Genomic DNA, 144,179 nt, shown 5'->3' with positions numbered 1-144,179 from the left:
TGTGCATGTTCTCCACCACTCCTCGTCTCACTACCACACTCCTCGACTTTCTTGCTTTAAATCCCATTCTTGCCCACCGCATCAACCTTTCCAGTCGTCCCAGTACCTCTACTGCTGCATCAGCGGACTATTGGACAACTGTCAGGCCATCCATGAAAGCAAACATTGCTGGCAACCTCTGACCAGGGGCTAGCTCCACTTCTTTCCCATGTCCCCTCACCGCACGTATCAACAACTCCATAACCAGCACAAACAAAATCGGGGAGATGGTACATCCCATCGGGATCCCCACTTCCAACTTCTGCCACTCTGTTACATAGGACTGTGTCGCAAACCGCATCCAAAACTGATCATAATATGGCATCAAAAAATCCCTAAATCTCCGTGGCACCCAAAATAAATCCATGACATACCTGATCAAGGCATGCGGCACTGACCCATATGGATTCCCCAAATCCAGCCATACCACCGCCACATCCTTCCTTTGCCTCCTGTAACACTTGCCAGACCATTGCCAAGTGTTCAATGCATCCTGGTGATCCTGGTATTCCTGCCTTCTGCACAGAACCATCCACAAAACCATTCCCTCTGATGAAGCCTGAGAGCCGTGCCGATATATATAGGAAGAACCTGAGGAAAGGACAGATGGACCTGAGGGACATACTTAATCTGAACGCAAATACCTCAATGCCGATCTTAACCCTGAGGTCTTAATCATGCAGATTCACACAGAACTAGATATCTGCAATCAAAAAGCGAACGTACGCTTCCCCTTGATCCAATGCCCGATCAATTGCATGTAGGCCAATAGCCATATTTTTCGGACCACTATATGCCTTGACCTTCAACATTTAGGGATGGAGTGTAAATTATGAAAATGTGTCCCCATACAAAATCTATCCATAAAACTCAATGTCTTGAAAATCGGAGGAAATGTATTCAAGTTATTATCAAAGAGCTGTTTATAATTAATCATGTCACAATCTGAAAAAGTAGGTCAAGGACGCAAATTAAATATCAGGTGCACAACTTCAACACAGGTACACTATTATGATGTAATGCCATCTTGGAAGGTCAAGTGGTCTTTGAGATTCCGCATTGGCAAAATTGAGCGATAGAAAAAAAGAAAAGAAAAAAAAACAACATTTCAGATCGCCATTTCACCTTGACCTTTAACTCGAAGAGGTATGATGTAAATTACAGGTGCATGTGCCATAGTCCAGGTTATCTAGAGAGGGCAATTTTGTTCAGATTGGACAAACCTTAGTCGAGTTATGGTGGAAAATGTAAAATTGTCTGTAATGACTTCATGACCTTAAAATTAGGTGAAGGTCAAAAAATGTCAACACCACATACTTTATATTTGCATAATCGACGCAAATTTGCATTCTGAAAGTCCTAGTCTCCGAGATACAGCTGAAGCCCAATTATCCTGATGCCATATCCGTAACAATACTGTCGCGTTCCCTATGATTAAAATCCTCCAAGGAAACGGATTGCCGAACGAGCTTTAACTCCGAGGCGTTCAGTCCAAAATATATATGAGCCAAATACAGGCACAAGCAAGGCCGCTCATGCCCCCAGGTTCTGTGTGTGCCATCACCTGAGTGAGTTAGGCCTTTAAGGACAAAGATAAATAAGAGTGTTGTTGAAACCATGGACACGAGGGATGATTTTTATTTATTGTACAGATTTATCGTTTTTGTTTATTGTACAGATTTAGTGTTTTTATTTATTGTGCAGATTTTTATTTATTGAGTGATCGCCATCAGCGGCCACGTTTTCCTTTTTCTTCCCCTGGCGCATATTTATTGGTGAATAAAGCCCTCATTAATGAAAACCTGTTCTGTGGCTATTTGGGGGGGGGGGCGGGGGGGGGGGGGGTATGGGAACTCTATAGCCACATAAGAAATAGAATAAACCATTATTTGAGTGTAATAGGTTAGCGAATGAAGGCACATTTAAAAGTGACGCCTGGCCTGGTTTGCTAGGCCATTTCGACAGGCGGATTCACCAGCGGCCGTGTGGTTGTTAAATCACCGACCTGCACAAACATTGTGGGCAGACAGGGGAACCTCTTGTCCCCTTCCCACCTGGAAGTGAATTGGTGGTTAGAGACTGCACGCCATTACAATATTATGAATGGCAAATAACCCACCCTTCCGGACAGGATAATTCCCCCAGAATTGGGGTATTTTAGCATGACCTGAAATAGCTGCTTCCACTGGGACAAGTGCTACACATTACAAATTCACTTGGAGCGAATTGGCATCTCCCCTCCCCTCAACCCCCCCCCACCCCCCCAAACAAGAAGAAGGAGCCGCCTTTGGAGGCCATTTTCCCCCACAGAGCGGGGGTCGGCCTTTTTTTTGGGCACCGTGGTCCCCTTTTTGAAGCAATTTCTTATGGCTGGATGCCCTTCCTGCCACCAACCCTGTTGTCACCCCTTGCGCCACACAGGGAATTAACAATGAACTGGTACTCAATTTGCCGACATCGGAAGGATGACAGGCTGAGTCAACCCCCCTGGCGTTAATTCAGCGATGACCAGGATTCGAACTCAGGATGCTAGGATCCCAAGCCGGCACCCTAACCACTAAGCCAACACCAGGCTCCCCAACCCCGAACCCCCAGGACTATTAATTTTGATTTGCCACCTATAACCTTGCTGTGCACACGCACAGAGTACAACCACCAGTTTTCAACTCATTCTGTTCACCGGTTCAGTCAAAACAGATGAGTTTCCAACCTATGAAAAGCGCCGTCACTTTTAAGGTTGTTTGTGGAGCCATTGGATCTGCTGACCAAGACAACAACCTCACTGACATAACAAGCAGTGTAACTTTGGTGTTCTGAAGTATATCCAAGAAGACCAGACCTCTTGCTCCACGCACTTCAGGCAATAATTTGTAATTCCTTGAAGGAGTCGGTGATGCCTTCCCTACTCTTCACGAAAGATACCGTGGAACCTTTAATGTAGAGGGATTTGAAACATGCATGCGATTGGACAGCAAATACATCGATACCTCATCCTGTCTACCAAACACCAGGATAGCAGTTTATACCTGGGTGGGGATCAAAACCCAGGCTAGACAGCTGAGGTGACTCTTATACGAGGAGGTTCAGGCTATGCAGCCATTCATTTTTAAGTGTACAGAAATTACTTTCAAGGAGCTTATAGTGGGGCAGACTACATATGTGGTAAAAGGTGAAATAGTTTTTGATTCGAGACTGGAAAATATACTTAATTTCACTTTTAAAATATGTCTTGAAGTACGTATCTGAATACAAGTTTGGAATACTGAGTAACCATTATTAGCTCCCGTTGGACTTGGTCCGAAACGGGGGCTTATGAATTGGGTCTCGTCCGTCTGTCCGCAACCATATCTCGGAGTTGTATGGACCGATTTTGTTCATACTCGACACAAATGCAATACACCATGGCATACATATACACATCATTTTGTTTCGCGATGCAATCAAAGATGGCCGACTGGTAGACTGGCGGCCATTTTCATTGTAAAACAAAAACAAAAAAAACAGATGTTGAACACGTCCTCAACTATTTCTCGGACATGCATTTACCAATCTTTACTTGTTCAAACTTGGCTCACATATAATGAATGAGGCTTACTTATGCACGTCATTTTGTTTCGAGATCAGATCCAAGATGGCCGACTGGCGGCCATTTTGTTAATTGACGGTGTCCCCAACCATTTCTCAGACATGCACGAACCGATTTTGTTCAAACTTGGCAGAAAGACAATACATGAGAAAATACAGAAGATTTTGTTTTGGAATCCGACCAAAGATGGCCGACTTGCGGCCTTTAACTCCGTTCAGCAAAATTACTCAAACCACGGGGGCAATAACATTTTATGTCTTTTTCTCCTTGTTAGTTTGAGGAGTTGTCTAATTGGGAATATTTTTTTATTCCTTCTCCTTTGCTACTCTAATAAGATTCATAGCCACCAGAGCTCTCCATTTCAGTTCTATTTCACCAGATTTGTTCTGGTAAAAGCCCTCCCCAGGCTCAGCCCACGCTCTCCCCCACCAGGGCCTGCAGCACTTGAACCCCCATTACGAAATATTCTCACTCCTTCAATCGGGTTTAGGTTGACAGCTATGATCTCATGCTTTTTATCCTTACCCACTCGAGGAACGAGCTAATACAATGGGAACGTTTAGTCAATGCATCACAACAAATGTGTTCTGGAGGCGCCGATTGTACAGGGATACAAGTTACCTTCCTTTTGTTAGCGACGTTATTTGTTGTAATATCAGGATTAATGGCAGCATTCGGTGTATAATGAATTGAATTGTAAAGATAACCTAATAGGTTGCTCTTTTTGACAACTCTTCTGGTTGCTGTGAACTGTGCTTTGGAATGTGCCAAGCCTGCATCTCATGTCCTGTATCTTTGAGTATTATTCCAGTAAAATAACTTGGAATTGGAGTGGTGACTCTGCTCTGATCCTTCTGCCTCATCACACACAAGAATGCAATTACAGGGCAACACAATTACAAACTTCTCCAGCGGATAACGTGTCTGTATCAAGCAACGATGCACATTTATCTCTGTTTAACAGGAATAATTTTTGTGCAGCCAATATTAAGCCGGTCGTCTTCATGACTAGTTATCCTTGTAACATTTCTGCGTATGTAACCAACTTGTTACGGATTCGTCACTTCCGTTGTGGTGGCTTTCATCCACGAGACATTTCTGGTTCCATGTATTATTATTATTGTTGTTTGACGGAAATAGCAGTTATTATTGTCAAAAGGTAAAAGGAATGTTTTTAAAATGAAACAGGAACCGGACGGCGATGAAGAAGAAGAGAAAAAGAGGGCGGAGCGAAAGAGTCGGAGAAGAAGCTGGTTGCTTTGCGGTCGGGATCGAACGTTGTCGAGCAAGAGTCACGTACTTTGGATTTCCTGGGGAAAAAGGATTCCTGCGATACAGTGGTTATCGCTGTGACTGATCATCCTGTGTGTCAGGTTTGGCGTTAGATTCCGAAGAATCATCGCCGGGTCGTTGCGACTCGAGAACGAGCCGTCGGCCATTTTGACTCGCGCGCTTCGCGCGTCGAGTAAACTTTCCTTGCTTCGTCAACCATTTCCACCACTTTCAGACGTATCTGTGGTGTGTGTGCACCGAGGCTTTTGACGATTACTTTGCGGCTCGCCGACTGTGAAGTGAAAGTTCATACCTGGAGTGCGCCTTTTTGCCGCTTTAACCACATGACCCTTTTCTCCGCTTTGGCCGCGTGCGCCTTTGTGCCGTTTTGGGCGGCGTGACTTTGCCTGTCATCTGAACGAGATTCTGGTTTCGATTCGACATCGTTCCGTTGATCACTGGAGGGGATCAACTCTGAGCTCGAAGATGGGAATATAGAGACATTGGGGAATGTTCTTTTCCACTCACTTGGAGCACAGTGAGTTACCTTATGCATGCTAGCTGATGGTACCATCATAGGAGATATATTGATTGTATTCTTGATTCCTATTATTGTTGTACTGTTATTTTTGTGTGATTTTTTATACAATATTTGTTTGTATTATTGGTGTTTGTATTATTTGCAATTGGTGTGGTTTCACCATTGATTTTTGACACAGGATAACATATTTTTCTGCCGTGACTCCTTTCGGGGCTCGGAGGTACACCGTGACCAGGGGGTCGGGGAGGAGCACGTAACAAACTGCCATCGTCGATGGTTTCCATTTCTCACCGGCCCTGGCCCCAGTTCCAGTCTCCTCTTCGTTTCCAACAACATGTGCTCCACACGATGATGTCTCGTCTGAAAAATGCAACACATTGCAGAGTATTGAAGTAAAATTTACGCCGATTCAGCACAATATGGATCAGTAGTAATTTGCTGATAAATGCTCAGATATCTCTCATTGAAAATCTATTGCTCTGCACACATATCGATTTTGTTCACCTCCCTCAATCCCCATTGATCTAGATCATATTTTCTTTATGCAAGAGGATTATGGAAAAGTGACTTCTGGTAAGTAGGACACCAGGACAACAGGTGAACACAATAAAAAAAGGGAATGAACAAACAGGTAAAGAGGAGATTGAGGGAGAGGTGAGGAAACGCATGAGGGGGTAGAAAAGATTGTGTGTAGAGAAGGGGGATGACGTGAGGTGTTAGTGCACCACCTGCTTGAAACCCTGGAGGGAAGAGTGGGATTGATCAGCCGGAGGAAAGTAGCTCCACAAATGCGAGAAAAGAAGAGCAAAAGGATGGAGGTGGGTAGCAAGTTTGGATTTGGGGAGTTTAAACAGGCCTCGTCACAGGCCCGACCGCTGGTTGGACATCCATTGATCAAAGAAGCTTGGGTTTTGCAAAACCGAATCGAGTTCAACAAAGTCTTATTCATTTCTGCATATCAAGGAAATGCAAACATTATGGCGATATTGCATACGAGGACATGCAATGATTAGAGGTTGATGGGAAATTTGCTTCACATGTTAACTTCATCTCAAAATAAAATATTTGCCCACAGATTTTTGGCCTAATATATTGTTGCAGTTTTGAGAACCCACACAGGTAACATCATTAAAGGTTAAAGGTTGCACCCCATTGATAGGCCACAAGCAACACGTAGGTCACCTTAGGACGTTAGTTATTTCATAGTATGTGTTTAGGATAAGGCCATTCCCAATAGTTGCATCTGCGTAGTGTAGAACAAATAAGAGTAGGCCCCGTTTGTCCATTTTGCAGCCTCCCTCCAAATCGACCTCGTTGGGCGAACTCGCTGGGCTTCCGCTCAAACCGAACTCGCTGGGCTTCCGCTCAAACCAGCCCAAAAGCCACGAGGTAAAGCCCGAAAAGGGGGCGGAGCACAAGGGGGGAGGTGTGGCCACGTCAAGCAGCCATCAAGGCGGAGCCGGTAAGCCATCACCAGCCAATCAGGGCTGAGGTGACATCGCCTGACAGGGTGTGGCTGGACATTCCAGAGGGTTCGCTGGGCGTGGCAATATAACCCCTTGCATGAGGCCCCCACCTCAGTTATGAGGAGGGCAGTGACAAGTTACGAGCCTGGAACAGAGTTATGAGGAGAGAAAGGGCTTGATCAGAGTTACGAGGAGGACCTGCGCTGAGAGAGATCCCGAAGTATCGAGTCGAGAGACGAGTTATGGGAGAGACGCTTGAGTAGTTACGAGAGGGAGAGACGCGCGGTGACAAGGCTTGATTGATTGATTGCGCTTTACAAAGGGCGGGCGCGCGGCACGCATTGCAGAGGACTGCAGTGTCAAGAAGGACCTTGGGGAAGTGGCGCATCGTTCGTAACAATACCGGGAGCGCGTATAAAGGCGCCGGTACAAGTATTACATACGATATATAATCGCCAGCTTACCGATCCCCCGAGATATAATTGTCCACTCGCGCCTACGCCACGCGGAGAACTGCCGGCCGTCTTCCACCATCTGCACGGTACGAGTCGGGGACCGGACGAGCTGTGGACGCCATCGTTGGACCCTCAACACCACCATCTACAAACCCTGTGTGAGTGACCCTGAGAGTGAGTCTGAGAGTGAACGGGCCCGTGTCCAGGGATAAGTATAAGACTGTTATAAGGCTGCCCTGTGTACCTGCTTCTTCCTCTTCATTGTACATTGCTCTTTCTTTTCCTCTTCTTCTTGTGTAAATAACTAATAAATTACCTGTTCTTCCTGGTTTCCTCTTCATCCGATCGTTTTAGTCATTTCCTCCATTGGGTAAGCGTGGCACGATTAAGAACCACTCGAATCGGGTTTAGTACCTGTTAACGACCCGAATCGCGGCTCGCTTCGCTCGGCCTGTCCACTAACGCCGTGGTTCGGGCTGGAGTTATTTCCTCGTTTCCGGTCAGCGTTAGTACTTAGGTAATAGGACAAATTCGACCAACAACCCTATTTAACGCTGCCCGGGAAGGACGTTATAGCCCCCGGGATCGCGTCGGCCAGTAAAAAGACAAGGGGATTCATCCCCCCTTGATAAGGGGAAGGCCGACGGTCGAGATCCGCAACAATATTTTTTATGAGCCAGATGGATACCAGTTTCACTTTTTTTCTACAATATCGAGGCTCATGGAAGAGCAAGGTGACTGGGGGTATGAATCGACACAGTAGGGCAGCAGGAGCAACTTTGTACACAATAATCAATGGAATGAATAAACAGGCAAAGAGGAGAGACAAGAGGGGAGGAAACACCAACAAAAGTATCGTGAGTGAGATAGGGATAGGGAATGATTGGGATAGGGGGAGGCGGGGAATGAGACATGGGTGCACCTCCTGCTTTTAGCCCTGGAGGGAAGAGCGAGATAAGGATAGGGGGGAGGCTGGGAATGAGACGTGGGTGCACCACCTGCTTGGAGCACTGGAAGGAAGAGTGGGATAGCACAGCGTCTGGAAGGGAGTAATACATATGGTTGAAGTGAGGAACAAAAGAGTTGAAGTGAACAATGAGCCTCGAGTTCAGAAGATTAACCAGGAAGGGATTACTGAAAGAACACATGCATGAAAGAGAGAGCGGAGGGAGTTAAGCCAAAAGGAATTTTGCAAACTTGAGCATATAATGCACTGTAGCATGCTTGAGGAGGAGTGGTTGCATCTATTTATTTTCATGTTATTGCATCTACTTCCACATCTGTATACATACTTTGGTGTATGAGCACAAGTAAACAGGTTAATTGAGCGTAGTGGGCCGCGCCTAATGGTGTAAGAAGGATAAGAAGAGAAGACATGGGGAACTGACAAAATAATTACATCAGTGTGAGCCATGGTTTCTTTTATCTACTCAAACATTTAGTCATATATGGCAGCAAGATCATCTGTAAGTCACACAAGTAATGAAACAAAACCTTTGTGGAATAATTTTTACTTTCAAACGTATTGCTAAGTGAAGGGACAAAAGGGAGGGAGGAGGCCCACAGCCAGAACATTAGCCTGTGTGCATCGGGGAGGCCAGCATAACACCTGTAACTAGGGACACGTAGGAGATAAGTTGTATGTAATATGTGCACTGGGGAAGCAGTAAGCATTTTCGAGCAGCATGGGGTAAGGACGTGTCATGTAAAACCTACCTTTAGGGGATGAAAAGTCAAGGATTTGAGGTGAGCGAAAGGCCATATAAAAGCGCTACGCACGTGGCTTTAGGAGTTCTCTTAGGGAGGACCACGCACCAGCAGGCTGTTGTAAGGCCCTGGACATGGGCAGGAAGCTCTTACCTCCCTGGGCGGTGGGACAGCCGATTGCGGGACCAGCCACGTGCTGGAAGGCAGTCCTTAAGGAGTTAAAAGCTGCATGTATGAAGCACGAGACTCACTCTCTCTGCTCGGGACTCTGCTCTCCAGCTAGTTAGATGCTCAGCTTGACTCACCATTCGTCGTCTCCGGGCATTCACTCACCCATCTGGCCTGCTGTTATTGGAGCGGCGCTGAGACGCGTGACTGAGTGCGACACGACGGGCACTGGAGGGATCAGGTCGCCGTGATTCTTGTTCAGATCCTCACCTGTTCCTATTGTTCACGCAAGTCAGTGTATTGGCGCCATTAAGGGGCAGGGACTGAGTTTTATTTAATTCCGTGTCCCCAGTACGTATTATTCATTTGTCTTTTGAGCGACAGGTCTGACGGGTTATTTATTATTAGCGTCACATCTTCCCTTCCATATTGTTCTGCTACAAATCCATTTTAAATACAAGAAGTGTGTTCCCACCTTTTTCCTCCCGCGTGGTTCGGTACGCACAGCAAGGTCATAGGTCCCACCTCCCGAAAAAACTGCCCGGTTCAGTACGATTGAACAACATTTGGGGAATATTAAATTATAACAAAGACTCTTGCTATTAGAGCATGCAGAGGAGGAGGCAACTGCAGACTTGGAAAGGTCGTTTGGCCATTCGCCAAGGGATTGGACCTTTGGCTCAGAGGGTCTGTGTTAGTGGGACCCTCTGACGTGACATTACGTTTATGGACTGAAATTTTCATTAACATATTTTTACACGTTATTGGATAACTTGTTGGTTAAATGTTACCTCCAGAGTAGCAATGGCATTGTATTAAGAGGTTATAATGTGAATAGTCAACCCACGATGATCAAGCCTATTTAATCATGAACGCTCATCGTAACATGAAAGTTCACTTTGAATGTCTCGAGCACATTGTCTCGAGCAGGAAAAACCATTAATATTTTGGGTTGAGCATGTGTCGAACTCGTGATGCACGACAAACATTTAGTTGTTCCGCAGCACATGGGTGAATGAAAAGGGAATGAAAGAAGAATACAGGCTTGAAAAGTACATCGTGTATATCAGAATTGAACTTTAACCTGTAATCCTTTTAAATATATTTTTAATAGTCCGTTTGCACATTGTCCAAGTTTTGTACACTCGGTCAGATCCAGAAAACAAAACTTGGTGAAGTTGCAAGACGAACCCAACTTCTCGGAAATCTTAGTACTTCCCGTATATTTCTTCCAGTCCTTCCCCTTTCCATACATCAACATGCTAGGTGCCTTTTCTCTCACCAAGCTCTCGTGTGATGCCCAGTGGCGGGGACCCGGTCGACGGAGCGCAGGTTTCCGCTGCATCCCCTTCACTCCTCCAGCCTCCTCCACAAGGCGCAGAAAACCCAAATCGATGGAATCTCCATAGGGGCTCATGAGCTGGTAGGGTGGCTTAGTGGCTGTAGGGTTTGTGTTACAAACTGAATTAGCCACAGACATCGTGGTTTGGTTTGTGGTTGAACCTGTGTCGTGATTCGGGTTCAAGTTAATATTAGAGTTGGAGACAATGCTAGAGTTAAGGCTATGGGGAGTTTCAAGGTGAAATTTTGAGTCAACATTGGGGTTGGAAGCAGATTGGGAGCGATTTAGGTTTGAATGGACTTGATCACGATGACGATGAGAAATGAGTGAAGAGTCTTTCTGAACTGAAGGTGAAAGAGCTGTGAAGAGAGACAGAAAATAGAGGTGAGAATGAAAATCCGAACGAAAAAAAAGAAGAGTTGAGCAATGTAAATAAACAATACATGTGAAAATCTAACTTAAGGACAGTGGAAGATTAGATGTGGACATGGAAAGGGTGGACAAAGATGAGCAGGTTTTAACGAAACAATCTTACCAAAGTTAAGGGAAGATCAGTTTTGGCCATTGTGCTGGAAAGGAGGAAAAATAAGTTCCATATCTCGTTACAATTAATGAGCCTTTTCAGTGTTGTTGTTGTTGTTTGTCACATGAAAAGGAAACAACATCATTCAGTAACTAAACAGAGCAGAATAGCTCGATTGTTGCTTGTGACAAGGGAACTCGCTCTTGCTTGCTTTGCGCATTCAGGCAACTGTAATTTACGGCACGATGAATGGGAAAGAATGAATTCCATCAAAGAACAATACACTATATTTCACCAAAAAAATGGCTTTAAATAGCTGGAATTCACAATGGGAAATGGTTTAGATTCCTGGTGTTGTATAATGTAGACAGCAGCTGTATCAAATGTGAAAGGGCACACGAGCATATGCACACGCGTGCAAACAATGGATGAAAAAAAAAACAGTGTGCAACAATAAAGAGACGGACAGACAGACAGACATGTACACTGACCAGCGGACAGAGGGACGAGTACGCCGAATGACCAGAAGCGAGTGTCGACTTGTGGACAAGCGGACGCTGACTAACAGACAAGAGGGCCAACCAAAAGACAGAGCGACATGCGTGCCGATCAACAGACTGTCAGTCGCATACGTCCATTGATGGATGGCCGGATGAGCACCAACCCAACCAACAGAGAGATAGATGGACTAACACACACGCCGACTGGAAGACAGAATTCCTGCTGATAGTGCCCGCTGACTGGCGGACTGACGGATGCACCCGCCAACCGACAGATGAACAGAGCTCATGCTGATGGATGGACAGACTGACTGACTGACTGAGGGACTGACTGAGGGACTGAGGGACGTGCACGCCAACCGACAGACAGATGGACGGACTGAGCGACGCGCACGCCGAAAGACGGATGGATGGACGGACTGAGGGACGCACACGCCAACCGACGGACAGATGGACGGACTGAGGGACGCGCATGCCGACAGACGGACTGATGGATGCGCACACCAGGCGGACGGACAGACGCACTCCTTGGACGGATGGATGCACTGACTGGAGGGATTCACAAAGCAACAGGCGGACACATGGGCTGACTAATGGAGGGACGGACAAACGACAGACACACTCACTGACTGACAGATGCACAAACATACGCTGATCGGACAAATGGACACGCTTGCCGAGTGATGGACGGCCGGACCAGCACCTGGAAAGGGGAGAAAGGAGAAGAGGAGGAAAAAACAAAAATAAAAAAAACCCACGCACACCACACACACACCTGTGGATGGTAACGGGTAAGTAAGAGGTAATCGTCGGTTTTCTCTCCATTTCTAACGGTCAGAGCCAAAAAAGTTGATGTGAAGTTCATTTCTGCATTCGTCATATTTCGTCCGATTTATAATGCACAGTCATCCCGAAATGCAGCGACATGTGAAATGAATGGTTTTTTAACCAATGGACGAGTTCCCGTTTTTAATCCGTCTTTGTAAAATTTTACATCTTTGTAAAATTAAATATTCGGGAAAATACCAAAAACATTCTTTTTCTGCATACGAGCATTCTTTTTCTGCATACGTGCATTCTTTTTCTGCATACGAGCATTCTTTTTCTGCATACGAGCATTCTTTTTCTGCATACGAGCATTCTTTTTCTGCATACGGGCATTCTTTTTCTGCATACGGGCATTCTTTTTCTGCATACGGGCATTCTTTTTCTGCATACGGGCATTCTTTTTCTGCATACGGGCATTCTTTTTCTGCATACGGGCATTCTTTTTCTGCATACGGGCATTCTTTTTCTGCATACGGGCATTCTTTTTCTGCATACGGGCATTCTTTTTCTGCATACGGGCATTCTTTTTCTGCATACGGGCATTCTTTTTCTGCATACGGGCATTCTTTTTCTGCATACGGGCATTCTTTTTCTGCATACGGTCATTCTCTTTCTGCATACGGGCATTCTTTTTCTGCATATGGTCATTCTTTTTCTGCATACGGTCATTCTTTTTCTGCATACGAGCATTCTCTTTCTGCATACGAGCATTCTTTTTCTACATACGAGCATTCTCTTTCTGCATACGAGCATTCTTTTTCTGCATACGAGCATTCTTTTTCTGCATACGAGCATTCTTTTTCTGCATACGGGCATTCTCTTTCTACATACGAGCATTCTCTTTCTGCATACGAGCATTCTTTTTCTGCATACGAGCATTCTTTTTCTACATACGAGCATTCTCTTTCTGCATACGAGCATTCTTTTTCTGCATACGAGCATTCTTTTTCTGCATACGGTCATTCTCTTTCTGCATACGGGCATTCTCTTTCTGCATACGAGCATTCTCTTTCTGCATACGAGCATTCTCTTTCTGCATACGAGCATTCTCTTTCTGCATACGAGCATTCTCTTTCTGCATACGAGCATTCTTTTTCTACATACGAGCATTCTCTTTCTGCATACGAGCATTCTTTTTCTGCATACGAGCATTCTTTTTCTGCATACGAGCATTCTTTTTCTGCATACGAGCATTCTTTCCCAGAAAACCGAACAGGAAAGAAAGACTCCACGATATTGAACCTGAATGAGGTCAGAACGTGTCGAACAAACCAAAACATTCACTACCGACTACAAACTACCACTACCGACTACAAACTACCGACCACAGACTACCGACCACAGACTACCGACCACAGACTACCGACCACAGACTACCGACTACCAACCACAGACCACCGACCACAGACCACAGACCACAGACTACCGTACAGACTACCGAGTACAGACGGGCGAGTACAGACGGGCGAGTACAGACCGGCGAGTACAGACCGGCGAGTACAGACCAGCGAGTACAGACCAGCGAGTACAGACCAGCAACTATCGACTACCACCTACCACTACAGACTAACGAGTACAAACTACCGACTACCACTAACGACGACCGAGTACAGACTACCGACTACAGACTACAAGCTACCAGTACCAACTGTAGACTACTGCCTACCACTACAGACTACAAACTACCAACAACAAGACTATTACCTACCACTACAGACTACTAACTACCAGCTATAGACTACCGCATACCACTACAGACTACAAACTACCAACTATAAACTACTGACTACAGTTTACCGACGACAAACTACCAACTATAGACTACCGCCTACCACTACAGATTACCGAGTACAAACTACCAACAATAGACCATCACCTACCAGTACCACTACAGACTACAAAGTATAGACTAACGCTTACCATTCCAGACTACCGACTACAAACTATCAACTATAGACTATCACCTACAACTAGACTACCGAGTACAAACTACCACCTACCAATACGGACTACTGAGCACAGCCTACCCACTACATCTACTCTACCTGTGCTGTAGTGCACACAACGAAGTTTTACTAATGTCTAATGATGATCGTCCGCGCTACCACTACCAGTACCACCCAACCCCAAATCCCCTCGCATCATCTCCAGGCCATACATATCATTCCCAACAATGTAACACACACACACAGTAACAAGTTGAAAGTGAGTGTTCATCACTTTGTTAACACTAACAGTAACAGTTCTGATCGTTTTAACGGCATGATCCAGGTACACACCGATCTTTACCACGTCCCGCTCCCAAATCTTCCCATGGTATTGTCCCTTACCCTGAAACCTCTCCGATCTTCCTCCGGTCCGAAACTCTTTCCCTCTTCCTCGACACACCCAGAATGAAACCCCCAGCACATCACGTCCACCCGCCCCCGCCGAGCTCCCAGGCTCCGCTCCTGCGCTCCCGATCCATGCGCGATCGCTCCATCATGGACTTGGATTATTCGTGCGGGACTCGATGGATGCCAACACTTCGCGGGAAGTTACCTTGGAATCCATGATTACCCTAAGGGATTTTATAATCATCATCTAGATTGCCGATGTTCAATACACCGCCTAGGCTGCGAGAGCATCTTCGAGTGCAACTTACAATGGAAGAAAGAAAAAACCCTTCGGTGAAAGTCGGACTCCTCGGGAATTTGTTCATTTCATTCCACCACTTATAACGTTCATTTCCGCCGTTTGTCTTCGGGGATATCGCCGGGTAGATGTCGGGGGCCGTATATTTATTACATATGCAAAATTGTGGGCCACACCCCACTCAATCTCATACCTCTTACCCCTATTAAATGACTACCTATGCGTTTTGGTTTAAACCCATCGATCCACTGTCTGTGCTGTCACCACCTTTACCGGTAGACCATTCCGTACCTTGACCACTGAGGGATAACTGAGGGTAACCCCACACCTGTACCTTCAGTCTCCATGGTAACGATGTCCATCCTCAGGTGTAGTGACAAAAACTCAACGGAATGTTCTAGATGGGGCCTCACTAAATACCTGTACAGTGTTAAAACTACATCCTTTGATTTATAATTTATCCCCCTACAAATACAACATAAAACCGTTCATTTTACCTATATCTACCCTACCTGACATTGTCCTCTCTGCTTGCCTCACCTATCTATTACTGACCCTAGATGATTCTTCTTCTTCTGCGTGACACACTCGAAGATTGCCCCTGACTTCATGTAATCTCTATTTTTATTATTCTCATTTCTTAGCCATCGTCAGCACCTGACATTTGTTCAGGTTAAATTGCATCTGCCACTGTTTTGCCCAATCTGATAAAGTGTGAATACTTTCCTGAATCTGACGACTACCCTCGCTGCCAGCTACCTTACCCTGAAGCTTTGAGTCATCAGAACATTTGGAAACCCAACTCTTAACCCCACTATCCAAATCGTTGATGTAAGTTATGAATAACAAGAGGAAGAATTGCTGTGCATCACATGTCTCTGGCACCAAGTTTCAGTTGGGTATATTAAAGGGTAAGGGGGGAAAAAGTTTGGAAAACTGACCAATGTAGAACAGGTGATATTTTCCATGTCCAAAAATGGCATAACTCCATGGAAAATTAGTGAAACACCCCGAAATTCAAACTTGTTCTCATAACTTATAAAACTAGAACGACACTCTTTTACGTCACGACGTCGACCGATATGCCCCCGCCCACATTATTACATCATTATACATACCTGTACCAAGTTTGATTTAAATCCAGCTGTTCTCAAGTTATCACATTTTAACCGGACATGACCTCTGACCTTTGACCTCAGGACCCCAACATCGAATCAGTTCATCTTTACATCATTATACATACCTGTACCAAGTTTGACTTAGATCACTTCAGCCGTTCTTCGTCGGCGGAGGCATAAAAAATTCAAAAAACATTTTTAGAAAAATTAGAAGAAAAGTTTAAAGTTGGATTTTTTTCTGACTCACTTTATTGTTGGTTTAGGGAAGTGTTTAAGAACCCCACTCCGTCGTGGGTGGAGGGAAATGGTTTACGCCCCACAACAAAATCGACCGGGCAATGCCGAGTACCCCTGCTGGTACGGAATAAAGGATAGTCCTGTTAACTTTACTGTAACTTTTTTTTTTTTTTGTATACAGGATTGAGGCTCGTGAAAGAGCTAACATTTATCACACACAAAAATAATAATAAGGGGAGCGTTAGACAAGATGGGGAGAGAAGGGGAAGCACAGAAACACAACATTTGAGAGCAGGGACATCAGGAGATCTGTGGGAGGGAGAGGGCTTGGGGGGAGGTGGGAGAGGTATAAAACACATCAACACTGCAAGGACTTCCAGGAAAGAAGTTGCTATTTCAAAAAAAGTGCATCTGGGGTGAATTAGCGGGGGTAGAAAAGATCAAGGTTTTGGATGGGGGAAGATAAGAGATGGTGGTGAACAGCTGTTTTAAAGACCTGGAGGGTGGAGTGGGATTGAAGAGAGTGAGGGAGTTTGTTCCAGAGGCGGGAGGAAAGAGGAATGAAGGTGAGCAGAGAGCCGAGATTTCGGCAGTTTAACCATCAGAGGGTTGCTGGCAGATCTTGTGCGACCTGTAGGAATATTTGGGGGACAGAGCACAGAGAGAGCTGGGGGAGCAAGGCCGGAGAGGAGTCGGTAGAAGACGGAAAGACCACCAACCTGCCTGTGATGAGTGAAAGGCCCTCGGGGATAGCTTCATCGCGGGAGATTCCAATGATTCTGAACGCTCACATGAGTTGGTTAGGTGACGAGAACAAGCTGATTAGATTTTGGTTCCGTTCCGAATCCAGATCTGGCCTATCAGTGGGATACAAAATAATATGAAAATACGCATTGCGTAGAGTGAGAGCTTCGTTGACAATGGTCAGTCGATCGAGTACGCAAGTCCTCGCAAACATCTGTAGGCCTAGGCCTAGCTCGGCTAGGTTGTGTGATCTTGGGCTGAGAATTAAAATTCAAATTAATTTTATTGAATGGATAGATTGGGATAGAATGCAGGACTTACCTACTGTAGGCTATATAGTTTAGACTTCTAGTCGACTGGACCAGGTACGGAGGTCCGACTGGCAGATACGTACTGAAATCGGTGTACCTGGCTTAAATGAAGTCGGTGTAGCTGGTGGAAAAAATAAGTCGGTGTAGCTGGCCTAAATGATGAGCTGTTTCGAATTCAAAATCCGTTCTGTACAGTACTGCATTGTAATTTATTGATTTTAATCACCAGGTGAAAATAATTTATCGGTCACGCCAGACCAAAGGAAGATCACATGAGCAAGATGGCGGATCATGGAAGGGACAAGATGGCGGATCATGGAAGGGACATTTGAAATGAGAACATGAAATTTTGTTCCCAAGGGAATGAGGAATGACTGAAATTTTGAATTGATTTACATATACATGCAATTGCCATCGAGGTTCGCGAACGAAGCTCTCTATAAACTGTTCAGCCTGGCAGAGGTATGTGCTCTACCGAGTGCCGTTCTAGTAATTAGAAATAAAACTTATACTTTTTGAATGTACTGGATATGAGTGTGAAATGATCATATTCGATTATTGAAACCACGTTTGTCAATTTACAGCATATTTGGGAGAACAAATAGTTAATATCTATCAATCGCCATTGTCCATCATTCAAACGTGTGTATTCAAACATAAACATAGCAGTTTGAAACAAGTGGTGTATTGGAATAGAATCTCATGAAAGAACGCATACCTTGAACTTTTGAACACTTTTTGGTGGGTTGCGTACAACCAACCCGACTATTCAATCAGATTGATGTCTGTCTGTCTGTCTGTCAAAATTTAGATTTCCAGGTCATGGTACCTCGACAACGCCTTGTCCGAATGATCTCATATTTAACATGGTGGTAGAACGTGAACAATCCTTAGCTGTAGGAAATGGACTAATTCAGTTTCCAATGCAATTATTAGCTACTCTACGAAAGCCTGAACTTCTCCAACAGCCTTCCTTGCAGTATTTTATCATATAACTCCAATAACATTTGGTAAGCATGACCTCCCAATAAATCCATGCTGACTACCCTTAATCAAATGGAACTTATTCAAATGGTTCCCAATCTGTTCCATAATCAACACCTCCAACATCTCACCACCTGATCGGATACCAACAAGCACTCACACAGGGGAGCAGAGCGTCCGCCTGCACTGATGTGATGTTTAACCTAATACAAGACACTTTGATGAAAAATCTTACACCAGGGATATATATATATATATATTTAATACAGGTATGAAAGATTAACACCAGGAATCTTCCAAAGGACACACTATAGGTACACACACCGAAAGATAAATACAGTTTCGACAAAAATACAATTGTGAACAATTACTTAACTTCGAAAGCGTGAGAGCGTGGACAGCTTCGAAAAACCATGCTGTCACCAGCAAAGATCTCGAGAGATCTCAGTGGGATCCCATAGATCCCACTATATTCCCAAAGATCCCACAGATCTATATTCTGTGGGCCTAGTTTAGGACCACCAACTGATGGTTGATTGATTTCATTTGATTGACTGATGGTTGATGGTTGACTGATGGTTGGTTGATTGATTGACTGATGGTTTATGGTGGTTTAGGACCACCAACTGATGCAAACAGAGGGGTGGGATGTATTGGGAGTTTCGACATCCAGTATGGCACATGCGGGCCATTGTACAACTTTGGCAGGCCCAACGAACATGAGACAGACAGTCTGGAAGGCTCGTCACAGAAAGCCAGTCACACAGAGGATGTCACCTCCCCCACAAGGCACTTCCAAAGACAAAGCCAGCAAGCTGCGTAAGTGATTCAATTGGAACAGCCGTCGGAGCGTTCCGGTTGCGGTTTAATCCAACTACGGGTCAGTTTGATCTCTGCTATTGTGCCAGCTGCCACCACCGAGCCAGCCAAATGCTGCACCAATAGACAATCACGTGACTGATCGAATGAGGCCGAGCACGCCCGAGTCAAGTGATGCGGTCTTGTATCAGACAGTGAATCACCCTTATCGGGACTAAACACCAAATTAAACCATCAACATGAAATCACCAAATGAAGCCACATGAAATCCTTCCTTTTCTCCAACAGCCTCGTCTCAGATCACCAATTTGGATTCAGACCAGATCACTCCACCTTGCACATGCTGCTTCTATCCACCCGACAATAGACGCAGGCCCTCAATGTCAGACACATGAGATCAGGGCTGTTGCTCCAACATTTCCTGTGCTTTTGATAAAGTCTGGAATCCTGCCTTACTCTCCAAACTCTCTGCCTATGGAATCCAAGGTCAACTCCACTCTTGGCTCCTGACCGACATCCTCTACTCTCATAGACAACGTGTGGCTCTGACTGAATCCTTCCATCTCCTCTCACTGTCAAGCTACTCTACACAAATGATCTCTCTGACTCTGGAAAATCCTCTTTATCCACCCTCTGATGACTCGACCCTCTGCCATGAAATCCCACATCCACAGGAAGGCTGCAGCCTCTTCCCTCGCTTTAGACCTTGACAAAATCACAAGATGGTCAAACACTTGGAATAAGTCTTATAATCCTGACAAATCTCACATTCTCTCTCCGAAAGGACAGTATGGCAACCACGCAATCTACTTTCTTTACAATCCTCTTAAGGAAGTTCAGTCATTCAAACTCCTAGGTCTCACTATCAGCCAGGATCTTTCTTGGGCGAAACACATCTGAAAGCCATCCGCCGACTGGGCATCCTCCGTCATACAAGGTAATTAGCACACCTGAAATCCTATCCACCTACGAGGCCTTCATCCGCAGCTTGATGGAGTACTGCTCTCCCCTCTGGGCTAGCTCCCCTGCATCACATCTTGACGCCGTGGAAACAAAGATCCTTAAGATCAATGGAATCTCCCACAATGAAGCAGAATCTAAAAGCTTATCATTTCGCCATCGCAGACAGGTCGGTGGTCTCTCTGTCTTTTACCACCTCCTTTCAGGTTTTGCAATCTCTGCTCTTTCCATGCTTCGTCTCCCCCAGAGTTTTGCAGGGCTCACAAGGGCCATCATCAACCCTCTTTTGGTGAAACTCCCAAAATCCAGAATCACTGCTCACCTGCACACGCCACTCATTTGTTCCTTTTTTATATCACCTGTGTAACTAACTTTCCTCATCCATTCAGTCCCATTTTTCCCTCCATGACTACATCAGATCATCCCCCTATCCAAACTCATGATCTATTTTACTCCAAATTACCTCATTCCCAAACACTCCCCAGATCACTGGGAAGACTACAACAATACATACCAAATACCATGATCCTTAAGTACCCCAAAACCGCATCCCCTCCACCCTACCCTCTTGTGGATGGGCACTAAATATTCCCCGATGAAGTCATCTTACTATAATTCACCAAATGTCCGTCCGTCCGTTCGAAGGTACCGCAAAAACGGCTCAACCTATCGCAACGATGTTTTGGGTGGGTATTCCTGGGACCCCTGGGAGTAAAATAGGCTATATTGTTTTTCCAATTTTCCAAACACGATGGAATATTTACCGATATGAACAGTGATGTGGCTTTTCTTGAAATTCTAGAAATACTGTTTATTCTCCGTACCAGGAAAGAGTAGATCGATTCCTGACGAACTGTTCCTAAATAAACGTGCGGCTCCGAAGTAACACGGCAGCGTGTGCAAAGCGACTGAGAAACAGGTGTAGCGGCTGCTTTCGTGTTACAGATTCGGCGCGCACTTCACACATAAACGTGCGACTGAGAAAGACGTGTAGCGGCAGCTTCCGTTTTGCAGAATTCAATCTTTTTTCAAAATGGGCGCCATGTACTGTTTAGATTTTGATGATTTGCGTGTGATATTATTCAACGGATGTTTATGTGAATCGTTCAAAATAGAAAAAAGCCTTCAATTTCTGATATTTTGCCTTTTCATTTGGGCCTCCAAATTGAAGCCCCGCCCATAGGGTGGGTACCGTTGCTGGTTTGCATCAAATTCATCATTGTGTAGCACAGGTAACATCGTCGGTGTCGTTCGTATCCAACACAAGGCTGCAATCATTTGGCCAGGATGCCAGCGATAGCTTGCCTACTTTCCATGAAGGACACCGTGGGATCGTTAACTTCCACCAACGAATTCCAGGAAAGATGGGATGCCCAGTTTAATATCCTTCCAAGGGACGGTTCACAGAAAGATGCCGCACTCAGCCTGCTAAACACCAGGATGACAGTTTATAGCTGGGCCGAGATTTGAACCCAGGCTAGACAGCTCAGAGGCGAGTGTGCATACCTCCAGCATATCCGGGCATCTATTCGAGCAATTACCTTTCCGCTCAACCACTGGTGTTGATTTCCTCGAATAAGTTGTTCCAGCCTGCACTCTCCTACACGACCACTGCAGAGACTAGATTGGACCGAGGAGGATCCAGGTACTTCCAGGTCGACTCCTCTCCTCAGTGAAACACATGAAAGGCCGCTTGGAGTTTGCAAAAAAGTACCTAAAGGGCTCTCAGACTGCGAGAAACAAGATTCTGTGGACTGATGAAACCAAGATTGAACTGTTTGGCTTCCGTCTGGCCACTCTGCCATAAAGCCCAGATCGGTGGAGTGTTGCAGTGATGGTTGTCCTTCTGGAAGTTTCTCCCAGCTCCACATAGGATCTCTGGAGCTCAGCCAGAGTGACCATCGGGTTCTTGGTCACCTCTCTTACCAAGGCTCTTCTCCCCGGATTGCTCAGTTTGGCCGGGCGGCCAGCTCTAGGAAGAGTCCTGGTTGTTCCAAACTTCTTCCATTTAAGAATTATGGAGGCCACTGTGCTCTTGGGAACCTTCAATGCAGCAGAGATCTTTTTGTAGGCTTCCGCAGATCTGTGCCTCGACACAATCCTGTCTCTGAACTCTGCAGACAGTTCCTTCGACCGCATGGCTTGGTTTTTGCTCTGATATGCATTGTGAGTTGTGAGACCTTATATAGACAGGTGTGTGCCTTTCCAAATCATGTCCAATCAATTGAATTTACCACAGGTGGACTCCAATCAAGGTGTAGAAACATCTCAAAGATGATCAAGAGAAATGGGAGGCACCTGAGCTAAATTTCAAGTGTCATAGCAAAGGGTCTGAATACTTATGTCAATGTGATATTTCCGTTTTTTCTTTTTAATAAATTTGCGAAGCTTTCTAAAATCCTGTTTTCTCTTTGTCATTATGGGGTATTGAGTGTAGATTGATGAGGGAAAAAATGAATTTAAACGATTTCAGCATAAGGCGGCAACATAACAAAATGTGAAAAAAGTGAAGGGGTCTGAATACTTTCTGAATGCACTGAAGTACATTGAGAAAGTTCAATAACATTTTAAAGCCATTGCTGTGACATCTGCTTATGCGAGTTCTAAGCCAAATAATGAAAATACCATTCTCAACAGATTAGGTTACTGCCCATGTCATGGAAAACCAAGGTGGTTGGGCCGAAGCTATTTCCTTTCCAGTGGAATCAGGATTTGAACTTGCAATCCGTCACGAGCTTGGATCCTGATCCAGAAAAATGATAGATAGGCCTTTTGATCCAAAAGACCGTGGCAATGCCAAAATAACCCAGGTGCAATATTATATAATTATCTGTTGGAAGTAAAATTAATTAATTAATTATCTTAGACTTCAAATGGTATGGCTGGGTTTTAGCAAGTGAGCCCACAAGTTAACATTTAATTGCCTCGGTCTTCAACCCCAGCTTCCCCTGCACTTTAATGCCGAAAAAAAAGTTTACTTCTATAAATGGACATCGTAGCTCATCGAGGGGCTGAACGACAGAGGTTAAAAGGACAACTCAAAAGCCGAGCGGGTTTAACAGCGAGGAAAGGGATATCCAGACAAAGCAACACAATCATAAAAGGAAGACAGTCAGGGGAGGATCAGGCAGAAGTAAACAAAATAAAAATAAACCTGTCAGCAACAATAGAAGCCAGCTGTCGCGGAGTACGGAAGGAAGAACACAAGAAGCCAGAGAAAGGAGTCTCAAGAGAAGGAAAAAATATTGAGCGACCTGAAATATTGTGAAAGAAATGAAATAATTATTTGAATGGGTTAAAAGAAAAACGAATGAAACAATTTTCGACAAGGGAGACAAAACTGTGGGGGTCGTTGGCATGTTAGTCCTTTGATGGAGCAGGACTGACGGGATGGCCCAGAGGTCGCACACTCTGTATTTAAGCTGTCTAGCCTGGATTTGAATGTTGACCTGGCTATAAGCTGCCATCCTGATGTTTCACAGGCGGAGTGATTAATCAGCGTGTGTGCCGTTGCTCGTACAGACGTTAAACGGGTGTTCCGTCTGCCAGCATTCGTTGGTGGACGTTGAAGATCCCATGGTGTCCTTCACAAAGTAGGTGAGTTATCGCTGAACAAATTCCTACCCTAACCAGCAGAGGACGTTGAATCGGCGGCACAACCGCGCAAGCAGCCGATGATGCTACCGCGCAGCCTTCTGCTGCATACGAACGAAGGAGTTGGAGCTGCTTTTTTGCAACATACATCACTTGATGAAAAACTACAAAGACATTTTCATTGATGTAGCCTATCTGGCCTCAGCTTTGGCAATCAAAATTCATGCGCAACAAAAACGTCCTCATAAACAAACTATGCTTGTAATCAAGAGAGTTTCATTAAGGTTCATCATTTGAAAAAGGTTAGATTCCAACGTTGTTTGGTGTACTGGTTGGACCACTCAAAACAAGTCAGATATTGAGCGTATACAACCAATGTGGAGTTCAAAGGCATAATACGGTATTGTCCTTTGGGGGTAAAATGAGCATTGCATAATTAAGGGGCTGAAACACCCACAGCACAACATAACTAGAGCTTTCAGGGAAGCAGAACTCAACTGAACTGACTGGACAACTTTAAAGTAGGTCAGTTGTCTGTACTAGATTTGACTTAAGATAGCAGCCTACCTTGTGTGGTAAGAGTCTCACACACCAAGTTTCATCAAAATCCATAAATATTTGTGGACGTTAAAGTCTTAAAGTCGTTTCGGAGCTGAAAATAATATGGCGGCCTATAGCGGCCATTTTGTGACGGATCGGGTTGAAATGCAATAGCAACCTACCTTGTGTGGTAAGGGTTAAACATTCTAAGTTTGATCAAAATCTGTTAATATTTGTGGACGTTAAAGTCTTAAAGTCGTTTCGGAGCTGAAAATAATATGGCGGCCTATAGCGGCCATTTTGTGACGGATCGGGTTGAAATGCAATAGCAACCTACCTTGTGTGGTAAGGGTTAAACATTCTAAGTTTGATCAAAATCTGTTAATATTTGTGGACACTAGAGTGTTAACATCGTTTTCATGACCAAAAACAAAATGGTCGCCTAAGTCTGCCATTTTTCAACGGATCGAGCTGAAATGTAATACCAACCTGGTCCTTGGGGTAAGGATTCTGCATGTCAAGTTTGATCAGAATCGGTTATTTGTGGATGCTGGAGTGTTAACGTCGAAAAGTTAACGGACGACAGACGACAGAGGGTTCAGTATGTGATGAACTCAACTGGACGGTAGTCCAGTTGAGTTAACAAACAAGAAAGAGCAGAGATTGCAGACTCTCGCCAGGACATGTGTTAGTGTTTTTTTAAGGCTGTTGTAGTAAAACAAATATGGCTGCCAAACCACGTGACCGATGGTCATTTTTTTTCCCTCCACCAATTTATCCCTAAATGATGCTCAAGATATTTCATCTTGGTCGGATGAAGTTTTGTACTTGTCGAATTGTGACGTCATAATGGAGGCACCTATGACATCATCATTAACATATTTTATTCCCCATGGAGAGTTCTTTACAATGAGCCATGTCTCAATTTTTTCTATGTAGCGCTTTCGGAGGTATGGAGGTGCAAAGTTTTTCTATTTCTCCAAGATGGCGCCCGCATCACGTAACCTATGACGTCATAATTATCATTAAATTCTACATGAGGAGGCGCACCTATGGTGCAAATGTCCTGTCAATCGGACCAACAGTCGCAGAGAAAATCACATTTATTCTGTGTGGACAAACACAGACAAACAAACAGACATGAGAAGAAGAAGAAAGAAGCACCTTTAGAGGCCATTTTCCCCGCAGAGCAGGGGTTGGCCTTTTTTGGACAATGTGGACCCCTTTTTGAAGCAATGTTTTATGGCCCTTCCTGCCGCCAACCCTGTTAGTCGCCTCTTGCGACACACAGGGAATTAATTACCAGTGAACTGGTACTCAATTTGCCGACCTCGGAAGGATGACAGGCTGAGTCAACCCCCCTGGCGTTAATTCAGCGATAGAGCGAGATTCGAACCCAGGATCCCAGAATCCCAAGCCGGCACCCTAACCGCTAAGCCAACACCAGGCATTGATGGACAGATTGGATGATTGATGGACACTAAGCCATTGATGGACACTAAACAGCAGACAGATGGATGGACTTAAATGCAATACCCCGCTTCGGGCGAGGGAAATAACAATGGTGGTATGAAAATAAATAAATACAAGTGGTTGTAAATGCTAAGTACCAACCCCTGAACCTCCCCAAAAAGACACTGCCAAGTATGAAACACGCACTTTAATGACTCCAAACGCAAATAACATTATCCATCAAAAAGTTCCATCACTATTTTGTGTGCAATAAGAGGGTGATGTCGAGTAATGTACCATGTAATGTTGTTGCATTAAATGATGTGGCAATACTTTCCCCTGTATTACACTGTGGATAGGTATTATGGCCAAGTCAGCATCACCCCCCCCCCCCCCCCTCCCCCCAATTGTTTTTTTGTGGTAGTGGGTAGTATTGTGATAGGGAATGAAGCAAAAAAGAAAGAAAAAAAACAACTACTTGCGGTACTTCCCTTTGTCCTTATCTCGCTCCCTCTCCCTCACCCTATACCTATCCCTCTCCCTCTCCCTCTGTCTGCCTCTGTCCTTGTCCCTATCTCTACCTCTCTCCCTAACCCGCTCCCGATCCCGATCCTTGTCTCTCGTTCTCTCCCTTTCCCTCTGCTTGTGTCGGTCTCCATCTCTGTTTCGATCCCTGTCCCGGTCCCTATCTCTGTCCCGGTCTCTGTCCCGGTCTCTGCCACATTCTCTGTCCCTCTCCCCATGCTGGGTGCGCCGTAGGAAGGCAGCAACACGGTAATCGTAATCCTTGGGGGGAACATTGGAGGAAGATGTAGTTTGGGAAAAAGGAAGGGGGTTGCGAAAGAAAGCAAACAAAATTAGCTGTGTTCACATCCCTTATACAGTGTTCTACAAACATAAATAACCCGCACTAACCGATCAAATCTTATCACACCACTTTCACTCACTGAGGGACTTAATGGTCGCCTATCACTTGAAGAAGCTTGGAGGGGTGGCATGGGTTGGTGAAGAGGAGCACTCACTGAGGAAGGAATGGGGTTAGCCTGAATGAGGAAAATGGAAGGAAGACAATGAAGGGAAAGAGACAGAATCAAAGTTACAAACACAGTGGAATTATGTCTCCCAATCATACATAAATAAACATCTATTTGTACAAACAATTCCAAGTACACCCTCCCGCAATCCCCATCCCACCCATCATCCATACATCTTTCTCATTCCAAGAAAGAAATATCATCCCTTGGATGTTCTTACCGCAACCCCCCATGGAGATGGGAGGACTGGGTGGAAACCTTGGACGTAGTTAATGTATGACTGAAAATACAACGCAAAATATAATCAGTTATTGCTAACACATTCCACGTAAAACAGTCATCAACTTTTGGAAAATAATACAAACCCTCCTCAACTCCCACCCCCGTTCCCCCTCAAGTGAGATCCTTCGTTTTAGTAGCACAGAAAACAAATTCGACAACACGATTTGCAAAGAGAAACAATAACGTACATCAAAAAGGATCATTTAAAATTTAAAAATTAAACGAGCTAATTGCCAACACTTTTGTCTGGTGAAACTAAAACTGGATTAACTGGTTAATCAACTGGAGGGAATCAGCCGGATGAAATCTAGCTTTGGTTAGAGGTTGGTGGATGGGAGAAAGGGGGGGGCTTTCACGGACAGTTTAAAATGAGGAAATAAAAACACCAAGACATATTGAAATTACTCGGTGGCAATTTACACAAGCAAGGTATCAAGAATAGAAGAAGAAGAACCACCTTTATAGGCCATTTTCCCCCCACAGAGCAGGGGTTGGCTTTTTCAGGCACCGTAGTCCCCCTTTTGAAGCAATGTTTTATGTCCGGATGCCCTTCCTGCCGCCAACCCTGTTAGTCGCCTCTTGCGACACACAGGGAATTACCAGTGAACTGGTATTCAATTTGCCGACCTCGGAAGGACGACAGGCTGAGTCAATCCCCCTGGCGTTAATTCAGCGATCGACGGGGATTCGAACGCAGGATCCTCGGATCCCAAGCTGGCACCCTAACCGCTAAGCCAAAACCAGGGTATCAAGAATGTCAAACAAATTTGAAATCTCACATTCCTCCAAATGGGGAAAATTGAAATTCAAAGCCAGCTGCTTCACAACTGCCAATTCCACCCTCAAAATTCACCTCTCTCCTGGTTGTCAATTTATTATCCCTGCCTTTTTGAAAAAAAAAAGGATTAAAATCAGCTACGTCTGTCTCTGTCGGTCTGTCCATTCGCCATGCCCCTGTTTGGGCAGAAATTCACCAAACATGGCAGCCATGATTACCGCATGGCAAAAAGGTGCGAGAGCAGCATCATTTTTACCCCCACCCTGGGGCAGATTCAAAAATTCAAACAATAAAAGATGCAATTACAAACACATTTTAAAGCATTTTTTCATGAAACGTTTTATATGTGCAATCAACATTGGGGGATGCATGAAATGTGTAACGATTCTGACATGTACGCACCCACGCATGAATGTAGGCTGGATGAACCAACATTAATATTTTACTGTCACAAGATAATTGCCCAAAATTTCATCATCATCAGCAACAAAGTTTTATTACTCACACCTCATATCCATTAGACGTTTCATGCCGCTCCTGTGGCGGCCCAGGTATTGACTAGTAATGAACGAGCCACGACATACGTTATCTCATTGTTCAGCCAATAAGGAAATTGACCGATTTTCTAACAAAGAAATGTAAGCAATGCTATAAGCTGGGAATGGCACATCATGTAGTGATTTGCTATAATAAATACAGTCACGTGAAAAAGTAACTACACCCCATGTAAAGTTTTGACTTTTTCAACATATTTCAACATACAGCTATTTGATCTTCATTTCAACAATATTGATAGATAGAGGTGATATAATATAACAAATATCATGAAACATTTACATTTTGTAGTCCATTGTATAATTTAAATAAACATAAATGCAAATTTCGCATGTGGAAAAAGTAAGTACACCCGTGGCTCTAATAGGTGGTATTGCCCCCTTTGGCAGAAACAACCTCAAGTAGGCGTTTCTTATAACTGTCTATCAGTCTCTGACATCGACTGGGAGAAATTTTTGCCCACTCCTCCATGCAGAATTCTTTCAGCTGTGCGATGTTTGAAGGGTTTCTTGCATGCACAGCTCGTTTCAAATCCCCCCACAACATCTCGATGGGATTTAGATCCGGGCTTTGACTTGGCCATTCCAGAACCCTCCATTTCTTTCTTTTCAGCCATTCCTTGGTGGATTTACTGGTATGTTTCGGGTCATTGTCATGTTGCAAGGTCGACCTTTGGTTGAGCTTCAACTTTCCGACAGCTGGCCTCACATTATCCTCAAGCACGCTCTGGTACAATGAAGAATTCAAAGTGGATTCTATGATGGTGAGCTGCCCAGGCCCTGATGCAGCAAAGCTGCCCCAAACCATAATATTTCCACCACCATGCTTTACAGTTGGTATCAGGTTCTTGTGGTCAAATGCTGTCTTTGGTTTTCACCAAACATGTCTTCTGGTACTGTGGCCAAATAGTTCTCCCTTTGACTCATCTGTCCAGAGCACATTGTTCCAGAAGTGCTGGACTTTGCCGAGGTGTTCATTGGCAAACTTTAGTCTTGCCCTGATGTTCTTTCTGGACAGCAAAGGTTTCCTCCTGGCACACCTCCCATGTAGATCAAATTTGTGCAGCCTCTTTCTAATGGTAGACTCGTGCAGTTTGACATCAACAGTGGCAAGAGCTACTGTACTTCCCGTGATGACATTCTGGGGTTCTTAGAGACCTCTTTCAGCATCCTGCGGTGTGCTCTCGGGCTGAACTTGCTGGGGCGGCCTGGCCTGAACAAGTTGGCAGTTGTTTGGAATCTTCTCCACTTGCAGATCATCTTCCAGACAGTCGAATGATTGATTTCAAATTGTTTGGAGATCTTTTTAAATCCCTTCCCAAACTCGTAGGCATCTATAACCTTCTTTCTGAAGGCCTCAGAGAGCTCTTTTGATCTAGGAATGGTGACGCCGCACACTTCAACAACAAAGAGCAAACCAAACTAAATGCCTGAGGTTTAAATAAGACAGGTTCCTCCAAGATCCTCTCTCACGATGTTCTAATCATTTGCACCTGAGCTGGTGCACCTGATTCTAATTTTAGGTATTTGAAGTAGTGGTAAATGTAGGGGTGTACTTACTTTTCCCACATGCGAAATTTGCATTTATGTTTATTTAAATTATACAATGGACAACAAAATGTAAATGTTTCATGATATTTGTTATATTATATCACCTTTATCTATCAATATTGTTGAAATGAAGATCAAATAACTGTATGTTGAAATATGTTGAAAAAGTCAAAACTTTACATGGGGTGTACTTACTTTTTCACGTGACTGTAGATATGGGGTAGACATTATAAGGGTTGTAATGCAATTTCGTAAATGTCTTTTGTCCATGCTCTTCATATGGTGATGTCGATTTCCTACTGACCAGGAAGTGTAATTTTGCCAAATTTCCTATTTTCGAATGAACAAAAACCTCTCTTGGTCCATTTGCTCAGCTTCTCTGTCTGTGTGATCATTTGAGGGGAAAAGCAATAACTGCCTGGGGGGAATGTATGGAAATTTGTGCGTGCTTTATAATAAATTAGCTTATTTTGCAACACTGAAATTCCTTTGACTAGTGACGGGACACATCCATAATTTGAGACGGGTTCACCCACCCCGTATGGGAGCGGTGGGAAGGGTCATGTTATTATCCTCTCTGGGGTATATAGATTACAATAGATCTAGGCTTGGGCCTCAATAACGTTGGGGGGGTGTTCAGTTACCACGTTTCTTGTAGAGCACTTGCCAAGTGGCTTAAGCATTCAAGCAAGCACTCCATTCAAATCCGCAGTCAAGGAAAGGACGGCTTGGCAAGCGCTTGCTAGTTTTCCCTTCATGGTTTTCCAGACTTTTTTTCCCTTACTCTCTACTCTCTAACATATTGAACTGAAACTTTGTACATGGCCTTATGAAGAAAACTTACAGAAACTGCACCTTATTCTGCAGCTTTGCATACCTCAAACAATTTGTCCTACTGTACTGTATATGACTCAAAATTGCTGGGTGGTTGGAACAAGAACATTCATTGGGACCAGGAGTAGGATATGTATTGCAAAGTAATTCTGCCTCGTGTTCATTCTTGATTTATAAGCACATTTAACAACGTTTTATGTAAAAAGCTGGAATGGCACTCTTCGACAGACTGATAATGCCTCCGCCATATTATTACATCATTATACATGCCTCCGCCTGGTGTTGGGCTCGCGGCTAGGGTGCCGGCTTAGGATCCTAGGATCCTGGGTTTGAATCCCGGTCGATCGCTGAATTAACGCCAGGGGGGTTGACTCAGCCTGTCATCCTTCCGAGGTCGGCTAATTGAGTACCAGTTCACTGGTAATTCCCTGTTTGTCGTTAAAGGCAGCAAAAAGGGTTGGCGTCAGGAAGGACATCCGGCCGTAAAACATGGCTTCAAAAAGGGGACCGAAAAACAACAACCACGGTCCCCGAAAAAGGCCAACCCCCGCTTGCGGGGAAAAATGGCCTCTAAAGGTGTTTTATTTATTTATTATTATACATATTTGTAACAAGTTTGATTTCAATCCCTTCAGATGTTCTCAAGTATCACATTTTTACCTGGCATGACCTCTGACCTTTGACTGTTGATATTTGATGCCAAAATCCTTTAATCTTTTCAGCACAATATATGTCAATACCAAGTTTGGTCAAAATCTCATCACCGATTCACAGGTTAGCGCAGTAACAGAATTTTTACCGAACACGGCCTTTGACCTTTGACATCTTGACCCAATCATCTAATACATTTATCTTTACATCATTATGCATACATGTACTAAGTTTGACTTGGCTCCCTTCAGCAGTTAAGTTATCGCGGTAACAAAAACCTATTACAAACTTTGACTTTTGACCTCTTGATGCCAAAATCTCATCCGTTCATCTTTGCATCACAATATATACATGTACCAGGTTTGGTCAAAATCCCATCATTGGTTCACAATGTTATCGCGGTAACAGGATATTCACTGAACATGACATATGACCTTTGACCTTGTGACCCAAAATCGAATCAGTTCAACTTTACATCACAGTACACACTTCATATAAGTTTGATTTAAATCCTTTCAGCCATTCTCAAGTTATCGCGGTAAAGAAAACCTATCACGGATGCACGGAAGGATGGACAGCTGGACGGACAACCCAAAAACAAGATACCTCCAGCGACTTAGTCAACAGATGTATAAAACATAGGGTTTAATAGACTTTTCGAACATACCATGATGAGCGCACAGGAGTTTGGACCCCACAATGCGGGAAATGACCATTGTGTGGGCAGAGTGCAGGGTTTCATTCATGTTCTCATGATACAACTGGCGTTTCTGGTGGCACCATACTGTACTGTATGTATACGTTGACCTCCCCTAACTGCTGTGTCTGTCGATTGCCCAAAACGATTTGTACATACATGTTGTGTTCAGTGTTGTGTTACGGCAGGCATGCTCAGGCATTCAGTGAGAATTTTTACATTTTTTGCCATAATAACAATTAATAATGGCTGATAATCATAAAGCAAATAGTGCCAGTGACCATAGTGAACAGAGCAAATAAAATAAAGTGCCAAATAGATAATAAATCAATAAATTAAATAAATTTAAATTAAATAAATTTAAATAAATTTAAAAAATAAAATAAATAAATAAATAAATAAATAAAATAAAATAAAAATTAAAAAACAAATAGTTTGTAAAGCAAATAGTGCCAGTGACCATCATGAACAGAGCACTTTCTCGGCTTTGTTAGTCCCCTACCGGTTTCACCAGAGGGGACTATAGGTTTGCTCTCCATCTGTCTGTTCTGTAATGGCTTTACTATGCAAAATATTGGGACCAGTAGGGGGACATGTATTGCAAAGCAATTATCCCTCTTATTATTACTACTGTACACATTCATAGCATCAATTTATTCATGTATTATTTTAAAAGTACATTTAATAACGTTTTTATGTAAAAATAAAGTAGGGTTTAATTTGTGTTCGGGAACTAATTAGTCGCTTATTTCATGCATTTAAAGGGGACCAATGGATGCGGCTTACAAATATCCAGCTTAAGAACACATGTGTAGGAACACATTGTATCCATAAACTGAGGACTCCCTGAACATGCAAATTATCCAAGTACCATACTCCAAAAGTTTACTTACGGACTAAGAGCTTTATGCACCAAGAACCAGAAAAGGAAGTTGGAGTTGCATACTAGATCTGCCTGGCTCTTCCAAAGCTAACTCTACTGGCTGGATTATTTGGAATTACCTTGTTGCAACTGTTTATCTCAACATTGTTAAATGTCATGGTGTTAATTTATGTCCTCAAGTGTCCCTTATGTTTTTTTTGAAATTGTGTTTCCAGGTTGTTCAGATTTTCAAAATAAGAAGATCGACACGTTTTTGTTTTTTCCCTTGTTTTCTTTCCCAATCTCTCTCGGCTCCACAATGCGTTCCCTTAACCTAAAACTGTTCTTCAAACTTTGTAGACGTCAATTGTGTTCATCGTTCCATTATTTATTCATATATTCTGCTGTGTCAATCGTTACTGTTCCATGTGGTCTGGAACCTTCCTCTCTTCATTCTCTGTTGAATACACGACTTTGGAAATGATGTATGAATGCTAAATGAGGCCTTTTACGCATGTGCTGTGTGTTTTCAGTGATTCGGTTATGCCCGCAGGGCACTTTTAACCTGCCGTTTACTAGCACATAATTTGTAATTCAAATAATATTTTAAACATAATTTTCACCATTTAGATGAAAGAGTGACAATTTCAAAGTGGTTGTTGTGTTGTTGTGCTCCTGAATTACAAATTGGAGTCACGAGAATATAGGAATACGAAAAATATCCGTGGAAGAGAGGAGGAGCGGGTTCCTATAATTTCCTGTTAATACAATAAGCTGGTGGCAGCCGTCGTTAGAACACAGGCACGCACACTTTCACCAATAGATGCAAAAATCTAGTACAATTCTTCTTGTGACACCAGAACCAAACAAAGAATGAATATATATATATATATATATATATATATATATATATATATATATATATATATATATATATATATATATATATATATATATTATGGACACACTCAATCCATACAACACCGGCACCCCCTCCTCCCAAACATGAATAATAGTAAATATCATAATTTTTAACTTAACCTGTGCATTGACAAGCCCCAAATATGACCTTCCAATCAGTGTTAAGCACGAAGGTTTGGGTAGAACGCACCCGTTTAAGGACCTTCAGCCCTTTCACAGGCCCACATGGTTGGGAGTTTTTTTTTTTGCAGGATGGACAGCAAGCAACATGTAAATTTTTTTTGGACGAGTTGATCAGGAAGTTCTCAAATCTATCATTGTGCAGAGCACACCACTTTCTCACAGGTACGTTTATAAATATTTTTGGCTTCTTTAAAAGTGTTTTTTTTCCTCGTTTCATTCTTATCTGGCAGCCATGAAATATGTCCAGGCTACCCCGACTGACTGTTATTGTCGGGTTCTGCACTTGCACGCCGAACAATCTGGGGAGGATTACGTAAAATAATTAAAGTGCCATATTTCCCTCTTCCAATTACTATTTTACACTGAACAATTATTCATTTTAAAATAAATAAAACATTTCTAAACAACAAATTTCTGGTCTACCTCGTGTCCTGGCCTCAAACGTCTGTGCTGCATCTTATAAGTACAACCGGACAATCTTACCCCGTTTGAAACTGCACCACGGCAAACACCAGTTGCTTGTCTGAAACAGAGAGAGGTTAGCGGAAGAGAGTTTGTACACACACACCATATATCAAACACACATGCATCACTAAATCGACCTGCAGATTGTTGAATGGTAAAAAAGAAGTTTCGGGTAGTTCAGACCTGCCGACCACAAATTTAGCTTTTTGTGTAAACAACTTTGATTAGCAGTATGAAGTATGCACACAGACACCAATAATTAAAAAAATTAGAAACCAGATGACCATGTAAGCACCAAAACCTTGACAGTAACCTTAATCTCGAAGAGAAACCACCACTCACGTTTTGGCAACTTTTGTCACCGTTTTCAAAACGAATATCTCATTAAAGATAGCTGTTAAATACGCTAATGCGTGTTTACAATGTGAGAAAATTTGGCTCTAATTTTGTTTTATTTTGCTGCAATTTTTTCGTGTATAATTTTCACCGTTTGATGATGTATGATTGAACATTTTGCTGAAGCTTTAGGTCCATAATACAGTTTGTGAGTGTCAAAGTCAGACGATCTGTACAATTAACATTATGCGCCCTAAGTTTTGCTTATTTTGTTATACAATTTTTAAAGCATCGAAGGAATGTCAATGTGCAAGTGTCCAAGTATGGTTAGTGGGTCACAATAACTACAAATACTAATTTGAGTGCAAAAGCAAAATGCAAAATGCAAAATTTTGCAAAACTAATGCAAAAGAGTAAACAAAATATATAATGATCGAATTGTCTATTTTTGGCAATTAAAGGGAATTCCTCATCACCGATGATGGTCTTTCCTTTTTTTCAAACAGCTTGATCTCCAACCATCAGTGTAGATTTCTTCCCGGTCACTTAACTCTGGATGTGCTGCTTCTCTTTCAGCAGTAGTTGGAGGCCCTACATCTCAGAGGCCAGGACAGTCCATATGGACATAACATGAGCATTTAACAGTCCAGCATCCTGCTCTGTTTACGGCATACAGAAATGCCTTCGTACCTGGATTTTTGACTTCCTCCACTCGTACGGTCAACACAATGCTATCAATTTAACCCTCTCCTCTCCCAATAGAGGGAGCTCTTCGACCTCAAGGTAATGTCCTTAGCTAAATCCTGAAACTCAAACAAGATCACCTCTGCAATATTCTGGAAAACCAAATCTTTCTATTTGCTGATGACTCCACAGTGTGCAGCACCACATCCCAGTGAAAAGCAGACAGCAACGGTGTCACTCTGCCAGGCTGGAATATATGAGATGTTGCTCTGCAAAAATCTTTCAATGCCGGCAAATCTCAGCCTCACCCAGTTACTTCAGAAGGAATGCCATCTGTAACCGCATGCATTCTTTTAGTAAGCCCCCTCCAAGTTAAACTCTGAAAATCCAGACTTACTGCCCTCCTCCACCATTTTCTCCTGTTTGTGGAACTGCCTTCCTGCGGCACACTGATCTTTAATCCCATAGGATTCAAAAGCAGGAAGGACATTATCATCTAATGTCATCCCCCATCCATGCCAACAATCTTTTCTACCTCCATAAACATGAGCTTATCAAGAAATCTTACTTGCAGGTTACTGTTCTCTCCCCTTATTTGGTTGAGTGCAAATGTGGCCTCTCTGTCTCACAATCAGTTACCCTCTTTCGTTTGCTATTTCTATGGAAGAAATAAAAATGTGATTGAGCAAATCAAGTTCTGCGAAGTCTTGCAGCCTGAAATGATACACTGTGCAACATAGAGACATACTGTGATAATGTTTCAGATAAATCGTACAATCAAACCTTCGATATGCATTATATTTGGATTTAAAAGATACAATATACGTGTGTGTGTGTGTGTGTGTGTGTGTGTGTGTGTGTGTGTGTGTGTGTGTGTGTGTGTGTGTGTGTGTGTGTGTGTGTGTGTGTGTGTGTGTGTGTGTATATATATATATATATATATATATATATATATATATATATATATATATATAAAATAAAACAGGAGCGTCTCTCTGTCCATCTGTCCTGAAACTTCTCCCTCAGTTTTGGGGCCAGCCCCACCAAACCTTCTGTGGCACGTTTTGGGGTCCCAGCGGATGTTGTAAGGTTGATAGGAGGTTTCAGAAGTTCCTCAATAAAATTATGATTTTGAATTTGACTCGATAAGAACGTGCCCCCAAATCCGGAAGTGAACAGACGACGACATTGGGCTGGTTTGATAATATCCCAATGCAATCGTGATTTAACACAGTATTTTGTAATAGTATTAATATATCATTGGAATGATGCTATTTGGAATGAAAATAGAGATAACGAGTTTAAATATGAATGAGAAAATGACGTGAGAGTTTCTACATTCTAACCGTGACATTCACGGATTCGCCATTGACTGGGTATAGAACCATTCAGACAGGTATGTTTTTTTTGTGCAAGTCCTTCACGAACCTGGTGTCAATGCCTGATGTTTGACTGAAGGTGGCACAGCAATGTGGAATTTATTGGTTCATCGTTTCCCATTTGCCGTTTTTTTTATCCAAGTCATTCACGAACCTGCTGTCCATGTCTGACGTTCGACTGAAGGTGGCACAGGAATGTGGAATTTATTGGTTCATCATTTCCCATTTTCCGTTTTTTATCCAAGTCATTCACGAACCTGCTGTCCATGGCTGACGTTTGACTGAAGGTGGCACAGGAATGTGGAATTTATTGGTTCCATGGTTTAGCAGTGACCGTTTCTGCATGGTTTGTTTGCTTTTGGCTACCCACCTGTGCATAGCACACGTACCTCACCAGCATATAGTATCATAATAAAACAAGCACAGCCAACCAAAAAAATAAAACCAATTCTCCATTTTTTTACTGCGAACCGCAAGAGCAGGACCTCTTCCAGGTTATTGTACATTTCTTCCACATCATTCCTCACCTTATCCATAGATCTCCTTGCAGTTTTCTTAATTTGCCCATACAGGTGCAACAACCCTGTATCTGATTGTCTCCCTCTATCCTCTTCCAAACCTTATTTTCACCAACCACCTTTGTTAATTCCTCATTGACAGGTTTCTATCCCAAGACTACTCACCCTTTCCTGATGTCCTTCCACAAAAAACTTTTACAATCACTCTAAATACCTCTTTATACTTCTTCACCCTCCTCCAAACCTTCTGTTTCTTCACGAAGTTCCTCACACTCTCCCTGTACTCTACGGTGAAAATGTCCCTGTACTTCCACACCTCATCTTCTGACCCCTGCTCTTAACTTCTCCACTATTCTTTATGCATAAAACAAGCAGTACAGGCCTGTGCTGGGTGGTGACATGCTCTCCCACCACCACCTTACTGTGCTTGATCCTCAAAAACTGCTGCTTCCTCACGACCAACAAATCCAACTCCATTCTATGCCATCCACTCCTGTAAGTCATTTTGTTACTGTCCCGCTCTTGAAAGAATGAACCAGCTCTGGTCATTCCATTCCTGAGCATCAACTCCACCAGCTCTCGGCCCTCTCTATTCCTCGTTCCCCAAGCAAATTTACCAACACAATTCTTGACCCAGCTGTGCTCCTCCCACATGCACATTTAAATCTGTATTACCAACCATGCCATAACTGTCCGCCCCTCCCATCTTTCCACTCCAACCACCTCCTTGTTGATTTCTTCCGATACTATTATTCCCACACCATTACTCCTTCCACTCCCTCCAGTGTGCAACAGCTTGTACCCACCTACCAACCTCCTGGCCCTGCCCCCTTTGCACCTGCACAAATACAACACTTCAAACGTCCTTAATGGCATCATCTCCACCACCTCGACTCCTCTCCCATCCACTGATCCTACATTCTAACTATCTAGCCGGACCTTACTTCTGAACTTATCCACCTGGTAGGGCTAGTTTGGGACGTTTTGGTCATCAATCAGCATCACTGCCCAGGTGACCTGCTGAGCCAACTATCGCAGCCTGCTGTCACCATACTGCACACGCACACACCTCCTTTGCCACTATTTCTCAAATCACAATCAACCCACTCACCGCTACCTCTATTCTCCTCACTCCTCTCCCTCCCTACGCCTGCTTGTTTCCATCACCTTCCATTTGTCCCGTTCCTGCCCTCTCATTAATACATTAATGTGGTGCTTATTTCCAGCTCACAAAAAGAGTAAACGTTTTTCAAAAACTCTTGGCACTCAGTTTCACTCTCGGCAAATATGCTTCTCAGCTCCCTCGTGAGTCCTCGATTCCCACGTGCTCTTCCATCAGGTTTTTTCCAAAAGACCCCTAGCCGCTTCGTCCAACCCACAGCACGCTCACAGCAAATACATTCCTCAGCTCCCTCAAGCTCTTTCACCACATCCTGAGGGGCTCTCTCTCTCCCCTCAATCCACAGGGCACTTGGACAGCTCAATGCAACAACGATGTCAACCACTTCTATACCAAACAATCTGAATTATGACAAACAATGCACCAAGCACAGACATGACATAAGCCCCTTGATGGCTCAGCCTGGTTATTGTTTTTATAAATAAAAGAATGTTTCCGGCCACCGGGGACGGAGGCATAAAAAAAGATGTTCAGGTTGGCATTGTCAGAGGCTAAAAATGGTGTGTAGCAATCACGCCTGTATGGTCACGAGCTTTAAAAAGCCGTAGGGAATGAAAAACAAAACAAAATCGAGTAGGCCTCAAATAGTGGGTCATGGGAAATAAGTCACATGCACTGAGAAATAAGTGCCTATTAGGAATGAACGTTGGGATGACGACGCCTCAATGAGTCGTCACTGATCACTAGTGCTGTCGTAAGAAACACATTTCTCACCGGAGGCCTGAGTAGCCGGTGAGATGACCGTTGACGATGGGACAGACCGCACAGTATCTGGCACTCAGGGCTTAAATCAAGAGGGATTAAAAAAAAAAAAAAAAAATTTGCTGATCAAGGTTTTGTGAAGAAAGGGTGGTGGAACGGCAATGGTGGGGAATACAGTGAGAGTATTGAAGAAAACGGAGTGAGTTGTTAAGCCACAAAAACATGTGGTGCAGAAAAACGAGGAAGCGCAAAAACTTTTCTAACAATTAATATGGGTGAGGTTGGGGACAAGGAGGTGTCTAAATTTTATTTTTGAACACAAGTTTGTGTAATATCCTCGTCATTCATATGTATTTCTCATAGTCTTTGTACTTTCACTCATTCCTTAAAAAAAAATCTAAAATTTGTACATGAATAATTTAACGGCACTTAATTTTGCAACTAATGTTATCAGACATTATAACAGCTACTGTACTTTGTTCATGTCATCTATTTCTGATGGCTGAGAGAACTAAAAAAAAAAAGTTGCTTAAATATTCTCACCTCTGTTGTTCTTCCATAAAGCGGAGATCACGGTAACCTGAAACAGAAAGCTTCATGTGTTTGATCTGTGCATGAAATGACAAGTGAGGATAGGATATGCAAGAGGTGTACATGCAAAGTCAAATGTGAGGTATGCAAATAGTGTGTTGGGCTCTAGACATTCTTTAAATTTTGTTTTCCTCAACAGCACGCTGGCCTAATGATCAAATAAAAATACTCGGGCAAAAAAAAAAATCTCCAGTTTCACCGAGTAAGTTGTATCAAGTCATTTTTGCGCAAATAATTAAAATCTATCGTTTGCCCATAGGAAATGAAATATATATGAACTAGCGGGGTCACCCGTGGGAATCCCACGGGCATGGATGTGTGTGACATTTCGACATATTGAGTTAGATGCTGCACATTCATTTTTACAAAATGGTTACTGGCAAGTCATCAGATCCAGAAATGGTGTGATGAACACAATTAATTTATTTCACATAATATGTGACCCCTCACTCCTCTCCACCTGACACTCTCCTGTCTCCACCAGACACTCTCCTCTCTCCACCTAGCACTCTTCTCCTCTCCAATCCCTCACACGCCTCTCCTCTCCAATCCCTCACACGCCTCTCCAATCGCGCCTCACACTCCTCTCCAATCGCGCCTCACACTCCTCTCCAATCGCGCCTCACACTCCTCTCCAATCGCGCCTCACACTCCCCTCCAATCGCGCCTCACACTCCTCTCCAATCGCGCCTCACACTCCTCTCCAATCGCGCCTCACACTCCCCTCCAATCGCGCCTCACACTCCTCTCCAATCGCGCCTCACACTCCTCTCCAATCGCGCCTCACACTCCTCTCCAATCGCGCCTCACACTCCTCTCCAATCGCGCCTCACACTCCTCTCCAATCGCGCCTCACACTCCTCTCCAATCGCGCCTCACACTCCTCTCCAATCGCGCCTCACACTCCTCTCCAATCGCGCCTCACACTCCTCTCCAATCGCGCCTCACACTCCTCTCCAATCGCGCCTCACACTCCTCTCCAATCGCGCCTCACACTCCTCTCAAATCGCGCCTCACACTCCTCTCCAATCGCGCCTCACACTCCTCTCCAATCGTGCCTCACACTCCTCTCCAATCGTGCCTCACACTCCTCTCCAATCGTGCCTCACACTCCTCTCCAATCGCGCCTCACACTCCCCTCCAATCACTCCTCACTCGCCTCTCCAATCGCTCCTCACTCGCCTCTCCAATCGGCTTTCCCCGTCTCGTTTCTCTCGTTTTTCTCCCGTCTCGTTTTTTTTTTTTTTTTTGTATACAAGATCGAGGCTCGTGAAAGAGCTAACAATAATCACAAAAAAGACAAACCGACACACAAAACACAAAAAAACAAGGGGAGCGGCAGACAAGATGGGGAGAGAGGGGGAAGGACACAAACACAACATTTGAGAGCAGGGACATCGGGAGGACTTGGGGGGAAGTGGGAGAGGAATAAAACATATGAACGCTGCAAGGACTCTGGGGTGAATTACCGGGGGTAGAAAAGATCAAGGTTTTCGATGGGGGAAGTTCTTTTTCTTGCTCCAAATCGGCCCATCTCGCCCGTCGGAATCGGAAATCGGCCCGTCTTGCTTTCGTGCTTGCGCGTAAATAAATTGTGTTCTTTACACCATTTCTGGATCTGATGACTTGCCAGTAACCATTTTGTAAAAATGAATGTGCAGCATCTAACTCAATATGTCGAAATGTCACACACATCCATGCCCGTGGGATTCCCACGGGTGACCCCGCAAGTTTGCATTGACGTTCGTCGATGGACTCGTTCGCCCGTCTCATTCGTTTTTTTGCTACATCCTGTTCAAGTCTGCGTTCTTCATCGATCGTCTCATTCATTTTGGAAATGGAAGTTTCCACGCAGCGCATGAATTGTCACGATCCTCAAGAGGAATTTGTCTCGTAATCATCAAATGATAAATGGCAAGTAAATTATATTGTGGAAAATTAAAGATTTCAAATAAACCTATTTAAAGTGTATGCGCACATAACGAATTTAAAAAAACGAAGAAATATCTCTCGGTAATTTCCTGAAACATATTTTACTTCCGGCTAATAATGTTGAATGAAATAAAAACGAAGAAATATATGTCGGCATCATTGTTGACGTTTTTGTGACGACTGTCATCAAACGAAAAAGTAATATATCTTAACGGAAAAGCAAAAGCGAATTTTTAATATATATCTACACGTTGCCGTCGGTGTCATGTTGGGCGGTGTATGATACACCATGACGCGATTTTTAAAAATATATCTGCATTTTCCCGCGTGTGTGGAATGTTCTCAATTATTGCTGACACTGAGTCCAAAACCATCGATAAAAATGAAATCATATGGTGAGTTAGATTGGAGATAAAGGCGTGAGAGAGACTCAATGGCCTTGAAGTTACAGGCCTTTGAGAATTCATTTCGTTCTATAAACGGCAACTTTCATCGGATTTTCTTCCCGTTTTTTTTCAACCGAGTCTAAAACTATGTTAGCGACTGTGAAAAATGAAATGATATATCGAATTTTTAATATGTATCGACACGTTGCCGTCGGTGTCATGTTGGGCGGTATATGATACACTATGGTCCATGACGCGATTTAAAAAAAATATATCTCTGCATTTTCCCGCATGTGTGGAATGTTCTCAATTATTGCTGACACCGAGTCTAAAACCATCGATAAAAATGAAATCATATGGTGAGTTAGATTGGAGATAAAGGCGTGAGAGAGACTCAATGGCCTTGAAGTTACAGGCGTTTGAGAATTCATTTCGTTCTATAAACGGCAACTTTCATTGGATTTTCTTCCCGTTTTTTTTCAACCGAGTCTAAAACTATGTTAGCGACTGTGAAAAATGAAATGATATATCGAATTTGATTTGAAATAAAACTGGGAGAGAGAGCAAGACACCACGGGCCTACAAAACAGGCCTCAAAGCTATGTGAGTTAATAAAATGGAGGATATTTGTTTATAATTATATGAAGCCACTCCCAGAATGGGTGGAGCTATGGGTGGAGCTACTCTGCAAACCGAGTAAGCCACACCCCGGACAGACGCCCAACAGACAGACAGACAGAATCATCTACGGCTATTATAATATAGATGATCGTTTTAAGGCCATTTTCCCCGCTATAGCAGGGGTTAGCCTTGCGGGCCCCATGACAATCATGGTTCCCTGTTTGAGGCAATGTTTTTTATGGCCGGATGCCCTTCCTGACGCCAACCCTCAGTCGCCTCTTACAACACGCAAGGATACGGTGTACCTATTCTAAATCGGGGTACACACCGGGAATCGGGGTACACACCGGAGACACACACACATAGGAGGTGAACACATCACTTAAAGTAGTGCAGCATGGGGGATAAGGGGAGGGGGGGGGGGAATAGGCTGCAGCATTGCCTATGCTTCATATGCCTTGAAGTTTATTGTGCGGAATATAATGAACGAGAGTCCAAATAAAAATTGCTCAAATGACCTTGTTTGGAACATAACCTCTCATGCTGGGTTGGGCAGTGGGAGGAATTGAACTAATACATCAATGGTAGCTTTGTTAACAACTCGCCTCCTACTTATTAGGACGACACAATGACAGTTAGAGTCCAATTTGAAGCAAATTTCACAATTCGAATCCATGATATCAGCACAAATACAGACCAGTTATTGTGTCGGTGTTGGATATTTTCCAACCATACTGTGAAGTGGCTTAATGGATGGTATTACCGAAACGCTGATCTAAGCACGCCAACCACCGACGGAAGTAAGGAGAAGATGGCATTATACCCAAAACGGCAGCTTCCCCTTGCTTCACGAGTAGTTAGCATCCTTTGATCAACGTTCTAATGCTTACACCTGCCTCCAGTGCACTACAGAATGACACTAGCCTTCATTATCAAGACTAGTTTTTCATTCTACTAATGTCAAGTAGCATGTACGTGAAGCAGGCAACTGTCCCACACTTCCGAGATTCATTCTTCAATAAAGAATGATCGATGGCCAAATACCAACGTGACACGTCCTGAATTTTCAATGCAAATAGCCCAACCTCGTATGAGAGATCAGGCGGAGCTTCAAACCACAAAGCAAAATAATGACTCCGAAGCAATGGAAATAGTTACTCCAATACATCTCAATGCGGGGAACCACAACTGTTGAGTAATGCTCATGACTCGTACAAAAGGAACAGCAAGCTCAGCGTGCATTAGTGAGGTTGAAGTTAAATGCACAAAAAAACAAGACTTTTAGCAAATAATTTGCAGTCTAGAGCCCTGAAAGGTAAGCGTGGGTGCGGAGGGGTACGATTTGTATGCAGGTGGAGGAAGGGGCTGACAGAGTACAAAGCCAGACCATGTCGTGCTGCAGTTTGTTCAGCTGGACGACCGCGCTTCCATTGCAACCTTGACCCAAAATCCTCCGGTGCACGGCGCCTAGCAACCGCACAGCACATGCTCATGGGTAAAGCCAGTTACTACGGGTGTCCAACTTGGCAACAGCATTGAATAGACAAAGAGTTGGCCTGTAATCTGCTATGGCAATGTATTCTGCAACCAGCTGTACAGGAGCAAACCTAACTACACAATACCCTAAGGCATGACAATATAATATGGCCTAGCACAGCTACACAATTTCATTAATTTCCCTCTCTTATTGCCATCTAAGACTCGATTCTGAGACAAATCACAATTATACTTTCAGAATGCTAAGCCAAGACTTTAACCACACACAATAATCATGTTATATCTTATTTAACAAAGCTGTAATAGGATAGGCCAGCACATAATAATGGGCCAATTCAGGAAGCTAAACTCGCAAATGAACACAGATTAAACAAACAAACAAATGGTATTATGAGTGACACTATGATGTAAATTCAGACTATTACAAAAAATGCAAAAGAAACTTAGTCGTTAAAAAATAAATAAATAAATCTACCTTGCATTGCACTAAACTTCTACAATAAAAACTGCATAGGATAACAAGGTTTAGGCAATTAAGTGACAATAACTCAATCAAAATTACCATAGACCATTCAAATCATTATGGCACACCGTATTTTGAAATCTTACAAGATCAAATTATATTATGTACCACGACGTAACCAAAATGGAACGTACCAGGGTTAGTCGGGGGATAAAAAGAAGCGGGAAGGAGCAAAGGGGGAGGATAAAGGTCCAAAAGTCCATTTTGAGTCCAGGCCAAGGAACGGAACGAAGAGAAGGGAAAGTCCGTGGGACAGAGTTCAAAAGAAGAGTGAAATTTTTCTGACCATCCGCAATGTTTAGGGCTCTCTCTCTCTCTCTCTCTCTCACTCACCCCCCTCTCTCTCTCTGGTGCCCATTTCATCTTCAATGGGGCATTCCCCCCCCCCCCCCCCCCCATATTTGGGAGGTCTTGGCCTGGATGCCAATACTTCCATCACATGAACAACCATTTTCTTTCTTAACAAATTCCTGCCCTGCCTCATCCTAAACTGCATTGCCTTCTCACACTTTTCTTGCACTACCACACTCTTTCTTGTCCCTTCTAAGATTGACCCCAAACCAAAATTCCATTGTCCTAATTCTGCTCCAACCCCCCTCCATAAAGTAAACAGAAAACTTACATACAATTATAAATATAAATAAATACAATTACATACCTTATTCTTAACTGCCACATATTTCCTTTGTTTAAGAGGAACCCCACCACTACATATGAACACATGCCAGTCATATTCCATTTCCATCTTGTCAACTGCAATTTGCTCTCTTTCGATACACCACAAGACAACTCTACCTTCAGATAGAGATATGCCACATCGCGCCTCTACACCACTCCTGACGCTGTTTCACATCCACACCGCTTCCACATCTGCTGTTCCACATAAAAACCCAACATCAACTCTTCCTCTGTCAACCGCAACGTTATATCAGCTCTTTGTTCATGTTGATGTCAATTATCATCCTCCTCAATGTATAGCCAAACATTACAACTCTTTGCATCTCCTGTACGTCGACTCCATTGCATATCATCCTCCTCCTCCTCCTCATCTATGCCAAATCTCCTCCTCTATGTCAACTCTATCGCACCTCCATCTTTACGACAACCCTGTCGCATCTCCTTCCTCCTCCTCCTCTGCATCGACATTGTCGCATCTCCACCTCTATATATACCCGTCATCTACTCCTCAAAAAGATACCAATCACATCTGTATATATCACGCTCCCCCCCCCTGCCCCCCAGCCCAGACACCACATCTCTGCGCTATTTATTCCCTGAAGTCACGTCTTCCATTCTATATGCACAATGCCACATCTTCTCCACATACACCCTGACACCCTATCACCTACACACAACACCACATCTCCTTCAACATATGTAAAACAACACCTATTTCCTCCAAAATATATATCCGAAAGCATAATTGTATCCAACATATATGTATGTATGTATACCCAAATGCCATTTCTCTTCCATGTAGACCCCCCATCTCTATGTCCATGCTCACCAGCTCTCTTACTTCATATAAGCCCATATGCCATGTCACCTCTCTCCATCTCCACCCCAGCAACGTTTTTTTTTTTTTTTTTTTTTTTAACTTTGAAACACACATTCCACCTTTTCTATTTCTCCATGATCTCTCACTACTCTCTCACGCCCCTTTATCTTCATCAAGTCACCATCTCATCCTCCATGTTCATGTTTCCTCCCTCCTTCATGACCCTAACAACCTTGCACAACTCAGAATTTCCTTTCCACAATATGAAATCTGAGTTGTAATGACTTCTGAACAATCAGTCCTCCGCAGCCAAACAAATAGTCATATCCAAGATGCAAGATTCAATGGCAGTGTAGACTCTTCAGTCATGTGGCACAGGCTCCTCCAGTAAGAGAGGCAGGGATTAAGAGGTAGAATCTGGTCAATAAAACAACATATAAAAATCGAAATAAACAGAAAAAGGGATAAAGGTCCACAAGCCCTTTCTTTTCCTCGTCCTCTGACCTTCCTCCGGCCCACCGCCCCCTTCCATCTCCTTCAAGGTGCCCAATCATCCCTGCATACTGGCGATTGGGTGGCCGGACACCCTGAGGGGGCAGGGTCATGACCGGAACACGTTGTTTTCCATGGCTGGGCCGGCGCCAGTGCGGTTGCATTGAGGAACCCATTGGAAGACGGGCTGGTGGGCGCTGGGCTGGTGGGCGCTGGGCTGGTGGGCGCTGGGCTGGTGGGCGCTGGGCTGGTGGGCGCTGGAATGGAGATGGCCCAAGAAGGGAATGGCTGGGAAGATTGATGACTGGAGGAGCCGGAGAAGGAGCAGGCAAATGTACAGGAACTTGTGAGTCATCTCGAGGGAAGAGCATGCAGAGTTGTATACCACAGGATGGCGCAATTTCCTGTTAAAAAAGGCAAGGTTAGGTGTTTGCCGAAGTGGTATGGGAAGAAAATATAAAGCGAGTTACATTTTTAGCTCAACTGGTCTTTAGTCTGGTGAGCTTATGTGATCCAGCAGTGTCCGTGGGTCAATTAGTCTGGAAACACTTCGGTCATTATCGCTTGAACCAAACACACACACACACACACACACACACACACACACACACACACACACACACACACACACACACGCCTCACTGACCGGGTCCTCAGCATCATCCCGTTTCGCCCCTTCAACCTCAATACGGTCAGCAAAGGTGGCCCAGCAGGGGCACATACGCCTCCACATGCAGCAGCTACACCTGGATGCGTACATACCCCCACCCCCAGCCAGTGCGAACACAGACTACAACAACAAAATCGCCTCCACTTCCAGAATCCACAGCACCAAACAAGTAAACATGGTGGAACACTCAAACACCCACCGTTATGCCCTTCACCACTCACCAACAAAACACACCAGATCTCTCACCAACAAAACACACCAGATCTCTCACCAACAAAACACAACAGATCTCTCACCAACAAAACACCCCAGATCTCTCACCAACAAAACATACCAGATATCTCACAAACAAAACAAACCACATCTCACACCAACAAAAACACACCACATGTCACACCAACAAAACACACCACATCTCACACCAACAAAACACACCCCATCTCACACCAACAAAACACACCCCATCTCACACCAACAAAACACACCCCATCTCACACCAACAAAACACACCCCATCGTATGTGTTTACACCAACAAAACACACCAGATGTCTCACACACACACACACACACACACACACACACACACACACACACACACACACACACACACACACACACACACACACACACACAAAAATTCAATCATGTAAAAACACACACCCTCACCCACTCACTCACTCACACAAAATAAGAAATAATAATAGTAAAAAAAAAAACACACACAACCAACCAACCACCTACCCTTACCAACATGCACCACTCATGCAAAAACACATTTATGCAAACCTCAACCTACACCGTTCGACATGCCTCCATAAACTTCCTCCTAATCCAAAATGAGCCTTTCAAGGCAACCTGGGCCACCTTGTCACACATCCTCCTTCTTTCTGTCCCACACACTCCAAGCCGATCAAGAAATGCAGAAAAGGAATTGCCAATATACCCTCTACACCCCACCTCAAATGGCTGACAAGAAACTCGCTAACCCTTCTCCCGGCACTCTGCCTCCAGCTCACTGTACTTTCCTCTCTTTCTCTCGTGCACCTCCTCCATGTTCTCTTCCCAAGGTACAGACAATTCCCCTAAGATGATTTGTCTTGTTGCACCTGACCAGATGACAATGTCAGGCCGCAACCTTGTCACACACATCTCCTCTGGGAATACAAATTGTGGCTTTAGGTCTGCCACCTCCTGCCAATCATAAGCATCTGACACAGCCCTCTTGCTTTCCACCTCCTCCTCTTTCCACTTCTTACCACTTGGCCCTCACTGAAAGAAAAAAATATATATATATATATATTGTTGCGGTTTTGTGAATAAAGAATGACCCCCCCCCCCCCCCCCCCCCACCCACCCTCGTAGGTAGTCGCACCACAACATGTAGCCTCGCTTTAGTTCAGTTATTTCTTAGTAAATGTAAGCGTAGTCTCCTTTCCTGTGTTAGTTTGCATTGAGCAGGCCAGTGAGTTAGGTGTTCTTCGAGCTGAAATGCCATGTGCTAGGCCTGGAACAAGTCTGGCAAGGCCGAAGGGAGGAGCTGCAGGGAGTGGCCGGTAAGCAGCGAGCAGCCAATCGGAGCTCAAGGGGAGTGGCTCACAATGGGAGCGAGAGGAGGGGCTTGGAACATTCGGGTAACGCTGGGGAGGGGCCATATAAGACCCTGCCCCAAGCCCCCCGCGTCAGAATGAATCAGAGTCGGTGAATCGCCCCGGGAGAGAGTTGGTTCGTGGTTGGTTCATGGTGATTGAGCAGTGAGAAAGAGACATTGTCGCAGCACGAGTGAAGTCCCTTGCTTGTTATAGCCTCGCTGTACATGAACTCTCCCTATGCCCTGCGCTCTGCGGCTGTGTTAATCGCGCTTGTGGAGACGATCCATTCCGGAGCCAGGCGCCCGATCTCCCTGCCTGCGCTCCCAGCATACGTGCCGTGAACATCGGAGGGCCACGCCCGGCGAGCTGTCCGGGAGCGACCAGCGTCCAGGCGCGTTTGGAGCGCGAACTGTCCTTCCTCCTTTTCCCTGCGTGAGCGAGTGAGCCCGTGTCTGGGGGATAAGTTAAGACTGATTAAACCTGCTCTGTGTCCCTTCCCTTTATCCGGATCAGTGTATATTGTAAATAAACCTGTGTTCTTTCTTCTATCTGACCGTTCCCGTCCTTTCCATTTATTGGCCTAGCATCGCACGAATAAAACCGCTCGAATCGGGTTCAATAAAAGTAACGGCACGAGTCACATGATACGCGAACCGCTCGGCGTATTCGATTAGCGTGGCTTGTGCGAGGTCCAGTCCCCGTTTTCGTGGCAGCGTGGGTACCAAAGGTACGTGTGGAATCGACCCGATACCCTTTCCCACACTCGCTACGGGGGTGGTGACTCGGCCTTGTGGACTCTAAGACCTGAGGGGGAAAAGGGGTTTACCCCCCACCCCCCTCTGTATGTCGACGAGCTTCGGGAGATCTGCAACAAATTATATTGTTGCGGATCTCCCGAATCCCGTTCCCGTTACAAAGGGGGGATTAAACCCCTTTTTTCCCCCGGGTCCGCGAGGCCGAATCGCCACTTCCGGGCAAACGTGAAAAATGGTATCGGGACAAATTCGCACATACCTTTAACCCACGCTGCCACGAAAGCGGGGATCAAGCCTCGCACAAGCCACGCTTAATCGAGTACGCCCGAGCGGTATGCGTATCACGTGACTCGTGCTGTTACTTTTATTGGAACCCGATTCGAGCGGTTTTATTCGTACCATGCGAAGCCAATGGATGGAAGGGACAGGACGGTCAAATCAGAGGAAGAACACAATTTATTTACACTATTATGTACAATGATAATGATGAAGGAAAGGGGGACACAGAGCAGAACTTAATCAATCTTACTTATTTCCCAGACGAAGGGCCCACTCACGCACACGGGGAGATGGAGGAAGAGAAGTTCGCGCGCCAAGCGCGCTTTGCCATCGGTCGCCCCGGGGGCAGCTCACCCGGTGTGGCTCTCCGATGTTCACGGCACGTATCCAGGCGAAGGCAGGCAGGAGGAAATGGCGCGATTGTGGCCCGGCGCGGATCGTCCTCTCGAGCGCGCGATTAATACAGCGCAGAGCGCAGGGCACGGGGAAAGTTCGTGTACAATCTGCAATTCAATTCGTTCGTCCTGCAGCTCCACTCGCGTTCTCAAGCTCAACCCAACTCCCTCTCACGGGGAACTGTAAATCATCTCACAGGGAACTGTAACTTGCACACGACTCTGACCGAGAACTTCTCTTACTCAACTCAACTCCTTCTGAACTGCCGGGAACTGTTCTCTCAAACCGAACTAAGGTGGGGGGGCTCGGAGCAGGGTTATATGGCTCCGCCCCGGCCCGACTCGAATGTTCCAAACCCCGCCTCTGGTCGTCGTGGTTAGCCGCTCCCCTCGAGCCCTGATTGGCGGCTCATGCTTACCGACCACTCCTCCTGCCCCGCCTCTCTTCGCCTCGGTAGACTTGTTCAGGCCTGCCGCGTGGCGTTTCAGCGCCAAACCAAAAGCACCAAAGCAAAGCGCCAAAAGAACACCTAAGCTCACTGGCCTACTCAACGCAAAACTAAACACAGGAAAGGACTACGCTTACATTTACTAAGAAATAACTGAACTATTGCGAGGCTTCATGTTGTGGTGCGCCTATCTACGAGGGGGAATTAACCTTTATTCCAAAACCGCAACAATATATATTTTAATACAACATCCATGCTCCTGTAGGAGCTGACACATTATACACAGAAAACAAACGAGGGGGGGGGGGGGGTAGGGTACACGATATAAAGCGAATTGATACTACTAGGAATTTCAGGAAAGGAGTCGGAGATTGAAAGAGGCGGATTGTGGGTCTGGGGGGGTCTGTGGTTAGGGGGGGGGGGGGAGGGGTTGAGTGACTTGCTCCTGATCCAGTTGAGCTTCAGGACCTGCGGTCCTATTTTTAAAAGGATAATGCGTTTCATTAAAAGGAGTTAAAAAGGGAAGAGAATGATCATGGAGGAAGAGTGAAGAATATTTAAATGGAAAGAAGTAACCCTACACTATTGAAATGTTTTGTATGGGAAATCTATTCCATTATGGTTGGGTGTCAAAGGTGAGGAAGTGGTGTTAATAAATTTTGTTTCACCATGGAGTTACCTTTCAACCCCTAGAGGGCAGAGTTGGATTAAATCGCCTCACATTTTTCACCACTGACCCTCACATTTTTTTCAACAAAAGGTTAGTACGGATTGATATTACAGTTTAGCTGATGCAGTTCCTGCAAGCTGAGCAAGGTATAAGGCAGGGGCACCAGCCCAGAGGGGAGAACAGTACTCCATTAAGTTACGGATGAAAGTCTTATAAGGCACTTAAAAGTTCAGGTGTGTCAAGGAAATACTTTGCACGATGGATGATGCCCAGACTGGCTTTGGAGGCCAACTTAGATATGTGATTTGCCCAAGAAAGGCCATTGCTGATTGTGAGACCGAAACGTTTGAGTGACTGAACTTCCTCAAGAGAATTGTTAAGGAAGAGGATGAGAGAGTTTCACGATGATATTTGCAGTGTGACAGTGTAGGTGTGGGAGATTTGTCAGGATTGAAGGACCTATAATCAAGTTTTTGACTACATTGTGATTCCATCAAGGTCTACAGAGAAGGATGAGGCTGCTGCCTGGATTTATGAAAGGGGACGGATGTTACTGCAGATGATCAAGTGATCAGTAAAGAGATAGCGGGTTTGCCAGTCAGAAAAATCGTTGAAGATTAGGAATATGACTGGGCCTAAAAAAACATTACCTTTGGGCACTCTAGCCTTGACATGGAGAGGAAATAAGAGGATCCCGTTGAGGCACACTTTTACCACAGAGCAGTACGCCATGTGTGGAAATGCCATTGCATGCCACAAGCATAGAGTTTCGACAGCAAGACAGGATACCAGACTGTATCAAAAGCTTGCGATTATCCAGACTGTATCAAAATGCCACGAGCAAGGCCATGATCTTATTTCCGATACCGAGTTTCTCCAACCATTGTTGGTAGAGCAGAAGCAGCGTGTTCAAGCTAGAGTGACCAGGCCTGAACCCAAACTCATGGTTTCAGATCAGCTAGTTGGGGAAAAGCAAGGATTTGATGTTGACTGCGATGATGGATTCCATGAGCTTGCTGATGACTGGAAGAAAGTGGATAGATCTGTATTTAAGAGGATCCGTTTATGCACTCTGTTCATGTAAAACACTCTGATGTTGGCTGACTTCCAGTTAAATGGAAGGTGACCTCTAGCAAATTATAGGGTGGATAGAGCAGAAAGAGGATATGCAAGAGCAGCATGGCAGGTTTAAAAGACGCGTACACTGATGCTGTCCAGGCGCGTTGCAGAATCAGAGTCGAGGGTTGCCAGAAAGTTCTCCACCGTCTCAGACGAAAAAGACACAAAGTTCGAGAACAGTCTGGTGCAACTGGGCGGGGCGGGTACAGAGAGCAGAATACAAGCATTCATCCTTCTCACGAGCAGTCAGCTTTGGTGGCATTTTAAGTGAGGGAAGAGATGGATGGGGCAGCGTACTCCAGAAACAGACTTAAAGGTGTCACCGGATTTTTGAGAAAGGAGAAAAATCTTGAGAAATACGTGATATTTCAACAATTCTCCGCACAGTAAATATTGTGGGTGTTAGGTTCCTGGAAAATGCCACAATATTCATAACTGCGATAGGAAAAAAAACCCAAAGGCCGACGGGGAAAAAGGGTGTTGGGTTCCTGGGCTTTGAGAGAATATAGAGGAAGGTGGGCAGCAGCCAAAAATAAACACATCACAATTGGAATAAACATGTAAAATAAATATAAATTGGTTTTATGATTAGGTCTCCTGCTGCGTCGATGTGGATCAAACATCACCCCTCCCTTCTGCAGTGTTTAAAGGCCCCATCATTCCTCCCCTATTCACACAACTCTGAAATCATTGCCCGTTGTAATAATTTCAATGTTTCCTTCAGAAATCCCTTTGCAGCTCCGTAAACCAGCAATTATTTAAATCCAGATTTGTTTTTCCTTTGCGAGATATTTTTTACGGCGTAGCCCATAGGGCAAAGCCGTCTCGAATAGTGTTTGTCCGTGCATATGTATGTATGTATGTATGTATGTATGTATGTATGTATGTATGTATGTATGTATGTATGTATGTCCCCTCAAACATATACCAATCAGAGCTGAGGATCTGGTGACATGACAGGGTGATGTGATTACGTCTGATTACGGCGGGACAGCGGCTGACTCTTCATGCACCGCCATTTTGATTTTTTGCCGTTCATGCCGAAGATATCGTCGAACCTGTCTAATATCACAATCGCCATGCTCTACCTTTACGTTTTTCATTCAGTGTGAAATACAATCAAAGCGATTGTTAAAATGACAATAAATATCGAAAGCATTGACCTTACGTCTCTTGCAACAAAACGGTACGTACCCAACCTTTGTGGGGTATAATCTACATTACAGTAGATCTTCGCTCAGTTCTGTAAGTAAAACTTACCTCGGGGATGTCGGGATCCCTTCAAATTTATTTGTTTAATGTTATAAACAGCAATGTACAATGTGCGCTGAGTGGGTTCATCAAAAATGTAGTGGTCTGAGAGGGTCATTAACCAGTGTGGCAGCTACATTCAAGTGTAAGGTGTGCACAGAGGGAGCTGCAGATGGAGGAAATGTTGAGTTGGATCTTGGAGACGGCGTGAAGCTGGAAGGTGTGAAAACATTTTGCTACCTCGGAGACATGCTGAATGGAGAAGGTGGATCAGACTCGGCAACGGTTGCTAGAGTGAGATGTGGAAGGGAAGAAGTTTCGGGAACTGAGTGGCATGCTGATGAGGAGGGGAGTGTCGTTGAAGCTGAAGGGAAAGGTGTATGCTGCATGTGTGAGAAGTGTTATGATTTATGGGAGCGAGACATGGGTAATGAACGTAGAGCAGCAACGAAGGTTGGAAAGGGTGGAAATGCGAATGGTTCAATGGATGTGCGGAGTATCGTTGAGAGAGAGGAAGACAAATGATGAATTGCGAAAAATGATGGGAATAGAGCCTGTGATTGATGTTGTGAAGAGGAACAGGTTGAGATGGTTTGGTCATGTGTTGAGGAAGGATGAAAGTGACTGGTTGAGAAGAGTGATGGAAATGAATGTAGAAGGAAGTAGAGGACGGGGAAGCCCGAGAAAGACTTGGCTAAAGATGGTGGAAGAAGAAATGCGGGCAAGGGGGTTAAACAAGGAGAGATGCAGAAAATAGGGCAAGATGGAGAAGATTGTCATGGGGACCGCAAGGCTAACCCCGGCTCTAGCAGGGAAAATGGCCTTAAAATGCATGTTGTGTTGTTGTTGTTGTTGTATAAACAGCATTAGCGACTGTTTAACAAGCTACTCGTGTGTTTGTGGTTTCTAATATTTTACAAGCCCGGCTAGTCCGCTGTTAGATTCCGGTCTTGTTATGCCCTGACAATAAAAGAAAAGGCACATTTATCACTCGAATCTGTGCTAGGAACACCTCCAAAAATGGTCCTGCAACCAGGGTGTGTCCGAATTGAAATTTTAAGTTTTCTTAATCTGCACAAGTCTGATGATGTATTGAAATGACTCGGAAACTGCACCATACATTTATTTCAGAAAAATAATAATCCATACCTTTCAAGATCAATGGAATCTCTCACGATGAAGCCAAATCTATGGGCCTGTCACTTCACCAGGGCCGACAGGTCAGTGGTCCCTGTCCTCTTCCACCTTATTTCTGATCTTGCACCCTCTGCCCTCTCTGTGCTCTGCAATCCTTCCCCCTCACCCCCCCCCTTGTATTTTTTAATTATTTTTTTATTTTTAATATAATCGCTCTATTGTACCTAAGCCTTTGTAGCTATGTGATATGAAATGATCCCGGACCTCATTTCCAATGGGTGTAGGGAGGCTTTTTTTTTTTTTTTTTTTAAATACTGAATCGAGGCTCGTGAAAGAGCTGAAAAGTTTTTAGGCCTCTTGCCAGTATTTCATAAACACACAAAAAAGGAACAAAAGCAAATTGTGGATGAAAATCAAACAATAACAGGGGATAGAAAAGACAGCCTAACCTGTCCATCACGTCCTATCTTTACAGGTTTTCCCTCATTCCAGGCGTTGTGCAGATGTGCAGCTTGGGAAAACGGTAGTTCTTTCCTGTTCAAGGAAAAATGAAAAAGGAAGGGGGAATGCTGCGTTAAAACAAAAAAGGAGGCATCATTTTATCCTTCTGGAAAAATGAAATGGGCAGAGGGTTTGAAAACTCGCCGTGATATCCATGACAAGCTGAAGACACCACCCAGAGAGCGGGCAGATAAACCAAGAGGAAGGATCCACGGAACAGGTGGCATGTCTGTGTTGGATTCAGTCAAAAGACGTGCAAAGCCTGAAATGTGATTTTTAAAAAGGGCGGTGGAGAGGAGTGGAAAGGGGCAGAAAGGAGGAGGGGAGGGGATGACCGAGTTACAAGCGATTGAGAGAACCAAGTTAAAGTGAAGACGAAGTGTCAAGAAGTATACCTCACCCTGAAATCTTCCACTCTCCCTCACAGAAAATATCAGTAAGACAGTCTGCGATTGCCTGAATGCTGTGTTCAGTTTCCTTTCATTAGCTGGAAGAGTTGACCACACATCCTGAAAATGCAATTGCCATGACATAAACTTCAATCTCAATTCCTCACAAGTCACATTTCAAGAAGTAAAACGAAAAGGTAAAAAAAAAATTTCTTTTTAAAGCAAAAACAAAGCACTGTTTATTCACCTCGTATACCAAGGCTGTTATTTTATAACAAAACTTGAAATGGCAATTGTGCAGCATAAAAATGCTACAATATATTATCCCATGTTATCAAATTCAAATTAGTGAAACATGATAAAAATATAGATTTTTTGAAAATCTTAAGAAGTCAAAATCAAGTTGTTCCCACTCTCCATTTAAAAATTAATAAATAACGAAGAGGCAAAATAATTCGAACTCCAATCCCTTACACCAACCCCATTTTTGCTCCAATGAAGGGTGAATGCCTGGATCGTCAGTTTCTTCTTGCTTCCTATAGCAGTTAGCATACCGCAATCAATGTTCTGCCGATTTCATCCATTGTTCTACCTCTCCATCGACGCAGATAGACACCAGTCTTCACAAGCAAGATTAGTTCATTATATTTTTGCTGTAATTTTATCAAAACTGGTATCGATCAATCTTCTGACTGTCTTTACCAAGGATGCTTTTATTAATAAACCGAAATGATCGAGTGAAGAATCGCTTTCATGGAGGACGACTTCTTCAGTTCCATGCCTCAACCATGATACTCCCCCACTTCTATCTGCCCTCAGCCAAGTCTCTCCACTCTGCAGCCACCCCAACCTCATTGAAATCCCTCCTCACACAATCTTCCCATCTCAACCTCGGTCGACTTCTTTTTCCTCCTACTTTGCTACCTCAAACAATCCGCTCTCTTTGCCATTCTCTCTTCTCCATGTGTCCAGCGCATCTCAGCCGGCACTTCACCAATCTCCGCGTCAAGCTAATCTGCACACCAATCTCCTCCCTCAGTTCATCCATTTCCCTTCTATCCATCCTCTTCACTTCCGCAATCCGCTGACCCAGTTGTTCTCGCAAACCTGCAGCCTATGTTGTTGTCTCTGTTAGTGCCACAGTCTCCAGGCCATAATGGTAGGCTGGCATTACACAATATTACGGCAAGAAAAATATATAGGAATTGGTCTTTGGTGATCATGGTTTGATAAAATGATGACACAGACAAAAAGTATTTTGTATATTTACTGGATACCAAGAAGTCCATGGAAGAAGTACAATGGTACTGTCCCCTCTGCCCATTTCCATATGGCCTCACGAGTGTCTACATGTTCATTTTTCACTATCACTGCATAAGTTTGCATCAAATACAAACTTGTGATGACATATAGTTTGTGATCCAACACGCGCCTGATATTTTTGCGATCCGACCTTTGTAGTTATTTGCCATTCTCATTCTCAATTAGAGTGAATAATTTGCCATTCTCAATTATGTAAGGTCGAGAAAAGTAGATGAGTGATCACTGCAACCCTGGCCTGACTACCGCTGAGAAAGAAAAAGTAAACTACCCAGTGCAATTCTTTGCGACGGGGTTGCTTTTGCAACACTGAACCTGCCTTAGGGAAGGGGGAGAATAGTTGGAGAGAGCAAGGGAGGAGAGGGGAAGCGAGAGGAAGGGAAGGAATGAGACAACAACCCAGTACAACTTACCCACCAATTTTATATGAATACACTCTCAGTCATAAAAAAAACATGAACAGGTCCCTATGTAATTGCCTCATGCAATAATCGTTAGACATACATGCAGCTCATGCATCCTTAGCTTTTTTAAGATAAAACGACACATTCTGAGCAAATTCGAAACAGTCTTTCAGAGACAGTGGGTGGATCAACACAAAAAAAGCCAGCCACCTTAACCGTTAAGCCAACACCAGGCATAGAGCTATTGAAGCAGTCTTATACGCCACCCTATAGAACATGCCAAAGTACTACAAAACTGGAGGTTCATGGAAACGTTATGAAGGCAATTTGTGTTTTGGTGTTCAAGTTTAAAATTCAATATAAATGTTTAAAGGCATATAAACAAATTAATTTTGGGAATTACCACCGTTGATGTGGCATCTTTTACACAACCTTATCTAAAATATTACATTAGCTCTTTGTGACTGTTGTTTGTGTCCTTTATGACGCCCTTAAAAGCAATACATTTTCTGTTTGAAATGATTTTCAATTTTGTTTGACTGCCAGGCAGATGGTATTCCGAGAATACTTACCCTGCACAGTCAACTTGGTGCGAGCCAACTCTTCCGTTTTTGAAGTGTTTTTTTCTTTGATCCAATATGGTTGCAAGACCACGTGAGCAATGACATCATAAATATATATTCTTTAATATAATTGTTGCGAAGATCACGCTCAAGAAATTTCAAACTGATCAGACTAAGCGTTGTCCCTGTCAAATTATGACATCATTAAGGCACTAATGACGTCATCGTTAACAAAACTTATTCACCATGAGGAATTCTTTACAATGAGCTATGTTTCAATATTTTCCATGGAGCGGTTTCGGAGATTTAGAGATATAGAGATGCAACGTTTTTCAGTTTTTCCAAGATGGCGACTGCACCATGTGACCTATAACATCATAATTGTCATTAAAATATTCTACAGGTGGAGGTGCTCCTATGGTGAAAATTTCGCATCATTCGGATTAATTGCACAGAAAAAAAAATTCATACTGATCGGATCAAGCGTTGTACTTGTCGAATTACGTCATAATTAGGGTAGCGATGACATCATTATCAGATCATATTCCCCATGGGGAGTACTTTACAACGCATCATGTTTCAATTTTTTCCATGGAGCAGTTTCAGAGATATAGAGGTGCAACATTTTTTCCAATATGGTACCTGTACCACATTACCTATGACATCTTAAACATTAAAAAACCGACAGGAGGCGGCACTCCTACGGTAAAATATAGCGTCAATCGGACCAACGGTTACCGAGAAAATGAGTTTTTAAAATGCAGACACTTACCCCACACGTACGCAACCGAACGCCTAACCCTGTTTTCGCTTCACATGCGTGGGGTAACAATCCATTACAATGCATGTGTAGGTTGGATCAGCTCGTGGTAGTAGCTCGTTCCACTTCATCAAAACTAATTTTTCTGGATCAGAACTTACTGTTTCAAAAGTGTTGCTGATTGTGTTTTTGTCTGATTTTTGATGTTAAACCTGTTGCTGTTCGATGTTTCGAATTTTCGATGCTCACCTTCACTCCTTCATTCCACTTTTCTCCCGCCTCTGGAACAAACTCCCTCACTCTCTTCAATCCCACTCCACCCTCCAGGTCTTTAAAACAGCTGTTCACCACCATCTCTTCTCTTCCCCCATCCAAAACCTTGATCTTTTCTACCCCCGCTAATTTCACCCCAATTCCACTTTTTTGAAATACCAACTTCTGTCCTGGAAGTCCTTGGTGTCCTTGTGTTTTATACTTCTCCCTCCCCCCCCCCCGTTAATAGCCCCCCCCGCCTTCCCACGCCTCCTCCCCCCAAGCCCTCTCCCTTCCACACATCTCCCTGCTCTCAAATGTTGTGTTTGTGTGCTTCCCCTTCTCTCCCCATCTTGTCTTCCGCTCCCTCTTTTTATATATTTTGTTTGTCTGGTCGATTTGTTTGTGAAGTAAATGTTAGCTCTTTCACGAGCCTCGATTCAGTATACAAAAAAAAACCAAAAAAAAAACACACCTTGTGCTGAATTGTCGAATTAGTGTTTGTATAGCTAAGGCCTCATCCTAAGATGGTCAGCGTGCAAATTTTGTCTCTGCTCTAACGTCACATTCCACTTACTTTCTCCCAATTATTGTCCTCTTAGCCTACTCAAAATAATCCGATTACCCATGGTCGATTCATGAAAGAACCAAACCACAAACATGAATTCCTTCTGCTTGTATTTCCTTCACCTGGAAGGAGGCGGGGGGTGGGGCGGGGTGACTACCGGCACTGATGACATCTCCAATTTACAATTTATATTTGCACAACACCACGAAACGCTGGCTGGCCAACTACCTATCATGCAGACAGGCATAATTCTTAATTCATTCGTAATTGTTTCATTATTTCATTAATTCGTAACTCATTCGTAATATCACTTGCAATTTTTAACGGCAGGTCATCACGCACACGATACTTTCCGAATGGAGTCCCTCAAGGCTCAGGCCTCTCCCCCACACACTCTTTCATCTGTTCATGCACGACATTCCACAACCACACGAGAACATACAATCCCCTTTCGTAACATATAATCCACCACATTTTTTAAACAGATACCTTTGATGATGATACAGCCCTTGAGCACTACTTGTAGCACATGGTTCTGTCGTACGAAGAATAAGCGCCAAACGCAGTTGCATCATACCAGCATTCTCACAGGTGACCAGCGCATCGACCCGAATGCAAAGAGAAGAAATACCTCTAATAGGGGAATCAAACATGCTGCAACTGTACAAGTTCACCCCAAATACAAAGAGAATGGTCTTTCTCTAAAAGGGAATCAAACATGCTGCAGTCGCCAGGCTGCTATCTTGCAACGTTGTTGCTGCATATGCCTGTGCATGTATGTCGACTTGCTACTCGCAGCATTTTTCCATGTTTTTGCGACTCAAACTGTTTTGGTGTTGTGTGCTGTGAACAGGGCAAACGGCAGGCCCCAGTTGGGGGAGTCTGAAATGCTAGTCACTCCACATCACCCTTCTCCCCCTCTCAATATCATCAAACTGAATCTTAATTAAATTAAATGCTTTTCCAATTAAAAGCTTTTAATTGTATTTTTAATTGCTCAACTTTCCTTATTTCTCTGTCATGAGCGCTTCACATGTTACTCTTCATCACAATCTATCCCTTCTTCAACAGGATTATTTTCCAAACCTCTATCACCTAAACACATGGTCCCTTTCCGCATCTACAGCACCACTTTCCTCTGTGCCTTCAACAATAATTATTTCCACCCCTCCAATGATGTCTGTCTCTGAATGTCCAGATTGGGATTCTTGAAGTCCAAGTTGCAGAGGTTGTCTGTTTACAACAATCGATGCCCATTCACATCCTTTAACGGTATCAAACCCCTCCTCCGCATGTACAAGGCTGCATCCATCCAACCCCACCCCTTCTATGTGTCACGCTCTTCAGCATCCCTCCACTTCATGTCTCCTTTTCGACATCCTCCAACATCTTGCAACACTCTCAGCTTCATCCTCATCTCACCCCTCCCCCAATGCCCTCAGCTTCACCCTGACTCGATCTGTGAACTTTCTCATTTGGATTTCTCCCAATGGAAAAGGCTCCCTTCTGGACTTGGTGATGATAACCTTTCCTGCAAATGTCTTCTGCTCCTCCACTGCTCCAATTACTTCATCTGACCATATGCTTTTGAGAGTCATCACTCATCACCTCTCTGGCTATTCAGAGAGCTCTATCAGCACTGGCGAGTCTGGCAGTTCATTCAAGAAGACTGGCAGAGACTGCATGTAGCCATCTCACTTCAGGACTGTTCTCCGATAATAACTAAGCCTGGGAATTCTTCCACATAAACCTGCTCTCTCTTATACACAGATCCATTACATCTTGTTTTCAATTGGCCTACCATTCTTCCCACCCATAGTACCATGAATCCTGTGTTGAGACAGTGGCTTCGAAACAACTTGCCTTCTCCTCCTGGAAGGAAAACCGAACAAAGGCAATCCAAGATCATTCCACAAAGCCTGCAACAAGTGTATCTCCACTCTCAGGAGAGCCAGGACACAGCATCTGCCCAACCTCAAGATTGAACTTTCAAACTTGTCTCCCTCCTCCAAAACATGGTGGCAGCTTGATAATCTGATGAACATTAAGGAGCAACATAAAGTTGCCCTAATTTAGGGTTGCCTTCCATGTTGAAAAATATTTCCCAGTATTTCCCCAATTTGACAACAAACACCTTAAAACCAACATAATCACGTAAAACAACCAAAAACATGTTGCATGAATAAAGAAGAGGAGCTGCTTCCCAAAACACTCACATACCCTAGCCTTGGCCAGCGTCACATTCTCATGATTGTTGCTCTTCATAAGGAAGTAGCGTGCTGCACGGAAGTCAACACCTGTGTGGCAAAGAAAAGGGAATCCATGAAAGACTGCAAGTAAATCTAGGTTAAGAAAAGGATAAGGAGAGGAAGACTGGAGATTGGAGAAAAAAGAAATTAAGTGACCAATAATATATTTGAAAAAGGGGAAAAAGTATTATGACATTAGGTTTAGGGTGGTGGAAGGGCAACAAAAAGATGGTGGAAGGTGTAGGGCGATTTCAAGGTTGCATGAGAGAAAGCATGAGAGAGAAAGGAGAGACAGGTGATAGACAACATCAGATGCTTATAACTCGAGTTATGGTCTGCAATATGAGTTTCAAAGGGCACATGACCTTTGACACGTTGAACCCAAAAAGCAATCAGTTCATCTTTGTAATATACTTCTGCCCCAATTTGGTTGAAATCGCTTCAGTATTTCAAAAGTTATCACAGTAACAAAGATTTCCAATTAAAGACCACATGACCTTTGACATTTTAAACCCAAAATGGAATCATTTAATCTTTCTTTACTTGCACCAAGTACTTTCTATACTTGCACCAAGTTTAGTAAAAACTCCTTCGGTGGTTCACAGATTATTGTGGTAACAAAGATTTTCAATGAAAGATCATATGACGAGACTGTTCAGTTCATCCTTGTAGTATAGTGTAGCAGATAAAACACACATGCAGGTGTAATCATTTAAATTGTGATAAAGCATGAAATAAATCATGAGTAGTCTTTAGAGGAACACTTTTCAAACTAGAACGGCACTCAGTAGAGTGCATACCTCCGCCAGGCTGAGCAGTCTATGTTTTGTAACCCACTGATAGGCCGGATCTCGATTCGGACCTGAACCAAAATCTAATCGGCTTGTTCTTTTCACCCAACCAACTCGTCCACCAAGTTTAGTCACAACTCATCCATAACTTTTTAAAATATCATGTTATATATCACTTTTCACCCGATCTCTCAATGGTGAAGAATCACTTAAATATTAAATAATTCTCGTATTCGAATCTGGTGTTGCCTGGTGTTGGCTTAGCAGTTAGGGTGCCGGCTTGGGATCCTAGGATCCAGGGTTCGAATCCAGGGCGATCGCTGAATTAACGCCAGGGGGGTTGACTCTCTGACTCAGCCTGTCATCCTTCTGAGGTCGGCAAATTGAGTACCAGCTTGCTGGTATGAATGATCACGGTGTGTACCTCGATTTAGCATAGGTACACCGTATCCCTGCGCATCGTAAGAGCATGAACAAGTGTTGGCGTCAGGAAGGGCATCCGGCCATAAAAACATTGCCTCAAACAGGGAACCATGATTGTCATGGGGCCCGCAAGGCTAACCCCCGCTCTAGCGGGGAAAATGGCCTTAAAACGATCATTCATTCATTCGAATCCATATTGTTATCTCTAGACTGTGGCTCGTATCGAGCGATAAAGTTATTGGAGCATGGAATGAAGGTATTGGAAAGGGTGTTGGAGGAGGATAAGGAAGAAGGTGAAGATCGATGAAATGCAGTTTGGATTTATGCCAGGAAGAGGAACGACGGACGCGCTTTTTATTGTGAGGCAGTTGCAGGAGAAGTACATGGAGAAGAGGAAGAAGTTGTTTCTTGGGTTTGTTGATCTGGAGAAAGCATTCGATAGGGTTCCAAATGAAGTAGTGACATGGGCATTGAGGAAGTTAGGAGTGGAGGAATGGTTGATCAGAGTAGTGATGGCAATGTACGAAAGAGTGTGCACAGCTGTAAGGACGAAGGACGGGAACAGTGGTGAGTTTGAGGTGAAGGTGGGAGTGCATCAGGGGTCAGTACTAAGTCCACTACTATTTGTAGCTTTGATGGAGGTGCTGGCTCGGAACGTAAAGGAGGGTACACCGTGGGAGATGTATGATCTGGTGTTGTATTGCAGATGATCTGGTGTTGCAGATTGATTGTATGCAGATGATCTGGTGTTGATTGCAGAAAGTATGGATGGACTGAAGGAGAAGATGAACAAGTGGAAGGAATGTATGGAGACAAAAGGTCTGAAGGTGAATATCGGAAAAACGAAGGTGATGGCAAGTGGTAAAGCATGTGGTGAGGTGGAAAGAACTGGGAAGTGGCCGTGTGCTGTGTGCAGGAAGGGTGTCGGAGTGAATTCCATTCAATGTACAATGTGCGCTGAGTGGGTTCATCAAAAATGTAGTGGTTTGAGAGGGTCATTAACCAGTGTGGCAGCTACATTCAAGTGTAAGGTGTGCACAGAGGGAGCTGCAGATGGAGGAAATGTTGAGTTGGATCTTGGAGACGGCGTGAAGCTGGAAGGTGTGAAAACATTTTGTTACCTAGGAAACATGCTGAATGGAGAAGGTGGATCAGACTCGGCAACGGTTGCTAGAGTAAGATGTGCATGGAAGAAGTTTCAGGAAATTAGTGGCGTGCTGACGAGGAGGGGAGTGTCGTTGAAGCTGAAGGGAAAGGTGTATGCTGCATGTGTGAGAAGTGTTATGATTTATGGGAGTGAGACATGGGTAATGAACGTAGAGCAGCAACGAACGCTGGAAAGGGTGGAAATGCGAATGGTTCGGTGGATGTGTGGAGTATCGTTGAGAGAGAGGAAGACAAATGATGAATTGCGAAAGATGATGGGAATAGAGCCTGTGATGGATGCTGTGAAGAGAAACAGTTTGAGAGGGTTTGGTCATGTGTTGAGGAAGGATGAAAGTGACTGGTTGAGAAGAGTGATGGAAATGAATGTAGAAGGAAGTAGAGGACGGGGAAGACCGAGAAAGACTTGGCTAAAGATGTTCGAAGAAGAAATGCGGGTAAGGGGGTTAAACAAGGGGAGATGCAGAAAATAGGGCAAAATGGAGAAGATTGTCATGGGGACCGCAAGGCTCACCCCCACTCTTGCAGGGAAAATGGCCTTAAAATGCCTGTTGTATTCAGGTCTTCACCAAAATAGAATCGATTCATCCTTGTCACACACCCATCCTCTCCACCAAGTTTTGTCCACTTCCGTCCATAACTTTTTGAGATATCCTGCTATATATCGGTTTTAGCCCTATCTCCCAATAGGGAAGAATCACTTTAAAAATTATACGAGCCGGATCCTGATCTTCCCTAAAATACAGTAAAATAATTTCATCCTCATCACATCCACTACCTCTCTGCCAAATTTCGTCCAAATCTGTCCACAACTTTTTGAGATATCTTGTTCACAAAAAGACAGCAGGTGAAAACATAACCTCCATCCGCCTTCGGTGGCGGGGGGTAAAAACCCATTGGTCATGAAAATAATTAAATATGGCTGCCAATTTCAAGATGGCAGCCATATGAATCACTAATTCAAGTGATGAGGTATTACCAATTCAAATTCAATTGCAAATTGTGTGTTAATAATCGAGATTCGTCATGCATTTGCCTTAGATGTTACATATACCAATTTAAGACTATCCCAGTATTGGGAGGCCTTCCCCTAATAATGGAATGTCCCCTCTTGCCCTGATTTAGAGTCCTCCTTTATATCAATACAAGGTATGTTTGACGTTAAGATGTAAAATATACATTCCTCAAAACAAGGGCCACCTTTATGAAAATGCTGGAAAAGTGAGAAAGTCGTCAGAAATGGAAAGGAGGCGAAGGCACATGTTTTTAGGCACATTCATTTCATGGTACACACATAACTGTTATTAGTTATCACAAGAAGGTATGGAACTTATCACTATATGAGCTACCCAGTAACCTGTGTTTATATCTGTGATTAATTTCAGCTTTTACCTGCTGTATATGCCTTTTCACACAATATTCTGGTGTCTTTATCAAAAATGCGCTCATTTGCCAGTGCTAAGACCACGAAGTAGCAATTTATTAACGGTGTACTTTCAAGCTTATTTCAAAAACACTTTTGCAGCCATAGGCTGAATTAGTCAATTTACAAATGTTAGAAACAATAAAATCAACAAATAACAACGGCTCAAACATAAAATACAGAATAAATGGGATAAAATTGATGTCAAACCAAGAGAAAAAAAATCACAAATATCTAGCAAAACACAATCGATGTCAAACTCATATTGAGCACAAGGACCTCATCCAATTCTTATTCAAAATGGAGGTTAAAAAGGCGATGGAACTGCACTTCTAGCTGTTAGTTCGACATGCAATAGTAGATTTAAAAAAATCTCTTTTCTCCCTCTTTACTGTATCGCGCAGAACTGTATTGTGCAGTACAGTGCAGCCATTTTGGATGTACCGTGAAATGGGGTGAATAGGGACAGCAAGGTGAATGGGGACACAAACTGAAAAACAGTTCGGTAACCTTTTTTGCTGAAAATTGATACCCATACTGATTTGTTGATATTTGAATTGAAAGTGTTCTCTTGTTTTTTTTAAAAGCAACTTATAGTCCCTACTAACCCCATATATGGGTTAAATAGGAGTGAATAGGATTTTTATGGCTGTCCCTATTCACCCCGTTTTACGGGTGAATAGTGTTGCGAATATGGAATTTGGCCTCCATATCCGCTTGTAAATATTCCCCTATTTTCTCCAATACTCCCCAACTTTCCCCAATCCCCCATTCCCTAGTCCCATTGCATGTAAATAACAATCAGTAGAGCCGACCTTCCCCTTATTCCCCCATTAAATGTCGTGCCCAGGTCCACCGCACCACACGTAGACAACTTTCGGACATCTTCCTAGTTATTCTTAATCTATGTCAGTTAAGGCCTCGTTTCCATTAATTATGACTCTTCGTTGCACCAGAATGTGATTATATGGCACCAGTAGTGAGTTTAGGACCTTCCCATACCTCCTCCCATCTTCTTCCCCAAACAACAACAACAACAACAACTACAGCTACAACAACAACAACAACAACTACAGCTACAACAACAACAACAACAACTACAGCAACAACAACAACAACTACAGCTACAACAACAACAACAACAACTACAGCTACAACAACAACTACAACAACGGCGCGCGCGGGGAGTGTGCGTCCTCCCTCCGGCTCGGTTAGCCGCCATTATCCATGCGCCCCACGGGGTTACCACGAAGGGGCTGGCTGTCAGCTCCTCGTCAAGGGCGGAGCCTGGTAAACCCCCCCCGCACCCAATAAGAAGGGCGGACCGATTCCATCTGGGCGGAGCTAACGAGCCGAGGGCGTGTCACTCCCCGCCGGATATACGCAGCCGCTTGCCGGACGTGACGTCAGATGCGCCCCCAGCTTGAGACGACAAGACGCCACCTCGAGCGCTGAGAGACCTCCTGCATCTTTTGGGCCGCGCCATCCTGTCCCTGAGCACAAGGTGCACCTTGTGCTGGCCATCGAATACCCGCTTTCCTTGCCATCAATCCCCGTGTGAGTCAGTTTTTGTCCTGTTTCTCTGTGGTCTGTCGGGAATAATATAAGGTTGTGTCTAAGTGCCTGTCTTCCTATGATGTACCTCTTGTAGCTGTAATCTAACCTTCCGCCTTAATATAACCTCCTCCGGAGGTCTTGAGAACTGAACCCCTGGTGTCGTATTGTGTCATTATAACCCAGCCGGGTGTCTTCTCTTTCCTATTGAGCCAGCGTAGCGCGGCTTCGTCGACGTTCGAGTACAATCGGGTAATTTGTGCGGACACGACGGCCATTCCGCTCGGCCCACCTTAACATCAAAGTCGTGTCTGTAACAATTGGTGTCGGGAGTGAGATTCGAGGCCCGACCAAATTTTGAAAAAAAAAACGAATAGAGGAAAAAAAAAAAATTTGGTCAAAATTTGGAGCGGCCGAAATTTGTTTTGTTTTACGAAACTCGAATTTTGCAAGTCGCGCTATGGCGGATCAAGACGGCTGGGGTCCGGTAGGGGAGAGTGAAGCAGGGTCGGTCCAGGACCAAATTGAGGGACATGAGGGACATGAGGAGAGCGAAACAGCGGGGGTAGCAGGTGCACAAAATGGCGCTCTCGCGCACGATGCTTCGGGCGCGCAAAAAGGCGCCTCGCTGGTCACCGTGCCCGCGACCGAGGTAGCGCCGCTGGGAAGATTGGAACTTTTTTTTATACAAATGAAGGCCCTTATGGCCCAGAATAGTGAGCGATTGGAGGGCCGGATGGATGCTCAGAGTGAGCAATTGGGGGTAATGAGGGACGAAGCGAGGGCTCAGAGTGAGCAAATGGGGGTAATGAGGGACGAAGCGAGGGGTACCAGTGAGGGGTTAGACAATAATTTTGAGGAGTTAGACAAGAAATTTGGGAAGATAGACAATAATTTTGAGGGGTTAGACAACGGGATAAAAGAAGTGAAAAATGGGTTAATGGGGGTAGAAAATAGAATGGCTGCCCAGGAGAATCAGATAGAGGGAGTGAAAAATGGGTTAGAGGGGTTAGAAAACAGTATGGAAGGCAAATTGAGGGACATGAGGGACCAAGCGGAAAGGGAAGTTAAACAAATGGAGCAGCAGATAGAGGGGGTCAGAATGGGGGTAGAAACCAAACTGGATGCTCACAGGGAGGAAATGGAGCAGATGAGGGTGGCATCTGGGCAGGAGATGCAAGTGATGGGAGAGGAGATCAGAAGAGGAGTGAGTGAGGAGGTCGGAGGAGTGCGCGAGGAGGTGAGGCACTGTAAGGAGCACATGGAGAAGGAGGTGAGAAAGGGGACTGTAAAGTTACAAGGGGGCATAGAGGACCTGACGCAGGAGGTGGAGCAGCTGACGGTGGGACAGACGGAGTTAGTGGAGCAGGTTCAAAGGAACACTGCGGTATTAGGAGGGTTGAAAGCGACACAAAACGACATAAAAAACGACTTGATAGCGACAAAGAGGGAATGTCAGATGGTACGTGAGGGACTGACAACGAGGTTGGACGAGGTGATAGAGGTAATGGAGACGAAGGACCGGCAGGTGAGGACGCACATGGAAACGGTCAAGGTAGCCTTGGAGGACGAGCTTGAGGAGACGTACCGGGGAATAAAAGAGGTGAGGCACAAATTAGAAGAAGTGGAAGAAGGGGTGAGCGAAATTAAGAAGCGACGGAGAGGAGATAACAAGGAGATAAAAGAGGAGATAAAAGAATTGGTCCAAAGTCTGTGTTTGGATCGTGATGTGCTCATTAACCGGATGAGGGATTCGCAGGTGATGGAGGAGAAGCGAAGAGGAAGAGGACCCGGTGTAAGTGGTGACCAATATGGTCGTGCGTATGATGCGCCAGGGGATTTAAGAAGCTTGGGGGTCGAGATGGACCCGGGTGTTCGTGAAAGGCCGTTGGTGAGGTGTGCGACAGGTCTGGTGTGCGAAAAAGGAGGTGTGCAAGAAAGTCCGACTCTGGGGTGTGTGAGGAAAAAGTGCGTGCCAAGGAGTGAGTGTGCTGGCGAGAGTGAGTCGGTCGTAGCGCGTGTGCGAGGGAGCACATGGAAGCGTGGTGTGGTGAGTGTTACAGAGGGTGTGACGGGAGAGTGTGCGCAGGAGTGTGCGCGAGAAAGGTGTGTGACGGACAGGTGCATGAGGAAAGAGTGCGCTGTCAGAAGTAAGGAAGAGTGTCCACCTGTGGTGAGTGTTACAGAGGGTGTAACGGGAGAGTGTGCGCGAGGAAGGTGTGTGACGGACAGGTGCATGGGGAAAGAGTGCGCTGTCAAGAGTAAGGATGAGTGCGCTGTCAGGAATGGAGGTGAAAGTAGTGAGAGTGACATGGAGCGTGAGTTAGTTGTGACAGGTGAGCGAGGATGTACACCTGGAATAGAAGGATGCACACCTGGAATGGTAGAGCGTGAGTGGGAATGCACGCTGGAGTTGGTGGTGAGGCACGTGGTTGGGTGTGCGAATGAGGGCACACCTGTGATTGTCACAGAGGAGGTGACCGAGGAGGGGGCGCGAAGCGGTGTATTGGTGAGGTGTGCGACCAACGAATGTGTGCCAAAGTGTTTGGTGGTCAGGTGTGTGACCAAGGCTGTGAGTGGAATGGGTGTGCCTGGGTGTGTAAGGAACGGTACAAGGAGCATGGAAACGGCTGGAGGTGTGAGCAAGGAACGGGCTGCGGGGTGTAAGCAAGCAGGTGAAGCATCGACGGTGACCGGGTTAAAGGTTAGGTCGACTTTTAGCCGAAGCGGGCCCTCGGTGCGTGCCGGGTTTCGCGTGCCGCGAGAACCAGCGGGGATCCGAGCCACGGCGGGTTCGAAAGGACCGCCGTGCGCGATCCGTGCTGGGCCTCGCTTTGAACGTCCGTGCTCCACTAGGCGGAGCGGGCGGCTGGATAGGAAGGGTCGTCATGGCGACCACGTTTTGTTGAGACGTGCCGGCAGGTCGAGATCGGGACATTGGATGGCTCCACGCCGAGGTGATGCGTGGGATCTCGGCCCGGGTAAGCCCCCGTCCCTGCCCCGAATGCCGGACGCATCCAGCCGCAGGCACAAAACAACCAGCATCCATTGCTTGGCTTTACGAAGCCGGGCTTTGGACAGGGATTGGCGCACCGAGAGGTATTAGTGAGTCGACTGGGTGATGAGGTTAGTGTTTTGGACCCAAAATTGGAGAAAAACAAAATTTGGTGATTGGCAAAGGATTGGCAGTAGTGATTGGCAGATGATGAGTAGGATTGGCAAATTTTTGATTTGTTGAAATTTGACGTGCAAAATTGATAGTGAGAGACCCCCGATGTGGTGGGATGGCAAATCCACCATCCTTCCCATGTGGGGCAAATGAGCAATAGCTTATGGGGTGTATGGCAGTGAAAACTAGCCCGGGTGGGTTAGGATATGGTGTGTAGGGATCTAGCGAAGATTGACATTAGGTAACGTTAAGATTAGTTAGTGACTGATACCTGTAGTGGGGACGCAGGTAGATTAGTGTGGATTATAATGACGTGGGAGCGCAATAGTTTAAAGGGACGACTGGGAAGCGCAAGTTTCAGAAGGGAGTAGTTAGCTGAGATGATGCCGTGTGTGTGAGGATTGAACAAGTGTGATTGCACAGGTGTGCAACTGGACAGGTGTGTGGAGCAGTGCATGAGTAGTGAGTGTTGTGGATCAGCGCGAATGCGCTTGGGGAGAGAAGGGTGCAGGTGGCACCAGGTGTGAGAGCACAGGTGTGCAGGTACAGGTGTGTGGAGAGAGTTGGAGTGAGTGGTACGGAGTGGTGTGCATGGTGCGAAGGTGTGGATGGGGGAAGAGTGGACCCCTTTCACGAGCACCCGGGGCGGGTAGTGTAAGTGTTAGGTAGAGGGTGCAGGTAAATTGTGGTTGGATATTGGCATTTGTGGTGCGGTTGCAGAATGGTGTTGTGAATGGGTGCATTAGTGTTGTGGAAATGGCTGGGCGTGTAGCCTGTTAGTGTGTGTAGTTGGTTGGGCACTCCACCACTGTGAGGATGTCGGCCAGGTGAGGCCGCAGGTGGGCTCTGGGAGCCGGTAGTTGTGAGTGGGTGCCTGAGGATCCCGGGTGTGGATCGGGCAGCCCAGTGCCAGAGAGGGCACGGAGTGGGGAGAGTGCCAGAGGGCCTTCCCCAGGTAGTTAGGTTAGGGTAAGGAGCAGGTAAGCTCGGAGGCAACTGCAGTGGTGGAGGTGTGCAGGTGGGTAGACCCACTGGGAGAGGTACACGTCGCAGCCCAGAAATTGTACGAGGGCACCGGGAGATGAATCGGGGGAGTGAGACCCCAAATTGAAGAGCACCACAGTTTGGCCAATGGGAATTGGTTTTTAGAACCCATAGTGTAAGAGGGCCAATGGTTTGGCCGGAGAAAGACCCCGGGTAGTGTAAAGTTGTTAAAGTCATTTAGGAGATAGTTAGGATTGATGAACCTGTCGCACCATACGCAGCCACTTACCTGTGGTGATGATGATGACTCCACACCTGTGTTTTCTTTGTTTTGTGCAGGAAATGAGATTGCTGTGAGGATTTGTGAGACGCATCACGACGTGGATGAGACATTGGGGTGATTCCATCTCTCCCTCCCTAGGAGGGACTGATGATGAATTGGTAATGGCAAATTATGATGTTGAGTTGGAGATGGCAAATTTTGATGAGAGTTGAAAATGGCAAATTTGATTGGTTAGGAGGGAGAGAAGACGAATTTGGTTTATGGGAGGAACGGGGAAGACAGTAGGGATGTTTGTTGATTTGTAAAGTAGATGTTTATGGGTAGTGTTGTGTTTTGTGGATACAGTAAGGGGTAAGGGAGGGGCCATGTAGGTTACCTGGTGGGGGGGGGGCGTACGATAGGAACGTACCTGTCTCACCTGGTTCCCATGTGCCCCCAGTGTGCATTACCTTATATTGCGTGCACTTTTGCGCCCTTACCACCTTACTCACTTGTTTCTTCTTTTGTCTCCCACCTCCGAGGATCTGGCTTTGGGGTAGAGAGAGAGGAGAGAGAGGTGCTGGCTACGCAGTTGTGGGCCTGCACTTTCGCTGTTGGCTGCCTGGATCGATACACCATATGGACCGCAATGTTTGTGGCCACCCACAATGGACCGCAGCTCTTTTGCGGCCAAGCACCACCCGTGGAAGGACCTATGGGTCAACGTGGCACCTATGCCATAAAGGTGAACCACTGTTAATTAACACCAAGTGCACCACAAGAAGAGCAAGAGACACCTGCAGGGTTAGGGGTTGTCGAATTTATTTTTATTCCAATGAACAATGGTGACTGCACCGATTGGTGGTGGGGTGGTGCTTTTGATGCTCGGGAAGGGTGCTCTGCACGTTATTAAAGGCCGTCGGCCACAGAGCACTCGTGGGTTGGTGTATCGATGCTGGCAAGCGCGCTCTCTCTATGCATAACATCTGCATGTGTTCCTCCAAAAACAGGTCCTGGATCGTAGTGTAAATAGCAGCATAGTCTTGTAAATAATGCTCCCTACCGGCTGTATGTTTAGTTTGAGAATTCTTTCCGGATTCGGTTATCCTGTGGGTGTGTTTCTGTGAGGAGAAGGGTGCAACGTCGCAGGGGGACATATTTACTCATTTGTGAATATCTGTAAAACTGTCGCACTCAGGGTAGAGTTAATAGTAGAGGGAACTACATTGCGTGCCACACTAAAGTAGGTAAAAATTTATCGGGTCGGGACGCCCCGAGGGTAGAGAAGGGTGCAATGTTGCGAATATGGAATTTGGCCTCCATATCCGCTTGTAAATATTCCCCTATTTTCTCCAATACTCCCCAACTTTCCCCAATCCCCCATTCCCTAGTCCCATTGCATGTAAATAACAATCAGTAGAGCCGACCTGCCCCTTATTCCCCCATTAAATGTCGTGCCCAGGTCCACCGCACCACACGTAGACAACTTTCGGACATCTTCCTAGTTATTCTTAATCTATGTCAGTTAAGGCCTCGTTTCCATTAATTATGACTCTTCGTTGCACCAGAATGTGATTATATGGCACCAGTAGTGAGTTTAGGACCTTCCCATACCTCCTCCCATCTTCTTCCCCAAACAACAACAACAACAACAACTACAGCTACAACAACAACAACAACAACTACAGCTACAACAACAACAACAACAACTACAGCAACAACAACAACAACTACAGCTACAACAACAACAACAACAACTACAGCTACAACAACAACTACAACAACGGCGCGCGCGGGGAGTGTGCGTCCTCCCTCCGGCTCGGTTAGCCGCCATTATCCATGCGCCCCACGGGGTTACCACGAAGGGGCTGGCTGTCAGCTCCTCGTCAAGGGCGGAGCCTGGTAAACCCCCCCCGCACCCAATAAGAAGGGCGGACCGATTCCATCTGGGCGGAGCTAACGAGCCGAGGGCGTGTCACTCCCCGCCGGATATACGCAGCCGCTTGCCGGACGTGACGTCAGATGCGCCCCCAGCTTGAGACGACAAGACGCCACCTCGAGCGCTGAGAGACCTCCTGCATCTTTTGGGCCGCGCCATCCTGTCCCTGAGCACAAGGTGCACCTTGTGCTGGCCATCGAATACCCGCTTTCCTTGCCATCAATCCCCGTGTGAGTCAGTTTTTGTCCTGTTTCTCTGTGGTCTGTCGGGAATAATATAAGGTTGTGTCTAAGTGCCTGTCTTCCTATGATGTACCTCTTGTAGCTGTAATCTAACCTTCCGCCTTAATATAACCTCCTCCGGAGGTCTTGAGAACTGAACCCCTGGTGTCGTATTGTGTCATTATAACCCAGCCGGGTGTCTTCTCTTTCCTATTGAGCCAGCGTAGCGCGGCTTCGTCGACGTTCGAGTACAATCGGGTAATTTGTGCGGACACGACGGCCATTCCGCTCGGCCCACCTTAACATCAAAGTCGTGTCTGTAACAATAGGGACAGTCACTAATACAAAAAAATAATAATCAAGAAATAGGGAGTTTGGAGAAACTTTTTATCCCATTTTTTTTTTCATTGGCACCGTGGTTTATATTATGGGCGCATATTATGTGCATCCATCTGAGCTATCAATTTAGCAATAAGTTGGAAACTCAGGATTGTTTCTTGATTATTATTTTTTTGTTTTAGTGACTCCCTATTCACCCGTAAAACGGGGTGAATAGGGACGGCCATATAAATCCTATTTATTCCTATTTAACCCATATATGGGGTTAATAGGGACTATAAGTTGCTTTAAAAAAAAAACAAGAGAACACTTTCAACCCAAATATCAACAAATCAGTATGGTTATCAATTTTCAGCGAAAAAAGTTTCCGAACTTTTTTTCAGTTTGTGTCCCTATTCACCTTTCTAAGCACCCCAATATTTTCTGATAAACTCTATCAAACCCATACTGATTTTATACAGACTCTATCAAACCCAACATACAAACCCATACAAACCCATAAGCCTTCTCATCTTACTATAATTCACCAAATGTCTGTCTGTCTGTCTGTTCCCAGGTACCGTAAAAATGGCTGAATTGATCGCAACAAAATTTTGTACCCCGGTTTAGAATAGGTATACCGTATCCCTGCGTGTCGTAAGAGGCGACTCAAAGGGTTGGCGTCAGGAAGGGCATCCGGCCATAAAAACATTGCCTCAAAAATAGAACCATGACAATTTGGAGAAGATTGTCATGGGGACCGCAAGGCTAACCCCTGCTCTTGCAGGGAAAATGGCCTTAAAATGCCTGTTGTTGTTGTTTGCTGTTGTCCCTATTCACCTTGCTGTCCCTATTCACCCTATTGCACGGTACTGCCATTTTGATCTTTTTGATGTCCAATGAGGTTTTAATAAAAGCATCCTCTTCAGAGCAGTCATGAAAACTTTCATGCTTCCATCACAATTTCAATGATTTTTCTGCAATCTGCCTCACTAACACAGTCCATGCTCTTGCCAAGTTTAGCTGAAATACCTTTAGTGGTGGTTCACAATTTATCATGGTAACAAAAAAAACTGATAAACGGACGAACAACCCGAACACATGCCACCAGGCCTTCGGCTGTGGAGGGATAGAAATTTGATCTGGGTTACCTCTCTCCACTGCATGTACAGATGATGGCATTTTTTCCTTCGTTTTCTCATCGTCTGAGGTTCAGGAAAAAAAAAAAAAAATTAAAGACAAAAACACCAAAAAAAAAGAAAAGAAAAGGAGAGCAATCAGATTGCAGACCCTCGCCAAGATTTGTTTAGTGTTCTTTTATAGTATGTAGTTTATAGACGTACTCGCATTCTAATTATACATGCTTCATAGACGTACTCGCATTCTAATTGTACATACCTTATTGAGGTACTTGGTGGGAAAAAATATATATAACGTGCAATATTGGCTACCACCAGGTGGCAATTGTGGCCTACGTTAGCACATCATGCATGGACAGAGACAGACAGCCAAACAGACCCAAATGCAATATGCAATATTAGTATGCCCTGTCCTCTGGTGAGGGTAAAAAAAAAAACACTATTCAAAGGGATTGATGGATGGATACAAAAGTATAATGTTTGTTACCGGTCAGAGCGGTGAGTGAAGGAGACCGAGAAGAACGATCAAAAACAATGGGAGAGATTCCTCGCTGTGAAGAAACTTCAGGAAGATCATCTGTGTACATTTACGTAAATCATTCTCCGAAGCTGTGCCATGGTCACACTTAAGTAGATTTCGTAAATGCGTCACATGTAATTAATTGCATCATAATGTTGTAGTTATAATTGTAAGCAGATGTCAGCATTGCAACCATATTGAAAAACTACCAAGAGATGTGGAGGTCGGGCAGGTTTTGGACAAGAAAAAGGATGAAAGAAGGAATAATGAAAATGAGTACCGTAACAATCGCCAAGAGGGAAAGGAATTAGGAAACAATCAGTACCTGTTGAAGATGGCATGAATGTGCTTGGGTGAGCGCACCAGGTAGTGATGGGCAGCGCTCTCCTCTAATATTGCATTCTTCCACAAACCAACTTCTATTTTAAATTCCAAAATCCAGGTCGACTGCACACCTCAACTCTGGTTCCTTGTTTCTCTTGCCTATGGAACCACCTTCCAGAGGCTGTTCTGTAGCACTCTTCCCTCTAGACTCTAGAGCTTCAAGCAAACAATGTTTCCTGTTCGTTCATTCCCTTGACGTTATACAAATACAGTTATAAGATGGAGGTTTCCCATCCAAGAAGGACATGTGAAGGAAATATGACAGCGGGTAGGTAGCATGGGAAAGAAGCACTGTTCCTGAGGATTAGATCTCTTATGCCACCAGGACTGGTTGCTGAAAAGGTGCCGAGATGGGTCGGAAACCTCTCCACTGTGGCAGGGGAGAGGTGAACAGGATGTCGTGAACATTCTATAATAGGGGAAATGGTGGGTACATGAGGGGACAGATTTTGCACTTAGGCTTTGAGTGAAAAGAGATAAAGAAGTGTGCTTTTTCTCAAGCAGTGCTCAGAATGAGTGCATCCTTTTAGGAGCGATGGAATGGAAGTGGAATGTCAGACACAGACCTGATGAGCTCCCACCAGGCTTTGGAGTATTCGGAGTATATGGTGAAAGGCTGGATCATTTGGTGAGCCTGATTGGCACTTGCTCTTAATATGACAGATAGACAATGGATAGCAACTGTGTGGAGAGACTGCCTGTTGCCATTAGTAAGGTTGGCCTTCCAGGAAGAAAATATTTTCTTGTGATGGCATCACCGCACGCATTAGTATGCCAGGATAACGATGGATGGAAAAGTTGTGGTCACCACACCAGCTTGAATGGTCATCATGCAAAGCCTCTGCCATGCTGGGTCCAGTTCATCCGGTGATAACAACGAATGCCTCGCACCTTCCACATGACAATAATCGCCAACACCCAATTAAGACAGCGATTCGACTCGGAGTTAGGTGTTGATGCAATTCTAACTGCAAAGCATATAATCCTTCTTCTAACCATTTTAAAAAATTCCACATAAGAATCTTTAAAGATGTGAAGTGAATGATGCTGATATGACAAACCATTCATCCATTATCCTATGGTTGGTATCAGGAAATACAACAAGTTGAATAATTATCTTCATCTATTCAGCAACATACAACTACAAGAAGACAAACACTGGCATTTCAATTCAATGCACAGTTGTCCGCATTTAAGCGAACGTGGCTCTCTCACCACTGAAGGAGGTCTCAGTGGCTTCACTTCTTGTATCAAATCCCTCTTTCCCACTGCTTTCCCCCTAAGGGAGGAGATAATACAAAATAAGATGAAAAGGGGAGCTTTTCATGCCATGTTGAAGATGCCATGTTAAAGTGATGGATGTCACAATGATGCCATGTTAAAGTAGTCCATCCAATCCATGCTTGATTACATAACCCAACATAATGCTCGATTACCGTGCGTTCTGACGGGATTGGTTAAACCATATTATTATTCGACATATTAGATTAGATTTTTCAGCGTCCCTAATCGTGAATAACACTCGACCCAAACAAAGCCAATGGAAATCTGATGCAATAAACCCAGGCAGCGTATAATCAGCAGCGGCCTGCAGGCCTGTGTTCGGCCCACCAGAAAACCAAGATGGCGGCCATATCATTGTGTCTTGGTGTTATGGTGGGTGGAATCAAGCAGCAGATGTGGGTATGATCTGGCAGCTGTCTGACCAATGTGTGGATATTTCAAAAATAGATTTTTGTTCTTGTCACCTAACCAACTCATCCACCAAGTTTTGTCACAAGTAGTCCACAACTTTTTTTAAATATCATGCAATATATTGTTTTTGGCCCTATCACTCAATGGTGTATAATCAATTTAGAATTTAAAAATTCTCGTATCCAGATTTGGATCATCACCAAAATCTAATCGATTTGTTCTCGTCACACATACGGTGTTTACGCATACCATATTACTCTTGACTACCCTGTCTATAAATTATATATGCTGCCTCTTCAGCATCACATCTAACAAAACGATTTACTCCGGCAGATCCCTGTTACATGGCGGGATAGTCCCCGTTACTGAAGTAACAAATCGGGAGATCAAAAAAAATCGCCGAAAAAACGACTTCCTGAACTTTGCTTAGTGCATAAAGAAATGCACTAAACTGTAGATTGGCTAAGAGGCAGCATAAAAGTGTTTCCTTACAAGTTAAATTATATGATGTTATTCATCAAAAAGATGCCAGTAAACACACCATTGATGTTTCTGGGTTATTATTAACTTTGCCTTTGACTACGGTGTGTACCATAACCAGAACGGCACTCGGTAGAGCGGATACATCCGCAATGCTTAAACGTTTACGTTTTGTATCCCACTGATAGGCCGAATCTGCATCTGGACCTCAAACAGAATATAACCGGCTTGTTCTTGTCACCTACCAACTCTTCACCAGGTTATTCTCATACATGTCCTGCAATATATAATTTTGACCCATCTCTGATGGCAGCTTGAGTACCAGCTTGCTGGCATGAATGATCACGGTGTGTACCCCGATTTAGAATAGTTACACCGTATCCCTGCGCATCGTACGAGCGTGACGAAGGGTTGGCGTCAGGAAGGGCATCCGGCCACAAAAACATTGCCTCAAACAGGGAACCATGATTGTCATGGGGCCCGCAAGGCTAACCCCCACTCTAGTGGGGAAAATGGCTTTAAAACGATCATTCATTCATTCATTCATTCTGATGGCGAAGAATCACCTAACCAGAACGGCACTCGGTAGAGCGGATACATCCGCAATGCTTAAACGTTTACATTTTGTATCCCATTAATAGGCCGAATCTGGATTCGGACCTGAACCAAAATCGAATCGGCTTGTTCTTGTCACCTACCCAACCCATCCATCTAGTTTAGTCATAACTCGTCCATAACTTTTTAACTATGTTATATATATCACTTTTCACCCGATTTCTCAATGGTGAAGAATCACTTCAAAAATTAAATAATTCTTGTATCCGAATCCATATTCAGATCTTCACCAAAATCGAATCGATTCGGTCTTGTCAGACACCCAACCTGTCCACCAAGTTTCGTCCAAATCAGTCCATAACTTTTTGAGATATCCTGCTGTGTATAGTTTTTGGACCTATCTCTCAATGGTGAAGAATCACTTTAAAAATGCTAGTATCCGGATCCAGACCTGGATCTTCACGAAAATCGAAACGATTCGTCCTTGCCACACAGATAAACTGTCCACAAAGTTGTCCCAATCCATCCATACATATTTGATTTAACAAGTGATGAGTAATACAAATTGTGATTTATAAAAGCCTCGTCTCTGACTTTCACAAGGGGTGGCTCCTACCATGCTATTTAAATTGGTTGTCAAGTTGTTGTTATTTCTCAACATTAAATAAAGCTTCAAAAGGATGGCTGTCTTTAGGCACACGCATTAGTAGGGAGGGTGGACGCTGTTTGTCTCGACAAAGCGACGCATATCTAATATCACAATTACCACACATTTTATTACATAAACTACCGATATACCTAAACTATGGTTGAGGAAGAAAGGAAGAAAGAAGAAGGTACCCATCCTGGCATACTCACTCTTCTCAACCACACTTTGTATATAGTTAAAAATAATGACAGAGATAGTTGTACAAGTACGTGCAATAGGGAGAGCATATTGTCGCGTCCGCAGCTAGTTATCACCAGCCTTGGACGGATGAACCAAACCAGCTTTATCTCCCGAGGCGATCTCCAATAAGGCGGTTATGACGTGCGTGGGGTGGAAGAAACACGAAGCGTTTAATTTCACGAACACACGGGTTTATTCCAAAACCCAACCAAGAACACGGCAACGAAAATGTAACGATAATTGTTTACAAGAAAAGAAAGGCGCGGAATGAAAATAACGAAAACAAAGCCGAGTTAAAAATGCTAACTTGAGGTACCTCCATACGGACACAAACACACACCCAGGGTAAAGGAAGAAAATAACAGTTCACTCTCTGGCACTTAGCTGGCCCAAAATGGATCCTGTTGGTAAGTTTGGCAGCTGGTGAAGCCCGCAGCCACCATGCGGGAAGCCTGGCAAAATGGCGACGAAGTCGAATGCCTCGCTCCGAAAGCGCTTGCTATCGAGCTGGTGGCGAGCACGTAGACGACTCTCGTTCCTTCTCCTCTGTTTGGGGAGGACAGCGCGGCCTTCAGCTCCCTGGTGAACCCAGCAGTCAAAACTCCCTCACGATCACCATACAAAACGCTCTCCTCCAAGGACACAAAATGCGAGGCTTCTTCTTCTACCGCCTACGTCACCCGGCCACGTCACTCGGAGGGAAGGGGGGCGTGGCCTGCCAGTCCCGTTCCCCATATATTATTGAACCATTTTCGCCCCGCCGCTCCTGGGTGGGTCTTTGTCGTATGTGTCCATGGAGCGCGAGTACTAGCTGGCTGCAATTTTGCTCGCCGGCGATTGTTATAAGTGTTAGGGATGGCCACAGAGGGTATCACGACCAGGGGAAATTAACCTTAAACCCTATTACTAATTAACAAGGCATCATCCATCGTGTGATGACATTTAAACAACCTTAAGCTACATTTCCCCTACGTAGTACATCAAAATGCTCCTACACGTCACACGGTCCATACTATTTCCTATTCCATCTTACCTTTCCTACGGTATTCTCTTACCTACCCCCCATAAACATAACAATATGCAGGAATAGTGGATCGATGCATTAGACTAGGGATATACTTTTCGATTCTTGTATGAGGGTGTAGACAAGGATGGGAGAGTTGTTTGTACGTTAAGTGCAGTGAGACCCAAATGCTGCTGCTCCTTCTGAGAGCAGACTCGGGAGAGTCCGACAGTGGAAGGTTGTAGTGTTATGGAAAGGCTTCTCGTGATTAAGACTGTATGGCGAAGAAACAGACTGTATGGCTAACCCTAACATTCCTCTGTGCATGTATTAGCATAAGAGTGAAGTAATTTAATTGTAATAGGATTATGCGTAGATATTTGTATAGAAATCAGTCGTCTTACCTCTATTATGTTTGTATCGAAAACCGCTTCCCCCATTAAAACCCTCTTTAATGTTCTTTCCTTCACAATCGGTCCTAAGTATGCTTTGGGGAATATCGACCCTGCAACGCTGAGAAGGTACAAGCTTTGGTGCGGAAGCGAGAGCCTGAAACATTTGAGTTGAATCCAGAGGCTCAGTGGGAGGGTTTCCCCTCAATTTACGACCGAACAGGACAGATTTGGCAAGACGTTCAGCATTAAAATTTAAGCCCCTCCACCACGAGCATGATAAACTGCTTTGTCACCATTTTGAGTGGCTGGGCGAGGAGGAATCCGGCATGTCTCTTGATGGGAAGAAGTAAGATAAAAAGTGGTGGTTGCACTCTGCGTGTGCATGGGAACATTCTACAAAGCTGGGATAGGAACCTCCAACTTAGGTTTTTACTTTTATGACAAAGTGGGGAATAATTATCAAAGGTGGGCAAATTATCACACCTGCTAATGCACTTCTGCACCGCAAGACAGGAACTTCAAAACTGGATTTTATCATTTAAATTAATCAAACTCCCAAAAATTAGGGTAAAATCCATCCAATGATGCAATTGGGAACAAGTTTCTGAATCGAGATCAAACTCCAACCAATGAGCAATACCTCCCGCTCATGTGAGGCCCTTCCCTCTGAGCGATTCTCCGTTTCCAACTCTGCCTCGTCTTCTGGTATCAACAATAGCAGCTGATCCTCTGACGGAATCACACGGCGACGCTCTGTCCACTTATCCTGAAAAAGAAAGAAAGATAAAAATCGAACCACAGCCTGAGAGAAATAACAACAAGCGTTACGCCTCGGTCCCCCGTCGGTGAAGTGATGCGAGTTGACAACGTGGAAGACGGAAGGCGGCCATCTTGGATTTTGACGTGGCGACCCAATTTTCAATAGCGTTCTTCCTTATACCTAGATACACCCACACAAGATTAGACGTTGTTACTTCGCTTATTTTTCAAGATATTCCGCTCACAAGGTTCAGACATACATGGCGGCGGCCATCTTGGATTTTGACGTGGCGACCCACTTTTCAATAGCGTTCTTCCTTTTGCCTAGGTACACCCACACACCAGATTAGAAGTTGGTACTTCCCTTATTTTTCAAGATATTCCGCTCTCAAGGTTCAGACATACATGGCGGCGGGTGGATTTTTGAAGTGGCGACCTAATTTTCAAGAGGGTTCTTCCATATGCCTAGTTGCACCCACACACCAAATTAGAATTCGGTCCTTCGCTTACGCACGCACGTCCGAACGGAGGCATGCACGGACGGACGCACACACGGACGGAGGGGAAAACCATAGTCCCCTTTTCGCTCCACGGTGCAACGGGGGACAAAAACGACAACCGATTTAAATATCATAGAAGGTGACAACGCTTGTGAAACTCAAGAGACGAGGCTTTTATAAATCACAATTTATATCACGGTACTCTTATCACTTAGCACAAACGTCATGTTATGTGAACTCAAAAAGTTATGGAGTGATTTGGGCGAAACATGGTGGACAAGTTGGGTGTGTGATAATGACAAATTGATTCAATTTTGGCGAAGATCCGAATCTAGATCCGGATACAAGTTTGTTTTTTTTTCTTTTTTTTTAATTATCAGTGATTCTTCACCGTGGAGAGATGACGCCAAAACGATATATAGTATGACATTGCAAAAAGTTAAGGACGTGTTCTGCCAAAACCAGGTGGACGAGTTGGTTAGGTAACAAGAACAAGCCAATTTGATTTTGCCTAAGGTCTGGATCCAGATCCGGTCTAGTATCATTGGGATACAAAACGTAAACTGTTCAGCCTGGCGGATGTAGCCAACGCGCTCTCTACCGAGTGTCGCTCTCATTATCCTCACCTCACCTTTCATTTGAGTCCGTTTGTTTGTTACTTGCCGGAAAAGATTCCGGCAAGTATGTTGATCTGTTCGTTTGTCTGTTTGTTACTTGCCGGAAAAGATTCCGGCAAGTATATTGATCTGTTCGTTTGTCTGTCTGTTTGTTACTTGCCGGAAAAGATTCCGGCAAGTATGTTGATCTGTTCGTTTGTCTGTCTGTCTGTCTGTCTATCTGTCTGTCTGTTTGTTACTTGCCGGAAAAGATTCCGGCAAGTATGTTGATCTGTTCGTTTGTCTGTCTGTCTGTTTGCAGCACTACGTCTACACCGTTGCACATAGAATCGCCAAACTTTGCACACATATTGGTTTTGCCCAGGAAGAGACTGTGCCCAATTGATGACGTCATCAGTCACGTGGTCCACCACCATCTTGTAAAAACGGCAAAACGTTGCACCACTATCTCCAAAAGTGCTGAACAGAAAAAATTGAGACATGGCTCATTGTAAAGAACTCTCCATGGGGAATAAAATGTTAATGATGACGTCATCAGTCACGTGGTTCAGCCGCCATCTTGGGAAAACCGAAAAACTTTGCACCTCTATATCTCCGAAAGTGCTGAACAGAAAAAATTGAGACATGGCTGCTCATTGTGAAGAACTCTCCATGGGGAATAAAATGTGTTAATGATGACGTCATCGGTCACGTGGTTCGGCCGCCATCTTGGAAAAACCGAAAAACTTTGCACCTCCATTTTTCCGAAAGTGCTGAATAGAGAAAATTGAGACATGGCTCATTGTAAAGAACTCTCCATGGGGAATAAAATATGTTAATGACGATGTCATAGGTCATGTGGTTCGGCCGCCATCTTGGAAAAACCGAAAAACTTAGCACCTCTAAACCTCCAAAAGTGCTGAATAGAAAAAATTGAGACCTGGCTCATTGTAAAGAACACTCCATGGGGAATAAAATATGTTAATGATGACGTCATCTGTCACGTGGTTCGGCCGCCATATTTGTCCTAAATGGCCGATAAAAAAGTAAATTCCGGCACGTCCTCGGTCTCTGACCGATTTTTCATCTGTTTGTCTGTCTGTCTGTGTCTGTTTGCAGCACTACGTCGACACCGTTGCACGTAGAATCGCCAAACTTTGCACACGTATTTGTCTTGCCCTCTAATATACTGTGCCCAAAATGATGATGTCATCGGTCACGTGTTTTGGCCGCCATCTTGGAAAAACCAAAAAACTTTGCACCTCCATATCTCCGAAAGTGCTGAACAGGAAAAATTGAGACATGGCTCATTGTAAAGAACTCTCGATGGGGAATAAAATATGTTAATGATGACATCATCAGTCACGTGGTTCGGTCGCAATCTTGGAAAACCCGAAAAATTTGCACCTCCATATCTACGAAAGTGCTGAATAGAAAAAATTGAGCCATGGCTCATTGTAAAGAACTCTCCATGGGGAATAAAATATGTTAATGATGACATCATCGGTCACGTGGTTCGGCCGCCATATTTGTCCTAAATGGCCGATAAAAAAGTACATTCCGGCAAGTCCTCGGTCTCTGACCGATTTTTCATTACTTGCCGGAAAAGATTCCGGCAAGTATGTTGATCTGTTCGTTACTTGCCGGAAAAGATTCCGGCAAGTATGTTGATCTGTTCGTTTGTTACTTGCCGGAAAAATTTTCCGGCAAGTATGTTGATCTGTTCGTTTGTTTGTCTGTTTGTCTGTTTGTCTGTTTGTCTGTTTGTCTGTTTGCAGCACTGCGTCTACACCGTTGCACGGAGAATCGCCAAACTTTGCACACATAATGGTCTTGCCCTCTAATATACTGTGCCCCAATGATGACGTCATCGGTGACGTGGTTCGGCCGCCATCTTGGAAAAACCGAATAAATTTGCACCTCTATATCTCCGAAAGTACTGAACAGAAAAAATTGAGACATGGCTCATTGTAAAGAACTCTCCATGGGGAATAAAATATGTAAATGATGACGTCATCAGTCACGTGGTTCGGTCGCCATCTTGGAAAAACGGCAAATCGTTGCGCCACTATATCTCCAAAAGTGCTGAACAGAAAAAATTGAGACATGGCTCATTGGAAAGAACTCTCCATGGGGAATAAAATATGTTAATGATGACGTCATATGTCACGTGGTCGGCCGCCATCTTGGAAAAACGGCAAAACTTTGCACCACTATATCTCCAAAAGTGCTGAACAGAAATAATTGAGACATGGCTCATTGTAAAGAACTCTCCATGGGGAATAAAATATGTTAATGATGACGTCATCAGTCACGTGGTCGGCCGCCATCTTGGAAAAACGGCAAAACTTTGCACCACAAAATCTCCAAAAGTGCTGAACAGAAAAAATTGAGACATGGCTCATTGCAAAGAACTCTCAATGGGGAATAAAATATGTTAATGATGACGTCATATGTCACGTGGTTCGGCCGCCATCTTGGAAAAACCGAAAAATTGTGCACCTCCATATCTCTGAAAGTGCTGAATAGAAAAAATTGAGACATGGCTCATTGTAAAGAACTCTCCATGGGGAATAAAATATGTTAATAATGACATCATAGGTCACGTGGTTCGGACGCCATATTTGTCTTAAATGGCCGATAAAAGAGTACATTCCGGCAAGTCCTCGGTCTCTGACCGATTTTTCATTTGTCTGTCTGTTTGTCTGTTTGTCTGTCTGTCTGTCTCTGTTTGCAGCACTGCGTCTACACCGTTGCACGTAGAATCGCCAAACTTTGCACACATATTGGTCTTGCCCTGGAATAGACTGTGCCCAATTGATGACGTCATCGGTGATGTGGTTCGGCCGCCATCTTGGAAAAACCGAAAAACTTTGCACCTCTATATCTCCGAAAGTGCTGAACAGAAAAAATTGAGACATGGCTCATTGTCAAGAACTCTCCATGTGGAATAAAATATGTTAATGATGACGTCATCGGTCACGTGGTTCGGTCGCCATCTTGGAAAAACGGCAAAACGTTGCGCCACTATATCTCCAAAAGTGCTGAACAGAAAAAATTGAGACATGGCTCATTGTAAAGAACTATCCATGGGGAATAAAATATGTTAATGATGACGTCATATGTCACGTGGCCGCCATCTTGGAAAAACGGCAAAACTTTGCACCACTATATCTCCAAAAGTGCTGAACAGAAAAAATTGAGACATGGCTCATTGTAAAGAACTCTCCATGGGGAATAAAATATGTTAATGATGTCATATGTCACGTGGACGGCCGCCATCTTGGAAAAACGGCAAAACTTTGCACCACTATATCTCCAAAAGTGCTGAACAGAAAAAATTGAGACATGGCTCATTGTAAAGAACTCTCGATGGGGAATAAAATATGTTAATGATGACGTCATTGGTCACGTGGTTCGGCCGCCATCTTGGAAAAACCGGCAAACTTTCTATACGTAGAATCTTTCCATACGTAGAATAGCCAACTTTGCACACGTATTTGTCTTGCCCTCTAATATACTGTGCCCAAATGATGACGTCATCGGTCACATGGTTCGGCCGCCATCTTGGAAAAACTTTGCAGCTCTTTATCTCCGAAAGTACTGAACAGAAAAAATTGAGACATGGCTCATTGTAAAGAACTCTCCATGGGGAATAAAATGTATAAATGATGACGTATTCAGTCACGTGGTTCGGCCGCCATCTTGGAAAAACAGAAAAATTTGCACCTCCATATCTCTGAAAGTACTGAATAGAAAAAATTGAGACATGGCTCATTGTAAAGAACTCTGCATGGGGAATAAAATATGTTAATGATGACGTCATCAGTCACGTGGTTCGGTCGCCATCTTGGAAAAACCGAAAAACTTAGCAGTTCCATATCTCCAAAAGTGCTGAACAGAAAAAATTGAGACACGGCTCATTGTAAAGAACTCTCCATGGGGAATAAATGATGTTAAGGATGACATCATCGGTCACGTGGTTCGGCCGCCATCTTGGAAAAACCGAAAATCTTTGCACCTCCATATCTCCGAAAGTGCTGAATATAAAAAATTGAGACACGGCTCATTGTAAAGAACTCTACATGGGGAATAAAATATGTTAATGATGACGTCATCGGTCACGTGATTCGGCCGCCATATTTGTCCTAAATGGCCGATAAAAAAGTACATTCCGGCAAGTCCTCGGTCTCTGACCGATTTTTCATTACTTGCCGGAAAAATTTTCCGGCAAGTATGTTGATCTGTTCGTTTGTTACTTGCCGGAAAAATTTTCCGGCAAGTATGTTGATCTGTTCGTTTGTTTGTCTGTCTGTCCGTCTGTCTGTCTGTCTGTTTGTCTGTCTGTCTGTTTGCAGCACTGCGTCTACACCGTTGCACGTAGAATCGCCAAACTTTGCACACATATTGGTCTTGCCCTGGAATAGACTGTGCCCAATTGATGACGTCATCGGTGACGTGGTTCGGCCGCCATCTTGGAAAAACCGAAAAAGTTTGCACCTCTATATCTCCGAAAGTACTGAACAGAAAAAATTGAGACATGGCTCATTGTAAAGAACTCTCCATGGGGAATAAAATATGTAAATGATGACGTCATCAGTCACGTGGTTCGGTCGCCATCTTGGAAAAACGGCAAAACGTTGCGCCACTATATCTCCAAAAGTGCTGAACAGAAAAAATTGAGACATGGCTCATTGTAAAGAACTCTCCATGGGGAATAAAATATGTTAATGATGACGTCATATGTCACGTGGTCGGCCGCCATCTTGGAAAAACGGCAAAACTTTGCACCACTATATCTCCAAAAGTGCTGAACAGAAAAAATTGAGACATGGCTCATTGTAAAGAACTCTCCATGGGGAATAAAATATGTTAATGATGACGTCATCAGTCACGTGGTCGGCCGCCATCTTGGAAAAACGGCAAAACTTTGCACCACGAAATCTCCAAAAGTGCTGAACAGAAAAAATTGAGACATGGCTCATTGTAAAGAACTCTCCATGGGGAATAAAATATGTTAATGATGATGTCATATGTCACGTGGTCGGCCGCCATCTTGGAAAAATGGCAAAACTTTGCACCACTATATCTCCAAAAGTGCTGAACAGAAAAAATTGAGACATGGCTCATTGTAAAGAACTCTCCATGGGGAATAAAATTTGTTAATGATGACGTCATATGTCACGTGGTTCGGCCGCCATCTTGGAAAAACCGAAAAACTTAGCACCTCTATGTATCCAAAAGTGCTGAATAGAAAAAATTGAGACATGCCTCATTGTAAAGAACTCTCCATGGGGAATAAAATATGTTAATGATGACGTCATCGGTCACGTGGTTCGGCCGCCATATTTGTCCTAAATGGCGGATAAAAAAGTACATTCCGGCAAGTCCTCGGTCTCTGACCGATTTTTCATCTGTCTGTCTGTCTGTCTGTTTGCAGCACTGCTTCTACACCGTTGCACGTAGAATCGCCAAACTTTGCACACTTATTGGTCTTGCCCTGGAATAGACTGTGCCCAATTGATGACGTCATCGGTGACGTGGTTCGGCCGCCATCTTGGAAAAACCGAAAAACTTTGCACCTCTATATCTCCGAAAGTACTGAACAGAAAAAATTGAGACATGGCTCATTGTAAAGAACTCTCCATGAGGAATAAAATATGTTAATGATGACGTCATATGTCACGTGGTCGGCCGCCATCTTGGAAAAACGGCAAAACTTTGCACCACTATATCTCCAAAAGTGCTGAACAGAAAAAATTGAGACATGGCTCATTGTAAAGAACTCTCCATGGGGAATAAAATATGTTAATGATGACGTCATCAGTCACGTGGTCGGCCGCCATCTTGGAAAAACGGCAAAACTTTGCACCACGAAATCTCCAAAAGTGCTGAACAGAAAAAATTGAGACATGGCTCATTGTAAAGAACTCTCCATGGAGAATAAAATATGTTAATGATGATGTCATATGTCACGTGGTCGGCCGCCATCTTGGAAAAACGGCAAAACTTTGCACCACTATATCTCCAAAAGTGCTGAACAGAAAAAATTGAGACATGGCTCATTGTAAAGAACTCTCCATGGGGAATAAAATATGTTAATGATGATATCATCGGTCACGTGGTTCGGCCGCCATATTTGTTCTAAATGGCCGATAAAAAGTACATTCCGGCAAGTCCTCGGTCTCTGACCGATTTTTCATTTGTTTGTCTGTCTGTTTGTCTGTCTGTCTGTTTGCAGCACTGCGTCTACACCGTTGCACGTAGAATCGCCAAACTTTGCACACATATTGGTCTTGCACTGGAATAGACTGTGCCCAATTGATGACGTCATCGGTGACGTGGTTCGGCCGCCATCTTGGAAAAACCGAAAAACTTTGCACCTCTACATCTCCGAAAGTGCTGAATAGAAAAAATTGAGACATGGCTCATTGTAAAGAACTCTCCATGGGGAATAAAATATGTTAATGATGACGTCATCAGGCACGTGGTCGGCCGCCATCTTGGAAAAACGGCAAAAATTTGCACCACTATATCTCCAAAAGTGCTGAACAGAAAAAATTGAGACATGGCTCATTGTAAAGAACTCTCCATGGGCAATAAAATATGTTAATGATGATGCCATTGGTCACGTGGTTCGGCAGCCATCTTGGAAAAACGGGAAAACTTTGCACCACTATATCTCCAAAAGTGCAGAATGGAAAAAATTGAGAGATGGCTCATTGTAAAGAACTCTCCATGGGGAATAAAATATGTTAATGATGACGTCATCTATCACGTAGTTCGGCCGCCATATTTGTTCTAAATGGCCTATAAAAAAGTACATTCCGGCAAGTCCTCGGTCTCTGACCGATTTTTCATCTGTTAGTCTGTCTGTTTGCAGCACTGCGTCTACACCGTTGCACATAGAATCGCCAAACTTTGCACACATATTGGTCTTGCCCTGGAATAGACTGTGCCCAATTGATGACGTCATCGGTGACGTGGTTCGGCCGCCATCTTGGAAAAACGGCAAAACGTTGCGCCACTATATCTCCAAAAGTGCTGAACAGAAAAAATTGTGACATGGCTCATTGTAAAGAACTCTCCATGGGGAATAAAATATGTAAATGATGACGTCATCAGTCACGTGGTTCGGTCGCCATCTTGGAAAAACGGCAAAACTTTGTACCACGAAATCTCCATAAGTGCTGAACAGAAAAAATTGAGACATTGCTCATTGTAAAGAACTCTCCATGGGGAATAAAATTTGTTTATGATGACGTCATATGTCACGTGGGTTCGGACGCCATCTTGGAAAAACCAAAAAAATTTGCACCTCCATATCTCTGAATGTGCTGAATAGAAATAATTGAGACATGGCTCATTGTAAAGAACTCTCCATGGGGAATAAAATATGTTAATGATGATGCCATCGGTCACGTGGTTCGGCCGCCATCTTGGAAAAACGGCAAAAACTTTGCACCACTATATCTCCAAAAGTGCAGAATGGAAAAAATTGAGACATGGCTCATTGTAAAGAACTCTCCATGGGGAATAAAATATGTTAACGATGACGTCATCAGTCATGTGGTTCGGCCGCCATCTTGGAAAAACCGAAAAACTTTACACCTCCATATCTCCGAAAGTGCTGAACAGAAAAAATTGAGACATGGCTCATTGTAAATAAATCTCCATGGGGAATAAAATATGTTACTGATGACGTCATCAGTCACGTGGTTCGGCCGCCATCTTGGAAAAACCGAAAAACTTTGCACCTCCATATCTGCGAAAGTGCTGAATAGAAAAAATTGAGACATGGCTCATTGTAAAGAACTCTCCATGGGGAATAAAATATGTTAATGATGATGTCATATGTCACGTGGTCGGCCGCCATCTTGGAAAAACTGCAAAATTTTGCACCACAATATCTCCAAAAGTGCTGAACAGAAAAAATTCAGACATGGCTCATTGTAAAGAACTCTCCATGGGCAATAAAATATGTTAATGATGATGCCATTGGTCACGTGGTTCGGCAGCCATCTTGGAAAAACGGGAAAACTTTGCACCACTATATCTCCAAAAGTGCAGAATGGAAAAAATTGAGAGATGGCTCATTGTAAAGAACTCTCCATGGGGAATAAAATATGTTAATGATGACGTCATCTATCACGTAGTTCGGCCGCCATATTTGTTCTAAATGGCCTATAAAAAAGTACATTCCGGCAAGTCCTCGGTCTCTGACCGATTTTTCATCTGTTAGTCTGTCTGTTTGCAGCACTGCGTCTACACCGTTGCACATAGAATCGCCAAACTTTGCACACATATTGGTCTTGCCCTGGAATAGACTGTGCCCAATTGATGACGTCATCGGTGACGTGGTTCGGCCGCCATCTTGGAAAAACGGCAAAACGTTGCGCCACTATATCTCCAAAAGTGCTGAACAGAAAAAATTGTGACATGGCTCATTGTAAAGAACTCTCCATGGGGAATAAAATATGTAAATGATGACGTCATCAGTCACGTGGTTCGGTCGCCATCTTGGAAAAACGGCAAAACTTTGTACCACGAAATCTCCATAAGTGCTGAACAGAAAAAATTGAGACATTGCTCATTGTAAAGAACTCTCCATGGGGAATAAAATTTGTTTATGATGACGTCATATGTCACGTGGGTTCGGACGCCATCTTGGAAAAACCAAAAAAATTTGCACCTCCATATCTCTGAATGTGCTGAATAGAAATAATTGAGACATGGCTCATTGTAAAGAACTCTCCATGGGGAATAAAATATGTTAATGATGATGCCATCGGTCACGTGGTTCGGCCGCCATCTTGGAAAAACGGCAAAAACTTTGCACCACTATATCTCCAAAAGTGCAGAATGGAAAAAATTGAGACATGGCTCATTGTAAAGAACTCTCCATGGGGAATAAAATATGTTAACGATGACGTCATCAGTCATGTGGTTCGGCCGCCATCTTGGAAAAACCGAAAAACTTTACACCTCCATATCTCCGAAAGTGCTGAACAGAAAAAATTGAGACATGGCTCATTGTAAATAAATCTCCATGGGGAATAAAATATGTTACTGATGACGTCATCAGTCACGTGGTTCGGCCGCCATCTTGGAAAAACCGAAAAACTTTGCACCTCCATATCTGCGAAAGTGCTGAATAGAAAAAATTGAGACATGGCTCATTGTAAAGAACTCTCCATGGGGAATAAAATATGTTAATGATGATATCATCGGTCACGTTGTTCGGCCGCCATATTTGTTCTAAATGGCCGATAAAAAGTACATTCCGGCAAGTCCTCGGTCTCTGACCGATTTTTCATTACTTGCCGGAAAAATTTCCAGCAAGTATGTTGATCTGTTCGTTTGTTACTTGCCGGAAAAGATTCCGGCAAGTATGTTGATCTGTTCGTTTGTTTACTTGCCGGAAAAGATTCCGGCAAGTATGTTGATCTGTTCGTTTGTTACTTGCCGGAAAAATTTTCCGGCAAGTATGTTGATCTGTTCGTTTGTTTGTCTGTTTGTCTGTTTGTCTGTCTGTTTGTCTGTCTGTCTGTCTGTCTGTTTGCAGCACTGCGTCTACACCGTTGCACGTAGAATCGCCAAACTTTGCACAAATATTGGTCTTGCCCTGGAATAGACTGTGCCCAATTGATGACGTCATCGGTGACGTGGTTCGGCCGCCATCTTGGAAAAACCGAAAAACTTTGCACCTCTATATCTCCGAAAGTACTGAACAGAAAAAATTGAGACATGGCTCATTGTAAAGAACTCTCCATGGGGAATAAAATATGTTAATGATGATGTCATAGGTTCCTCCATTATGACGTCATAATTTGCCAAGTACAAAACTTCATCCGATCAAGATGAAATTTCTTGAGCATCATCAAGGAATAAATTAGTTTAGAAAACAAGTAATGATGACTTCATCGGTCACGTGGTTTGGCCGCCATATTTGTCCTAAATGGCCGATAAAAAAGTACATTCCGGCAAGTCCTCGGTCTCTGACCGATTTTTCATTACTTGCCGGAAAAATTCCGGCAAGTATGTTGATCTGTTCGTTTGTTACTTGCCGGAAAAATTTTCCGGCAAGTATGTTGATCTGTTCGTTTGTCTGTTTGTCTGTTTGTCTGTTTGTTACTTGCCGGAAAAATTTTCCGGCAAGTATGTTGATCTGTTCGTTTGTTACTTGCCGGAAAAAATTCCGGCAAGTATGTTGATCTGTTCGTTTGTCTGTCTGTTTGTCTGTCTGTCTGTCTGTCTGTCTGTCTGTTTGCAGCACTGCGTCTACACCGTTGCACGGCGAATCGCCAAACTTTGCACACATTTTGGTCTTGCCCTGGAATAGACTGTGCCCAATTGATGACGTCATCGGTGACGTGAATCGGCCGCCATCTTGGAAAAACCGAAAAAACTTGCACCTCTATATCTCCGAAAGTACTGAACAGAAAAAATTGAGACATGGCTCATTGTAAAGAACTCTCCATGGGGAATAAAATATGTAAATGATGACGTCATCAGTCACGTGGTTCGGTCGCCATCTTGGAAAAACGGCAAAACGTTGCGCCACTATATCTCCAAAAGTGCTGAACAGAAAAAATTGAGACATGGCTCATTGTAAAGAACTCTCCATGGCGAATAAAATATGTTAATGATGACGTCATATGTCACGTGGTCGGCCGCCATCTTGGAAAAATGGCAAAACTTTGCACCACTATATCTCCGAAAGCACTGAACAGAAAAAATTGAGACATGGCTCATTGTAAAGAACTCTCCATGGGGAATAAAACATGTTAATGATGACGTCATCAGTCACGTGGTCGGCCGCCATCTTGGAAAAACGGCAAAACTTTGCACCACTATATCTCCGAAAGTACTGAACAGAAAAAATTGAGACATGGCTCATTGTAAAGAACTCTCCATGGGGAATAAAATATGTAAATGATGACGTCATCAGTCACGTGGTTCGTTCGCCATCTTGGAAAAACGGCAAAACGTTGCGCCACTATATCTCCAAAAGTGCTGAACAGAAAAAATTGAGACATGGCTCATTGAAAAGAACTCTCCATGGGGAATAAAATATGTTAATGATGACGTCATAGGTCACGTGGTTCGGCCGCCATCTTGGAAAAACCGAAAAACGTTGCGCCACTATATCTCCAAAAGTGCTGAACAGAAAAAATTGAGACATGGCTCATTGTAAAGAACTCTCCATGTGGAATAAAATATGTTAATGATGACGTCATAGGTCACGTGGTTCGGCCGCCATCTTGGAAAAACCGAAAAACTTTGCACCTCCATATCTCTGAAAGTGCTGAATAGACAAAATTGAGACATGGCTCATTGTAAAGAACTCTCCATGGGGAATAAATTATGTTCATGATGACGTCATCGGTCACGTGGTTCAGCCGCCATCTTGGAAAAACTGAAAAGCGTTGCACCTCCACATCTCCGAAAGTGCTGAATAGAAAAAATTGAGACATGGCTCATTGTCAAGAACTCTCCATGTGGAATAAAAGATGTTAATGATGACGTCATCGGTCACGTGGTTCGGCCGCCATCTTGGAAAAACCGAAAACTTTGCACCTCAACATCTCCGAAAGTGCTGAATAGAAAAAATTGAGACATGGCTCATTCTAAAGAACTCTCCATGGGGAATGAAATATGTTAATGATGACGTCATCGGTCACGTGGTTCGGCCGCCATCTTGGAAAAACCGAAAAACTTTGCACCTCCACATCTCCAAACGTCCTGAATAGAAAAAATTGAGACATGGCTCATTGTAAAGAACTCTCCATGGGGAATAAAATATGTTAATGATGACATCATCGGTCACGTGGTTCAGCCGCCATATTTGTCCTAAATGGCCGATAAAAAAGTAAATTCCGGCAAGTCCTCGGTCTCTGATCTGTCTGTTTGTTACTTGCCGGAAAAATTTTCCGGCAAGTATGTTGATCTGTTCGTTTGTTACTTGCCGGAAAAGATTCCGGCAAGTATGTTGATCTGTTCGTTTGTTACTTGCCGGAAAAAATTCCGGCAAGTATGTTGATCTGTTCGTTTGTCTGTCTGTTTGTCTGTCTGTCTGTCTGTCTGTCTGACTGTTTGCAGCACTGCGTCTACACCGTTGCACGGCGAATCGCCAAACTTTGCACACATTTTGGTCTTGCCCTGGAATAGACTGTGCCCAATTGATGACGTCATCGGTGACGTGAATCGGCCGCCATCTTGGAAAAACCGAAAAAACTTGCACCTCTATATCTCCGAAAGTACTGAACAGAAAAAATTGAGACATGGCTCATTGTAAAGAACTCTCCATGGGGAATAAAATATGTAAATGATGACGTCATCAGTCACGTGGTTCGGTCGCCATCTTGGAAAAACGGCAAAACGTTGCGCCACTATATCTCCAAAAGTGCTGAACAGAAAAAATTGAGACATGGCTCATTGTAAAGAACTCTCCATGGCGAATAAAATATGTTAATGATGACGTCATATGTCACGTGGTCGGCCGCCATCTTGGAAAAATGGCAAAACTTTGCACCACTATATCTCCGAAAGCACTGAACAGAAAAAATTGAGACATGGCTCATTGTAAAGAACTCTCCATGGGGAATAAAACATGTTAATGATGACGTCATCAGTCACGTGGTCGGCCGCCATCTTGGAAAAACGGCAAAACTTTGCACCACTATATCTCCGAAAGTACTGAACAGAAAAAATTGAGACATGGCTCATTGTAAAGAACTCTCCATGGGGAATAAAATATGTAAATGATGACGTCATCAGTCACGTGGTTCGTTCGCCATCTTGGAAAAACGGCAAAACGTTGCGCCACTATATCTCCAAAAGTGCTGAACAGAAAAAATTGAGACATGGCTCATTGAAAAGAACTCTCCATGGGGAATAAAATATGTTAATGATGACGTCATAGGTCACGTGGTTCGGCCGCCATCTTGGAAAAACCGAAAAACGTTGCGCCACTATATCTCCAAAAGTGCTGAACAGAAAAAATTGAGACATGGCTCATTGTAAAGAACTCTCCATGTGGAATAAAATATGTTAATGATGACGTCATAGGTCACGTGGTTCGGCCGCCATCTTGGAAAAACCGAAAAACTTTGCACCTCCATATCTCTGAAAGTGCTGAATAGACAAAATTGAGACATGGCTCATTGTAAAGAACTCTCCATGGGGAATAAATTATGTTCATGATGACGTCATCGGTCACGTGGTTCAGCCGCCATCTTGGAAAAACTGAAAAGCGTTGCACCTCCACATCTCCGAAAGTGCTGAATAGAAAAAATTGAGACATGGCTCATTGTCAAGAACTCTCCATGTGGAATAAAAGATGTTAATGATGACGTCATCGGTCACGTGGTTCGGCCGCCATCTTGGAAAAACCGAAAACTTTGCACCTCAACATCTCCGAAAGTGCTGAATAGAAAAAATTGAGACATGGCTCATTCTAAAGAACTCTCCATGGGGAATGAAATATGTTAATGATGACGTCATCGGTCACGTGGTTCGGCCGCCATCTTGGAAAAACCGAAAAACTTTGCACCTCCACATCTCCAAACGTCCTGAATAGAAAAAATTGAGACATGGCTCATTGTAAAGAACTCTCCATGGGGAATAAAATATGTTAATGATGACATCATCGGTCACGTGGTTCAGCCGCCATATTTGTCCTAAATGGCCGATAAAAAAGTAAATTCCGGCAAGTCCTCGGTCTCTGATCTGTCTGTTTGTTACTTGCCGGAAAAATTTTCCGGCAAGTATGTTGATCTGTTCGTTTGTTACTTGCCGGAAAAGATTCCGGCAAGTATGTTGATCTGTTCGTTTGTTTGTCTGTCTGTTTGTCTGTCTGTTTGTCTGTTTGTCTGTCTGTTTGCAGCACTGCGTCTACACCGTTGCACGGAGAATCGCCAAACTTTGCACACATATTGGTCTTGCCCTGGAATAGACTGTGCCCAATTGATGACGTCATCGGTGACGTGGTTCGGCCGCCATCTTGGAAAAACCGAAAAACTTTGCACTTCTATATCTCCGAAAGTACTGAACAGAAAAAATTGAGACATGGCTCATTGTAAAGAACTCTCCATGGGGAATAAAATATGTTAATGATGACATCATCAGTCACGTGGTCGGCCGCCATCTTGGAAAAACGGCAAAACTTTGCACCACTATATCTCCAAATGTGCTGAACAGAAAAAATTGAGACATGGCTCATTGTAAAGAACTCTCCATGGGGAATAAAATATGTTAATGATGACGTCATCAGTCACGTGGTCGGCCGCCATCTTGGTAAAACGGCAAAACTGTGCACCACTATATCTCCAAATGTGCTGAACAGAAAAAATTGAGACATGGCTCATTGTAAAGAACTCTCAATGGGGAATAAAATATGTTAATGATGACGTCATATGTCACGTGGTTCGGCCGCCATCTTGGAAAAACCGAAAAACGTAGCACCTCCATATCTCCGAAAGTGCTGAATAGAAAAAATTGAGACATGGCTCATTGTCAAGAACTCTCCATGTGGAATAAAATATGTTAATGATGACGTCATCAGTCACGTGTTCGGCCGCCATCTTGGAAAAACCGAAAAACTTAGCACCTCCATATCTCCGAAAGTGCTGAATAGAAAAAATTGAGACATGGCTCATTGTAAAGAACTCTCCATGGGGAATAAAATATGTTAATGATGATGTCATCGGTCGCGTGGTTCGGCCGCCATCTTGGAAAAACCGAAAAACTCTGCACCTCCACATCTCCAAAAGTCCTGAATAGAAAAAATTGAGGTATGGCTCATTGTAAAGAACTCTCAATGGGGAATAAAATATGTTAATGATGACGTCATCGGTCACGTGGTTCGGCCGCCATATTTGACCTAAATGGCCGATAAAAAAGTACATTCCGGCAAGTCCTCGGTCTCTGACCGATTTTTCATCTGTCTGTTTGTCTGTTTGTCTGTCTGTCTGTCTGTCTGCAGCACTGCGTCTACACCGTTGCACGTAGAATCGCCAAACTTTGCACACATATTGGTCTTACCCTGGAATAGACTGTGCCCAATTGATGACGTCATCCGTGACGTGGTTCGGCCGCCATCTTGGAAAAACCGAAAAAAATTTGCACCTCTATATCTCCGAAAGTACTGAACAGACAAACTTGAGACATGGCTCATTGTAAAGAACTCTCCATGGGGAATAAAATATGTAAATGATGACGTCATCAGTCACGTGGTTCGGGCGCCATCTTGGAAAAACGGCAAAACGTTGCGCCACTATATCTCCAAAAGTGCTGAACAGAAAAAATTGAGACATGTCTCATTGTAAAGAACTCTCCATGGGGAATAAAATATGTTAATGATGACGTCATATGTCACGTGGTCGGCCGCCATCTTGGAAAAACGGCAAAACTTTGCACCACTATATCTCCAAAAGTGCTGAACAGAAGAAATTGAGAAATGGCTCATTGTAAAGAACTCTCCATGGGGAATAAAATATGTTAATGATGACGTCATCTGTCACGTGGTCGGCCGCCATCTTGGAAAAACGGCAAAACTGTGCACCACTATATCTCCAAATGTGCTGAACAGATAAAAATTGAGACATGGCTCATTGTAAAGAACTCTCAATGGGGAATAAAATATGTTAATGATGATGTCATATGTCACGTGGTTCGGCCGCCATCTTGGAAAAACCGAAAAATTTTGCACCTCCATATCTCTGAAAGTGCTGAATAGAAAAAATTGAGACATGGCTCGTTGTAAAGAACTCTCCATGGCGAATAAAATATGTTAATGATGACATCATAGGTCACGTGGTTCGGCCGCCATCTTGGAAAAACCGAAAAACGTAGCACCTCCATATCTCCAAAAGTGCTGAATAGAAAAAGTTGAGACATGGCTCTTTGTAAAGAACTCTCCATGGGGAATAATATATGTTAATGATGACGTCATCTATCACGTGGTTCGGCCGCCATATTTGTCCTAAATGGCCGATAAAAAAGTACATTCCGGCAAGTCCTCGGTCTCTGACCGATTTTTCATCTGTTTGTCTGTCTGTTTGCAGCACTGCGTCTACACCGTTGCACGTAGAATCGCCAAACTTTGCACACATATTGGTCTTGCCCTGGAATAGACTGTGCCCAATTGATGACGTCATCGGTGACGTGGTTCGGCCGCCATCTTGGAAAAACCGAAAAACTTTGCACCTCTATATCTCCGAAAGTACTGAACAGAAAAAATTGAGACATGGCTCATTGTAAAGAACTCTCCATGGGGAATAAAATATGTTAATGATGACGTCATCAGTCACGTGGTCGGCCGCCATCTTGGAAAAACAGCAAAACTTTGCACCACTATATCTCCAAAAGTGCTGAACAGAAAAAATTGAGACATGGCTCATTGTAAAGAACTCTCCATGGGGAATAAAATATGTTAATGATGATGTCATGTCACGTGGTCGGCCGCCATTTTGGAAAAACGGCAAAACTTTGCACCACTATATCTCCAAAAGTGCTGAACAGAAAAAATTGAGACATGGCTCATTGTAAAGAACACTCCATGGGGAATATAATATGTTAATGATGACGTCATCAGTCACGTGGTCGGCCGCCATCTTGGAAAAACGGCAAAACTTTGCACCACGAAATCTCCAAAAGTGCTGAACAGAAAAAATTGAGACATGGCTCATTGTAAAGAACTCTCCATGGGGAATAAAATATGTTAATGATGTCATATGTCACGTGGTCGGCCGCCATCTTGGAAAAACGGCAAAACTTTGCACCACTATATCTCCAAAAGTGCTGAACAGAAAAAATTGAGACATGGCTCATTGTAAAGAACTCTCCATGGGGAATAAAATATGTTAATGATGATATCATTGGTCACGTGGTTCGGCCGCCATATTTGTTCTAAATGGCCGATAAAAAGTACATTCCGGCAAGTCCTCGGTCTCTGACCGATTTTTCATTTGTTACTTGCCGGAAAAATTTTCCGGCAAGTATGTTGATCTGTTCGTTTGTTTGTCTGTTTGTCTGTTTGTCTGTTTGTCTGTCTGTCTGTCTGTCTGTTTGCAGCACTGCGTCTACACCGTTGCACGTAGAATCGCCAAACTTTGCACACATATTGGTCTTGGCCTGGAATAGACTGTGCCCAATTGATGACGTCATCGGTGACGTGGTTCGGCCGCCATCTTGGAAAAACCGAAAAACTTTGCACCTCTATATCTCCGAAAGTACTGAACAGAAAAAATTGAGACATGGCTCGTTGTAAAGAACTCTCCATGGGGAATAAAATACGTAAATGATGACGTCATCAGTCACGTGGTTCTGGCGCCATCTTGGAAAAACCGAAAAACGTTGCGCCACTATATCTCCAAAAGTGCTGAACAGAAAAAATTGAGACTTGGCTCATTGTAAAGAACTCTCCATGGGGAATAAAATATGTTAATGATGACGTCATATGTCACGTGGTCGGCCGCCATCTTTGAAAAACGGCAAAAAATTTCACCACTATATCTCCAAAAGTGCTGAACAGAAAAAATTGAGACATGGCTCATTGTAAAGAACTCTCCATGGGGAATAAAATATGTTAATGATGACGTCATCAGTCACGTGGTCGGCCGCCATCTTGGAAAAACCGAAAAACTCTGCACCTCCACATCTCCAAAAGTCTTGAACAGAAAAAATTGAGGTATGGCTCATTGTAAAGAACTCTCCATGGGGAATAAAATATGTTAATGATGACGTCATCGGTCACGTGGTTCGGCCGCCATATTTGTCCTAAATGGCCGATAAAAAAGTACATTCCGGCAAGTCCTCGGTCTCTGACCGATTTTTCATCTGTTTGTCTGTCTGTCTGTTTGTCTGTCTGTTTGCAGCACTGCGTCTACACCGTTGCACGTAGAATCGCCAAACTATGCACACATATTGGTCTTGCCCTGGAATAGACTGTGCCCAATTGATGACGTCATCGGTGACGTGGTTCGGCCGCCATCTTGGAAAAACCGAAAAATGTTGCACCTCTATATCTCCGAAAGTACTGAACAGACAAAATTGAGACATGGCTCATTGTAAAGAACTCTCCATGGGGAATAAAATATGTTAATGATGACGTCATATGTCACGTGGTCGGCCGCCATCTTGGAAAAACGGCAAAACGTTGCGCCACTATATCTCCAAAAGTGCTGAACAGAAAAAATTGAGACATGGCCCATTGTAAAGAACTCTCCATGGGGAATAAAATATGTTAATGATGACGTCATGTGTCACGTGGTCGGCCGCCATCTTGGAAAAACGGCAAAACTTTGCACCACTATATCTCCAAAAGTGCTGAACAGAAAAAATTGAGACATGGCTCATTGTAAAGAACTCTCCATGGGGAATAAAATATGTTAATGATGACGTCATCAGTCACGTGGTCGGCCGCCATCTTGGAAAAACCGAAAAACCTAGCACCTCCATATCTCCGAAAGTGCTGAATAGAAAAAATTGAGACATGGCTCATTGTAAAGAACTCTCCATGGGGAATAAAATATGTTAATGATGATGTCATCGGTCACATGGTTCGGCCGCCATCTTGGAAAAACCGAAAAACTCTGCACCTCCACATCTCCAAAAGTCCTGAATAGAAAAAATTGAGGCATGGCTCATTGTAAAGAACTCTCCATCACGCTGGGAACATCTCCATCATCACTCCATGGGGAATAAAATATGTTAATGATGATATCATCGGTCACGTGGTTCGGCCGCCATATTTGTCCTAAATGGCCGATAAAAAAGTACATTCCGGCAAGTCCTCGGTCTCTGACCGATTTTTCATCTGTCTGTTTGTCTGTTTGTCTGTCTGTTTGCAGCACTGCGTCTACACCGTTGCACGGAGAATCGCCAAACTTTGCACACATATTGGTCTTGCCCTGGAATAGACTGTGCCCAAATGATGTCATTGGTCACGTGGTTCGGCCGCCATCTTGGAAAAACCGAAAATTTTTGCACCTCGATATCTCAAAGTGCTGACAGAAAAAATTGAGACATGGCTCATTGTAAAGAACTCTCCATGGGGAATAAATTATGATAATGATGACGTCATCAGTCACGTGGTTCGGCCGCCATCTTGGAAAAACCGAAAAACTATGCACCTCCATATCTCCGAAAGTGCTGAATAGAAAAAATTGAGACATGGCCCATTGTAAAGAACTCTCCATGGGGAATAAAATATGTTAATGATGATGTCATCGGTCACGTGGTTCGGCCGCCATCTTGGAAAAACCGAAAAACTCTGCACCTCCACATCTCCAAAAGTCCTGAATAGAAAAAATTGAGACATGGCTCATTGTAAAGAACTCTCCATGGGGAATAAAATGTGTTAATGATGACGTCATCGGTCACGTGGTTCGACCGCCATATTTGTGCGAAATGGCCGATAAAAAAGTAACTTCCGGCAAGTCCTCGGTCTTTAACCGATTTTTCATCTGTCTGTCTGTCTGTTTGTCTGTTTGCAGCACTGCGTCTACACCGTTGCACGTAGAATTGCCAAACTTTGCACACATATTGGTCTTGCCCTGGAATAGACTGTGCCCAATTGATGACGTCATCGGTGACGTGGTTCGGCCGCCATCTTGGAAAAACCGAAAAACTTTGCACCTCTATATCTCCGAAAGTACTGAACAGAAAAAATTGAGACATGGCTCATTGTAAAGAACTCTCCATGGGGAATAAAATATGTAAATGATGACGTCATCAGTCACGTGGTTCATTCGCCATCTTGGAAAAACGGCAAAACGTTGCGCCACTATATCTCCAAAAGTGCTGAACAGAAAAAATTGAGACATGGCTCATTGTAAAGAACTCTCCATGGGGAATAAAATATGTTAATGATGACGTCATATGTCACGTGGTCGGCCACCATCTTGGAAAAACGGCAAAACTTTGCACCACTATATCTCCAAAAGTGCTGAACAGAAAAAATTGAGACATGGCTCATTGTAAAGAACTCTCCATGGGGAATAAAATATGTTAATGATGACGTCATCAGTCACGTGGTCGGCCGCCATCTTGGAAAAACGGCAAAACTTTGCACCACTATCTCCAAAAGTGCTGAACAGAAAAAATTGAGACATGGCTCATTGTAAAGAACTCTCCATGGGGAATAAAATATGTTAATGACGTCATCAGTCACGTGGTCGGCCGCCATCTTGGAAAAACGGCAAAACTTTGCACCACTATATCTCCAAAAGTGCTGAACAGAAAAAATTGAGACATGGCTCATTGTAAAGAACTCTCCATGGTGAATAAAATATGTTAATGATGATGTCATATGTCACGTGGTCGGCCGCCATCTTGGAAAAACTGCAAAACTTTGCACCACTATATCTCCAAAAGTGCTGAACAGAAAAAAATCAGACATGGCTCATTGTAAAGAACTCCATGGGGAATAAAATATGTTAATGATGACGTCATATGTCACGTGGTTCGACCGCCATCTTGGAAAAACGGCAAAACTTTGCACCACTATATCTCCAAAAGTGCTGAACAGAAAAAATTGAGACATGGCTCATTGTAAAGAACTCTCCATGGGGAATAAAATATGTTAATGATGATGTCATATGTCACGTGGTCGGCCACCATCTTGGAAAAACTACAAAACTTTGCACCATTATATCTCCAAAAGTGCTGAACAGAAAAAAATCAGACATGGCTCATTGTAAAGAACTCCATGGGGAATAAAATATGTTAATGATGATGTCATATGTCACGTGGTTCGACCGCCATCTTGGAAAAACCGAAAAACGTTGCACCTCCATATCTCCGAAAGTGCTGAACAGAAAAAAATCAGACATGGCTCATTGTAAAGAACTCTCCATGGGGAATAAAATATGTTAATGATGACATCACAGGTCACGTGGTTCGGCTGCCATATTTGTCCTAAATGGCCGATAAAAAAGTACATTCCGGCAAGTCCTCGGTCTTTGACCGATTTTTCATCTGTTTGTCTGTCTGTCTGTTTGCAGCACTGCGTCTACACCGTTGCACGTAGAATCGCCAAACTTTGCACACTTATTGGTCTTGCCCTGGAATAGACTGTGCCCAATTGATGACGTCATCGGTGACGTGGTTCAGCCGCCATCTTGGAAAAGCCGAAAAACTTTGCACCTCTATATCTCCAAAAGTACTGAACAGAAAACATTGAGACATGGCTCATTGTAAAGAACTCTCCATAGGGAATAAAATATGTTAATGATGACGTCATCAGTCACGTGGTCGGCCGCCATCTTGGAAAAACGACAAAACTGTGCACCACTATATCTCCAAATGTGCTGAACAGAAAAAATTGAGACATGGCTCATTGTAAAGAACTCTCAATGGGGAATAAAATATGTTAATGATGACGTCATATGTCACGTGGTTCGGCCGCCATCTTGGAAAATCCGAAAAATTTTCACCTCCATATCTCTGAAAGTGCTGAATAGAAAAAATTGAGACATGGCTCATTGTAAAGAACTCTCCATGGGGAATAAAATATGTTAATGATGACATCATAGGTCACGTGGTTCGGCCGCCATCTTGGAAAAACCGAAAAACGTAGCACCTCCATATCTCCAAAAGTGCTGAATCGAAAACGTTGAGACATGGCTCTTTGTAAAGAACTCTCCATGGGGAATAAAATATGTTAATGATGATGTCATATGTCACGTGGTCGGCCGCCATGTTGGAAAAACGGCAAAACTTTGCACCAAGAAATCTCCAAAAGTGCTGAACAGAAAAAATTGAAACATGGCTCATTGTAAAGAACTCTCCATGGGGAATAAAATTTGTTAATGATGACGTCATATGTCACGTGGTTCGGCCGCCATCTTGGAAAAACCGAAAAATTTTGCACCACCATATCTCTGAATGTGCTGAATAGAAAAAATTGAGACATGGCTCATTGTAAAGAACTCTCCATGGGGAATAAAATATGTTAATGATGACGTCATCGGTCACGTGGTTCAGCCACCATATTTGTCCTAAATGGCCGATAAAAAAGTAAATTCCGGCAAGTCCTCGGTCTCTGACCGATTTTTCATTTGTCTGTCTGTTTGTCTGTTTGCAGCACTACGTCTACACCGTTGCACGTAGAATCGCCAACCTTTGCACACGTATTTGTCTTGCCCTCTAATATACTGTGCCCAAATGATGACGTCATTGGTCACGTGGTTCGGCCGCCATATTGGAAAAACCCAAAACTTTGCACCTCGATATCTCCGAAAGTGCTGAACAGAGAAAATTGAGACATGGCTCATTGTAAAGAACTCTCCATGCGGAATAAAATATGTTAATGATGACGTCATCAGTCACGTGGTTCTGCCGCCATCTTGGAAAAACCAAAAACCTTTGCACCTCCATATCTCCGAAAGTACTGAATAGTAAAAATTGAGACATGGCTCATTCCAAAGAACTCTCCATGGGGAATAAAATATGTTAATGATGATGTCATCGTTCACGTGTTTCGGCCGCCATATTTGTCCTAAATGGCCGATGAAAAAAGTACATTCCGGCAAGTCCTCGGTTTCTGACTGATTTTTCATTTGTCTGTCTGTTTGTCTGTTTGCAGCACTACGTCTACACCGTTGCACATAGAATCGCCAAACTTTGCACACATATTGGACTTCCTCTGGAATAGACTGTGCCCAATTGATGACGTCATCGGGCACGTGGTTCGGCCGCCATTTTTGAAAAACCGAAAAACTTAGCACCTCTATCTCCAAAAGTGCTGAATAGAAAAAATTGAGACATGGCTTCTTGTAAAGAACTCTCCACGGGGAATAAAATATGTTAATGATGACGTCATATGTCACGTGGTTCGGCCGCCATCTTGGAAAAACCGCAAAACTTAGCACCTCTATCTCCAAAAGTGCTGAATAGAAAAAATTGAGACATGGCTCATTGTAAAGAACTCTCCATGGGGAATAAAATATGTTAATGTTCCTCCTTTTGCTTTAAATATTTCCCTATTGATTCTTGTCTTTTTGCAATTGTTGTTTTCATGTATTGTTATGCATTATGTTTTCCACTCTGTCAAAGCACCTTTGGGCTTCTGGAAAAGCGCTATACAAAATAAATGAATTATTATTATTATTATTATTAATGTGATGTCATCAGTCACGTAGTTCGGCCGCCATTTTCTGGCAAGTAACAAGGGTGAAAACATAAGCTCCATCCACCTATGGTGGCGGAGGTAATAGCATAACTTTGCAAGTGACGCTGCAACAGACAGACAAGTGTATACTTAGTCCAATAACATTTGCGAAAGTTCTTCCCCTACAAACTACTCCTATTTATTTACTAGATGGCTCTATAACCAGATTCTGCTAGATTTTGCTTGTTAATACACGATGGTTCAATATTCGGAATCCACCCAAAACTTCTCAATCAATCACGATCTTATCACATGGCTTAAAAACTGACGACAACAATTTATTATTATTTTTGTATACTGAAGCGAGGCTCGTGAAAGAGTGAACATTTATTTCACAAACAAATCAACCAGACAAACAAAATATATAAAAAGAGGGAGCGGAAGACAAGATGGGGAGAGAAGGGAAAGCACACAAACATAACATTTGAGAGCAGGGAGATGTGTGGGAGGGAGAGGGCTTGGGGGGAGGAGGCGTGGGAAGGGTGGGGTGGGAGAAGTATAATACACAAGGACAACAAGGACTTCCAGGACAGAAGTTGGTATTTCAAAAAAGTGGATTTGGGGTGAAATTAGCGGGGGAAGAAAAGATCAAGGTTTTGGATGAGGGAAGATAAGAGATGGTGGTGAACAGCTGTTTTAAAGACCTGGAGAGTGGAGTGGGATTGAAGAGAGTGAGGGAGGTTGTTCCAGAGGCGGGAGAAAAGTGGAATGAAGGAGTGAAGGTGAGCAGAGAGTCTTGATTTTGGCAGTTTAACCATAAGAGGGTTGCAGGCAGATCTTGTGCGACCTGTAGGAATATTTGGGGGACAGAGCCCAGAGAGAGCTGGGGGGGGCAAGGCCAAATAGGATTCGGTAGAAGACGGAAAGACCACCAACCTGCCTGTGGTGAGTGAGTGAAAGGCCCTTGGAGTTAGCTTCATCGCGGGAGATTCCAATGATTCTGAATGCTTTGGTTTCAACAGCGTGAAGACGAGCTAGGTGTGAGGCAGGAGCACCAGCCCAGAGGGGAGAGCAGTATTCCATTGAGCTGCGGATGAAAGCGTTGTATGTGGTGAGGAGCTCAGGTGTGCCAAGGAAGGACTTTGCATGACGGAGGATGCCCAGTCGGCGACTGGCTTTGGAGGCCAGATTTGAAATGTGGTTTTCCCAGGAAAGATTATGGCAGATAGTGAGACCCAAAAGCTTGAGTGACAGAACATCTTGGAGAGGATTATTCAGAAAGTGGATGGGAGGGTTGTCCAGTCGGTCGTTTCGGAGAGACATCGTAAGAGTGTGAGATTTGTCAGGATTGAAAGACATGTTCCACTTGTTTGCCCAGTCTGTGATTTTGTCCAGGTCTGCAGAGAGTGAGGAGGCTGCAGACTGCCGATCTGAGGGATGAGGAATGGAGCGACAGAGAGTAGAGTCGTCAGCAAAGAGATAGAGAGGATTTTCAAGAGAGTCAGAGAGATCATTGATGAAGACCAGAAAAAGCACAGGGCCCAGAACACTACCTTGGGAAACTCCAGCCTGAACAGGAAGAGGAGATGAGAGAAATCCATTCAGGGCCACACGTTGACTACGACCAGAGAGGAAGTCCGCAAGCCATGCATGGAGATTTCCATGGATACCATAGGAGGAGAGTTTGGTGAGCAGAGCTGGGTGCCAGACCGTATCGAATGCACGTGATATGTCAAGGGAGACAGCTCTGATTTCCTGTTTGGCATTGAGGACCTCCATCCATTGTTGAGAAAGCAGAAAGCAGAAACCCGGCAATTGAAAAAAAGTCCGGTTTCATCTGCGTTGTAAATCTGATCGGGACTGTAACCTTCAGATTCGATAATGTTTCTCAGTTCTGGAATGAACTCGGCAGCCGCTGCATTGTCACATGACTTGTCTTCCCCGGAAATTTTGAGTGCGCGTATACCATGACGATTTTTCCACCGATAGAGCCATCCTGTGGACCCGGTGAATTTTCTGTCCTCACCATGCATTTCTTTTGATAATGCTATAGCCTTCTCCATAACCATAGGGCCGGAAATCGGTATGTTGGCAGCTCGTTGTTGTTCGAACCATAGATAGACTGCCTGATCGAGATCGCCGTCATTCGCCTGCCGCATTTTATTCCGCTTCAAACCATCTTGTTGACTGCATTTGTGGACAAATTCCCGTAACTCCTTTTCCTTTCCTTTGAACGTTGATATGCTGCTCTTAGGAATGCCGTATTCTTTGGAAAGGTTTGCTGCTTTCTCACCAAGACTGAGACGATCAATGATACGGAGATCGTCTTCAACTGAAAAGATCTTGCGTTTACAGGACGGTGTAGCCATATTGATTTGCCTTACGTTAAACAATAGAATGTTATTAAATATGCGGGGAGTTCGTTCGTTCGTTCGTTATATCCGGAAGTTCGTAATACTGGTGTTCGTTATAGCGGGGTTCCAGTGTCTGTATGTCTGTATGTCTGTATGTATGTCTGTCTGTATGTCTGTATGTCTGTATGTCTGTATGTCTGTATGTCTGTATGTCTGTATGTCTGTATGTCTGTATGTCTGTATGTCTGTATGTCTGTATGTCTGTATGTATGTCTGTATGTCTGTATGTATGTCTGTATGTCTGTATGTCTGTATGTATGTCTGTATGTCTGTATGTCTGTATGTCTGTATGTCTGTATGTCTGTATGTCTGTATGTATGTATGTATGTATGTATGTCTGTATGTCTGTATGTCTGTATGTATGTATGTATATATATATATATATATATATATATATATATATACATATATATATATATACGGTTTTCAGATTTGTACATATGACATCATCAAAGGCTAAAGGTTTGCCCCCCATAGTTAGTCCACGAGCAACACGTCGGCCCCTTAAAGTATTAGTTATGTCATAGTATGTGTGAGTATAGGCCATTTCCACTCGTGATACCTGCGTTGTGTAACAACATAAGTTTAGGTCCTTTCATTTTGCATCCACCCTCCAATTCCACCTATGGGCATAATTGATCCCACGCCCCATTTTGGCTGATCCCTCCGTTTGTTACGCTTTGGTTGCCAGCAGCATTCGCTGCCCTTTGTTCGCTCGAACTAGTCAAGTAAACACGAGGTAGGCCTAAGAGGGAGGAGCACGGGGTCGAGATGGGGCGGCGTCAAAGCGATGACGGTAAGGGCCACCAACCAACCATGGCTCTAAGGGCATGGCGTGATAGGGCGTGGTAAGGCGCGTCTGGCAAATGCTAGAAGGTTCGCGGGGCGTGCCTATAAAAGCCTGTGCACAAAGCCCTTGAAGAGGACTTACGAGAACTTGCACGAGAGGAAGGACTGACCCGAAGGACTGAAGCGAAGGAGAGGACTTGCACGAGAGAAGAGGGCTGGTTGGGAGCGCGAGAGCACTTCATTGTGTTAGCGCTTCGAGGCTATTCGCCTATTACGTACGCAGCCACGCGAGTGAACGCGGCAATAGCCGCCAGTGTTAACCGCCAGAGCCCAGACCCTACCGTTCACCCCGTGTGCGCCAACGACACTCGGAGAGCTCCTGCCTGCTACGGGATCCATCTTCGCGGTACGAGCTGGGGACCGGAGAGAGAGAGCTGCACGGAAGCCATCCCTGGACACGCTGGTGACCATCAACCTGACCTTCATCAGCAAGCCCCGTGTGAGTGTGTCTGTGTGTGCGACGAGCCCGTTTGTCTGGAGTATTAAGTTAAGACTGTTCTTAAGGATTGCCCTGTGTCTCTTCTTCTTATCATTGTGAATAGTGTAAATAAACCTTGTTCTTTCTTCCAATTCGATCGCCTTCGTGTTTTCCATCATTGACTACGCGTGGTACGAATTAAGGTTGCTTGAATCGGGTTCCATCTATAATGGCGCGGACCACGTGTACGCAAAACCGCTCGGCGTCTTCCATCAGCACGTGATTCGTGCGGGGCTTATTTCCTCGTTTCTGGGCAGCGCGAGTAATTACGTATTCGTGATTCTAGTCCTACGACCCTATTTCGCGCTGTCCGGGAAGGACGTCATAGGTCCCGGGTCCCGTCGGTCAGTCAAAGACAAGGGGACTAATCCCCCCTTGGTAAGGGGAGAAGGCCGGCCTGAGATCCGCAACAATTGGTGTCAGGAGTGGGATTTGGAACCTGGGACTAAATTTTTTTAGACCAAATTTTGGACACCAATTTTGCTTATTGGCCGCAACAATTGGTGTCGGGGAGTGGGATTGGACCCGAAGTGCGCTTAACGCACTCAAAATTACGAGCGGCCGAAATTTAGTTGACAACCAAATTGTATTCGTGCCATGGATAGCCAAGACGGTCGAATGCCGGTGGGGGTAAATGAGGAGGTAGATAACGTAGAATTAATAACCCAGGACCAAGAAGGACAGTTGGCAATGGAGGAGGACATTGATGAGGGACAGGTAGCAGGAGTAGCAAATGGCGGCGCCTCGCACATGGCCGCGGCAGCCGAGCCTTATGGTGTTTATGGTGCAGAGTCCATGAGTCCATGCGATTATTTATGGTGCAGAAAATGGCAAAAATGGATACCCAGGGGGACAAAACCACCCGGGAAATAAATAAATTGGAAAACAAATTGCACACCCAAAGTGACAAATCCACCCGGGAAATAAAAGGGTTGGAAAACAAAATGGGGGGCCAATTGAGGGAAATGGGGGACAAATCCGCCCGGGAAATAAAACAGATGGGGGATCAATTATGAGAGGTAAAAAACGGGCTGGAAAGCAAAATGGACACCCGAGGGGAGTTAATAAAAGAGATGGGGAAAGACATAAGGCACAGGTCGAGCGGGAAAGTCGCATTGGTACGCGACGGGGTAGCGCGACCTGAGGAACGCATGGAGAGCCGGGTAGAGCAGAGCACAGTTAAGTGGACCGGGGTAGAAATCGCAACACGGGGTGTGGAAAAGCCGACATCCGCCGAGTTGGGAAATCAAATTTTATGTGCACTGGCCGTCGTCGACGAAAAAGAAAATGAAATCTGTATAGTTGAAATTGGGGACGAAGAGACGGCAGAAGCTGGAATTAAATCGACGAAAGGAATGGAATATTTGCAAAGTCCGTGTTCGCATTGTGATGTCGTGCTGCCTAACCCCAATAAAGGTTTGCAGGTGCAGTTGAAGGAGAAGAAAATCCCGAAGGTGAGTAGGAGCGTGTATGGCACGAGAATGTATGGCGCGAAAGTGTTTGGCGGGAAAACATTTTTCGCGCGCTTGGGATCGCGACGTCACCCGGGCGCTCGTGGAAGGTCCGTGGGGAGGTGTACAAGAACGCATGGCGCACGTGTGTGAAAGAAGTGTGCACTGAAGCGCGAGTGTATGACGGAATGTGAGTGGGAAGAGTGTGAAACGGAGTGTGATTATAGAGTGTGCGATGGCCAAAGAGGGTGTGCGAGAATGCACACCGGAGCGTGTTGTAGAGCGTGTGCGGGAGTGCACACCAGAGCACGTGATTGGGTGTGCAACCAGAGAGTGCACACCCGTGGGTAAGTGTGCGCTGAGTGGGTGTGTACCCAGAGTACACACCCGTGGTAGTTACCAAGTATGTAACAAAAGTGTGCGCGAGGGTGTGCGATGGCCAAGTGTGTAACGGAGTGTGCGAGTGGTATGAGTGCGCAAGGGTGTGTGATAAGGGAGTGTGTGAACGGCGTGAGTGCGCCTGAGTGGTGTGCACCGGAGTGTGCAAGGAAAGAGAATGCACGAGCGAGTGCAGTAATAGAATGCAGGGTATGTATAGGAGGCGCTGGAGTGCCTCGGTGTGCGAGTGTGGAGTGGGTCGCGTGTGTTGAGAACGCGGCTCGGGCATCGACGCAGACCGGGGGAGCGTTTCGGCCAACGTATAGCCGACGCGAGCTCTCGGGGCGTGGTGTGCTTTGTGTGCTGCGGGGACCGGCGGGGATCGCTGCCGCGGCGGTCTCGCAAGGAGCGCCGTGCACGATTCGTGCCGGGCCCTGCCCTGTATGGTCGGTGCCGCGCCTTGGCGAAAGAGGCAAACAGCACGGTTCAAGGGGAGGAAGGAGAGGTCGGACCTTCGCCCCCTGGTGGGCGCGGTGCTCCGACCGGGGGAGGTTGGGCCATCGTGCCGGGGCTCGTAAGGCCTCGCGCAGAGATGGCGCCTGGAACCTTGGCCGAAGTATGCCTCCTCCCCAGAACCGAAAATGCCGGACGGACCCAACCTACAGGAGACCAACCACCCGCATGCATTGCTCGGCTTTTCGAAGCCGAGCTGTGATGGAAATGTATTGCCGCACGGAGAGGCTCGAGTGGAGTGGACAGTTAGCCATAGTGTTGGCGAATGGTAGCTTTACCATTCATGGGGGCACATGAGCGCTAGATTATGGGGTGGCAGTGAAAACTAGCCGAGGGCGGGCTAGGATATTGTTAGGGATTTAGAGATGACAATAGGAGACATGAGATTTAAGTAGTGACTTTTGTACAGGTAGAGGGGACGTATAGAGATTAGAAGGATGATAATGACGAGGGAGTGCTTAGTGTAAGGGAAGACGGGAAAGCACGAGTATTAGAGGGAAGTAGTTAGTTAGATGATGCTGTGTGTGTGTAAAAGTGTATAAGTGGTGTATTGAGGACATAGGGAATGGTGTTGAGTGAATGGACTTGCATGGTGTGCAACAACAACAACAACAACAACAACAACAGCATGCATTTTAAGGCCATTTTCCCTGCTAGAGCGGGGGTTAGCCTTGCGGTCCCCATGACAATCTTCTCCATTTTGCCCTATTTTCTACATCTCTCTTTGTTAACCCCCTTGCCCGCATTTCTTCTTCCACCATCTTTAGCCAAGTCTTTCTCGGTCTTCCCCGTCCTCTACTTCCTTCTACAGTCATTTCCATCACTCTTCTCAACCAGTCACTTTCATCCTTCCTCAACACATGACCAAACCATCTCAACCTGTTCTTGCATGCATGGTGTGCAAGTGGGGAATATTTGGTGTGTGGAATGAGTGGTGTGGAATGAGTGGTGTGGAGTGCATGGTGCGAAGGAGTGGATGGGGGAAGATGGACCCCTTCACGAATACCCGGGGAGGGTAGTTTAAAGTTAGATCGAGGGTTTAGGTAAATTATTGGATATTGACACCTGTGGTGCAGGTAGTAGCAACAAAGTGCTTGGATGGGTGCATGAGTCTATGGAAATGGCTGGGCATGTGGGCTTTGTTGGTGCATATGGTTATTGGGGCACTCCGCCACTGGTAGTCTGTCGGCCAGGTGAGGCCGCAGGTAGGCTCTGGGAGCCCGTTGGAGTCAGAGTAGTGTTCAGTGGGGCCCGAGGATCCTAGGAGAGGACCCAGGTAGCCCAATGCCAGAGAGGGCATCAGAGGGGTGAGAGAGCCAGGAGGGGCCTTCCCCAATTTAGGGTAGTCGCAAGGAGCAAGGTAAGTTCGGGTGGCGACTTCAGTGGCGGTGGTGCGCAGGTAGTTGGATCTGCTGGTGGAGCCACACGACCCAGCCCTGAAATTGTGCAAAGGCACAGTAAGAAAAATTGGGGAGTGAGACCCAAATTCGTAGGGCACCACAGGGTGTCAATGGGAATTGGTTTTTAGAACCACATAGTGTAACGATGGCCAATTGAATTGGCAGGGCAAAACCCCGGGTAGTGTAACTGAGTTAATGTTATTAGAGGATAGTTAGGATGAGAAATCTCTTCGCACCATCCGCATCCACTCACCAAGGAGACGGAACTCCACACCGGGTTTTGCAAATGATTTGGATGGTAAAGACGCATCTTGAATGAATGGGACATTGTGTGCAATTCCATCTCTTCCTTCTTGGGAGGGATTGGACGACGAATTTGGCATAGAGGGGGGATATGGGAGGCAGAACGCAGAGACGGATTTGTAAAGTGTAAATACAGGGAAGGGCAAGGGTAGTGTCGGCTGACATGGGGGGTTACGAATGGCTAGGGACGAGCTTTCTCTGCTCGCTCTCCCACGCCCCTCATGTTGCATTGCCTTGTATTGTGTGTACCCTTGCACCCTGTCCTCCGCTAACTCTGCTTTGTCTTTCCTCCCCACCCATGGACCCATTTTGTTTTTGAGGGGAGTGTGCAGGAACACTGAGCTGTGCAGCTGCACTATGCTACACCGGTGTAGCTGCACTCTGCTACCTGTTGCTGCACCAATACACCCTATGGACCACACGTTCTGTGGCCTGCCATCCTTGCCGAGCAGACATTTGCTGCAAACGTTACCTTGCACCTGTGGACCACTGGTTTTAAGTGGCGTCAATGTCACGCAGATGGACCGTGAGATTGGCCCTGCTGATAAATAAAAACGGACACGGTTTGTGCATTTTATACTTTGGTGCGTCAGGAAAGAAGACTTCAAGTTTTTATTATGGCACACCGAAGACGAAGCAGGAAGACGCAAGATGCAGCAGCCAAGCAGCAGCCAAGCAGCAAATGTGCCATTTAAATGTGACATTTATTATGAAATGATGATTGTGCATTTTTGTGCATTTTTGTGCATATTGGTGTATTGGTGTATTGCATTGTTGGTTCCCTCCTCCAAATTTTCTTTCCCACAAAAGAACAGGTCCTGGGTTATAGAGATGTAAATAATTCGTTTAGTCTTGTAAATAGCATGCTCCCCACAGGCTTTATGCATAGTTCGAGAATTATTTCCGCAATTCGGTTAGCTGTGGGTGTGAGTCAGTTAGTACACAACGCAGTAGGTGGGACATATCTGGTGTCGTACAAACTGTCACATACAGAGTGTTAGATTAAATGTGGAGGGCAACCACATCTAAGTGTCACACGGAATTTAAAGAGTAGTCCTGAACCTTGCTCAAAACCGGTCGTTCTCACTTGTGTGGGTTCGGCTCGGGGACGACCCTGGCGAAGGAGGGGGGCAGTGCTACGGTTTTGAGATTTGTACATACGACATCATTAAAGGCTAAAGGTTTGCCCCCCCATAGTTAGTCAACGAGCAACACGTAGGCCCACTTAGAGTATTAGTTATGTCATAGTATGTGTGAGTATAGGCCATTTCCACTCATGATACCTGCGTTGCGTAACGACATAAGTTTAGGTCCTTTCAGTTTGCATCCACCCTCCAATTCCACCTATGGGCATAATTGATCCCACGCCCCATTTTGGCTGATCCCTCCGTTTGTTACGCTTTGGCTGCCAGCAGCATTCGCTGCCCTTTGTTCGCTCTAACTAGTCGAGTAAACACGAGGTAGGCCTAAGAGGGAGGAGACCGGGGTCGAGGTGGGGTGGCGTCAAAGCGGAGCGTCAGAGGCGATGACGGTAAGGGCCACCAACCAACCAGGGCTCTAAGGGCATGGCGTGATAGGGCGTGGTAAGGCGCGTCTGGCAAATGCTAGAAGGTTCGCGGGGCGTGCCTATAAAAGCCTGTGCACAAAGCCCTTGGAGGACTTACGAGAACTTGCACGAGAGGAAGGACTGACCCGAAGGACTGAGGCGAAGGAGAGGACTTGCACGAGAGAAGAGGGCTGGTTGGAAGCGCATTGAGAGCACTTCATTGTGTTCGCACTTTGAGGCTATTCGCCTATTATGTACGCAGCCACGCGAGTGAACGCGGCAATAGCTGCCAGAGCCCAGACCCTACCGTTCGCCCCGTATTATCCCGTGTGCGCCAACGACACGCGGAGAGCTCCTGCCTGCTACGGGATCCATCTTCGCGGTACGAGCTGGGGACCGGAGAGAGAGCTGCACGGAAGCCATCCCTGGACGCGCTGGTGACCATCAACCTGACCTTCATCAGCAAGCCCCATGTGAGTGTGTCTGTGTGTGCGACGGGCCCGTTTGTCTGGGGTATTAAGTTAAGACTGTTCTTAAGGATTGCCCTGTGTCTCTTGTTCTTCTCATCATTGTGAATAGTGGAAATAAACCTTGTTCTTTCTTCCAATTCGATCGCCTACGTGTTTTCCATGATTGACTAAGCGTGGTACGAATTAAGGTTGCTTGAATCGGGTTCCATCTATAACGGCGCGGATCACGTGTACGCAAAACCGCTCGGCGTCTTCCATCAGCACGTGATTTGTGCGGGGCTTATTTCCTCGTTTCTGGGCAGCGCGAGTAATTAGGTATTAGTGATTCTAGTCCTACGACCCTATTTCGCGCTGTCCGGGAAGGACGTTATAGGTCCCGGGTCCCGTCGGTCGGGAAAGGGAAAGGGAAAGGGAAAGGGAAAGGGAAAGGGAAAGGGAAAGGGAAAGGGAAAGGGAAAGGGAAAGGGAAAGGGAAAGGGAAAGGGAAAGGGAGAGAGAGAGAGAGAGAGAGAGAGAGAGAGAGAGAGAGAGAGAGAGTCGGTCCGCTACCACGACGACACGGACCGCGCTGCTTGCCGGGTTTCTCCGCGAACCAAAGCGTGGACGGGAGCGGAGCGTGAGCTTGGAGCCGGACCTCGACGCCGGAGTCATCTGCCCGGACCTTCCTCCCCTGCCATCTGCCTGGACCTTCTCTTCCTTCCTACCACTACCCCTTTCGTGTAAGTCCGTTTGTGTTGTCCTGGGTGTGATAATTAAGAGTGTATAAGATTGCCCTGTGTCTGCTGCTTCTTCTTCTTCTTCCCTTGTACATGCCCTTCATTCGTTTCCTCTTCGGGTTTTTGTACGTAGTTAATAAATCTTTGTTCTCCCTTACTTTGGTTTCCTCTCATCCGATCACTTTCGTGATTTCCTCAATTGAGTACCGGTGGCACGATTTGAACCGCTCAGAATCGGGTTAGTCTTTTTGTTAACGGCCCGAGTCGCAGCTCGCTTCGCTCGGCGTATCCATTAACGCTGCGGCCCGGGTGGGAGTTATCACCTCGCTTACGGTCGGTACTAGTAAGCAGGTATTTGGGACTGCATTGACCAATGACCCTGGCTACTACCGACCGGAAGTGACGTCATAATTTCCAGGATCGGAGACGGCCAGCTTAAAAGACAAGGGGACTAACCCCCCCCCCCCCCCTTGGTAACGGGAGTGCCGTACCCCGAATCCACAACATTACATACATACATACAGTGGGGAGAACAAGTATTTGATACACTGCCGATGTTGCAGGTTTTCCCACTTACAAAGCACGTAAAGGTCTGTAATTTTTATCATAGGTACACTTCAACTGTGAAAGACGGAATCTAAAACAAAAATCCTGAAAATCACATTGTATGATTTTTAAGTAATTAATTTGCATTTTATTGCATGAAATAAGTATTTGATCACCTACCAACCAGTAAGAATTCCGGCTCTCACAGACCTGTTAGTTTTTTCTTTAAGAAGCCCTCCCATTCTCCACTCATTACCTGTATTAACTGCACCTGTTTGAACTCGTTATCTGCATAAAAGACGTCTCCAGACCGTCTCCGACCACAAAGACCGCAAAGACCGACCGCAAAGCCGTCTCCAGACCTGTCCACACTCAATCAGACTCCAACCTCTCCACAATGGGCAAGACCAGAGAGCTGTCTAAGGACATCAGGGACAAATTTGTAGACTTGCACAAGGCTGGGATGGGCTACAGGACAATAGGCAAGCAGCTTGGTGAGAAGGCAACAACTGTTGGCGCAATTATTAGAAAATGGAAGAAGTTCAGGATGACAGTCAATCTCCCTCGGTCTGGGGCTCCATGCAAGATCTCACCTCGTGGAGCCTCAATGATCATGAGAAAGGTGAGGGATCAGCCCAGCACTACACGGCAGGACCTGGTCAATGACCTGAAGAGAGCTGGGACCACAGTATCAAAGAAAACCATAAGTAACACACTACGCCGTCATGGATTAAAATCCTGCAGCGCACGCAAGGTCCCTCTGCTCAAGCCAGCGCATGTCCAGGCCCGTCTGAAGTTTGCCAATGACCATCTGGATGATCCAGAGGAGGAATGGGAGAAGGTCATGTGGTCTGATGAGACCAAAATAGAGCTTTTTGGTTTATACTCCACTCGCCGTGTTTGGAGGACAGAGAAGGATGAGTACAACCCCAAGAACACCATCCCAACCGTGAAGCATGGAGGTGGAAACATCATTCTTTGGGGATGCATTTCTGCAAAGGGGACAGGACGACTGCACCGTATTGAGGGGAGGATGGATGGGGCCATGTATCGCGAGATCTTGGCCAACAATCTCCTGCCCTCAATAAGAGCATTGAAGATGGGGCGTGGCTGGCTCTTCCAGCATGACAACGACCCGAAACACACAGCCAGGGCAACTAAGGAGTGGCTCCGTAAGAAGCATCTCAAGGTCCTGGAGTGGCCTAGCCAGTCTCCAGACCTGAACCCAATAGAAAATCTTTGGAGGGAGCTGAAAGTCTGTGTTGCGCAGCGACAGCCCCCAAACCTGAAGGATCTGGTGAAGATCTGTATGGAGGAGTGGGCCAAAATCCCTGCTGCAGTGTGTGCAAACCTGGTTAAGAACTACAGGAAACGTCTGATCTCTGTAATTGCAAACAATGGTTTCTGTACCAAATATTAAGTTCTGTTTTTCTGATGTATCAAATACTTATTTCATGCAATAAAATGCAAATTAATTACTTAAAAATCATACAATGTGATTTTCAGGATTTTTGTTTTAGATTCCGTCTTTCACAGTTGAAGTGTACCTATGATAAAAATTACAGACCTTTACGTGCTTTGTAAGTGGGAAAACCTGCAACATCGGCAGTGTATCAAATACTTGTTCTCCCCACTGTACATACATACATACATACATACATATATATATATATATATATATATATATATATATATATATATATATATATATATATATATATAGTGTTGTGGTTTTTAGAACCCCTCACTTTGTAAATAATACTTGTAAATATTCCCTTTGTAAAGGTAATCGGAGCACCCGTAGTTAGGCCACAACAACACGTAGGACACCATAGGACTTGTAGTTATTTCCTTAGTATGTGTATCAGATAAGGCTGTGTTCCCAATAGTTGAATCTGCATTGCATTAATCAAATAACATAGTTCCTTTTCAATTCCATTCAATTCCATTCAATTCCATTCATTTTGCGGCTTGACTCTCTCCAAATTGTGGTACGCGCCTCTGCTCGCCCAGCAGCGTTCGCTGCCTGGCTCAAAACGCCATTACGCACGCGGTCAAGCTGGAGAAGAAGGGCGGAGCGCCAGGAGGAGGCGTGGCCCCCCCGTCAACTCGTCATCAAAGGTGGAGCCAGCGAGCCCTCGTCAACCAACCAGGGCTGAGGTGAGCTCGCTGGTGGGCGTAGCCCTATGAAGCGCGGCTTAATCGACGCCCGCGTTATATAACGGCGAGCGGAAAGCCCTTTCACGGACTGCGGATGGGGGACTGAAGTTGCACCACGCTCTCGTACGAACTGCGTGCTGGGACTCGCATGGACTTCTTCGGATTCGGATTCGCAAGGCCTTGGTGAAAGAGCGCACTGAGTAACATCTGCGCGAGGGTACCCCCTGAGATACGAACAGTACGAAAGAGAGAGAGGGAGTTGGGAGTACAAGTATTACGTACGCATCCCAGTTTCCTCCGCTATATTCTTAAGGTCCGGTCGCGCGCAAATGACATGAAGGTGCCTACCATTCTTCGCCGCGGACCTGGAGCTTGGACCGAAGCCGGATCACGTCGCCTGGAACCATCTACTTGGACCTTCCTCTCCTACTACTACCCTCCCGTGTACGTCTGTTTGTTCGTCCTGGGGTTAATAAGACTGTATAGGTAAGGTTGCACTATGTCCTGCTTCTTCTTCTTCTTGTATATTATTTCCCTTTCGTTTCCTCTTTGATTGTTGTAATAAATCCTGTGTTCTTCCTTACCCTTTTGGTTTCTTCTCCATTCGATCGCTTTCGTCTTTTCTCTCCATTGGGTACCTGCGGCACAATTTGGTCAACCGCTCAGGATCGGGTTTAGTTCCTTTGTTAATGGCTCGGGCTTCGGATTGCTAAACCGCTCGGCAATTTCCATCTTGTCCGCGGCCCGAGCGGGAATTATCTCCCTGCTTTGCGGTCGGATTGGCACTCAGGTATTTGGGACTCCATTGACCAATCACCCTGGCCAATCTCGACCGGAAAGGAGCGTCATAATTTCCAGGATCGGGGGATGGCCAGCTTAAAAGACAAGGGGATTAACCCCCCCTTGGTAAGGGGAGAGCCGACCCCCCAAATCCGCAACAATATATATATATATATATATATATATATATATATATATATATATATATATATATGCATGAACGTCCCGCCCTACATCTGGCAAATAAAATACATTTACATCTTCATGATTCATATATGAATCAAATTGGCGCCCCTTTATATGAACTTTTCTCGAGCATTACTTGGTTCCTCTTAAGAACACAAAGGTAAACAAGCATGCACACGAGATTTTTTTTGAATGTCCTTTCTATTCTATTGTTTGGCATTTTCTGCAAGGTATGGAATGTCCCTTCTTTTCTCTCGTTTGCCATATGGCACATACCATATATAAAGGAGCCTCTTCTATGCCCCTGGCATTTTCCCCAAGAATAATCTTTATTGTCCCATATCCAGGGAAATTCCTCTTTGGCCCCATTACTCATTGGTGAAGAATCACTTTTAAAATTCTAGTATCGGGGTCCAGATCTTCACCGAAATTGAATTGATTCTTCTGTCACAAACCCAACCTGTCCACCAAGTTTCATCCGAATCCGTCTATAACCTTTTGAGATATCGTGTTATATATTGTTTTGGCCCTATCTCTCAAGGATGAAGAATAATTTTAGAAAAATTTATTGGATCCAGATCCAGATCTTCAATAAATCGAATCATTTCGTCCTCGTCACATACCCAACTCTCCACCAAATTTTGTCTAAATCCAACCACAACTTTTTGAGATATCCTAGTCAGACAGACAAGCATCCAGACAGACAAGCAAACAAACAAACAAAATCAAACAGGGGTGAAGCCGTAACCTCTGCACATCTTCGGTGACGGAAGTGGTGGTAATAGTTAAAAAATCATAGTATCCTGATCTTCACCAAAATCGAATCATTTTTTACTCATCTCATATCCAACCTCACCAAATTTCAGCCGAATCCGTTTTACAACTTTTTGAGATATCCTGCAAACAGACAGATAGACAGACAAACAAACAAGCACAGTGGTGAAAACAACCTATGCCCATCTACGGTGGTGGCGGTAAGACAAATAATAATAATAATAATAATAATAATAATAATAATAATAATAAGCCAGTCCGGGTAATTGTTGTTCGTAATTGTTGTCCACAGCCGTTGCATTTAAAAGGAATAAGCAATGGATTAACCATTCACAGGCACACATTTTGTTGTGAGTGCAAACAAATAAAAGAAATAAAGCAAAATACCTGTTCAGCAATTCCTAATTCCGCTCTCTCTACTCGGGCAATTGGCACCTGACCTGGATGTTTTGCAGCTGTGTAGGTAATAAGGAAAAAAAAGAAGAAGATAAAAACACTCAAAGCATCAAAATAAAAAAAGAGAAAAGTTAAATAATGCATTTCACTTTAGGTTTTAATAAGGTAGGGAGACCAAGACAGAACATTGGAGTGCGAGAATAACTAGGTTAAATGGATATGTGTTAGGGGAGGGACAGAGAAAGTTGAGATAAACAAACAGGGATCGTGGCTCTCTTCTGGTTTGTGGTCTGATCGTGATGGCTGTTGGTTTTTACCTGCTTTATGAAAGCAAAGATTCCTGTAAGGGGTCTGTCCCGTTTTTCTGTTGTCGTTTCATCCCTGCTTTCCAAATTGTGTTCATAACCAATTCCCATGTTTTATCTGCATCTCCGTAATCAAGATTGTAGATTAGTCTTTGTGTCTATCTGGCCTATCTCTCTAGGCCTCAGCTAGGAAGCGGTGCCTCATTTGACTTAGGACTGACACATATTATTTCTCTTATCCTGGGTGTACTCCCTTCATGCTGCTCAACTCGTTTATTTTACTTCCGCCTTTTTATTTTTTTGGGGTATTTGACATTTTGAACCCACCCTCAGGCCTTCGAGGGTGAGGCCAAAAATGATATTGCTCTCACATTTTATTGCCATGTGGTGATGATAACTACCAAGATTGGCGAATTTCTGCACAATCCCTGAGGAGAGTGACGGACATGACAAGGCAGGATAGGGACAAGGATAGAGCACTACAGGGAACTACAGGGACAAGACAGGACAGGGACAAGAATGAGGCAGGGATGAAGCAGGACAAGGACGAGGAAAGCCAAGATGGGACAGGGACGAGGCAGGACAAGAACGGGCCAAAGTGGGATGGGGCAGCACGGGATGAGGCAGGGTGGGACGAGGCAGGACAGGACGAAGAAGGACAGGACAAAGCAGAACGCATGATGGAGGACAGGAAAAAGCAGGATGGAAAAAGCAGGACAGAACCAATTACAATATCCCCCTTTTTATGGCATAGCTGTCTGGAACAGCGTATGTATGTATGTATGTATGTATGTATGTATGTATGTCCCTCACAAGATTCAACCAATCAGAGCTGAGGATCTGGTCACATGACAGGGGGACAGCATGTAGTAATAATTACAGTTGCATATTTTACTAAAAGGAAATATAATAACCTTCTGTGGAACGTTTTGAGGTCCCAGCGAGTGTTGTAAGGTAGGGAGGAGGTTTCAGAAATTATTCAATACAATTATGATTTTGAAATGTGATAGCCACGGACCTTGCTCCCAAATCCAGAAGTGAACAGATGACGATGGTTCGCTGGTTTGATAATATCTCAACACAATCGTGATTTAACATTATATTTTTATATCTTAATACTATAGTATTAATTTGTGATTGAATGATGAATGATGAATGATGGTAGAAATGAGTTGCTTCGACAGTCGACATGAAATATAACAATCACCCTGCATCAAATATTGCCACAGAAAGTTGCCTCAAAAAAAAGGAACAGAAATACAGGAATAAGAAGGGGCAAGGTCTCCACGTTTTTCGAAGTTAAGTCTGTTCACAATTGTATTTTGTCGAAACTGTATTTATCTTTCGGTGTGTGAAGTTATTGTGTGCAACTTTGGTTGTTTCTCGGTGTTTATCTTTCATAAATTGATCGTCTGTTTGCCGTGTCGTGTCTTGAGGCCTTGTACAGTGTGCACTGTACAACCTTGAGGCTTTGTTTTTCTCTCAGCGGTCCGTCGTTTGTGATCCAATAACTTTCGTTCTCTGTATTCCCAGGCTTTTCACCCATAGCCTACTTCCTTGTGTAAATCTCAACTCAAAAAAAAAAACAAAAAAAAAAACAAACAAAAAAAAAAACAACATTTCCTTCTCTGTTCTCATTCGTTTATTCATTCTTATTCGTTCATTCGTTCTTCGACCACGTGTTTCTCCCCCATTTCCCCAGATAGTTTTCACTCATTAACCTTCAATGTTTACACTTTCCCCTCAAGTTATGTATTCCGTCATATTTTATAACACCTTTTTCTTCTTCTTTAAAAGGCTGCTTTCGACTTGCTCACCAAATCAATTCATCCCAAAAAAAATATCCATCTCCTATAGTGCCTTTCTTCTACATTCCCTAAACTCTCCTGCACTCCATCCTCCATCCAGCGTCCTTAAACGTATTTTTAACTCGAAGGTCACAAGAAACTCATTTTGCAATAAATGTTCGTTTCCCATAAATCGTACACTTTCAAAAATCCAATCTCACCCCTCCCCTCCAAATCTTCCCCATTACCCCTCCCCTCCAAATCTTCCCCATCACCCCTCCCCTCCAAATCTTCCCCATCACCCATCCCTTTCAAATCTCCCCCCTTGCCCCCTCCCTCCTAAACTACCCCCTCACCCCTCCCCGCCAAGACGCCCCCTCGCCCCTCCCCTCCTAGACTCCTGCCTCACCCCTCCCCTCCAAATCTCCCCCATATCCCATCCCTTCCAAATCCCTCCCCTTGTCCCTTCCCTCCCAAACTCCCCCCTCACCCCTCCCCTTCAAATCTCCCCACCCTCATTGCTTCTCAATTTCCCCCCTCTCACTCCCCCTCCTCAAAGCGTCCTCCCCGCTTCTTCCCCCTTCAAACTCTCACCTCCATCTCCCCCAACCTTCTGCCTCGCTCTTCGCCCTCCTCAAATAACACCTCATTGTGACTCACCCAATCACCATCAAACCTTTTGTCCGCCCCATCCTTCCCTTTCTCCGAGCTATTCTGAAATCTCTGACACACCTTCAACAGCTCTCCCTATCTCTTCCACCTCTTCCACATCTTACCCTACCCCTCCTCCCCCCTGTTCTGTATCTGATGCTCCCCCTTCCTCTTCATTAACGGTATGGACCTCAAACATCCGGGGCCTTCGTTCAAACTTAACTGATCTCTCCATACAGGTTGCTTCTGTCAAACCAGACGTGATCTGCTTAACAGAAACTTTCCTCCTTTATGATGTCTCTGATTCCATAGTATCTCTCCCGGGCTACTCCCTCCTCCGGTATGATAGACCTGAGCCTCGTCCTGGAGGCGGGGTTGCTATCTTTATCAAAAACTCTCTTCCTCACTCGCCCTGCACTGCACTCTCTCCACCTCACCCCCAGGAATACCTCTGGCTACGGCTTCCCCTTCGCTCCCACCTCTTGTTCATATGTGTGTTGTACCGTCCACCAAACAGTGATGACTCCATCTACATCTCGCTGTCTGATGATATGGACCAACTTCTATCTACTCATCCCAACTCTCTCTTCCTCATATGTGGTGATTTCAATTGTCACCATGCCAGTTGGCTGGGTGTGGGTACCTCTCTCACCAGCCATGGCTCTTCAGCAAAGGACTTCTGCGACTCACTGGGACTGACACAATCTGTCAATTTCCCGACCCGGATCTCAGTCAACGGAACATCTTCTCTTCTGGACTTGGTTATGACTAACTTCTCTGAAAATGTCTGCTGCTCTTCTTCTGCTCCGATCGGATCATCTGATCATGTCCTTGTTAAAGTGGACATCTCTCTGACCATCCTCAGGGAGCCTGCTCAGCGTCGACGAGTCTGGCATTTCACTCAGGCCAACTGGCACGGTCTTCAAGCAGCCATCAATCATCTGGACTGGTCTCCCATCTCTACCACCTCTGACATCAACTCATCCTGGGAATTCTTCCAAAGTAAATTGCTCTCTCTCATGCACAGATTTATCCCATCTCGTCTTCAGTTGTCATACCCTTCCTCCCGTCCATGGTACACGGAATCTTGTGGTGAGGCTGTTGCCCAGAAACAACTTGCCTTCGTCTCCTGGAAAGCAAATCCAACGGAAGGAAATCTCATTTCCTTTCACAAAGCCCGAAACAAGTGTGTGTCCACCCTCAGGAGAGCCAGGAAACAATATCTCTCCGTTCTCAAGACCGAACTCTCTTATCTGTCTCCCTCTTCCAAATCCTGGTGGCGTCTGGTCAAATCCGTTTCTGGTGTTTGTTCCCCCTCCATCCCCTCCCTTACCTCAAACGGCTACACAGCTGACTCCGCACGTGAAAAAGCTGAATGCCTCAACTCTGTGTTTGCCTCTAAATCTTGTGTCCCAAACCCATCCCTCTCTGTACCCACCATACCCAGTCGTACCCTGCTGCTCCTGGACTCCGTGTCCTTTCCTCCTGACAAGGTGGAAAAGCTTCTGTCAACCCTCGACTCTGATTCTGCAACTGGACCCGACGGCATCAGCCCACGGGTCCTAAAATCCTGCTCTGCCGCTCTATCTCACCCTCTCTCTGTTCTCTTCACCCTCTCTTTTGCTCAAGGTCAACTGCCATCTGCTTGGAAATCAGCCAACATCACCGCTTTGCACAAAAAAGGTGCAAAAACAGATCCTAGCAACTACAGACCAATCAGCCTTCTCCCAATTATCAGCAAAGTCATGGAATCCATCATTGCTTCGGATATGAAATCTTTCCTCTTCTCCAATGGCTTGATCTCTGATCATCAATTTGGTTTCAGACCAGGTCACTCTACTCTGGACATGCTGCTTCTGCTGTCTCAACAATGGATGGAGGTCCTCAATGCCAAACAGGAAATTAGAGCTGTCTCCCTCGACATATCACGTGCCTTCGACACGGTCTGGCACCCCGCTCTGCTCACCAAACTCTCCTCCTTTGGTATCCATGGAAATCTCCACGCATGGCTGGCGGACTTCCTCTCTAGTCGTCGTCAACGTGTGGCCCTGAATGGGTTTCTCTCATCTCCTCTTCCTGTTCAGGCTGGAGTTCCCCAAGGCAGTGTTCTGGGCCCCGTGCTTTTTCTGGTCTTCATCAATGATCTCTCTGACTCTCTCGAAAATCCTCTCTATCTCTTTGCTGATGACTCCACTCTCTGCCGCTCCATTCCTCTTCCCTCAGATCGGCAGTCTGCTGCCTCCTCACTCTCTGAAGACCTGGACAAAATCACAGACTGGTCAAACAAGTGGAACATGTCTTTCAATCCTGACAAATCTCACACTCTTACTATGTCTCTCCGAAAAGATCGACTGGACAACCCTCCCATCTACTTTCTCAACAATCCTCTCCAAGAAGTTCTGTCGCTCAAGATTTTGGGTCTCACTATCTGCCATGATCTTTCTTGGGAAAACCACATTTCCAAGCTGGCCTCCAAAGCCAGTCGCCGACTGGGCATCCTCCGTCGTGCGAAGTCCTTCCTCGGCACACCTGAGCTCCTCACCACATACAAGGCTTTCATCCGCAGCTCAATGGAATACTGTTCTCCCCTATGGGCCGGTGCTCCTGCCTCACACCTAGCTCGGCTTCACGCTGTTGAAACCAAAGCTTTCAGAATTATTGGAATCTCCCGCGATGAAGCTATCTCTGAGGGCCTTTCACTCACTCACCGCAGGCAGGTAGGTGGTCTTTCTGTCTTCTACCGACTCCTCTCCGGCCTTGCACCCCCAGCTCTCTCTGTGCTCTGTCCCCCAAATATTCCTACAGGTCGCACAAGATCTGCCAGCAACCCTCTGATGGTTAAACTGCCGAAATCTCGGCTCTCTGCTCACCTTCACTCTTTCATTCCTCTTTTCTCCCGCCTCTGGAACAAACTCCCTCACTCCCTTCAATCCCACTCCTCCCTCCAGGTCTTTAAAACAGCTGTTCACCACCATCTCTTATCTTCCCCCATCCAAAACCTTGATCTTTTCTACCCCCGCTAATTCACCCCAGATCCACCTTGTTTGAAATTCCAACTTCTTTCCTGGAAGTCCTGGCAGTGTCCATATGTTTTATACCTCTCCCACCGCCCCCTTCCCATGCCCCCCCCCCCCCCCCCACAAAGCCCTCGCCCTCTCTCAGATCTCTCGATGTCTCCATGTCTCTCGGTCCCTGCTCTCAAATGTTGTGTTTGTGTCCTTCCCCCTCTCTCCCCATCTTGTCTACCGCTCCCGATGTTATATGTTTTATGTGTCGGTTTGTCTTTCTGTGTGATTAATGTTCGCTCTTTCACGAGCCTCGATCTTGTATACAAAAAAAAAAAAAAAAAAAAAAAAAAAAAAAAGGAGGGAGTAGGGGGTTATGGAGGGAAGGAGAAGTGAATTTTAAATAAATCAACTACAAAGGTTTACTTTAACTAAAAGAGCATACTCACCATCTTTGTGAAGATGCTTAGCATTTGTCTCAGTGTCTCCCACAGCACGATCCGTGTCCATGTCCGATTCTGCATTCACAATAACACATTATTTATTAGAGTACTCAAACTGCACCGATCATTCCGCAAGCTCAAATTACCTGGATTTCCTCTACCCACGACTCTCCTCAAGAAAATCCAGGCTGTGGCCGTGATGAGGAGGCAGAACGACAAACGTCAGGGGAACCTGAAGAACCTGGATTCAAATACAGTATTCCACGACACGGAAGGAAGATTGGCCACTATCGCTTGACGATGACACACAAGGAAGATTGGCCACTGTCGTTCGACGACGACACACAAGGAAGATTGGCCACTGTCATTTGATGACGACACACAAGAAAGACTGGCCACTGTCATTTGATGACGACACACAAGAAAGATTGGCCACTGTCTTTCGATGACGACACAAGGGAGACTGGCCAGTCGTTCGATGACAACACACAAGGAAGATTGGACAGTCGTTCGATGACGACACACAAGATTGGCCAGTCGTTTGATGATGACACACAAGGAAGATTGGCCACTTGCGTTCGATGATGACACACAAGTTATATTGGCCACTGTGGTTCGATGACACACAAGGAAGATTGGCCACTGTCATTCGATGACAACACACAAGGAAGATTGGCCACTGTCATTCAATGACACACAAGGAAGATTGGCCAATGTCTTTCGATGACACACAAGGAAGATTGGCCACTGTCGATCGATGACGACACACAAGGAAGATTGGCCAATGTCGTTCGATGACACACAAGGAAGATTGGCCACTGTCATTCGATGACACACAAGGAAGATTGGCATCTATTGTTCGATGACACACAAGGAAAATTGGCCACTGTTGTTCGATAAAATATAAGGAAGATTGGCCACTAATGTTCAATGACACACAAGGAAGATTGACCACTATTGTTCGATAAAACACAAGGAAGATTGGCCACCATTGTTCGATGACACCCAAGGAAGATTGGCCACACTATCATTCGATGACACACAAGATTGACCATCATTCAATGACGACACAGAAGGAGGGATTGGCCACTGTCATTCGATGACACACAAGGAAAATTGGCCACTACTGGTTGATGACACACAAAATGGCCACTATTGGTCGATGACACACAATAATGGCCACTATTGCTCGATGACGACACACAAGGAAGATTGGCCATTGTCATTCGATGACGACACACAAGGAAGATTGGCCACTCGTTCGATGACACACAAGGAATATTGGTCACTATTGTTCGATGACACAAGGAATATTGGCCACTATTGTTCGATGACACACAAGGAAGATTGGCCACTATTGTTCGATGACACACAAGATTGGCCACTATTGTTCAATGATGACACACAAGGAAGATTGGCCACTGTCGTTCGATGACGACACAAGGAAGATTGTCCACTGTCGTGCGATGACGACACAAGGAAAATTGGCCAACATCGTTCGATGACGACACAAGGAAGATTGGCCACCGTCGTTCGATGACAAACAAGGAAGATTGACCACTATTGTTCGATGACGCCACAAGATTGGCCGTCATTTGATGACACACAAGGAAGATTGGCCACCGTCATTTGATGACACACAAGGAAGATTGGCCACTGTCGTTCGATGACGACACACAAGGAAGATTGGCCACCGTCATTTGATGACACACAAGGAAGATTGGCCACTGTCGTTCGATGACGACACACAAGGAAGATTGGCCACTGTCGTTCGATGACAAACAAGGAAGTTTGACCACTGTCGTTCGATGACAAACAAGGAAGATTGACCACTGTCGTTCGATGACAAACAAGGAAGATTGACCACTGTCGTTCGATGGCACACAAGGAAGATTGGCCACCGTCATTCGATGACGACACAAGGAAGATTGGCCACCATTATTCGATGACAAGGAAGATTGGCCACCGTCATTTGATGACACACAAGGAAGATTGGCCACTGTCGTACGATGACGACACACAAGATTGGCCACTGTCATTCGATGACACACAAGATTGGCCACTGTCGTTCGATGATAGAACACAAGATTGGCCACTGTCGTTCGATGACGACACACAAGGAAGATTGGCTACTGTCGTTCAATGACTAACAAGAAAGATTGGCCATTATTGTTCGATGACAAAAGGAAGATTGGCCACTGTCTTTCGATGATGACAAGGAAGATTGGCCACTGTCGTTCGATGACACACAAGGAAGATTGGCCAGTCTTTCGATGATGACACAAGGAAGATTGGCCACTGTCGTTCGATGACGACGCACAAGGAAGATTGGCCACTGTCGTTCGATGACACAAGGAAGATTGGCCAGTTTTTCGATGATGACAAGATTGGCCACTCTCGTTCGATGACGACACACAAGGAAGATTGGCCACTGTCGTTCGATGACGACGCACAAGGAAGATTGGCCACTGTCGTTCGATGACACACACAAGGAAGATGGGCCACTGTCGTTCGATGACACACGAGGAAGATTGGCCACTGTCGTTCGATGACGACACACAAGATTGGCCACTGTTCGATGACGACACACGAGGATTGGCCACTGTCGTTCGATGACACACGAGGAAGATTGGCCACTGTCGTTCGATGACACACGAGGAAGATTGGCCACTGTCGTTCGATGACGACACACAAGGAAGATTGGCCACTGTTCGATGACGACACACAAGGAAGATTGGCCACTGTTGTTCGATGACACACAAGGAAGATTGGATACTGTTGTTCGATGACGACACACAAGGAAGATTGGCCACTGTCGTTCGATGACGACACACAAAGTCACAAGGAAGATTGGCCACTAATCAACATATCAAGAGGATAAAACAAAGACAAACGGACGTGCGGCCTAGTCGAAATAATACGGGTCGAATCGAATCCTCATAGTTTCTTGGGCAAAAAGATCCATTGGTGCCTCCATTTGATTTATTCGTCGAAACAACTTGAACCGAACAAAAAAAAAATAAACAAATGCTTCAACAACACGAATAGGACAAGAACACCAGTGAACACAACACCTACCTCTGGCCGCCATCACGACGGACTCCTCTGCAACCCGGAAGCCTAATTCCGCTCACTTGTTGTTGTTGTTGTTGTTGCAGTTTCAATGTTCGAGATTGATGTGCCAGGGCAGGACAGAAAGAACGAAAGTACCAACGCGCAGACACATTCAAATCGAACCCTAACTATAGATTACAATATAAATGGCGGAGTCCATTTAGCTCACTTTATTATTGAGAAAAACCGTAATAACAGGAGGCTCGGCTTCGCCCAGCTCCATGGTGACGAAAACCTGCACTCATGGACGTCACGACGTCGACTGATATGACTCCACCCACATTATTACATCATTAGACATACTTGCACCAAGTTTGATTGAAATCCCTCCAGCTGTGTCACATTTGTACCCGACATGACCTCTGACCTCTGACCTTCAACGCAGAAATCGAATCGGCTCGTCTTTCCATCATAATGTTTATTTATCCCAAGTTTGGTCAAAATCCCATCACCGGTTCACAAGTTAGTGCAGTAACAGCATTTTCACGTAATGGTACGTCTGACCTTTGACCCCATAATCCAATCAGTTCCTCTTTACGTCATTGTACATGTATACTCGATCTAATTTTGATTTTAAATCCCTTCAGCCGTTCTCATTTTATCGCGGAAATGAAAACCGATCACGGACGGACGGACGGACGGACAGACGACACGAAAACGTCTCCGGTAACTTCGTCAAAGGTGTTCTGATTGGCTGTACGTACTGCGTAAAACGGCTGGGGGCGTGGCTTTTGGGGGTCGATTGCCTTGCCTGAAGTGTGTCGTGTGCACAGAGTTCGATAAATAAACGAGAGTGCGCAGTTTCTACACCGGTAACGTTACGATCGTGTGCGCACATGAGGGCACGTCCGCCATTACCAAAGAGGGTAAAAATTGCTTGGATAACCTGGATGTACATGCGTGCGCACTCTTGTTTATTTATACCGGGCCGGAACCACCGGAAATCGCACAACCGGAACTCCTCCCACTGAGGGTCATGAATAGGAAATGGTTGATGGCATGACCTTTTTTTTGTCTACAGTTTACACAAAATGTCTCGTTTCAATAAGCGATGAAGCTAACTCCGAGGGCCTTTCACTCACTCACCGCAGGCTAGAGTCCCTGTATAAAGAGAGTTGCGCCATGCCGAGATTTCTGGTCACGTGATTTCGTGGCGCCATTTTGTGTCTAACTTCACCGTGCGTGAACGACAGCTTGGTACGGGAATGTTGTTTATTGCCAAACAAAATGACTGGTTGTTCTGCTTTTGGTTGTTCAAACCAATCTGGGAAATATAAGATGTATAGATTTCCAAGTGATAAAGTCAGAAGACAAATTTGGGAAGCGAAAGTCAGACGAAAGAGCTGGAAAGCGATCGACTCCTCGAGACTCTGCCAGGTAGGCCCACGCCGCTTGATGATCGATGTTCAAAAGCAATTCTATCTGCTCGGTTTTTTTTTGGTTGTCTGTCCGTTGAAAACCCTTTTAAAGGGAAGTGATTTGTGTTTGTTTATAATCTTCAAGGAGCTGACCAAAAATGCATTTCCGTGGGAAGAACCCTGCTCAATTTTTTTCGGGTAGTCCTAGCGGACCTCATATTGTCATTGATTGATGAAATGTCCCGGTACAGTGACATTGCCTGGTCTGCGGTTGGGTAGTTGTCATGTATGCAGTGCAAATGTTCACCGTTGTATCCCTACACCGGGACCGGGTTGTATCCCTACGCCAGACCCCGGATGGCGCTGCTGTGAATCGGGCCTTGATCGGCAGAGTGAATAAACGCGTACGACAATTGATCGCAGTTTGTCGAGATACTTTACATGGCGACGAGGATAAACATTTAGACCATGACTTCTTTCGGCCATATCGATGAATTCGACCCTCATGAGGGGGATTTTGACACGTATTCTGAGCGGTTGTCTTTCTACTTCGAGGCGAACGGCATCGCGACCGAAGGCCGGATGAAGGCCGTCTTCCTGTCCGTTTGCGGAGGTGAGACGTTCACACTCGTTAAAAACCTGATTCGGCCTCGGACAATCCAGGAGCTCACGTATGCAGAGCTCAAGGCCGCTTTGAAGGAACATTGCAACCCATCTCCTTCAGTCATCCTGTGTCGGTTTAATTTTTACATGTGCAGACAGCAGCAAGGTCAGTCGATCGCAGACTTCATTGCACACCTCAAAAAACTGTCACATCTGTGTGAGTTTGGGGACACGATCGATGACATGCTTCGTGATTTGCTGGTGGTTGGCATGTCCGATGACCGCACTCGTAGACGCCTGCTTGCTGAGAGAAGACTGACGTTCCAAAATGCCAGAGACACCGCCATTTCCATGGAAAGTGCTGAACGCAACGCTACAAGCATCGGTGCCACTCGCTCGTCTGGTACCAGCCCTGCTGTGAATCGGTTGGATCATGTTCAGCCAAAACGTTGGAACAAGCCTCCTCGTCAGAAGCCAGTGCAGTCTCAAACCCACAACAACTGTTTTCGGTGCAACGGAAAGCACCCTCCGGAGACGTGTCGGTTCAAACATGCCACCTGCCATTTCTGTTCGAAAACTGGCCATATTGCTCCAGCTTGCATCACTCGCAAATCGGGAAAAGGAAAAGCTGCTGACAAGTTTCATCAGTTTATCGGTTCGGAGGAACCCGAGCTTGACCAGGTGAGCTCTGTTTCCGACAACTCAGAATCGTATGACCTGCTTCATATTGATTCTCACCATAGGCGGGACCCTCTTCTTGCCAATGTTGTCGTCAACAATCGACCATTGCAAATGGAGGTCGACACTGGTGCAGCCGTCTCGCTCATCAGCCATGCTGTTTTCACAAACCTGTGGAGTGATGCTGACCGACCCCATCTGAAACCTACTACCTATGGACTCTCCACCTATACAGGTGAGAAGATTGTTCCCTGCGGTACATGTGACGTCACGGTGGGCTACGATAACCGTGAGTTTCACCTACCCCTGATCGTCATTCCTGGAAAGGGCCCTTCCTTACTCGGCAGGAACTGGTTGAGCATAATTCGACTGAAGTGGGAAAGCATTCATCAACTCCGGGCAGCCAACGTTTCTCCTACCGCAGCATACACACTCAAAAATGTGCTGGATACGTACCCGGATGTCTTCAAGGATGAGCTTGGAACCTTGAAAGGACATACGGCTAAACTCAGGGTTGACCGGGATGCCAATCCTATATTTTGCAGGGCTCGCCCAGTCCCTTTCGCCCTGCGTGAGCGGATTGACAAGGAACTGGATCATCTTGAAAATCTGGGGATCATCGAGCAAATCCAGTATGCCGAATGGGCGGCGCCCATCGTTCCGGTCATAAAATTGGACCAGTCCATCCGCATATGTGGAGATTATAAAATGACCGTGAACAGGTGTTCTTCATTGGATAAATATCCAATCCCGAGGATCGAAGACCTCTATGCTCGTCTCACGGGAGGCAAGACTTTTACGAAACTCGATCTCAAATCCACCTATCTACAGCTCTGCTTGGACGAGAATTCGAAACAGTATCTTACCATCAACACGCATCGTGGGTTGTACAGGTACCACCGACTTAGTTTTGGAGTGAAATCTGCACCTGGAATTTATCAGCGTGTCATGGACAGTTTGTTTGCCGCCGAACGCAACGTCGTTTGTTACCAGGATGATATTCTGGTTACTGGTCGTACGGACGCGGAACATCTACAAAACCTGGAGAGAGTTCTGAAAAAGATTTCGGACTCCGGCCTACGTTTGCATCGAGACAAGTGCAAGTTTATGGTGCCATCAGTCACGTACCTGGGTCATACGATTGATGCCGAGGGTCTACACCCGACAGATGAGAAAGTCTGAGCTATCAAGGATGCTCCTTCTCCACGAGATGTGACCGAATTGAAGTCATACCTCGGTTTGCTTCAGTTCTATGGTCGTTACATCCCGAATGTGACCGACGTTTTGGGCCCCCTTTATCGGCTTTTGAGGAAAGGAGTCTCCTGGAGCTGGGGGTCTACTGAACAATCAGCATTCCAGACCTCTAAGGATCTGCTCAAATCGTCCAATGTTCTCGTTCATTTTGATCCAGAGAAGGATCTTGTGCTGACATGCGATGCCTGTCGGTATGGAGTGGGGAGTGTATTATCACACGTGATGCCTGATGGTACGGAAAGACCGGTTGCATTTGCATCCAGAACGTTGTCCCCGGCAGAGAAAAACTATTCCCAACTTGACAAGGAAGGATTGGGAATCGTTTTCGGCGTCGGCAAATTTCGCCAGTACCTTCTTGGACATCATTTCACGATTCGCACTGATCACAAGCCGCTGGTCAGTCTGTTTGGTCCAACTAAGGCGACATCTGACACACTACCGCCCAGGATCATCCGCTGGTCCCTGTTTCTCGCTGCTTATGACTACACCATATGTTATAAGCCCGGTTCGTCTATCACAAATGCAGATGCCATGAGTCGGTTACCCCTTCCAGAATCCATTGATGATTCGCCTACACCAGGATCCATTATCGCACTGATGGATCATCTGGAAGATTGTGCTGTCGATTCCGGCCAGATCCGCACTCATACTCGACGAGACCCCGTTCTGTCCAGAACTGTCCAGGCTGTACAGCTTGGATGGCATTTGCTACCTGAGGGTGACCCAGATTTTGCGGCTTTTAAAGCACGTAAAAACGAACTCAGCGTGGAAAATGGTTGCCTACTCTGGGGATGTCGTGTCGTGATCCCGAAAAATCTGCGTTCCAGGGTCATGGATGAAATCCATGACTGTCACCCCGGGATTGTGAAGATGAAGTCACTCGCCAGAAACTATGTGTGGTGGCCGAATCTTGATGCTGATATCGAACATCATGTTCGACATTGTTACCCCTGCCAGAGCACCCGGAATACACCTGCGAAAGCGCCACTGCATCCCTGGGAATGGCCCAGCGAACCGTGGCATCGCCTACATCTCGATTATGCCGGGCCTATTAACGGCAGCATGATTCTAATAATTACGGACGCGCACACAAAATGGATTGATGCCTATGTGACGCGTGGTATTACGTCAGCCATTGTCATCGAAAGACTCAGACGCTGTTTCGCCACTCATGGTCTGCCCAAGATGATCGTGAGTGATAACGGTTCGTGTTTTTCCAGTACCGAGTTTGCCGAGTTCACACGTCGGAACGGCATCAAACATAAGTTTGTCAGCCCACATCACCAGGCTTCAAATGGCTTGGCCGAACGATCCGTGGGAATCATCAAATCCGGATTGCAGAAACTTCAGGAGGGAACCCTGGAAACAAAGCTGTCTCGTCTCCTGTTCAAATACCGCATCACGCCACAATCAACAACCGGTGCAGCTCCGTCTGATTTATTGATGAAACGACACTTGAGATCGACACTTGACAATCTCAAACCAGACATATCATCAAATGTTTATCAGAGCCAGCTTAATCAAAAGTTGGTGCACGATAAGACGTCCAACAGTCGATGTATCAACATTGGAGATCCAGTGTTTGCCCGAAATTTTGGTGCAGGTGCGACGTGGCTACCGGGGGACATCATCGAGAAGCCAGGTCCACTGTCCAGTGTGATTCGCCTGCAGGACGGCCGCGAAATTCGTCGACATCAGGACCACATAACCTACCGTCACTGTGAGTCGATGGAGCCTGTAGCATCGTCACAGTCAGGACAACAGTTCGACCCGCCACTGCCGGAGATCGTCGTGGCCGCTCCAGCCGGCTCGGATGCCCCGAAAACCTCTGCAAACGCTACACCCTTCGTGGAGACCAAAGGAATCACCTCGGACTCTGTATCCACTGGTACACCGCGACCCAAAGGAATCACCTCGGACTCTGTATCCACTGGTACACCGCGACGCTCAATGCGTGAGAGAAAAGCACCCGACCGGTTGAATCTTTGAAGATGTTTTTTTTTTTCACGTTGACACATGTTCTATTTTCACGTATTTTCATTATTCTCATAACCATTTGCACACATATTTTCACATGTTTTGGAAATGTTGCTTTTGAAATGTCAATTCTGGAAATCTAGCACGTATTGCTCTTGGTAATTTTGGACTTAAAGGGGAGGATGTCATGTATGCAGTGCAAATGTTCACCGTTGTATCCCTACACCGGGACCGGGTTGTATCCCTACGCCAGACCTCGGATGGCGGCATGGCGCTGCTGTGAATCGGGCCTTGATCGGCAGAGTGAATAAACGCGTACGACAATTGATCGCAGTTTGTCGAGATACTTTACAGTAGTCTGCGGGCAATGTCACTGTACTTTTTCAGAGGGAATTAATTTTGATTTTATAGGGGTGGGAAACCCATGGTCCGTTTTGTTTTCAGTTGTCTGTCCGTCCATTCAAAACTTATTCCGAGGCAAGTTATTTTTTTGGTTTAAAATCTTTAGCCTAATCGGCAATCATAAAAGCAATTTTATGGGGGGACCTGCTCAATTTTTTTGCGGGTTGTGCAGCCATCCATACGTCCAAAATTTGCCGAGTTATTGTTTGCTTTGTACAGTGCTCATGCGTCTTGTGAGGGGGATGCTCACTTGTGAGGAGTGAACGGAGTAGTGATGAGTCTCACTTGTGAGGAGTGAACGGAGTAGTGATGAGTCTCACTTGTGAGGAGTGAACGGAGTAGTGATGAGTCTCACTTGTGAGGAGTGAACGGAGTGGTGATGAGTTTCACTTGTGAGGAGTGAACGGAGTAGTGATGAGTCTCACTTGTGAGGAGTGAACGGAGTAGTGATGGTGTCTCACTTGTGAGGAGTGAACGGAGTAGTGATGAGTCTCACTTGTGAGGAGTGAACGGAGTGGTGATGAGTCTCACTTGTGAGGAGTGAACGGAGTAGTGATGAGTCTCACTTGTGAGGAGTGAACGGAGTAGTGATGTCTCACTTGTGAGGAGTGAACGTAGTGGGATGAAGTGTTGGTCTGGTCAGAGTGTTGTATTACGGGCAGAGTTTTCTTACGGTCTGAATGTATGAATCATGTTCTGTACTGAATGTATGAACCAAGTTTTGTACTGAATGTTTACTGTGTTGGCCTCATCGTGTTCCTGGTGAAATTAAACAAGTTATGGTGAATACGACGTCGTATCTGTGCTTTTCCATATCTGTTCGACGAGACGAACCGTGCACACTGCAGGTATTTTTAAAAGTTTTTTCTCTGTTTAATTACGGCTTGGCGCAGTCGAAAATTAAGTGTTAATTAAGTCGCCAGCTATGAAACATATTAATCGATCAGGCAATATCCATCAGAGTTCTGGGCAAGGGTGTCGTAATAAATGAACGTTTCAATCTTACTAGATGCCGATGACGTTTTCCTTATGTCAGAGACAGAAGCTGACTTGCAGCTTGTTAAATCATTACAATGGAAATTGAATATAAATGTCGATAAAACTAAAGTTGTACACTATAGAAATATGGCAATACCACGTACAGAATTTGTTTTAAGTGCGTTAGACTATATGTCGGCTGGAAGTCCTACACCGGAATTGCTCTCGGCACCCTTTAAAAAATATTGGATATGCCCACACTCCTTTCTAAAAGTTATTAAAATTCAGAGAACGACAGCATTGGTTTGTCTTACTTATAATGTTAGCTCTTATATGCAGTGTTGGCTTGTAATATGCATTGCCATACCACTTTTAATATCACCACACAGCTCTTTTTCACGGCAATAGCTGAGTTTTTGACAAAACAAATATCACCTGTATGTAATAATAAGACTAAATATGTGTAGTAAATTTTTTTTTAGCAGGTTTAGAATATATCACCCCATATCGCGAATGTACATGTATATCTAATCCGACACACTTAGACACAAAATGGCGTCCAAATTTGAGTTGACACAACTCTCTTTATACAGGGACTCTACCGCAGGCAGGTTGGTGGTCTTTCCGTCTTCTACCGACTCCTCTCCTGCCTTGCCCCCCCAGCTCTCTCTGGGCTCTGTCCCCCAAATATTCCTACAGGTTGCACAAGATCTGCCAGCAACCCTCTTATGGTTAAATTGCCAAAATCAAGACTCTCTGCTCACCTTCACTCCTTCATTCCTCTTTTCTCCCACCTCTGGAACAAACTCCCTCACTCTCTTCAATCCCACTCCACCCTCCAGGTCTTTAAAACAGCTGTTCACCACCATCTCTTATCTTCCCCCATCCAAAACCTTGATCTTTTCTACCCCCGCTAATTTCTCCCCAAACCCACTTTTTTGAAATACCAATTTCTGTCCTGGAAGTCCTTGTGTTTTATACTTCTCCCACCCCCCCCCCCCTTTCCCACGCCTCCTCTCCCCAAGCCCTCTCCCTCCCACACATCTCCCGATGTCCCTGCTCTAAAATGTTGTGTTTGTGTGCTTCCCCTCCTCTCCCCATCTTGTCTACCGCTCCCTCTTTTTATATATTTTGTTTGCCTGTTTGATTTGTTTGTGTGATAAATGTTAGCTCTTTCATGAGCCTCGATTCTGTATACAAAAAAAAAACAAGTACAAAAAGTTTTAATTGAAACAAAAGCCGCGTCGATGTTACACAATGCCTAGATGCAGCTGTGCCTATAACGTCGATGTTATAGGCATAGGACATTCCTATTGATTCGATTACTTGATGTTATTTTTGTGCAAAGTGAAAATATATCTCGGCAATTTCCCGTGTGTGGCGACGAATTTTAAATATATCTCGGCATTTTCCCGTCTGTTATTTCAGGCGGTGTATGACTGACCATGCCGCGATTAAAAATATATATATCTCGGCAATTTCCCGTGTGTGGCGACACGTGAACGAAGCTATGCTCCTCTCTCCACATTATTGTGACGACGTATAAATTAAATATTTCATCGTGACGATTGTCATCAAATGGACGAATTTTTAATATATCTCGGCATTTTCCCGTCGGTTTTTTTTTTTTTTTTTGTATACAAGATCGAGGCTCGTGAAAGAGCGAACATTAATCACACAGAGAGACAAACAGACACATAAAACAAATAACATCGGGAGCGGTAGACAAGATGGGGAGAGAGGGGGAAGCACACAAACAACATTTGAGAGCAGGGACCGAGAGACGGAGACATCGAGAGATCTGTGGGAGGGAGAGGGCTTTGGGGGGGAGGCATGTGAAGGGGGGGGGGGGGGATGGGAGAGGTATAAACATATGGACACTGCCAGGACTTCCAGGAAAGAAGTTGGAATTTCAAACAAGGTGGATCTGGGGTGAATTAGTGGGCGGTTTATTACTGACCATGCCGCGATTTAAACAAAATATATATATATCTCGGCATTTTCCCGTCTCTTATTTCGGGCGGTGTATGACTGACCATGCCGCGATTTAAAAAAAATAATATCTCAATGGACTTGAAGTTACAGGCCTTTGAGAATTCATTTCGTTCTATAAAAGGCAACTTTCATCGGATTTTCTTCCCGTTTTTTTTCAACCGAGTCTAAAACTATGTTAGCGACTGTGAAAAATGAAATGATATATCGAATTTGATTTGAAATAAAACTGTGTGAGAGAGGAAGTCACCACGGGCCTACAAAACAGGCCTCAAAGCTATGCAAGTGAATAAAATGGTGGATATTTGTTTATATGAAGGCTCTCCCAGAATGGGTGGAGCTTTGAGGTTTTGTCTTCTCTGCAAGAACAAGAAGAACAAGAAGAACAACAACAGCAGAGGGCACTCTTTGAGCAGCGTCTGCGACGCGGCTAAAAAACCATGGTACAATGATACCCAGGCTGAATAGGGGTGTTATATACTACCAATATAATGGTCAGCCAACATTTGCCTTGACATGTTCCCGTTTACCCGTGAATATCGAAATTGCACGTGCATACTGTACACTGCACGCACAAATTGCTATGCACGTGTACCGAGTCACGTGACAGTGCTACACGTGATACTGAGCAAATTACAACGCAGCACGATTTGGTGAACTATCCCAGCTGTGAAAAAAAAGAGAAACGTCACAAACATGATTCCACCTTTCCAAAAATGAGCATCCACGTGCTATTGGCTTGCTTGAGACAAGAAACAGAAACAGGAATGGTCTCAGTCCTCACTGTTTCTTCACTTGGCTGCCACTGGAAACATGAAACCCAGTGCTACCTGCCGAATGGTTGGGCAGTCAGTGACTAAACCGACTACCCAAACTGGCTTGCCAGTGGGAAGGGTGACTGACACTCTGCAGAACTAAAACAATACCTGTTAAAGGGTGGATGATCTCTCTTTGGGAGCCAATGGCCATCCAGGAAGGAGATAGTGTCTCCTAAAAAATACCCATCCAGTTGTACCTGTTTTTAGGTAGTAAATTGTAGCTAGCAACCACCATGGGTAGTACTACCGTTCTGACGTAGGAGTGTTAAAGTGGTGCACAGAACCACCTTACACTCTCCATGTCAGGATTGCTTGTCATACTCAAACGATAGCTACCAGGCTAGCTTCAAACATCATACACTTTTCTTCTCTATTATTTCAGGCCTGGCCTCGATGAGGGCTATAAATCCATGACCGGAGCCTTCACCATAAAAAATAAAATCAGATTAAGCTTAATGATTCCACACTCAATTTCTACCCATCCCTCTATAAAACTCGTCTCAACTCTCCAATCTCCTTTGAAAGCTTCACAATTACACCATGTGATACAATAAACCTACTAGGTATTACCCCAACATCAATTTATCCTGAAATCCACACATCACACAAATAACGAAGTGTGCCTCGAAGAAACGAGGAGTCCTGTTCAGATGTCAAAGATTCTTCTCCTCTCACCAGTTGCTTCAACTATATGAAGGATTTATTTGTCCTTTTATAAAGTACGAGTTGAAAGAGTTGGAGGTTGAAAGATTGAAAGGTGAGGTTGAAAGAGGTGACAGTAAGGGAGGCATTCAAAGAGAGGCTGAGTAGGGTAGAGGATGATGTGGTTGAGCTTGAACGTGGTTGGATGTCAATGAAAGATAGTCTGTTGGGAGCCGTTGGTGAGGCATGTGGATGGACAAAAGGACCACCGAGGCACTCGGAAACATGGTGGTGGGATGATGAAGTTGGAAAGAGGATTCACGAGAAGAGGAAGAAGTTCAAGGAGTGGCAGAAGGTGAAGGGTATGGGCGCAGAAAAAGCAGAGCATGAAAGTTATAAGGCAGCCAAGAAGGCTGCAAAGAAAGAGGTAGCAAAGGCGCAGGAGGCATGTAGGAAAATGTTCGGAGAACGCTCAGATTCGGAAGAGGGTCAGAGAGCGGTATTCAGGATTGCAAAGCAGATAGCAAAAGAGGTGTGATGTGATGGTGGTGAGTTGCTTGAAGGATGTAGTGGGACAAATCGTTGTGGACCCAGATGGAAATAAAGGAAGATGGAAAAGACATATGGAAATGCTGTTGAATGCAGAGAATGAATGGGATGGCAACATAGAGAGTAACCCAGTTTTAGGACCGGCAGAGAAGATAACTGAGAAGGAAGTTGTGGAAGCGATAAAAGCAATGAAGAGTAGAAAAGCGGGAGGGCCGACGGGAGTTGTGGGAGATATGTTGAAGGCAGCAGGAAGTTGGGGTGTGAAGAGAATGACAGAGATCTGTAATCTGGTCGTGAAAGAAGGCCGCATTCCAGTGGATTGGGAACTGCGTACCCTCCTCATCCCTCTATACAAGGGGAAAGGTGACCCTCTGGAGTGTGGCTCGTACCGAGCGATAAAGTTATTGGAGCATGGAATGAAGGTATTGGAAAGGGTGTTGGAGAGGAGGATAAGGAAGAAGGTGAAGACCGATGAAATGCAGTTTGGATTTATGCCAGGAAGAGGTGCTCTTTATTGTGAGGCAGTTGCAGGAGAAGTACATGGAGAAGAGGAAGAAGTTGTTTCTTGGGTTTGTTGATCTGGAGAAAGCATTCGATAGGGTTCCACGCGAAGTATTGACATGGGCATTGAGGAAGTTAGGAGTGGAGGAATGGTTGATCAGAGTCACGATGGCAATGTACAAAAGAGCGCGCACAGCTGTAAGGACGAAGGACGGGAACAGTGGCGAGTTTGAGGTGAAGGTGGGAGTGCATCAGGGGTCGGTACTAAGTCCACTACTATTTGTAGCTGTGATGGAGGTGCTGGCTCAGAACGTAAAGGAGGGTTTATCGTGGGAGTTGTATGCAGATGATCTGGTGTTGATTGCGGAAAGTATGGATGGACTGAAGGAAAAGATGAAGTGGAAGGAATGTATGGAGACAAAAGGTCTGAAGGTGAATATAGGAAAGACAAACGTGATGGCAAGTGGTAAAGCATGTGGTGAGGTGGAAAGAACTGGGAAGTGGCCATGTGCTGTGTGCAGGAAGGATATCGGAGTGAACTCCATTCAATGTACAATGTGCGCTGAGTGGGTTCATCAAAAATGTAGTGGTCTGAGAGGGTCATTAACCAGTGTGGCAGCTACATTCAAATGTAAGGTGTGCTCAGAGGGAGCTGCAGATGGAGGAAATGTTGAGTTGGATCTTGGAGACGGCGTGAAGCTGGAAGGTGTGAAAACATTTTGCTACCTCGGAGACATGCTGAATGGAGAAGGTGGATCAGACTTGGCAACAGTTGCTAGATTGAGATGTGCATGGAAGAAGTTTTGGGAACTGAGTGGCGTGCTGATGAGGAGGGGAGTGTCGTTGAAGCTGAAGGGAAAGGTGTATGCTGCATGTGTGAGAAGTGTTATGATTTATGGGAGCGAGACATTGGTCATGAATGTAGAGCAGCAACGAAGGCTGGAAAGGGTGGAAATGCGAATGGTTCGGTGGATGTGCGGAGTATCGTTGAGAGAGAGGAAGACAAATGATGAATTGCGAAAGATGATGCGAATAGAGCCTGTGATTGATGCTGTGAAGAGGAACAGGTTGAGATGGTTTGGTCATGTGTTGAGGAAGGATGAAAATGACTGGTTGAGAAGAGTGATGGAAATGAATGTAGAAGGAAGTAGAGGATGGGGAAGACCGAGAAAGACTTGGCTAAAGATGGTG

The 144,179-nt window shown here is 44.8% G+C and overlaps 2 protein-coding genes across 10 annotated transcripts in view; both read right to left on the bottom strand.

Moving 5' to 3' along the window:
• The window catches only part of LOC137412693 (uncharacterized), a 45,165-nt gene extending 30,390 nt beyond the window's left edge, over positions 1–14,775 (bottom strand). Inside the window, exons 1-3 of the mRNA XM_068097978.2 lie at positions 14,707–14,775; positions 10,517–10,935; positions 5,730–5,798 (exon numbers count right to left, since the gene is read on the bottom strand). Coding sequence (XP_067954079.2) covers positions 5,730–5,798; positions 10,517–10,714 — 267 coding nt within the window. The 5' untranslated portion in view covers positions 10,715–10,935; positions 14,707–14,775. The remainder of the gene's footprint in view (positions 1–5,729; positions 5,799–10,516; positions 10,936–14,706) is intronic.
• An 11,238-nt stretch (positions 14,776–26,013) lies between these two features.
• Positions 26,014–131,265, bottom strand: YTHDC1 (YTH N6-methyladenosine RNA binding protein C1). 9 transcript variants are annotated; one of them, XR_013623913.1, is made up of 19 exons: positions 131,201–131,265; positions 128,129–128,197; positions 121,923–121,990; positions 120,380–120,433; positions 82,241–82,366; positions 77,799–77,862; positions 76,167–76,256; positions 75,692–75,745; positions 62,264–62,340; positions 56,188–56,296; positions 55,932–56,049; positions 55,736–55,820; positions 46,984–47,375; positions 44,349–44,428; positions 39,975–40,039; positions 34,651–34,690; positions 27,075–27,134; positions 26,768–26,863; positions 26,014–26,606 (listed from the first exon to the last, which is right to left on the bottom strand). XR_013623913.1 is itself a non-coding variant. In XM_068097983.2 (19 exons), exons 1-19 carry the CDS (start codon positions 131,211–131,213, stop codon positions 26,295–26,297), a joined length of 2,004 nt encoding a protein of 667 aa, XP_067954084.2. In that variant the 5' UTR covers positions 131,214–131,265; the 3' UTR covers positions 26,014–26,294. The 9 variants fall into 9 exon arrangements, 8 of the variants coding, with proteins under 8 accessions (XP_067954084.2, XP_067954086.2, XP_067954087.2 ...); XM_068097983.2 differs by having other exon boundaries at positions 34,591–34,690; positions 39,975–40,011; XM_068097985.2 differs by having other exon boundaries at positions 39,975–40,011.
• Between the last annotated feature and the right edge of the window lie 12,914 nt (positions 131,266–144,179).

This window comes from Myxine glutinosa, chromosome 6, assembly GCF_964187855.1.
Source record: "Myxine glutinosa chromosome 6, kmMyxGlut1.1, whole genome shotgun sequence".
Classification (NCBI taxonomy): domain Eukaryota; kingdom Metazoa; phylum Chordata; class Myxini; order Myxiniformes; family Myxinidae; genus Myxine; species Myxine glutinosa.
Note: the sequence above shows the minus strand (reverse complement) of the source record. Positions and strands in the feature narration are given on the sequence as shown.

What these genes read in the sequence shown, in the direction of transcription:
- YTHDC1 (XM_068097983.2), bottom strand. An exon ending in TGACGCTGGCCAAGGCTAGG is followed by an intron (nt 56,297 to 62,263) that starts GTATGTGAGTGT and finishes TTGCATTTTCAG; the next exon opens with GATGTGTGGTCAACTCTTCC. An exon ending in GGGCGGTGGGCCGGAGGAAG is followed by an intron (nt 44,429 to 46,983) that starts GTCAGAGGACGA and finishes TGCGGTTGCTAG; the next exon opens with GCGCCGTGCACCGGAGGATT.